Source organism: Embiotoca jacksoni, unplaced genomic scaffold, assembly GCF_022577435.1.
Source record: "Embiotoca jacksoni isolate LCO1_2020_lvr unplaced genomic scaffold, fEmbJac1.0.p SCAF_30, whole genome shotgun sequence".
Taxonomy (NCBI): domain Eukaryota; kingdom Metazoa; phylum Chordata; class Actinopteri; family Embiotocidae; genus Embiotoca; species Embiotoca jacksoni.
Window position 1 is genome coordinate 773,960 of NW_027185382.1, and position 114,589 is coordinate 888,548.

Consider the following 114,589-nt stretch of genomic DNA (forward strand, 5'->3'; position numbering starts at 1 on the left):
GACCGGGGATGGAACACACATGCTTGGTACTACGAGGCAACGGTGCTAACCACTGCACCATATTACCACATTTGCTACTTATTTTTTTTTTATTTTTATTTTTTTATTTTTTTTTACATAGGCCAATGTCTCCATATTTACGTGCTAGGAACTGTTTCTCCACTGGATGTCGCTGCAGCTACCACATGCATCAGTAAATACAGTCCCTGTATTGTGACGTCATCAAAACAAGTGTCACAGTACGATGGTGTCATCCATGTGTATTATATTGTCCACTCAAGATTAAATCCAGCAGTCAAATATACTCCCAAAAACTCCCTTATGTGCCTGAGGGGAGACTCGTTGTTTAAGTGAAAATGCACATTATCCATTTTAATTTTCACATGATGTTAGAAATACATTATCAGTCTTTTAATCAATGTGAATCACGGCAATTTCAGCAACTGTGTTTTGTAGATAGGTGTAAATGTTGCAGTGTGAAAACTGGGCTTATAAAACTAAAAGTGCAATGATGTAAACATGTGCCTCGAAAAGATGACTTCTTTTAATGTTTGTGTGTATGGTATTCAGTTTCAAATTTGGGTGCATGATGAATGTCAAATAGCAATGATTGAGCAATATTTCAGATGTTTGCACTAAACTTTGTTTTTGTGATGTGCATCCTTATATTTCGTAGGTTTGGATTTCATCGGACTTGGACTGTGCTGCCCCCCCCCCCAAAAAAAAAAAAAAAAAAAAAAAAAAAACAACAACAGTTACTTCGCCTTACCGACAGAGGGCCACACAAACCCAATGATGTAACAGCGTTTCCCATTTTACCAGAGATAGTAGAAACGGGGTGACATCTCACTCCCACTCTTTCTTTTACATTAACAAAATACACACAGGCTATATAAAATATATCTATCCCATAAAATATATTCTGTTTAAAATGCTACAAAACAAACAGCATATTGAACATTTCAGACAATTATTATCTCCGTTGTCTATACTTTATATGTCCTTTAGTTGTCTAAATTTTGGGACTGGGACTTTTGAGATAGGCTTACCTCTGCTGTTCATAAACGATCTTGTACCACACACGCCCAGCCTCAGCACCAGCTCATCCTTCCTCCGCGGGGTTTTCCCCCCTCTGTCCTCACCAAGCTCATCAGAAATCGGGAGAGCGATGAAGACTTCGTGATAAGGACAAACAGTGCCGGACCTCGTTCTTCTCCTCCCGAGCTCGTTACTCGCTTTTCGTTATGTCTTTGAGCTCAGTGCCCCTCTCGCAATGCCCGCTGCTGAACACCACCTGCCGCCGCTGCTCCTCTTTCTGCCGTCGTTGCTTCTGATTTCGTGCCTGGATGGAGCGGTGGGAGAATCGGAGGAGGGCGGCGGCCTGCTCTCCTCCTCCTCCTCCTCCTCCTCCTCGCCCGGGGACAATGGCCTCGCAGCCGCGCTCGGAGACCCGTCTGGTACCGGCACAACCGCCCCGGTGCGATTTCTCAGCCCCTCGGCGCTGTCAGCAGGTAAATATAAACTAAAATGGGGCGAGTTATTATTGCAAAAAAAAAACAACAACAACAACAACGAAATAAGCTGCGCAGAAAACAGTTCGACATAACTGAATTCATAAACCCATAAAAGCCTAAATGAATAAATCCAGACTAGTTCCATTGGATATAATAACATGCAATCCAGCCAACTAGTCCAGTAAGATTAAGATGCATAATGTGAAGGTGTGAGGGCTTATGTTGTTTTTTTTTTACCTTTTTGGCCTAAGCAGGTGGTGTATTAATGGGGGAGTATGGTAATCTTGTGCTGCTCTGCTGATACAATAAGCCTGTGCTCACCGATAGCCTTGTTTACAGACTGAACACAAAGCACAGGCTGCACAAAAAAAAGGATATTTTAACTTAATAACATGTAAAGTCTAAAGTGCATCTTTTCATCAAATCTTTTACCATATATCTAATCAAAAGATAGTATTAGAAGACAGAAATGTTGTCTTTAATTGGAAGAAGCGTTCCCTGAAAGTCTCCTCCATCTCCTGCCCCTGACTGCAAATGTAAGGACTCGTGGTGGATGGAACGAAACGACTGACATTGCAGCATAGATTTTCCTCTCTGCTGTCTCTCAGTTTTGATGTATTTTTCATCCTCGCAGCTGTGCTTGCCTCATCACTTTTTCATGCTGAGAGAAAGGTTCCTGAGCACTGCCGAGAGGACATGGTGGAGGCCGGTCTGCATGCAGACGAGCAGGGAGACATGTCAGAATGCTCGGCCCTAAGACAAAATAATGGATCTCGGTCTGCCTCTGCTGCTTCTTTCCAGAGCCTCAGTTTGCCCTGAAGGTGCTGGTGAGAGATCTGGTGACTCGTCAGCCGCTGTCGGGGGCTTCGGTGGACATTTATGTGAACTACACCGTGAGGAGCTCTGCCCAAACAGGAGAGGGAGGAGAGGTTCTGTTCTGGGTCGCATACAGTCCAGGTCTCAGTTTGACTCTGCTGGGCAACATGGAGGGCTACGTCCCCAGCCCGCTGCCCTGGAGCACCACCAAGAGACCAAGTGAGTGACCATGGGATTGTTGTTGAATTATGATAGAACAGAAGTGTGGGTGTGTGTAAATACTTGCCAACCAAGGAAGGCAAATACGGACAAGGATGGGACGCAGTTATAGATTGAAAAACACTAGAATTACTGGACAATCAAGGAGGCTTCTGCAGGCTGTGAAGCCATTTGTAAGCACTTATTTACAGCGATGCCAGCACAGTCTCCCGGCTGCATTATTCATGGTCATTACAGATTAATGAACTGTCTGAACAACATACAACTTGTCTCTGAGGTTTGTTCATGATTAAGCAATTTATGTTCCCACTGTTTTATCGATTGTGTCTGACTCACGCTCAGGAGGGACATACTCCTGCCTCAGCAAACTGTCTTTGTCCTCACTGAATAAATACAGAGGGGGGCGGGGGCTTTTCAGTCAAGGGGGCCTTCCTCTATTGTCTCGGTCCCCACCTCCTCTCACTGGTCTGGATGTGCCAGAAAAACAGCAGGAAGGTGGTGTTTCAAAGGGGAGCTGGAGCAGGTGCGATGCAGGACAAAACTAGGGATTTAAAAAAAAAAAAAGGAAACAGTGTCCAGACCTGCTCTGCTCTGCATTATCAGCGGCGCCTCCCTTTTGTGCTGCTGAGCCAGACAACTGAACACTAACAAGCGCTTTGACGTAATACTGCCATCTGCTGGTGGTTTTACAGGTTTGCAAGTTGATAAACCAGTCGGAGTAGCAGATATAGTGTCCTCTGTCTTGTTACATCTGTATGATTTACACAGTGTATGTGACATCTTGAATAGTAATGCTTCTTTCTAAAATGTTGTGGACATTCTGTCACTTTTTGGACACTGCAGTTTTTTCGGCTGTGACGCTGCTGCTGCTCCCTCACAGCCAGGGCAACATCTGGCTGTTCGACGACTCAGTGCTCATCACCGGGAAGTTGCCAGGTAAGGTCACACAAGTTCAGTGTCAGTTCGCCTTCATCTGATAGACAGAAATTGCAACCTTTAAGATAGACAAGTTAAATAGCATTTTTGTAAGGTGAATAGGACCCAAACACTGTTGATGTGGTCATGTGGATTCAGATGGATCATGTGTTTTTACAGACTGCTCATCCCAACCCAAGGTTAAGTTCCCCAAGAACCTCCTCTCCATCCCTGATAAAAGCAACAGCTCCTCAGTGATGGCCTACCTGACTGTACCACAGCGCCACCTAGCAAAGGACTGTGCCAACTGCACTAAAGGCATCATCAGCAACAAATCAGGTCAGCATGAAATAGTTTTGGATGAGCTTAATATCTGTTTGGAAATTTTTCTCTGCAGTTTTTTTTTAAGAATTAGGAAGAGGTTTAATCCAAGGGTGGATTTTAATTTCTGTGTATATAAATGGAGTAAAAAAGTAACGTCACAAGAAAGGGACCAGATCCGTCATGACTAAATGCAGTTGAAAACCAAATATAAAGTTTTGAATTGTATTTGTTTTTGTAAGTTAATATAAAAAAAAACTGTTATAAGGGGGGATTTCTGATTTACCATTTCAATTTTCAACGCTTCTTTGCAGTGCTCAGAAGCTTTGAGCTGGAGGCGGTAGCGGCAGTCAGTGTCCTGCTGTACTCTGGTGGTGAGGAGCTCCAGGTTCGAGGACCCGTCCAAATCAGCCTGCCACTGGGACACAACACACACCTGAGGGCCGCTGACACTGTGCCAGCCTGGGCCTTCAACCTGAAGAAAGGTAGGAATACAAATTTGAGAAGAGCAAAATGAGACTTAAGATGCTTAAGATGAGAACAAATTTCTGTAAATTTCACCAACAGCAACTTCTTCTATATTGCCAATGTAGCAACCAACTAAAAATAAAGCTAATTTTGATGTCTTCTAAAGGTGCCTGGGAGAATCAGGGTCTGGGAATAGTTAAGAGACTTGGTGATGAGCTGGTTTGGACCTACACTGCTTCCCATCTGGGCTACTGGATCGCTGCCCCCATGCCCTCATCAAAAGGTACACACATCATCTATCTTCATTATCACATGTCAATGCCTTTTGTGTGGTGTTGATAAATCTCTAATGTCTATTTATACATTTCACCTTTTAGATTATCTCAGACATGCAAACTCTATGGATTTCATATTTTACCACACCTACCTGCTGATGGGAATACTGGGAGGAACTCTGGTTGTAGTGATTGGATTTCTTTCCTTGCTGCTGTGTCAGTGCGGGTAAGAAGCTTCTCACAAATGTTATTAGTTCACAGGATATAAAACTCTGAACTGAAAGAGCTCTATTTTGATGTAATAAAGGATGGCTATAAGTGGTTTATCGATTTTTTTTCCATGGACAGAAGTTCTTATCGAGAGCCCAGGAGCAGGAGGAGAACACGCTTCTCCAAACTCACAGTGGTGAAGAAAGACCAAACCACCTCCACCCACATGGAAGAGGGTTTGTTGTTCAGATCTGGCGACAACAGCCTCGCCTCCTGCAGCGTCCAGTGTGAACCATCCTCCACACCGAGGCACAAAGCCAACTACAACATCTACGTGGAGGATCCAGGGAGTCGCCCCGCAGCTCCGCTTTATGAAAACATCGCTTCAGATCGGATGAAGGGTCCCCAGCCACGTCACTACATCAACAGTGAAGAGCTGGCTCAGCTGAGAGAGAAGATGGATCAGAACCGGGTCAACATGAACTCTGACAACTTCTTTCAAGATAAGCTGGTTCATATCTACAACCAGCCAGTGGCTATTATTCAGGCTCCAGAGCTGTTCGGTGCTCAGGAGCAGCAACTGTCAGCCTGCAAGTCCGCCACTTTCCCCCGCAATGGAGTTGAGTATGATGCTCACTCAGAGCCTCCAAGTAAAGACAGCTACACCCAGACACTACCCAAAGCCCCTCACCACCACTCCCAAGGCGGGAGCATCCCACAGCAGAGCAGCCAAGATGACCCGCAGCCTCTGGAGACTCCCCCCCAGGGACAAGGCCCGAACACCGGAGTGTGGGGACGCTACTGCAACCTCCTTGAATCCTCTGTCTCTGTGCCGGGGACTCTCAATGAGGCTGCTGGTATGGAGGCCTTCAGTAGTGGGCATGGTGTGCCCAGCGAGCTGCAGGGGATTTCAGAGCGCACCTTGCTGGAGCTGACGCGTGGGAAGTCCTTGTCGTCTCACCCCAGGGCCTGGTTTGTCTCCTTAGACGGGAAGCCGGCCGCTCAGGTTCGCCACTCTATCATCGAGCTGCAGAGCCGCCACCGCCCGCCGAGCAGCAACGACACCAGCCTGGACTCTGGCGTGGACATGAACGAGCCTCATCAGAACATCCGCGAGACGGAGCGTGACAGGCCATCGATCAGGGCCTCCTCCCTGCCGCACCACGGCCGAGGGGGGCGGTATGGGGAAGAACAGGACCTGAGCAGCAGTGAGAGCGGCACCACTGCTACCTGTACGCCTGAGGACCCATCCCTGAGGAACATTTTAGACGGGAGCAGTGGGGCTATTCCTAACATTCCTGAGGAGAGGGACGGGATGGATACATCCAGCGCTCAGGAGGACAGCGAGTCGAGAGGGACGCCGCCTCCACGGCGCCTGAGGAAGGTGAGGGAGAAGGGGAAGACAGAAAAGAGGAGTGCAAGGCATGTCCGGGAGGGCCGACCTCTGACCAAGAGAAGTTAGAGCAGTGCTTCATTTCAATGTCCCATGAACCATTCACCCCACAGTGAGTGATTCCCATTCGTTTTTTACCACTTGTGTTCACACAGGCATTGTTGTTGTTGAGTTATGTGATTGTACAACTTTGCCAAAGAATGCATAAGATAGCTGAAGAAACAAAACAGCATTTGTGTTATGTTGAAGCGTTTTCAGTATGTAGCTGCTGTTAGACAAGTTTGTGCATCGTGTTCTCTCATTCTCACCGATCTGAAGATCACCAGCGAGATTCTTCACAGCAAGTGTCCGTGTGAACACGTTGTCCCACAGTCCCCAGTGCTGGCATTATAGAGGGTGCCTTCTTACTGCCTGTAATCGTGACATATGATTATATAGAAGACACGGTATTTGTATACATTTAGTCAAATCTGGTGAGTTTGCAGGATGGACACAGGTACAGGTCGTTGTGTAGTGCACTTATCCTCACCATAAAGGCCTGCTGTAAATTAGATAAGGTAGAGAAGCATTCCCAAATTGGCAGTGCTTACATCACGTTATGATCGCACGACCTCCTTTTCTTACAGAGAGGCTCTGGGATTTGTTGTCAACTAATCTGATCGTGAGTAAAAAATAATACAGCTTCAACTTTCTGGACTCTGTGGACTAAAATATTGATGTACATTGCAAAGCTAAGCTGCCGTTTCGAAGTTCACACCTGATATTCAAAGGTCGTAAGCCTACAGTTGTTTTTGAATGCATGAATAATGAATGTTTCCTCATGTCTGTGAACATATTTTGCGTTTTACCGTGGAGCTAACGTTACATCATCATAGGTGTTAGAATACTTGGTGAGTGGATTTTTCATTTTACTGTCTGGACTTGAGGAGACTCAGTAATGTGCTGAAAATAGAAAACTATTCCAACCCCAGGACTTCTGCATGATGAGCATCACAAAGGAATAATCACACAGAAATATCCCAGTAAGTAAATAGCCGTCTTATTGTTGCTGGAGAGCTTTTAAAACATCTGATTGATTGTTGGAAACGATCTGGAACCTTTTGCTCATCTCCCTCTGTCTTTTTTTTTTTAACAACTCTACGTCTTGTCATGAACTGCATTATTCCTTGCAACTATTTTCTTGACACTCACGGTTGGTGCCTTGTCGATCTGCTTTTAGCTGCACCTGTTCACCCAAACCTTTTTGATACGGGTTATTACAAAAATATTCTCTATTTACTTCCTGATCAGCATGACCACGGGATTACTAAAAAGATAGTTTTCAACTAGTTTTTTTGATTCAAACCAGATGTTGTAATTCAATGGTTCGCATAGTGGTCATCGTTAATCGTCAATGTCATCAAAGTGGTTTGTTAATCAGCCGATCAACCACCTTGATCCAGACTGAAATATCTCAACAACAATTGGTGGTTACTGATTTTATAGAGACATTATCTTTTCATCCAGCGCTATCATATTCAGTCAAAATTTAAATTGTTCAGTCCTTCGGTTTACGACTTGATACCTGAAAAACTAACAACATTCCTGTCGGCCTCAGCTGTCCTTGTTAGCATGCTGACACCCAGCAATAAGATCGTGAACATGGCAAACATATTCCTGCTCAGCATGTTAGTACAGTAACATGACATTCATGACAAAACTCTAACAACTAGGTCACATGTTATACATCTGCCTTTCATATATCTCTCCTCTACTGACTGACATGGCAGATTTTGTCTTGAGTCAAATAAAGCACACCACGCTTTATGCATGTGCTGAGCAGTTAAAGACGAGCACAGCATTGCCGGAGCTTCTCAGTGGGTAGATACCACAAAACAAAACAAAACTGATTAAAGTGCTTACACTAGCAATATTCCGACTGAATTCAATTTTAAAACAGAATTTTACAACTTTGCCATATTTAGTCTTCCGTCATGCGACTACTGCTAATTTTTTTTTTCCCGCTGATGAGTTCACTTTGGATTTCTGAGGCTTCTTTCTGTACATTCATGTGTTGTTTGGTCTGTATATAGTAAAGCAACATTTCATGTGACGGTGATTTCATTCATTTGTGCTGTTTTTTTTCCTTCTTTCTTTAAAAGCCGAGGTGCATCAGTGTGTTCCACTGAAAGGCCAGACGAGAGGATGCTCTCATATGAGATGTGTAATCCATGTGAGTTCTTTTGAGCCTAAAGAGTGAGTGTCTTTTCATAGGAGTGTACTAAAAGCTTTGTAATTGTAAATGCAGCATCAAACTGAGCACTTAATCATTCAGTATGCTTACAAATGAAAACACTTTCTCCTGCTTGTCTTAAGCTTGAAAACACCGAGTAACCCGGCTTCAATTGCGACACGAGGAGTAGTTTGTGAACAAAAGCAGCCGCACTGCCACTCCTGGTTCCAAGTGATCTTGCTGAATGTATTTGTACTGATTCCAATGTGTTCCTTCGTGTGCTCCTCTTGTGTCTAGCCATCGAACCTCATGGGCTTTTGTTTCTTACTAAATGGACACCTCTTGTGTTTATCTCTGTAATGATAATAGTGTTATTAGTCTCGCCTTTTTTGTGCACTAAATTATTAAACTTACTTGATACCGATTTTTTTCGTTCACAAGCTTTTTCATTCGGGACTTATGCATGCTGTTTTATGGGGACACGGTCACTGCACAGTACACGTGTTTATCCGTGAAAAAAAAAATAATGCTACATTTGAAATGTTTAATGTTTAAATCATAACTTGGTACTGTGTATGCATGTTAAAATCTCTTCTTACTGCTCTGTTTATCTTCAGCACCACCTTATACTTAAAACGTACCACTACTTTAATACTTGAGCCATATTTTGCTGCTGATACTTCTGTACTTTTATTTGTAATGGAGTATTTTTTTTACATCGCTGTGTTGGTAGTTTTACTTCAGTACAAGATGTTAATATTTCTTCCACCACCATAGACCGAAGTCAACTGTAAAGTGCCTTAACTGGAGCTGGCTACGTTTCTGCCTTGTTCAGCTTTATAAATCTCCCTCCTGAGCTGGACACGTTGTAGAAAATAGCTGGCAGTTACCCATCTTTGTCAATAAAGTCCTTAAAGATGAAACGCAGTTGCTTTGCAGACCAAGGGGTAGCCATGGCAACATTGATGCTGTTGCTAAGGAGTTTTGGGCCTGCAGAGGGCGCCTTTGCTTAGGAATAGAAACCTTGCTGATTGGTCTGTTTTCTGGAACCAGATTTACAGTATGTCTGCATTTATATATATATATATATATATATATATATATATATATATATATATATAGTATTGTTAGTAATTATTTACTTATTTGCTCAGTAAGCTATTTTGTTTATTATATTTTAACTTAATGACCAACCAGGATCTTTGTGGTTTTTTTCCCCCCTGGCATGCAAACTACATTTGCTGTTGAATAACATCACATTTGCAGTAGTATTCATGACCGTAGCTGAATTAAATACAAAAAAAGTACAGGGAGAAAAAGGTTGCAGTCTATGCAATGAAGTTAAATCACTAAGCTGCTAATGATTTGCAAAATTCACCCTGAAGATAATTCAAAATTAATTCAAATAAATCATATTCTTTACAGTATACATAGTAAAACTCAATTGGTTATTAGTTATAGCCATGCTTTTTAATGTTCATCATTACTCTCTGGGGATGTCTCTCTCCAAAAGGCGAGCATGTGATGTCATCTACAGCCTCAGTCAGTTTTTATCAGGACAGCTCAGCTCAGTGTCGCCTCTGTCTCCGGTGCAAAACGTTCGCTGAAGAGCTACTCCTGAAGAATCCACAAAAAACAGTGTCTCATAGTTGTTGTTTTTTTCCAGCAAAGGTAAACTCTCAGACAAAAGGATTACTCTTGGAAACAGTGTTTATTTCTTTTTTCTACTTAAACAGGTAAGCTCCGTAAATCTTAAAAAAAAATATGATGTTTGCTTCCTGTTCAGGCACTGTGGTTACGATGCTGAAAACAGGTAATTTTTTTTCTTTATGATTTTCACATTAAACTATAAATGTGGGACTTTGGGTCCTGATGAATGATTTTTGTGCTGATGTGCTGACTTATGGTGTGACAGTGCATGTGAGCAACTTTTTGTTTGTTTCACACATAAAGTGGTGAAAAGAGATTTCAGGGCCGATGTGTTTTTTATAAAGGCCATTTCTCATGGAAAAGTGCTTCAATTTTCATGGTCTGATGGATCCCACAATGTGGCCTCCACTGGGACTTATCAAGAGTCTTTGTTGACCATTAGGAAGATATACTGCGTATCTTTGGGTGTGTTCAAGATGTTCATCTTAAAAACTGCTAAAGATTTTCTGAATTCACAGCCATAAGAGTTTTAATGAAGTTTTGTTTGTTTGTGTTGCAGGATTATGAGATGTTCTTTAATCATTAACATACTTTGGCATACTGAGAGGACAGCATTAGAAAGATTTTGATTTACAGAAGGATAACCGGTGCAGAAAAGAGGCCTCTGTTCTTTGGATAAAGACTTTCGAAAGAAATGTGAGTGTGATTTTAACTTGCAGTGACAGAGCTACATGGAAATCCCAGTCACTCCTCTGTTGTCTTATTATCACACTTTAGATACATAAGACTCATTTAGTCTCATCAACAAATGTTTTGCAAATGCTTCTATGCAATCCATAATTTCTAAGTCATTGTGCAGCCTGATTGTAACAAACATCCTTTTTGTGATACAGTTTGAAATCATACATATTCACTCACTTTAAACCAGAAATATTGACGTTGTGTCTTACAGCAGTGGTTTGTTTGTTGACTTTGTAAAATCCCTCCATGCACAACAGAACTAAGGCTTTACAGTTCATCATTCAGCAAGTGAATAGCATCACTAAGCAAATTTTTTTTTTTTTTACCTAAATCAAACTGTATATCTTTCTTACATGACAGAAAGACCTGTCATAGTTTCCACTGCTGTAGTTGTAAAACCTCTTCTGCCACAGCCGGATGCAGTCTGTCACTTGTGTCAGGAGATAAAAATGTAGATTTTATCATCATCTGTAAGTGCAAGCGATAAACTCTGAAAATCAGTTTGCGATGGTTTTCCATATGCTGCACAGAAGCGCTGTGTTGCTGGTTGATTGCATAATACATGTTGTAAAATGTATTATAGTAATAATACCTCCCTGAACTGACATAATGGCTTGAATAGTACACGTGCATACGAAGCATTTCTGCTGATAAAAGCGTCTAAATACTTACACCTGTTTGCCATAGTGATGTCGTTTGGCCAAACCTTAGTTAAAGTTGAACAACGTGCATAATAAGCATGCAGGAAGGAAGCCATGGGGAACAAAGGAAGTAAAAGGCCAAAGCTGTAACCCTAACATCCAAAAAAGGGAGACCTGCCATTACAAATTATAAACCTGGGTTTGGAGGCACAGTGCCACTCTCAGTTTTGTTTACATGACTTGATTGACAGATATGGTGCACTTACAGAATGGCAGAGTTTAAAAATGCAAACGAAAAAGCTAACTTAGCACATGAATAACCAGAGATACACAACAGATGTCTTGAATGAATTCTAACTGTGTGATGCGACAGTGCAGAGCACGTGAACTGGAGTTGGAGTCCAGCTCCTGTCAACACATTGTCCGCCGGATCAGTTCTGCAGCTGCTGCTGCAACTCAGGAAGCATTTTTATTGTTGAGCTCTTGGGGAAAACTATTTGGGATAGTGGTGAAATGTTTACCTGTTCCTCCAAATCAAATAAAAATAACTCCAAATAAAATGTAAAAATATCATCCAATCTAATGGTAAATTTATGATTCAATACGGTATATAATCAGTATGTGCCTACATTGTGTCATGTTTTCCTGTACAGCATCTCATACAAGACATTTCTTTCCTCCTGAACTTTCTCCAGAAACCACATTAAAATTAGAGAACAGATGGATCTGAGCTGCATCGTGTGCCTCCTGGTCCTCTGCTCCCTCAACAAGGTAGCTGCTGTACCTGAACTCTGCGGTTTTACCTGTTCAGGTTCAGGAAAAACGATCATAAATTGCATATATTTTGCTAAATAATGCAGAAGCCCTTCCTTGGCATTTGCCGTCTCATTTTGTATCTCAATAATCTCAGCTGCTGCTGGGGGCAGCCCCCGAAGACAACTACAAGGAGCATCTGAATCATCGTGGCGAGCATCCGTCAACACGGAACCAGATCACCACGGCCCAGTTCGAGTGCTTCCAGAGGATCATGACAGAATCACATCGCAAAACAAAATCCATTGGTGAGCAGTAGTTGAGAAAGTAAAGATACAAATACAACACTGAGAAGACTTTACCACAATTACAAGTTCTGCACACTTTCTCCATGCTTGTCAAACCACAAAATTATTATACAAAAGGAAAATCAGAAGCTGGAACCACGATATATTTGACATTTCTAATTGAAAAATCTTGTCAGTGATATGTTCCTGTTTGTGTCTGTTGCTGTGTGCAGGGCCGGTGTGCAACACCACGTGGGATGGATGGCTGTGCTGGGATGAAACTGAAGCCGGCCTGACGGAGCAGAGCTGTCCAGACTACTACCATGATTTTGACACTCAAGGTGAATTTCTCTGCCCTTTGTGATTTTAGACAGAAATATGCTTTATGCTTTGGCAATACTTTGAGCATAAAAAGACCTCAATGTACTGATGATATAGAATAAAGCATCTTGTTTAATCCAAACTGTAAAAACAGAAATGTAAAAATAGAAATGTATATGTGTAGTTTTTGGAAAAGCTACATGCAGGAGAAAATCGGAGAGAGTCACTCCAGCTGTTCCATTCATGTTTCAAGTCACTATGCTCAGCTAAGTTAATCACTTCCTCGCTGCATCTTCATGTAATGTGCAGACATGAAAGTGGTATTTTCTATTCCTTTGAAATTTAAGTGCCATTCCCCAGATGTTGGCTATTCTTTTCTTGTAACCTATTCAGTATATCAATAAAAAAAAAGCAACCTCAAACCATCAACATAATGTAATTAAAAAGAGAGCTAATTATTTGCAGCACACTTTACATTTTCCTTCCAACTACTTTAAAATTCAACAGCGATGGCGTCCAAAGTGTGCACAGAGACGGGCGAGTGGGGACGCCACCCGGACAGCAACAGGACGTGGACCAACTTCACAAACTGCAAAGCCAACATTACGCATCAAGGGACGGTAAGAAGAAACAGAGCAAGCTGTAAAATTAAGCAAGTCTGTGGAGGATTTATGAATAATTGTATTTACTGTGGTTTGTAGCAGGCGGCGATGACTCACTTCTACCTGGTTATGATCGGTCATGGACTGTCGCTGGTGTCACTGCTCATTTCATTAGGAATATTCGTCCATTTTAAGTGAGTGTGGCTCAGCTTTCTACACCTCTCTTACTTTATTTACTTATGTTTTTAATGTTGTAAAGATGAAAATCCTTTGTAAAAACATGTTTCCAATGAGTCTCTCCTCCTCTCAGGAGTCTGAGCTGCCAGAGGATAACACTCCACAAAAACCTCTTTCTGTCGTTCGTGCTGAACTCAGTCATCACTGTCGTCTGGCTCACAACAGTTGTAAAGAAACAGGGACACACATATAACGATTCTGTGAGTGATCTGACCTTCTGCATACTTTAATTTGGACATCTTCCCAGGAACTGCTTGGTATTAAACTCTGCTTGTTCCCTCCAGGCGAGCTGTAAGCTGCTCATGTTCTTCCACCTGTACCTGCTGAGCTGTAACTACTTCTGGATGCTCTGTGAGGGCATCTACCTGCACACTCTGATCGTTGTGGCCGTGTTTGCAGAGAAGCAGCATCTCGTGTGGTATTATCTGCTGGGTTGGGGTAAGTAAGACGTTGATGGAAATAAATCCAACATACATACGTTCTGGGTCTCACACAAATTTGCTTTCACAGGTTTTCCACTTGTGCCAGCAGTGATCCACTCAATAGCTCGTCACTGCTACTACAACGACAAGTGAGTGTTTTTGATCATCACCTCCACACACAACCGCTTCTAAAGATATCACGTGTTTCCATACTGTTTCACGTGACGATCTCATTCATGCAATCACAGATGCTGGGTCAGCTCGGCTACTTCCTTGCTGTACATTATCCATGGTCCCATCTGCGCTGCACTGGTGGTGAGCTCTGAACTCCTCTCCTGATTTAGATTTGAACATGGACACACAACCACAGTGGATGTTAATAAGTTATGTCATCATTTGAAGGGGAATGCATGCAGTGTAGACAGAAAGTCACACATTTCATACAAAATTGGAGTGATAGTAATTTGATTAAAAAAAATTAAATCCACTTATACACTTATCCTCTGTAAATCTGCATCTGCGACTTCCATCAAATGTCCCGGGTGGCCGTTTGTGACTCCAGGTGAACCTCTTCTTCTTGCTGAACATCGTTCGGGTTCTCATCACCAAGCTGCGAGTTACCCACCAGGCCGAGTCCAGCCTCTACATGAGGGCAGTGAGAGCCACCCTCATCCTCATCCCTCTGCTGGGCATCCAGTTCGTCCTGCTCCCGTACAAGCCACACGACCACTGGGTCTTTGAGATCTATCTGTACGTCATGGAAATCCTCATGCACTACCAGGTCAGTACCTACTTTAGGGAATACATTTTGTAAGTATTCTTAAATATTTTAGGAAAGGAGCATTGTGAAAGTCATATCTTGCAGCTGTTTCAGCTGAGAGGATATTGTGTATTTTCTCAATGAACTTTTCTTTAAATGCAGGGTCTCCTGGTTTCTACAATATTCTGCTTCTTCAATGGAGAGGTGAGTCATCATGAGTTTGATTAAGCAACAGTAGATTTTGAATTTTCCACGAAATATGAATAGATACTAGATAGAGATGTTTTTTGGCTTCCAGGTCACACTGCCATTCTCCTTCCATCCTCTTTGTGTCTCCTGCAGGTTCAGAGCGTTCTCCGGAGACACTGGAATCTCAAGCGGATGCAGTTCGCCGGCACTTTCGCCAACGCCGACTTCTTCCGCTCGGCCTCCTACGTGGCGTCGTCGCTCACCGAGGTCCACCGCTGCTACAGCATTGAAAGCCACACCGAGCACATGAACGGCAAGAGCTACTCGGACATATTCAGATCGGACAGCCCTTTCGTGTGAAGGCGGCGTTCGACGTTCGGCTCGTTTTTCAACTCTCCTCCGAAGGTGTTACGAAGATCGGCCTTTTCTTGGAGAACTTTTTCTTCTTCTACTGTTTTTTTTTTCATCTCCCAAGCAAAAAAAAAACAAAAACATACACATTTTACTTTTTTTTTTTTAGAAGTCACTAGAAGGAGAATAGAGACAAAGACATCATTATTTACATCCCATGATAAGTTAAAAGGGTTGTTGCCAGACATGAGGAAGACAACATGAGGCAAACAGCCTCAAACTCTGGCATCAACACAAGGAATGAACTCTCTTTGCATCGTGTGGAAATAATTTAAAAAGTCCTCGATGAACAGGAAGCAGCTCTGTTGGGCTGATGATCTTGCAAAGAGAAAAGTTATACATTTTTCTGGGCATTTTGAGGATTCTGATCGACTTTGAAAACAGGTAGTTGGTAATGAGAGTGTAAAATAGAAACAGTACGTTTGAGCAAGGTTGGCCAAAGAGGGGATGTTGTGATGCTGCAGACGAGAGGCAGAGACGCTCCCAGGGCCAAAATGATTCCATCGATTAAAGTCACTGGGCGGGAGTCAGAGCCATAGTAGTTTGGAGTTAAGCTAAATGGCAAGTAAGAATTGCAGAGTGAACTCAGACAAAAGTGCCTTCGCAGCTTTGATGTCAAATACATAAACTTACATTGTCTGGCTTGGCAACAGCTTCAGGATCCTTTAAGTTAATGTTCTGTTACACTTTGTTTCATATCTGATTATTCCAAAATGCTGGAGCGATGACTGAGAGGAAAAGTTTCACGTGTTTGTACATATGTGTGTTTGAATATGACATATCATAAGGCAAATAATATGAATTTGTACATTGTATTCAGACTGCCACTATGTGGACTTTGCATCTTTTTCCAGTAAGTTAGGGGCATAGCATCGTATAGCATTACTTAAAGCAGATTTAGTTATTTGTACAAAGAGCAATAATGTCATGTTGTTTCATGTGTTTCTGTCCAGAAAAAAAACAAATCGAGACTTAAGCTGATTCATTGTTTTCACACTTTACACTGATAATCTTCATCACTGGCACAGTTATCATCGTTAATGTTCAGTGTTTCTAAAAGTGTGAAGGTAAATGTGTCGTCCACTGTTGGAGGTAAAATTGAATTTTCCTGTCCGGAGCGAAGAGCTGCTGGTTTCAGCTTTCAAAAACAGGAAGTTAAAGGTTGGTATCTCCTTTTGATTTGATTGCTGTCCCACGATCTAAACATCCATCTACCTGCAACTCTAAAGCTCCCAAAAAAACACAAATGTGTGGTTTCAGTCCAAAGATATGGACAGAGCAAGCAAAAATGTCACAGGTCATCACATTATTCTGAAGAAAGCCATGGGATACGCTAGAAAGCTAGTAAGTGAACCTTGAGTTTGGAGTATTTCAGATACTGTAGATGTTTTTAAGGTGAAGAATGACTTTTTAAAATGTTTTTGTCGCAGTCTGAATCACATTTTTATTTTTGCAATATAGTTTTCTCAGACTTGTTTATACTGAATAATGCTGCAAGTAAAAACAAGCCTTTTTCAGCTGAGATTCCGCACAAAGAGTCACTCGGTTGTGTTTTATTCCCTTTAGAGCTTTTGCTTTTGAAGTTTTTCTAATTCTGTTTCGTTCACCTCAAAGACAAACAGGAGAAAATGTGTAACTCTGTTTTCCTTCCCACATATTTAATTAAGGGTGGGATTTCCTTGTCCGACTGAATATTGTTTCCAGACAAAGCAGGGTGTGTTTTACTGTCTGCTCCCCGTCCAAATCGTATGTGAACATGTACAATTAGGAAGTCCCAAAGGAAAAGTGCTATATCTACCCTTTCAGTGCATCGTTCATCACAAGGCTGTAAAAGCACTTAACCTGCTATTTTCCTCTGAATTACATCCATCTGCAAACAGAAAACTGGGTGATCAAAAGCATGTGTGCACAGTGCGAGTCATATTTACGATCCACTTGCATGCCATTCATAGTCATGACCTCAATCCACAAAGGACTCTGGTATCTGCGGTTCTTAGACAGACACCAGATATGCTCATAAGAACAATCTACAAACCGTCACCTCCCATGTTACTTTGTGCTCAAATCTAAAACATTTTAACCTGGTCCTGCTGCAGCAACATGAAAGATGGTGCACTATCTTGTGCGATTTGTGATGACACAGGTTTCCTATGAAAAAATAAAGGCACAAATGCAACTCAAAGCATGTGAAAGATGTGAGTAAAGATGTTATTGTTGTTTAACTATCACAACATCATCCGAGGAGCTGCACCTCCCCATATTTACCTCAGTGGAAATCAGACTTGTGGATGAATTACAGGCTTCCTGTTTCTAAGAATACATTGCCATTGAACTCTTGATCTGTCGGCTCTTGTGTGCTGGTAGCAAACACTTCCTCAGCCTCATGACTAACTCTTGTTTACTGCCTCAACTTCCGCATGCTTGCACTGAAACTTAAAGCGTTTAGCTGATGTGTTGTGTCCACACAGGTTTCCAGTCGGTGGCAGTTCTGCGAATTTGTCAAGGACATTTCCACAGGACATGACTGAATGGAGGCACACATGTGATCTCAGATCCTGCAGATGTAGCAATATAATCACATAAATCATGTCCATGTTTTGCTTTAATTTGCTGTTGCTGATGCACTGAGAAACAAGCTGTTATGAACATTTGCAACACACTGTCAGTATTTTGTTAAACTTCAGATAGTCCCAAGTGATAGAATAAACATTCAGTTTAGCAGAGAAATATTTATGTAGTAGTGTTAATATCTTCGTCATGAAGTGGGGGACATATTGGAGGCAGATTTTAAAAAGCAGGAGCCTGAAATATCCAAGGTTTTAGTCTGTTGCATGGATCGAGTAGGTGGCAACTAACCCTTGTTTGTAACCTGCTAATCTAAAGCCTTCAATCTTTCTTGGAGCCAGAAGTGACCATATTTGGACGAGCTATGCACAGCAACCTATACTACCTGAGTGCACCCCAGGCATGTCAATAAAAACAGACGCGCACAACAGACCAGATTAGAAAACAGCACGAAATGAACAGCTTCCACCTCCGAGTGTTCAGTCTAAACCCAACCCTCATTAGAGTTAAGGGACTACAGAGCAGATTTACCAAAAATCATCTTTCCTTGCCTGTATCTTTATCAAACAATGACCTCAAAGTCTACAGGAAGGCCCCAATCATGGAACATGCTCGATGTATCTTTCGTATCTGTTCATAAAGTAGAAGCTGGAGCTCAGGTAAAGTGTCAGCTCACTTGGCATTCTTCGGATGGAAACTCCCCATTTCCCATTTATCAAGACTCCAAGTGCATCCTAAGAAACCCCTGACGTGACGCTCTGCACCTTCTCAGCAGCAGCAGAGTTACGTAAGGAATGCGCGGGAGGTCGGACTGAGCTTGAAACAATATGTTGCAACAGTTTCCAGTAATTCTACTTCATTAGAGCTTTCTGATTACAACAATGCTTTGTCTCTCACACACACACACACACTTGCCATACACACATCTAGCTCCGAGGGTGATCTGGCCACTTGTGGACAGGGATGTCTCACTCTTGAGAACAATGGAATGAGTTCTTAGCGGTGCTCGAGGGTGTGGAGGGTGTACAGTGCAGGGGTTGGGGTGAGCAATGTGGCCCGACTGCGTGGATGTGACCCGGGCCTGGGTGGGACCGCAGGAAGTCTGCCGCTTGCTGCACGGCCCTCTCGGACCGCTGCAGGGTCATGAATTATCTGAGCAGCTCATCACGGAGTGATGTCAACACTTGGTTGTCAGCTTTGGTGGTTTGAGGAGGGACGTCATGATCAAATGTGTGAATATACATCACGTGGAGAGTTCATTTCCAGGGAACGAGCCAGCCAGGGGTGTAGCTAGGAAGACCCCTGACAGCCTAACACTTTTTTTCATCCCACTGAACTCTTCTTAAAAAAAAAAAAGAAAAAAAAAAAAAAAAAAAAAAAAAAAAAGGCGGAGTTTAAGCTTTCCTAAGCCTTATTTAGGTTTACCAAACAACCCAAGAAGAGGTGACAACCATCAACCGTATTGAACAGTTATGAAGGTTTTTTGGTTTGCAAGGAGTTTTCTTCCGATATTAACTGTTCACATCAAGCAGACGTCCTATCTAAAGACATCCCTCCCTTCAAACGTCAGAATTTTGGGATCAAACTCTTCAAAACATCTCAAACAATAAGCTTCTTCCAGTTTTAAAGAGCCCAGTTCCTCCCTCTCAGGGCGGCGGGCCAGTATCCACTTGCACGAGGCGCGTCGTCGCTCTCGTCTTCGGCATCGTCCTGCCAACAGGAACTCCCTCGCTCCTCTCTCAGTTTCCTGCCATTGTTCTCCTCGCTGCCAGGCGCAGGCTCCTCCCAGGATCTGGGGAAAGGTGGGATGTTAGAGCGGGCCCATTGCCCCTTTGATCAGCCCAGACCTCAACCGGTGGAGGAGGAGGGGTGTAGGAGATAGAATCCATTTGTCGAACTGACTTCATGACAGGCTGTGAACATTTCTCCATTTTGATACGATATCTGACCCAATGAAATTGCAGTGATAATGGCTTAATTAATAACTCCTTATTCACTGAAATGATGTACAGTACTGTGACTAAAATACCAAGCAGGAGTGTCTTTTTCAGGCTTCATATGACTTTGTTATAGATCTGCTCAGTGGGGGAGAGAGAGAGAGAGGGGGGGGGGTGTTATCAACTAGAAAAGACAAAATAATTTGACTACCACTTTCAGGTGAAGTCCAGACTGCAAATAAAGATGAATGATGTGACACCAGTTCCTCCCACAGTAAAGTCAAAAGGTGGCAGAAGTATGTGCCAATGACGTCACAGGTGAACCTCACATAACTCACCTCACAAAACTCACATGTATTTGCTCCTTCAAGCACAAATGTGAACCATCAACACAACAGGATTGGATCTGACTAATACAATTGATGTGAACGACGCCTGAGTGGAGTCAGAAGGGAGGTAAATAAAGAGAGTGTTTAATTAAGGAGAATGAAGGACAGAGACTGAGGAGCAGCAGGAAGATGCTGATGATGACGAGAGGTGCTAAAGTTGTCAGGAGTGGAAAAAAAAAAATATCATAAGATAAAGGCGAAGAATTTTAAAAAAAAAAGTCTATGATTAGTGTCCGCAGTGGGAAACACATTCCCAACTACAGCAGCAAGCTTCATCAGTTTGTTGACAGAGAAAACAGTCCCTGTCCCTCCATTGTGAGAATGTTCTTCTCAGTCCCGAGTTTTTACAGCAGTGAGAATAATAATTTCTCAGGATTCCTTCCCAGTCTTCTTCAAGTGTTTTTGGAGGGGCATCAGCTCAGTGGGCTGGAGGGTGCACAGGAAGGAAAAGGAGTCGCTGGGAAATCTCATCGAGGCTCTTCGGCGAACAAGAGACACCCCAGTCAGGATCTGGGCGTCGCTGCCAAGTCATCTCGGGGTCGCAGACTGCAGCGGCCTTCGTTTGTGTGAAGCAGGGCCGAATACACCCGGTCGTTGTCACAACTTGACACATACGCATGCAAGCAGGAGGACATGAAAAGAGGAGAATTTAGCTTCTGTGCTTATATATTTCCTCCGGAGATGAGGAGTGACCTTTTCTCTCTGAGATGAGCAGAACAAGAGGCTGACTTTTGTCTGTCTGCATCAGACAGCCTCTGTGGTCCAACATCCAAAATAAGTGCATTAAAGGTGCACCAGGCAAGATCTCACGATTTTGCAATGTAGTTGAATTCTGACATTTGAAGGCCTTCAATTAAACACTTAAAGGCTGTCTGTTAGGGTCACTAATGACACATCAGTTTGAACAGTGGGCATGTAAGCATGTGGGCCACAGCTGAGCAGCTTTTACAGGATAAAGTTATTTAAAAAGTGCAACAAAATGGTGTTAAACCATTTAAATTCCTTCACTCTCTTCTGCCTCGCTCTGTTTAATTTTCCACACTCTAAATGAAAATAGCAGCCACGGCTAAAAATGACCACGCCGACAGATGTGAAGCGAGCTCGGGCTTCAGGAAACGGTGAGGGTGTCACGTCTTTCAGCGAGCGAGGAGAGGAGAGGTCAAACCCAGAAACATGTGCTGCCTGAACTTTGGCTCTTTTTCTTCCTGTAAGGACGCCTTCCCTCTCCCTCTCTCTTTTATTTTTTCACTTTGTTCGCTCACACACCCAGAAGTATGCAGACACAATGAGAAGCAGGACCAAGTCACATTTTCATGCTGAAATTAGACATTTATGTTGGTTTTCTAAACCCCTTTACAAGGTTTATCAATATATTTAAAGAAATAAACACTAATACAGGGTTTATAAATCTCTGTCTGAAATGTAAACTGAGACTTGCATGTCCAAGATAAATGTTTACTATCTCACAAGCAAGTTGGTTTTAATTTCAGCCATCTAATACGGGACTTTTTAACATGGGACAGTTGACTAAGCACTCAACTGTGACTGGATGTCTGGAAGAAGAAGCATTGTCTCCCTCTAGTGGTAAGGCTCATTTGAACTTGTCAAAGTAAAATATTGCTGTTCATGAAGGACGACCTAGGGTTTATTCACCTTGTTATTGCTTTAGTTTTTCGGGAGCAGCACAGTTGTTCCACAGAAAGACATTTATTCCACATCCATAGTCAACAATAAACAAATAATTTGCAATTTACAGTCATACTTTGCATTTACAGTTGAAGTTTTAAAAGGATATACAAAGGTTTTGTGTTGGAAGAGTAAATGAGTTCCTGTACAGAACTTAATAATTTAGGTTCAAGCACCATTATCATGTTTTATTCCATTCAAATTAAGAACTACAGTCATTGCTAGGATAACTCCTGCTCTACTCACACCTCTGGATGTGCATTTACTGGAAAGAAAAGTGATCACTAGTATAAAATGAAAAGGTTTGAATGCTTTTATTCACTATAAACCTTCACCTCTATGAACTGTTCCCTAAATTCCAATGAAGGCTGTTTTTTTTCCAGCTTATGCAAGTTTACAATCCATCTCAACCCCACTATTTATTTTTCTGTTTAGGCCTTAATGTTTCATTTCCCTTTGGAGAGCTTGTGCTCTGAGTTATGCATTTATTGATGAGGTGAATAAATTACGTCCTACCTGCTGCACAGCTCTCGTATGCAGCTGAAGGGAAGTGTAGCCATGTGTGAAGAACGGCAGCAAAGAAACATCTCACCTCCATCAACTTTTACGCTCACAGAAAGAGGAGTCCATGGACTATAATTTCTGGTGATGATGTTACTCCTCTGTAAAAAGGGCTGTCTGTGTCCATCTTGCATCGTGTCTTTATGAAAAGCACACAGGGCCGATGTCCAGGCCGAACTCCTGATCAGCCTTTCCAATGTCCATGGGGGCCACGTCCACGATGGGCAGCCTGGCCGAGGTTTGAGTCCTGTACTCAATCACAGTCTTGCCCCACTCTCCATTTGATTTCTGAGGAAAAAAGAAAAACGAAAAGGTCAATTTAAGTGTCGTCCAGTCATTTTTCAAAGAATCCAGGTATTTAAGTGAGGACTTACCGCACAGCCATCCTCGATGACGGTGTACCGCAACCGGTTGTTGCCTTGCGCTCTGAGTTCTTGGCCATTGGAGCCTCTGAGGATCAGAGCCTTCTTCAGGCTGCTGCTCTTACCGTCTTTATAAGCCAAGCTGTTCCTGCAGTGGTAGGTGATGTTCTGGTGAGACTCTTTGGACAAAAGCTGCAGAAGCTTCAGCTGAACGGCCACTGCGTTCGGCTGCTCCTCCTTGTTTCCATAGCGGATCTGAAATTAGATGTAAATTTGACATGATTACACAGTGGGCATGCTGGATTTCAAAGATTTTGTAGTGTTCACAACACAAAAAATAGCCTTGGTTTCTCACTGTAGTTCCACCGTTCATGTCGGCTCCAAACCAGACGGGTGTGTTGGCACTGGGACTGGATTTGGTCCACCAGGCTTTGCGGGGAATGTTGTCCGGATTAGCAGAGATGCAGGTTTCACCACTTTCCATGTTACAGAAGACCTTGATGGCATCTTTTATACTTCCTTGGTTTGGATCTATCCAGTAGTCACCTGTATCAAAGGTAGAAGTAAAATCACTGGTAAATAAATAAATGAACGCAGGATGTAAATGAGCAGCAGAAGGCAGATTAAACAGCAGCCTGACCGCTGGGCTTCTGAGGGTAGCACTGCTTGATGTCCTGGCAGGTTTTTGCAGGGTTCATCTTGGTGCCGTCAGGACTGCGGAGGTTCTGCAGGTGTCCACTGAGGGTCTTCAGTGTGGCTCTGACGCCGGTGTCTGTACGCAGGATGGTTGAGATCTTGTTGGGAAGCGCTTCATCTTTGTTGAACTCCGGCAGTAGATAATGATCAGCAGCTGCGTCGCCCTCAATGAACTCCAAAGCTTCTGGAAACTCGCCGTTCCCGTCGTAATCGACCAGACTGGCAAAGAGGTCTTCCACAGCTGCGGTGGGGGGGCCTGGGGGGCCTGGAAGGCCCGGGGGTCCGGGTTCACCATCAGGGCCCTGAAAGAGAAAAGATAAACATGCTTCATGTCAGGAATTTAGGAATTAAGAAGGATTATCTCGATTGAGCAGTTTGGATCTCATCTTGTGTCACCTGTGCTCCGATGTCTCCACTGGTTCCTCTGCTTCCAGGAGGACCCATCGGCCCGGGCTGGCCGATATTTCCCTCCTTTCCTGAAGGACCCACCACTCCCGGAGGCCCCTGTGTGGTTAAATGACAGACAGAGATTTAAACTACCATGTGAGGTGATTTTACATTTAGGTTTTTTGTTGTGAGATTCTCACTGACTCTCTGTCCAGCTGGTCCAACAATCCCTATTGCTCCTGCGTCTCCTGTGGCGCCCTGAAACAAAGAATTCACTGATAAAGTTTTCTTGAAGTAACAAGACAAAACCCTTGATTTTTGTCCTTTAAATTGGTAATATAGATGAGGAATCTGTTGTTGACTTGGGTACAGATATTTCTAAAAGTTTCTAAAGTAGCTTTGTGTCGTATGAAAGGATTTTTCTTACAGTTATTCCCGGAAGGCCGTGGAGCCCAGTGAACCCTCTGTGTCCTTTCTGACCCCTCTCTCCTTGCTCTCCAGTGCCTCCTTTCTCTCCCTGAGGTCCTTGAGGGCCCTGAGAGCAGACACAGGATGATAAGTCAACACATCACTGGAAAACACCATTTTGAGCATCAACAAGGTGATAAATTGTCTTACCGCTTTCCCCCGTATGCCAGCAGGTCCTGAAGGTCCAGGGGGGCCAAAGGCACCCTAAAATCAAGACAGGCAGAGAGACATGAGGGAGGAGCTGTGATTTATAGATGTGCTGATATGCGATCGATAGATGTAACATTCAATTTAAACTAAACTCACGTTTTCGCCTCTTTGCCCAGGACTGCCGGTAATTCCCACCGGACCGTCACCGCCCGGAGACCCTATAACACCAGCCAGACCCTCGGGCCCAGGATTGCCCTTGTCTCCCTACAAACACATACACAGGTCAGTGATTGTAACACACCTATGGCCTTTCTTAACACACACATATGTATCGTGTGGTTACTCTTACCCTATCTCCTACGAGACCGTCCTTTCCAGGAGGCCCCTCTGTTCCAGCGATACCCTGAAAAACACACATAATCACATGAGAAACTTCCAACAAGAAGATCTGAAGGGAAAAAGGGAAACTGTGTATTTTTGACAATTTTTTTTTTTTACATGCTCCTATTTTGGAGAAGTTAGTAAATAAGTTTCTTCAGGGGCTAATGTCAGACACCAAATGTGGTTCATGTCATTCTAGATGAGAGAGGTGTCTTAAATAAAAGCTGTGGAATAACTGGACTTGGCAGATCCAACCTCAGGGCCGGCGTCTCCTCTTGGCCCAGTGGCTCCTGGTAATCCAACCCCACCAGCGGGACCTTTGCCGCCCTGAGTTCCAGGAGATCCTGCTTTTCCTGGTGGACCCTGAGAAACAAATAAACAAAAACTTCCTCATCTAATTCTAATAGCAATAACTGATCAGCGGAGTTTTGGCCTGTCTTTGTGTGGCGAACAATGAACAGGAAATATTATCAGCAGGGATACATACAGCAGGACCTGGCAGTCCCAGCATGCCTCCTTCTCCTCTGACTCCAGGCTGACCGACAATTCCTCGCTGTCCTGCAGCGCCAGCAGGTCCTGGAGGCCCATCAGGACCCTGACAGAGAAACACATGAGACGATAAGCAACTGAAACAACAACAGCAAATACAAATGCTTTGCTGTATCTTACCAGGGGACCGTCCTCTCCAGAGTCTCCCTTGTCTCCAGCGCTGCCCGGAGGGCCCGAGTGTCCGCTCTCGCCTTGACGTCCCGTTGCTCCGTTCTCTCCTCGAATCCCAGCAGGACCCTGTTTACCCGGAGCACCGATAGGTCCGTCTGCCCCAACGGCACCCTGAAACGCACACATTAACACAAAAGTGACTTCATGAATCCTCTGCAGGTGTGAGAACACGGGTTGGGTCTGAAAAACAAAGTGACAGCTGCTTATCGTCTGTTTTATGATATTAAGTATTTAAGCTGAGGTCAGTTCATTTTTATGATGTAACTCACAAGGGAGCCTGGTGGTCCAACTCCTCCAGACAACCCAGGGAAACCAGGAGAGCCCTGTGGCAAGAAAACACTTCTAATGACATGTGCTTTAATTATGATGATACTTGTTTAGTCTGAGTGTTAGAAGGCGCTCTTGAGGAGGACTGTTGACTGTTGCAGGGTCAGAATATGAAGCCTCACTCACCGTTTGACCCTGTGTTCCTCTGCCCCCTTTCAGTCCATTCACACCACTGGGTCCCTACAAACACAGCAGCAGATATAAAATTGCATATTTTTAAATAATCGAAGCGATCGATCGAACTCGCCTCTGGAATCGTTTACTTTGTTGTGGACTTAGTTGCTGTTTTGAACGCGTACCTGTGTTCCTGGTTTCCCAGCCATTCCCTGTGGTCCGGGTGCTCCTCCTTCTCCCTTCAGGCCTGGCTCACCTGTTTCACCTTTGACCCCAGGCTGACCATCAAGACCCTGGTAAAGAAGACAGGAAATCAGCCTCTGAGTTCAGACCTGTGCTCTTCTTTTGTAAGTTTTATCTGTGTTTAGTGGACACTTACAGGAGGTCCAGGGAAGCCAGCAGCACCAGTTGGACCGTGCTCACCAGTAGAACCCTGCAAATATCATCACACACAAACACGCACTTTGTCAAGAGGCGATTCAACGAGAAACTAATATTAATTTAACTTAATGCGAGTTGTAAAATAAAATGTTCTGCTGACAGCAATTCCTCGAGAGCCTCGACGTCCTGCAGGTCCTTGAGGGCCCGTTTCACCCTGAAAAAAAGAAACAAATCAATTCAGTCACCAGTGATCATTTAAATTGTACTATTTACATGGCAGGCATTTGTATTAACCCTGTAATGTTGTTTTACATGAAGATGCACAAGAGTCTTGCTTTTACCCTTTAACTCTGGAAGCCAAGTTAATTAAGTTTGCTCTTCAATTTTACTAAAATAGGGTCAATATTGTGTCATTGTAGGAGTGTTTTTTGGTCAATAATACAATACTGAACCGTCACATTTCCAGGTTTCAATACATGCTGAATAATTGTGATTATCAGCTCACCTTCTCTCCATTTGGTCCACTCGCACCAACAGGTCCAACAGAACCAGGAAGCCCCTTTAATGATGACATAAAAATGAAGAGTATTATATTTCAGAAAAAAGATAATTTAACTAAGATTAAACAGCAAATATGTTTTCAATCAAGTGAAATATTTGGCCACGTCTGCAGTATCATCTGCGTCCGAGTCGACTCACCCGGGCACCATCAGCTCCTGCTTTGCCTTCAAGTCCTTTGTCTCCAGCAGTGCCCTGTTCGAGGAAATCAGCCTTATCAGTCATCACACATGAAACGATTTCTCTTTTCGGTGATTTAGTTTCTCAGATTCACTTTGACAACCCCCAAAAAAGATCAAGTCGCAGTGCCTCACATTGTGTTACACTGACAAACAGAGCAGAGAAACTAGAGTTTACAAACAGAAATCCTTCTTTAACTTACAGCGTCTCCCTTCGGGCCTGAAGTTCCTGGTATGCCTCTCTCCCCCGGCATCCCCTGAAGTCCTGGACCTCCTGGCTCTCCATCAGTTCCCTTTGGACCAGCGTTACCCTAAAATGTACAAAGAACACAGTAAGATTCATTGAACATGATATTATTAATTGCACAGCTTCGTAGGGTTGGGTTTCTTCAGGTTTTGATATTAATGGTTTTATGGTCATGATACCTTTGGCCCGTCTGATCCTGGTCCACCTGGAGTACCTTTAGGTCCGTGGAGCCCATTGGGCCCGATTTCACCTCTTTCACCTGGAGGGCCTCTTTCTCCCTGCAAAGACGAGCAGGAGATTAAGACGAACAACTTCTATTTATTGCATTAAACTAAATAACAAAATGTATTTGTAAGGTGATGATAGATAAATGTGTCTGTATAAAATGAATAAGAGCTGCATCCTTCATGATGGGTGGGAACACCAATGAGCAGGACTGATGGACTTACTCTTGGACCTGTACCTCCAACAGCACCAACCTCTCCAGCAAGACCCTGCAAGAAACCATGAGGTTCAAAGACATATTATCAGAAGAGAGAATATGAATGACTCATCGTGGACAATATACAATTAGGAGCTAGTCGGCATTTATGTGTTACTTCGTCATACCTCATCACCTGGTTTTCCTGACTCTCCTGGTGGGCCTGCTGATCCGGGCAAACCCTAAAAAGCACCAACCCAGCTTTATTTAATGATAATGACAAAACAGACAGGCCAGATTGACAGTTGACAGTCCAGACTCATTAATATGCTGGGATAGTTAAAGCAGGAGTTATGCTTTTCTTTGAGATAAAAATGTTTTTTTAATTTATACTTATCCTATCTGTAGATTAAATTATATTGGTTATGTAGTTATATGTCCGGTCTGAAACTTGTAATGTTGCTATCCTGGCCTGGTCTCCCTTCACAAGGAAGTTACCTAGTTAAATAATTAAAAACTGTATTTGACCAGTTTGAGCTCCAGTACAAAGATCTCAATGTCTATGGTGTGCAGTTCACCTGGAACCCGTTGACTCCCTGAGGTCCCTGCTCTCCTCTCTTTCCTGCAGGACCCTGAAGAAAAGCAAGTGTACAATTACATACATATAATAATTTTAATTATCAATAATGAGATCATCTCAACAGAGTTAGATGCTTACCGCTGGGCCAGCTGCACCAGCAGCGCCTTCCTCTCCGTCTTTTCCATGAACACCCTGAAGGACAGTTGAAGTACAACATTTATCAGTGTTTCTGGACATCAATGAAGAGTGTTAGGCCCCATTAAGAAGAATAAATCATAACATGAACAGTGAAAATAACTTGCCCTTTGACCTGGAGGTCCAGGACTTCCAGCCTCTCCAATCTTCCCAGCATCACCCTAAAAATGAACAAATACCCAAACACAGAAATCAGCATCCGTTGCAGCTTTTAAATGACGATCTGTGGGTTTTTAACACATATTTGCGTATATATTTGTATGTATTCATCTTACAGATACTTGTATACAAAGCAAAGTGTGTAGTTCTACTTTGGAGGTCAGTCGGAGTTTGTTAATTGTTTCAGTTTGTTTTAAATAACATTAAAATAGTCTAAATGGTTGCTTCTCTATCACATGTTCCAAACAACGATTACAGAACGGTACTTGTCAGGTGATCTCAGACACATTGATACTGACAGCGAAGCCCTTTGGTCCTGGCAGACCCATCGATCCAGCTGGGCCCCTGTTTCCAGTAGAACCAGCGGGGCCTTGTTTGCCATCCTCTCCTGCTAAGCCCTGGAAAGAATGAAAGAAAATTAAATCCAAACCATCGTGAAACAAACACCACAAATGTACTCTAAGTGAGGGAAAAATGACATACCGTTGGTCCTAGCTTTCCCTCTGGTCCCTGGGCACCAATAAGTCCTGTGAGACCCTGTGAAATAAGACACACAAAGACATGTTTTATAAAGATTGTACAATAATCTTGAAAGATTCTGCATCTATAAATGGAAACCAGAAAGTCTTGATAGTTAACTCTTAATTGCAGGTATCTTTGATGTGATGAAAGGCTGAACCACTAGAGATGGCAAAAGTTACAAGACCTCATAATCCTGGCGATCAATTACACCGTGTGACTCACCCTGGCTCCCGTTAAACCCGCCTCTCCATTGCGTCCTTCATCTCCACCTAAACCTTTGGTGCCTGTCGAACCTGGCCCCCCTCTCTCACCTTGAGCTCCCTGTTCAGACAGAAATCAAACACTTTAAACCACTGGAACAGATGTAACAAAGATGATGGTCAATAATAATCCTAAATACTCACCTTTTGGCCGGGTAAACCGTCTGCACCAGGGAACCCTCTGTTTCCTGGAGCTCCCTAGAACCAATGAACGATGCTTTTATATGTCCTTTTTCCAGATTTGTGTTTTGCGTTTCCAATAAATGTTTAAAGGACTCACAGATTCTCCTGGGGATCCCAGAGCCCCGATGGATCCAGCATCACCGCGGGGTCCACGCTTGCCATCCTCTCCCATGGGGCCTAATGGACCCTGAGAACCGTGGTCACCCTAAAATAAATCAACCAGTGAATCAGTCAGTCTGTCAACCAACACCAACATAACATTAAACAACTTTAAGAGTCTTTATTTCGAGATGGTTTTCAGCTCACTCGTTCTCCCTTCAGTCCACCTTCTCCTTTGAATCCAGGCACTCCAACTTCACCCTGTGAAACAAGACCACATCAATCAGGACAGATATTTAAAGACAGAAATGGACTCAGATAACAGGTACAATGAAAGTTGAATGAAATGAGAGCTCGTACCAGTTGGCCTTTTGGTCCTGATGCTCCTGTAGTTCCCTGGGGACCGGGGGCGCCAGCCGGGCCCAGAAACCCTGCTGGACCCTGGACTCCTGCAAGACCCTGAGAACAAAAAGCTACAGATGTAATAAAAAAAAAACATCAAAGCTTTACTGACAACTGATTTACAGAAAGATTTGATGGTGTTGACAACAAACACTTACTGCAGAGCCGCGGGCGCCTGGAGCTCCATCAGTTCCTTCAGCACCCTGTTAGAAAACAAAATGTTATTAATAATGTCATAATTAACAATAATAATTTAAAACCTGTTATAGCCCAACAGAATGAATGTTGAAGAGACCTGCTGTCCTGTGGGTCCAGCTGGTCCTACATGTCCACCATCTCCTCTGGATCCCTGCTGTCCTGGACTTCCTCTCACCCCGGTCGGTCCTGCTTCGCCCTGCAGAAGACACATCCAGGTCAAAATTAAACACATGTTGGTGACTTTAATTGTATTTTGGTGGAATTTACAAACTCAACTTTAAACCAGCAGCTTCATTACTTCTGTCACTCACCTTCATTCCTGGGTTTCCTGGAAATCCTGGCACTCCAGTGATTCCCATTGGACCCTGCAGTCAAAGGAAAGTTTCTTTAATATTCAGAAAAACTTTGGTTAAATGATTCTCCAAAAAACAGAAAATCAGCAGCATTATAAGAAACACTAGAGGATATGAATATAGTTAACAGGATCAAAAAGAAGCTCTGAAAATTAAGAGGATCCAGTTAGGACTTTAAGTAGATTCGGTTCTTACCAGAGGACCTGGTTTACCAACATGGCCGGATGCACCTCGTTTACCCTGAAAGAAAAACACAGACACTGTTTTAAACCTGAAACATCACTTCACTTATTTGTACTTTTTAAAAATGCTAATTTTTCTTTCGTACCACAGGACCAGACGGTCCGGATCGGCCTCTCTCTCCCTGCAAACCGGCCGGCCCCTGAAACAAACGACGGGTTTAGTACGAGTGGCTCTGCGTCCAATACTGGGACGGCGTTTTTACTGTATGCTTTACCTACCAGTGGGCCGGGAGCACCCATTGCACCAGAAGTACCAGAGGTACCCTGCAAAATACAAAAACGCAACTCTGAAATGAGCAAACGTCAGATTGAAACCTGTGTTAAAGGTTCCTCATTCACTGTTTTTTATTTTCGTATAGAGCTCTTCAGAGCTGTGTGACCACTCGCGTGATAAATTCCTACCTTTGCTCCGACTGTTCCAGACTCTCCTCGTGGCCCAATTAGTCCACTTTTTCCCTATTAGGGAAATTTAAATTCACAAACATGTCACACCTTGGTGTGTCTCACATAGAAAGATTAAAAAATAATCAATAAGGATTAATAACGAGGACTGACTTTGGGGCCTTTCAGTCCTGGATGACCTGGAAGTCCAGGAAATCCTCTACCACCCTGCATTCACACAAATGAACAAAATAATCACCAGTTATTGTGTTTTCTTCCCATTTAATATGTCTGTGTTAGATTATGTTAAAATGGTTATGATGAACAATGTTATATTTATTTTGGTATGAGCTCTGGCAGACGATGTGTTACCGATGATCCAGGAAATCCTGGTTCTCCTGTTGCACCTGGAGGTCCAGATTCTCCCTGAGCAGGAAAAGTAAAATAATACTTCTTAAAAATGTCTTACTGGTGAATTATCACTATAAAAGTTAGTGATAATGATGAGCAGAAGTATATTTTGTATTTTAAAGAAGATGTGTATTTATTCGACCCACATCAGTTCCAGGTTTTCCTGGTGATCCATCTGGTCCCCGACGACCTGGTTCCCCCTGAAGACACACAGAGTTACATTCAAATTTCACCCTTCAACACCTCAGGTTTAGGAACAATTTATCTCAGAGAAATGATCCTACCATTGTTCCTAGTTCTCCAGGCTCTCCGGGAATTCCCTGACCACCAACTGGACCCTGAATAAGAACATTGGACGTCACATTTTTATCTACATATATTCGATTTTGAAGTTTGAAGTGCTCTTAAATCAGATCCACAAGGAAAGTTGATGACACAGAAGCAAAATTAAAAGGAAAGATTTGCCTTTAAAAGGCTTTGAAGGCCAAAACTTACTTGTGGTCCGGGTGACCCTGGAAGTCCTCGCGGTCCTGCTTCACCCTGAAATGATATCATTTCATACACTGTAGTAACTCTGTATATTTAAGATACAGTTTACAGTTCCATTCCTATACAGCAGCACTCACCCTTGTGCCTGTCAGCATCCCCATCGGACCCGACTTCTCATTGAAACCTGAAGCCATCTGTGACACCAGGTTTCCCTTTTGGGAAGAGAGTGATTCAAAAATAAAATGTTTAGCAAAGAAAATCATTGTAAAAAAGAAAAAGGCATTTTGCTGTTTAATGTGAATGTCAACTTGGAGAAAAGCTCACCCCTGGGGAAGAGGGATAGCCAGGGGCTCCTGCTTCTCCTGGACTTCCTGGCACACCAGGTTCTCCGTCAAATCCTTGAGGCCCCGTGAATCCCTGCAGTTTGTGTAGAGAAATATTATTGAGGAGAGAAAACCCACAGTTGTACGTTACATATTTAAAAACGGCATCTAAACAGTGATGAATACACAGTTAATTTATGTATGAGATAAATATAAGAAGACCGAGTGACTGCCTCTCCTGCTGCAATTCCTCCTCCTGCAGTAGTGAGTGTTTGTCCATCAGTTCAGTGAGCAGTGATTCAGACTTACCCGTCTGCCTTTAAAGCCTCTGGGTCCAGTGTTTCCCTGAGCACCAGGAGGACCCTAAACCACAAGTACAAAAAGAAACCGTCAGTACAAAAAGTGATAAACCATTATCCAAATAATAGAATAATTTTGCTGGGGGTTAGTGTAAAAAAATACATGCGGATGTGGCATTTCTGGCGCCCTCTAGCGCCAAAAAAAGTGTTTTAATTAGATTTTCCTGTATCTGAACTCCAGAATATATATTTTATATAATTTGTGGTCATCATAAGTCAAATGTTTAAATCATAGAGAGAAAGAGTGAAATAAATAAGAACCCACCGCGGGTCCAGGAAGTCCAGGGAGGCCCACAACCTGGAGAACACACAGATAATTTATTTATTTATTGAAAGCTGCATTAAAAAAATATTTTAAAAAAACACAATATATGACTATTGTTATTGATATTACTTACATATGGGATATCACCTGGTTCACCTTTCTGCCCCTATAAAGCAGCAAATCAACATTTTTTTTAAATGACGGTTGTTATTATTGAATAATCAAGAAAAATATGAATCCATGTCAGAAGAATCACATACCTGGAAGCCCAGAATTTCTTGGAGAAATACAAAAAAAAAGACGTTAATTTCAGTCATATTTCTACTTGATTTGCAGTGCAGTTGTTTTTGCTTGTTCTCTCACGCTTAATTATTCTTCCACAATATGTACAAATCGATTTTCATATTATAAATATTACACATCATAATTACTGTAAAACTAACATGTACGCCTCAAAGAAAGTGGAGTAAACGTAGTGTAACAACTCAAACTGATGACTGACGTCATCGTAACCCTTGCAGATGTTGTTCTGCAGCAGCTGAGTTGGACATTAGTAGTTGAGTGGGTCTCACCGATCCGCCTGCCGGCGCCGGCAAAGCTGTCGCACACGGGGCAGCACTCGCCCTCGGGCGTGACCACCTTCTCGCAGTTGGAGAGCGTTTCACACTGAATCTCGTCGCAGATGGCGACGCCGCTGTCACAGACGCACACGCGACAGGGTTCAGGTTTCCAGATGTCGTTGTGGTGGTAGATCTCCCCGTCGACCGTGCAGCTGTCCTCTTTCTTCTCATCTGCAGCTGCAACAGAAGCAGATATTAAAATTTAAAAAAAAAAAAAAAACACAGCAAAGTGATAGTCGGTAGCTATAAATCTGCCGCAAACAAGAAAGCAAGCAAATATTAACATTTAATAAGCACCTACCAGGGAATTGTTTGCATTTTTGCTTTTAATTATTGATAATTTAATTAATAATGAAACTACAATGTATATTGGTGTTCAGTGGGGGCCAAATAACAAATGTGTACCCCAGGGCCTCCTTTGAGATGAATCAGGCCAGGGTTGAATCAGATTTGATTTGCTGCTTGCTGTAATGAAGTTTATCTATGTGAAATAATCGTTAACCTGTTGCAGGGTCTGCACTGGGGGTCGATGTGGAAGCTGCGGTCAAGCACACGGGGCAACACTCGCCCTCCGGGGTTATCGTTTTCTGGCAGTCACCGAGGACCTCACACACCACGTCCTCACACACAGCCGTCCCCATGTCGCACACACACACCCGACACGGCTCCGGGCTCCACATGTCATTGTTGGCGTAGACTTTCCCATTCTCTGTGCAGGTGTCTTCATGTAACAGAAACGTGGGGAATTTCAATTATTATCGCAATATGACAATATTGCCTGGAACAGTCAATAAATCAGACAGTAAGGGAGCAGACTTGTTCATTCTTTAGCACATTTACTTCAAAACAAACATACATCACAGAAAACAAATTTCCTTCGTTTCCAGGCAGCCATTGGCTTTTACTCCTTCCCTAGCAGGATGAAAATCTATTTGCAGGCTCCTGAAATGTTCTTGATTTACCAGACAATAATAGTCTAACACTGACAAACGTGAATCCAGACCATTGGCTGCCTGAAACAAAAGGAAAAATGCAAGAAAATATATTAAAAAAAAAAAAAAAAATCTAAAATAATATTGCAAAACTTTTTTTTTTAAAGTATGCATGTTTTCAAGATAAATAGCCAAAACCTGCAAGCATACCGGTCCTTTAAATACTGACAGCTCACTAACATGCTTTAAACCAATGACCATGCCCGCCGTCAATCTTCTGGTGCATCATTTAGCATCCCTTTGTGCTTAAAATAACTTACACTGGCAAAAATAGCAAAAATACATCACAGGTGCATAACAAGAAAATGCTGAACATGACAGTAAACATGGCAAAGGAGGTTGTGATTTCCCTGAGGAATACACTTTATTTGGTAAATAAATCACTTGATCAACTTGTTTTTGCGTGGCAGTAAAATTTGTCGCAGCTGCATCCTTGCACAAAATTTCCTGTTATCATTAAGGGACACAAGGATGAAGTGACGAACAGCTTTTGTTGCACACAAGTCGGTTGAGAAGCGAGCTTATCTGGCAAAAAGTAAATGTATTCCTCTTGCAAACTGAAAACATGGTCAAAGGGAAACCTGAAGACAATACAGACATAAAAACTCATATTTCACAGTGGTGTGCACAGGATGGAGCCTGAAGAGGAGGGCTTCAGGCCTGGAGACGTGACACAGAGCACCACCGAGTTTGAGAAAACGTCACCACAAAACTCTGCAAGAAAAATAACCAAGACGTCGGGATAAATGTCGCATTCCAGTTTACCAGTTTTAGTGCCCGGATGCTGCGCTGCAGCCGAGCACACGGGGCAGCACTCGCCCTGTGGGACCTCTGTGGTCTGGCAGTCAACTAGATCCTCACACACCACGTCCTCACAAAACACCGTCCCCATATCACATATACAGATTCGGCACGGATCGGGGTTCCATATCTGATTGTTGGAGTAGACTTTGCCGTCCGCTGTGCAGGAATCTTGATGAAAAAGAACAGCAGCTGGGGTCAGAAGCCGGAGTCCTTTCTGTCAGCTGGTACACATGGTAAAGCTCATCATTATAGGAACACAAGTTTATGGGTTTTCACTCTCAAATGGTGCCACAGAAAATGGTGTCTTGGTTCAGAAAGCCATGATTATGGCAGCAACAGACGACTTACCACCCTGCTAGAAGGATTTAGTAGAAATTTCTGACTAAAAACAGTTTGGTAAGACAGTTTAATTCTGTGACAATCTGCTGCAGTGAATAAACAGGATAATGATTCACAACACAAACCATACATAATCTTTGTCATGACAATCCCACAGTTTGTTAACATTTTAACAAACTGTGGAGGCAAATGAGCAGATCAGGAGTCCAGAAGAGGTTTCAGATGAAGCTTCACTTATTTTTTACATTATAACACCACACCAAAGGTTCACCGTCACCTACCAGTTCCCTCTGTGTCTTTACACAAACAAACTGAGCTCCTTATATACACCTCCTCCCTCTAATTAGCCCATACATACCATCTACAGCTAAGTATATATATATGTATATATATATATATGTACAATAAATATTTACATGATTTCACCAACCCAAAAGATATCCATAATAATTCACAGTCCCTATAATTAGAGTAAATTATCAATACACAGAGAAAGAAATATTTTAGGCTTTTACAGAAGATGAGTTTGAGGGTGGAAATCTTTTGACTTGTTCCCTATTTTCAGTAACATGACATTCAACTTCTGTGATTTAGATCGAAAAGTCTTATTAAATCCACAAAAATAGACGCAGTGTGGATATTTATGGAACAGACAGCCCAAGGTTGAAATCTGCTCTTCCAAACATCAAGTTGAAAACATTTATTACCAGTTTTATTGTCCGTGTTAGGAGTGTGTGGTGTGGCTGCTGAGCACACGGGGCAACACTCGCCCTGTGGGGCCTCGGTTGTCTCGCAGTCCCCCAGCTCTTCACACACCACCTCCTCACACACCACAGTCCCCGTGTCACACATACAGATTCGACACGGCTCTGGGCTCCATATCTGATTGTTGGAGTGGGTCGTGCCGTTTTCTGTGCAGGTATCTTCATGAGACAGAACAGCAACCACATGAGTATCATGGGTGATTCCCTTCCAGTGTGTGCATCATTGTGGGGTTTTCAAGCATGTGTGCAGTTTTCCTCTTTTATTATCTTATACACATCCCGTCTGAAAAAAGGCCCAAAATTATTTTAAACCTCTGGCAAATCTCTGCATGCTAGAAATACGCTGTTTTACATGTAGTCACTGCTTCTTCTTTTCTTTCTTTTTTTTCTCTTTTTTTTAGCTCACAAAGAGCTAATCCAGTCCTTAGAAAGAAAAAGCAAGAGATTCACTCAAACCCATGCTGTTGTAGCTGTCTACATCCACCTCCTTCCCCTCTATTATGCTACAACTTGCAAGAAGTGGCCAATACTCGTACACTACACCCTTTAAACAGCTGCCAAAACCGCAATTTGAAAAATCCCTCCAGTCACTCACTACTACTTCCGTCTACGTCAGCCGAAGGCAACGATGGAGTTTCGTCATTCTGAGCTGCACCTGCAACACACCGGCAATATGTCCTCAAGACAAATCTGCTTAAAATAAATTTTCCTTTTTGTATTGAGAAAATCTACGTGGTTCTCACAGCACTGCGACGCTATAATTATGATGTATGACTGTACATTAAACAGTATGTAAAAAATTCAAAAATCTTCAACTGCTGCAGCAGTAAAAACATCACAATTCAATATATAATCATTATAATATATGTTATATAGATTATATTATATAAGAGAAGTATGTATTATAATATTATATAAATTATATATATTAAAATAAAATTTATCAATATAATATATACATATAATATGGAGATAAAATATCAAATATCAGCCGGAGTTGCTGATATTGTACTGAAACCCCCATAATGATGCATGACACTGACTGAAAGGGAGCTGAAGGTGCTGAAAATTCCCCACATATTGAAGGTATACAGCTGCAGTGATTTCTATTTACCTGCTCGAGTGTCTGGTCTGTGAGTCGGTGCTGCAGCTGTGCACACGGGGCAACACTCGCCCTCTGGAGTCACAGCCAGCTGGCAGTCACCCAGCTCCTCACACACCTCGTCCTCACACACTACAGCCCCCATGTCACACACACAGACTCGACACGGCTCTGGCCTCCATAGCTCATGGTTGGAGTAGACTTTTCCATTTTCTGTACAGCTGTCTGAGTCAAGCAGAGCAGCAGTCAACATGTGGAGCAACACATTCATGTAACTCTCCTGGGAGACACTGAGGCCAGTGTTGATGTATTGATGATGAATTATTCACACCACTAAAGGTCATAAAATGATATGCGTGCATAGGAGAAATTACTCATTATTAGAAGTTGTATTTTTCTTTAATTTAATCCAGCATGGTCAATAAAAACACACAACAAGAACCTCAACAATCTACTGTGGCTGTGGTTTTCAATATTTCAATATTCATCAATTAGGGCACTTCCCAACTTTTTACTGTACTGAACATTTGGGCCCAAAGTAAATGTAAATGTTGCCTACTATACCCTGGCACAAGTCATAATTACGACCCAGGGACTTTAAAGGGGAATTCCACACTCTATCCATCAGACTCAGTTTTTTAAAAGTGGTAGAAACTATGTTAAACTGTGTGTGGTATTTTAAAGACACTGCATTTAAGTTGCACAATAGAAATTGTGGTATCCATCTGTTTTTGAAACACTTTCTGGGGTCTAAAATTGAGGACACCGTGTTCTCTGCTGCTATAAATGATTTTTTTTTTCTGCTTCTCGCAATTTTCATGTCTGAAGACCACGTTGTAACATCGTCTGTGCCCCCAAAAACCTTTTTGTTCTTATATTTGTAATGATTTAGTTCCTGCATCTGCCAAACATATAGCAAACGAAACATGGCTCCAAAATGAGACACAGGAACCAATTAACTGTAGAAACATCGTGAACAGACAGACACAGAGTGGCAGGGCTATTCAGTGTGCCAATCAGTGACGAGACTGTGGTCAAACTCGAAAGCTCCTGGCTGCGAATGCATCTAATAAATGTGTCTGTATGCAAGTATGCAATCATCTCTGCAACAGAAATGTCTCTTACACCTCGACTTTAAAGGCCCATAGTTTTCACGTCAGCACCTCACGTTGCAAAAGCCATCATCATGTCATTTAATCAAGAGCTAAAGTATGAGGTAAAATTAGGCTGTGGAATCTTATAATTTAGAAAGATAAAAGAATAAGCAGAGCTGACTCATTCTGCTGCCAGTTTCTGTGAGAGAAATACAATTTAACATGTAAAAACATGCATAAAGCTCACTATTATACACATTTATTTCAATTGAGATACATTTTTTCAAGTAGTTTTGTAGTTGAAGGTCAATTTTACCGTGCAGAAAGTCATTTCAGCGACATTTTGCAAACACAAAATAAAAAGATACAGTTGTTGGGAAGTGTGGAATAATCATGCTTTAGTGACCCAGATACTTTTTTCTTTGAGAAAAGTAAAGATGAAAACATCTGAGAAAATGACATGCTAAGATAAACAAGTTTTTTTGCAGAGTAAAAGGACAGTTCTGGCAGTTTGTACCCTGCTGGCTTTGGATCAAAATCTAGCACCTTCCACCAATTCATCCCAAAGCAATCAGGAAACAGAGCAAAACTAAAAAGAAGGAGAAACAAGCAGATATGGACACCTGCTATGGGCTTTGTGAGTATTTTAATGCAGACAGTTTGGTGACATCCCTAAGCACTTATTATGTGGTGGAGCCTCTCCCCGCGAGAGAGCCGGTTTGTAAAGCTGTAGTTATTTCAAGGGAAACCACAGCGGCTGTATTATATGTTGGGCTTGGGTAGAACTTGTGGTTTGGCTTTATTTGGGAGAGCACTGAGTTGCCACACCCGGAGGAACCTCCTGAAAGCTCCTTCACCCTGACGAGCTGCTCTATTCAAACAGTGACTAAGCTGCAGTTTCTTTGGGCTGTTAGCAGATATTGGGATTTTTTTTTTTCCTTCTGCAGCTTCTAATTTTAGAATATCTGACCTTTTATTCTGCAGAAAACACATGTATTGTCTTAATCTCTGCAGAAAAAAATTGCTTTGCTGTTTTGAAGATTTGCAGAATTTTTAGTAAAGTCTTCATCTACAAACTTTGTGAATTTGTATGTGATTATAGCTTACATATACAGCATGAGCTCAATTATCATGACTAACCAAGGGTTTCTTTTTAAGTGCAGTTTTCTGCCCTAACTGCCTGAACACAGGTTTATGTTCTAAAAATATTCAGCCCACATAAATTAGATCTTAGCCTACCGATTCACAACGTGAGGCTAAAGTCATGATGATGTATTGGATGAAAAAGGTGTCCTTATTTTCAGACTTTGCTCAAATCTTTGCTTGAGACTCCAAATAAGTCAGAATAAAACTGAACCAAAGAGCAACATATTTAAACTTTTAAAGTTTGTGATTACACCTATGCACTAACTTGAGAGAAATGAAAAGTGATGCTATTTATGAGGCTAATGCCAGCAACCTGTTAACTGAGCTTAGCATGCAAATTGGAAACAGTGGTAATCAATAACTCACTCACAGCTAAGCAAGCAAACAGATGAGACTCCGCTTAAAACTTACTAAACTAAAGGCTATACCTTCCTGTAGCAATGTTAAAATACAGCCGTGTTGTTTATACAACTTTCATTTTATATTTCTGACAATATTTGACCTTTTTATTGCAAGGATCACACCAGTTCATCTCTGTAGGCCTGTAGTGACACACCTGCCAGGCCACAGATGGAGAGAATGTCTTCACTTAGCATCATTGCACATAAATATGACAGGTTCAGACCGACAAACAGCTGCTGCACATGTTTAAAGTTTTTCTTTCTGCCTTTGCAGCGTGAATGCTCCAGTGGAGGTGAAGTGAGATAAAAGCGAGGGGAGCATATTTCATATCCAGCATCGCCTCACTCTGGGTGTGTCTTGTTTGCCTCTGGCCCCAAGTCTGACCAAAATTAGTGGCCTGCTTTTGTCCATCCCATCCGTAAGGCCACATCATTATAGCTGTGGCGCTCAGAACCCCTTCATTCAGCCTCGACCTTGCACTGAAATAGCCCAGCCGGCCCTGTGCACTCTTTAGTGTGCACTGCAGCCTGTAGGGGGGAAAGTATTTTTGACCCAGGATCACATCCACTGGGAGGTTTTATTTTAGAAAACGAACAAGGACAGCCACATCTCCTTTGAGAAATCACCTTGAATTGTGGATTTTGTCTCACTTAAGCCTTATTATCAGTCATCAATGTCATTTCAGTATTAAAGCTTATTGTCACCTCTAAGATTACTTATTAATTCCTGAAAAGTTAGCAGTTTTAGCCAGATTTTACACTCCCAATCATCACTTTGTGGCTTTTAGCAGCTTCATGAACAGGAACGTGGTGTCTCACTGAGGCATAATTAACCTTTCTAGTCTCAGTTGTGGGTGTGATTTTAACCTTTGGTTCCTAAACCACAAGGCCGGTGTGGTCCCAGTTTAATTTTACAAGACAACATGCAACCACATCCTAGAATTTGAAAAAGAACAAACCAGGGATATAATGAGAAAAACAAACATGTCAGTTTCATAAAAATACACATGGAAGAGTTTTTACAGGTTGGGGTTTCTCCATTTTGAATCATTAGAAGAGGAAATCCAGAGGAAACATTGTTGTCAGGAGCAATATACAAAACAAACATGAAAAATGACAAATTAAGCATTTATATAACTGGAAATCATTGGGGAATCAGGCCAAAAATGACTTTTTTACTTGTTTTTCTGCATCTAAAGTGTATATATTGTGATGGACAGATATTGCTTTCAGAATAAAATCCCAAGAAAGCAGAGGAGCAATCCATTATCGCTGAAACAGATCAGGTATCAACACAGAAAACCAATCAGAGCACAGAAGGAGAAGTTACATTTGGGTGGCTGTCACTCACCTTTCTTGGTATCTTCTTGGCAGGTCACAGCAATCACCTGAGCCAAGGTGATGGCCAGGCAGACAGTAATCCTAGAGTACAACAAGGGGCCCATGTCTGCATGCCAGACATGCAATGTCCTCACACAGAGCCGAAGATGTCAGAGAGCCAGACCCCGAGCTACAGCATCCAGACTGAAAAATACAAATATCCCTGAGTGCAACAGGCTCCGAGATGAGCGATCACTGCAAACTGAAACAAGCTCCCTCTTCAACCCCCCAACACCTCCCTCCTCCTCTCTCAACCTCCCTCCCTCCCTCTCGTCTCCTCTCTCATCATTTCTTCTTGCTTTATTTCAAGGCCAGCCTCCTCCTTAGACTCCTGCAGTAGTCCCTAAAGCACGGTACTAATTAAAGACTGTATGATATTTGTCAAAAGGCTGATGAAAGAAGACAAACTGGATGATGAAAAATGACTTTTGAAAGCTCGAGCTGAGGATATTTTTAGGATTATTGTTGATCTTGCACGTGCACAACAAACTCCTGATGTGGGATTTACAGTTTGTTGCATGGACTTTAACCTTGACTTCTTTGAGGTTTTATTTGTGTTGATGTATCCGAAACGATTTGCGGGAAACTTCCACTGCCGTGCTATCTACCTGAAACTCGACTTGCTGACCTACATCTGTGCTGTTTGAGCGGTTTACAGCGTGCATGTTTCATCTATCTGATGTGTTTTCCAGGGCGAAGCTCTGCCAAGCCGTCGGTCCCTGAGGTGATGTCCCAGAGGTGGACAACAAAACAAACATCACAACTCGTCTGCTGCTGTCTCCTCTCCTGATTCCTACACTGAATACTGTTTTCTTCATGTGATTTTAACTTCCGTTTGGTTGTGAAAGTTTACCCAAAGTAGCCTTTCTCTCAGCGGATGAGACGGATTTAATTTGTTTCCTTCGCTGAACAAGTCCGGAAGTGTTTGCAGAACAGACTTATTTCTCATTGAGGAGTCACAGAGCCTCTCGGGACAGAATCTGAAGCAGATGGGAAGACAGTTCCTCTGTCGGATGAGAGCTCGGCTTCGGCACATTCACAGTTTTTTTTTTGCACTATGATGAACTAAGGGTTAGAGAACATAACCTTTTAACCAGAGGTCAGAGAGGTCAGGCCCTGAAACAGTCTGTCTGTCTGTCAGGTTCTACCAGAGACACTGAGCAGGTCATCTCAGACTCTCTGAATGCATCACTTTCTGTCATAAAGCTGGTCTACAGACTGATGCACTCTTTCTTTTATGTAAATGCACCCAGCAGGAGCTCTTGATTAATGATGCATTCACGTCATAATTCATGACACTGGTCGATCAAAATCAAACTTTGTGGCATCATTCACACCTATTTTTGAGTTGAATGTGGTTTAAAATAACAAAAACTCACCACACTGACATGAAAATCAAGTGATGCAGGTGGGATTCAATCAAATATAATGTAGCAGATGTTCCTCAAATTTAAAGGAAAAGACTAGAATGCATGGATGCAAGTTTGAACTGCCAAAAAATGCCTTTTTTTTCTTTCTTTCTTTTTTATCCTTGAATCATGCTTTCAAGCAATTACATGACCTCTTTTGGCCATGAAGTGAAAATTAAAGGGAGTGCAATGTACAGAGAAGCTAATACTGAGCTCAGCTGCTGTGGTAAGAAAGCTTCAAACACACAGGCTATTTCTGGTTGTATAGACTAGACAGCAGCATGGAACCACAGGAGAGATCAGCCCATGATCATGCATGCAGGACACACACTGAGAGTGGAGGCCACCAGTCGGAGAGGTGGACATTATCCAGACTGGGGAAAAAAATCCAACTCAAGAACCATTTGATGTTACAAGAACCACAGAGACATCTCTAAAAAAGGAAAGAAAGATCATTTTTCAGGCGTACTAAAGAAAGACTCGAGGGCAGAGCGGACGTTTCATGTATTAAAGTCAAAGCGTAGCATATAGCCAGCACTTAGGACACAATATAGACATATTCATAGTTCAAGTCCATCATATATTATTGCTGTCATTCTTCATTGCACTGCATTTCTATGGTAAAACCTTTCATAAGCATTTGGAGAGCCTAGAAAACCAAATCTTCTGAAATAAGGATAAAATAATGTGCCAATAAAAGTGGCAAAAAAGAGGCTCCTATAAAGAACCGTTCCACCTTATTTGTCAGGTGACAGGAAACAGCAGGGCTACAGTGACCTATCAGGTTAACACACACCTTGTCCCATATTCTCTTACACATCACCTGCATTATTTAACATTTCACGAGTCTGAAAGAACATTCCCGAATTAGCTTCCCCATTCAGAAGAGGCCTGTTCAGCCCACAAGATGGGCCCTGCAGTGTCGTACATATACATGGTTTGAGCATTCGTGTGTGGTTCACCATGTTTGCTGCAGCCACTAAAAACTTTGTGAAGCAGGTTGGAGACACGGGGAGGTTGATCCCGGTCCCGAGCCTGAGCGAAGCCGACCGCTACCAGCCCCTCAGCCTGGTCACCAGGAAGAGGAAGAGGCATTTCTGGAAGAAGAACAAGTACGCCTCGACGGCTTTCTCACTCAAAGACATCTTGGTGGGAGAGAAGGAGATCACAGCAGGTACGGTCATGTCAGGAATATGGAGATAACTTCATAGTCTGGTTCAAATATATGTATTTGTTTTGAGATGTTATGTCTGCTAATTAAACAACCTTTAACATCAAGTTTTCCCATTTAAGTAGCTTCAAAAATCAACATATTCCACTCTCTGACAGGATTATATGTTGTTACAGTAAATCAACTTGATCCTGCTCTTTACTGAAGATAATCTAAGTTTAAACGTCACACACGATGCAATGTCATAATGGATGCACCATTCATTTAAATGGAAATATTCTGAATGTTGCTTACATGATTTGTTTTCACATGTTTCTCCAAAATCAACCCAAAATATTTGGTAACCTTCATCTCAATAATGCCAAAATGTGCTGGTCATCTTTAAAATTTCCAAAAACACATGGCTATTAGAGTTGAAACAAATTTCAAAATATAGGCCCCAGGCTAAGTAGCTTCATAATTAAATCCTTTTGAAAATCTAACAAGCTAATATTTCCCAAAATTCAATATTGCCTCTAAATTATGGTGCAGTCATAGTATAAAGTGCCAGAAAATTCAAATGTGTAACGCCAGTAGTTACAGAGTGATGAATATAACAGCATAACTTCATCACAACATGAAAACATTTTTATTTTGCAGGAGTGTCCTCTTATCAGCTCCTCAACTACGAGGACAAATCTGACGTGGCCCTCAACGGTCGGCTGGGAAACCACATCATCAACGACGTGGGCTTCAACATCAGCGGCTCAGACTCGGTGGCTGTCAAAGCCTCCTTCGGCATCGTGACCAAACACGAGCTGGAGGTGCCCACTTTACTGCGCGAACTCAACTCCAGGTAACAAACCGTGTGTGCACTCGTGTGGTTTAACAGCTGCTCAGTGGGCGCTCTTATCTTCATCTGCTGGGTGTCAAAGCACCAACATAATCATCATCGTATCACAAGGCTGATTAGATGAAGTGCAATTGAGGTAATGCTTTATTAATAATCCAGATACATTTTTTATTAATCTTTGAAGATGTGATATTTTAGATAGCTAGATTCAAGTTTTCTCATGGTGTCTGCAATAAGTTGTTGCTTGACCTTTGACCTGAGGGAATGTGAGAAGAGAGTTTCCCTGTAAAGATGAATAAGTGATCATGTTATTCTGTTTCTGTTTGGTTGGAAATATTGTTGAACCACAACGGTCTTTCCAGGAAAGTGGACCTGGATCACTGCCTGGTTCGTCAGTCTAAGGAGAGCAGACGCAGCATCCTCTGTGTCGTTGTGGAGAGCATCCGGACCACGCGTCAGTGCTCTCTGACCGTCCACGCTGGCATGAGAGGGACGACCATGAGGGTAAAGTGTCAACTTGGGCTCTGACATTCGTTTTTGATATTTTCCAACAATAGTCGTACGTTGCTTCTATCCTCAGAATATCTTTAAGTGCCCCACATTCTCCACGCAGCAGTTTCTTCCACGTCAGCTTCCTAATGAGCAGGACAGTGACTCGGCTTTTTGCTTTTCTGCAGTTTCAGATCGACGAGGGCAGAAACCCCAAAGGTCGAGACAAAGCCATTGTCATCCCGGCTCACACTACCATCGCCTTCAGCATCTGCCAGCTGTTTGTCCGACTGGACGGGCGGCTTGGTAGGAAGACCAACCACATAATTCTTCTAACTCAAGCACTAAAAAAATAAAACATGAAGCACGTGGCCTCTTGGACAGTTGTCTGACTTGTGGTTGAAAACATATCGTTGGTCTACCTGCATGTGGAGGACTCACATGGGTCGTTTCTGTGCTGAAAGCAGCCGGAGCAGCAGTCAGCCTGTAAATACTGAAGGCTGTTAAAAGATCACACTTTAAGTCAGTAATGTTTGGTATTCTTTTCAAGAGTGCATCATTATTTCAACTGCAAAATATATGGAGATCAATTGATCTATTAGACCTAATCCTCATCTGACATCTACCCCTCCTGCTTCAGACATTTGTGTAGCTCCAGAGTCTCAGGGAGGATTTGAGCGGGAGCAGATCAGAGAGCAGCTTGGTGGTTTTGTCGGTCACTTCTCCATGGGTCGACTGCGGCGCTTCCTGTCTGGGATCATCTATGGAAATCCCTTCAGAACAGGTACGATGACAACCAGTGTCATAAACACATCTTTTTCTTGATTATACTTTTGCCTCTTTGCGTTCAACTTTAACTCATGTGCAGATGACCGAACATTCGAGGAGCTCACCCACACCGACACCTACATGGACGACATGGTGACCGACTACTACGAGAAGGCCGCCAGCATGACAGACGTGTCCACCGCCTACCTGAGGGAAAGCTCCCACACCAGGGTCAACCTCCTCAAACACAACATCCCCAAAGGACCCTGCGCGCTGTGCGGCATGGGCAACCAGCGGCGGGAAACCGTGTACGGCTGCCTGGAGTGCTCAACAGGGGGCCAGAAATATGTCCGTCTGCACGTGGTGCCCTGTTTTGATCTCTGGCACAAAACCCTGAGGTGAAAAAGACGGATGAATTTTCATACGTGCTTCCTGATTCAAATGCAACTGTTTTACCAAGCTGTCATGAAAACTGGACTGACAGCACCAACGCCTCACGCCATCGCTTCAGCAGCAGCCAACTGTCCTGGAAAAAGATGTAAACATAAACTTGGTGTTATCTCTCACTTTGTGGTGTATCGATTTCAGTTTACCTCTGGCATCGGCCCATTTCCACACGTGTGCTGTGTGTGTACTGTAGCTGTCAGCTGATCAATTATTCAGCGAGGGTATTAAAAATGGAAAGGAGGAGGGATCATGTGAAGGCCAGGCAGGAATCCATGAAAAAAGACAGCCTAGTTTTGCTCCGTTCCAAGTGTGTCATTGAGTTTGAGTTTCTGTTTTTACTGCGTCTGACCTAAATTAACCCTTATTGTCCATTAGTTATTTGCTTTAAAGACATCTCCATTTACCCCTGAAATGTGTATATGTCACAAGAAAACAACTATGTAAGAGCCATAAAGTCAGTAAACTTATGTATGTTGGCATCTGGTTAGTGTAATAATAATATAATAATATAGGACATTTGTGGGTGTGACAAACATTTGTTATACAACACAGCTAAAGTGTTTGATACAATCATATTAATTGCATAAACATCTGACTTTTGTAATTGGCAGTGACGACATGATTTTCGTGATTGTTTTTTTTTTTGTGTGTGTGTGAATGGATTTTGTCTTAAATAAAGATTGATGTGCCATGTTTTACGTTGAAACACTCTCCCTCCCAGCCGTCAGGTGACGCAGTGTTTTATTTCTAACTTATCTCAAACCGGATGTGCCGACTGTCAACAAAGTGCTAACACGTGTAGAGGAAGAAGAAGCATGTGTAGTATCAATCATATGTTCATACTTGTACGGGGAAATATAAAGAACTAAAAATAAGACAAAGGCTTCGCGGATTAAGGAATATTCGGTAAAATGAAGTTTGCTTATAGGGTAAGTACGCATAGCGCTCCGCTTGGCAACATGCGAGTGTATCAAACCAAACTTCATTCATAAATTAGTACATTTAAGGTGCTAATGTATTTTCTGAATTGTGCAAACCGTGCATTACATTTTAAACTCCATATTTTCAACGTTTTAGCTTTCACAATCGGTGCTGCTCACTTTTATTACACCAACAGCATTTGGTTGTGTGTTTTCTGAAGTTCCCTTTTTTTTTTTTTTTTTTTTTTTTTTTTTTTTTTTTTAAGTTTACACCTAAATGTCAGACTTTTATTGGTGAATTCCCATATTTTTCAACCGAGTTAGTCTTGACGTCCTCTCGTTGAACCAGCACACAATGGACTTGTATGTCATTAACAATAAAAAACCATTGTCTGTTTTTTGTAGTTTTCCAATTTGCTCGGAGCAGTTTATCGTCAGGGAAATTTGAATTTCTCCAAAGATGGCAACGCTGTGATCAGTCCAGTGGGAAACAGAGTCTCTGTCTTCGACCTGAAAAAGTAAGTTATGTGGGAATAAATAACGTGTACTGGGAATGCTGTCATATATGGGGTTTTTCTGAACCATCCTGCCCCACAACATCTGGATGTTGTGCACAATTCATTACCTGCGCAGAGGAAATTAATGCATTCATTTCCCCAAGAGTCCACAGTCATAGAAAAACAGCTCATAAAACTGATTATACCCACTAATTTTGTTGAAATACAAATATTTAAATGTGCAGGTGTGTAAGACAAAATCTAATTTTAACTGTTCTTATCATCCATAACTCTGTCTTTAATGCACTATATCTTAAAAAAAATGACTTGGTTAAGACTGAAATATTTTCTTGTCTTTCCTGCAGCAACACATCTGAGACATTACCCGTCTCCACTACAAAGAATATAACATGTGTGGGTCTCTCTCCTGATGGGAACTTGGCGATTGTTGTGGATGAAGGTAAGACATTTCCCTGATCTGCAAGCGTCTGATATCATAACAACAGAAATCCAAACTTGTGTTTTCATGTGTTTGTCAAACAGATGGTGCTGCGCTGCTGGTCAGTCTCATCACCCGTGCTGTCCTTCATCATTTTCACTTCCACAAGCCTGTGAGCAGCATCCGCTTCTCACCTGACGGCAGGTAATGATGTCTGATGGAGCAAAGTATCATCTTGTTGTTGAGGGTTTTCTGTGACTCTCTTACGTGACATAGGAACAGAAATAATGCTGATGAGTGTCTGCTGTGTTTTTCCCTCTCAGGAAGTTTGTCGTTACGAAGGAGAACGTAGCGCTGCTGTACCATGCTCCTGGGAAGCAGCGGGAGTTTAACGCCTTCGTTTTAGACAAGAGCTACTACGGCCCTTACGATGAAACCACCTGCATCGACTGGACAGACGACTCCAAGTGAGTTTTCAAACTATGAGAGCGCACCTGAAGCCTGTAATTGTGCAAAAATAGATCCTGATTGTGGTGTTTTTTTCAGGTGTTTTGTGGTGGGCAGCAAAGACATGTCAACGTGGGTGTTTGGTGCAGAGCGCTGGGCCAACCTCATCTACTACTCTCTGGGTGGACACAAGGATGTCATCGTGGGCTGTTTCTTTGAGAACGACAGCCTCGATGTAAGTTTATCTCTGCCTCCTGCTGCTACGCGATTCAGGCTGAAACTAAAAAGTGTTGTTTTTGGTAACAATTAAAATGGAAAATGCCTTTTTATTCATTCCTTGTGACTGTGTTTATCCAGCTGTACACAGTGAGCCAGGACGGGACTTTGTGTGTGTGGGAGAGCGACACCGAGCTGGACGGCCTCGTCCTGAAGAACAGCCGGGACAAAGCCGAGCCCCTGACACAGAGGGAGGAAGAGGAGGGAGAGGATAAGGAGGATAGGGTGGAGGGAGAGGAGGGAGAGGTGATAAGAGGGAAAGTGGAAACTTCCAAAGAGAAGGAGAAGACCAAGAACGTTCGATACAAGCAGAGGAGCAAGTGAGATGCCTTTTATTTCCTGCTTTTTAGCTGATTTCGTCTTTAAATTTTTACTCATAAAAAGCTGAAAATCTTTAATGTGAATTCTTTGATGGTTTGAGTGGCAGTTTTCATCACTGTGTGGGTTTATTTGCCTCTTGTCTGCTCTAAAACTGTAATAACAGTGGTTTATTTTCAAATTAAAGCTCAAGGAGATGATAAATACCTGATGATTATTCAAAATGTGCCCATGTTGAAGTTGGTAATAAAGATATGAGCTGCTCTTTAAGACTCCTTAAAACCTGTCCTGCAGACACTTCTTCAACAAGGAGGGGAATTTCAACAACCTGACTGCTGCCGCCTACCACAAGCCAACTCACATCCTGGTCACAGGATTCGCCTCAGGGATATTCCACCTGCATGAACTCCCGGAGTTTAACCTCATTCACTCCCTGAGGTGAGAGGAAATTTCAGGTTTGACTTATTGTGCAGTGCTTTCATTTAAATTATATAAATGGAATATATGAATATTTCTCCCTACAGTATTTCAGACCAGAGGATCGCCTCAGTGGCCATAAATACCTCCGGAGACTGGATCGGCTTCGGCTGCTCACGTAAGAGTTTCCTGCTTTTTATGCGTGTAGTTCACTCGTCTTTGACTGACAGCAGAATATAAAAGGTAAAAGCGTTGACTGTTTCAGGTATGGGTCAGCTGCTGGTGTGGGAGTGGCAGAGCGAGTCGTACGTCTTCAAGCAGCAGGGTCACTTCAACAACATGGCCTCGCTGGCCTACTCACCGGACGGACAGTACGTCGTGACTGGAGGGGACGACGGCAAAGTGAGTCCTCCGCTGCAGCCTTTTAATCTCTCAGGTGTCAGGAAAGCAGCGGCAAGTAAACAAATAGTTTCAGGGGCTTGAAAAACATACATGTTTGGTTCCATTGTAGCACATGCAGTGTAAATAATGGTTTCAAGTGGTTGTTCAGCTGCACCTGGAAATGAGAGAAAGAAAAACATTGTGTGCCGTTCTGACTACAGATTAGACCACATGTAGTCGGAGTGGTGGGGGCTTTTGAATGCACCCCGGTTGGTCAAGACAGGCGAAAATCCCCTCTGGAATGTAGCCGCTGCACCACTTATTGAAATGAAAGAGTGTCAGACATCCAACTGAAGCCTTTACCCAGTTTAAAACTAACCGTCTGAAGCTTTTTTCTCCAGCCAGACAACAATAGACCTAGTCTGATGTGGTCTGGATGGAAAAACTCACTCTGTAGTCCACAGTCATTTTGAAAAGTTGGGATCCTGCCTCTGACGTCAAACTGTGGTTTTATCTCTGTAGGTCAAAGTGTGGAACACCAACAGCGGCCTCTGCTTCGTCACCTTCACCGAGCACACCAGCAGCGTCACTAACGTCACCTTCACCTCCAGCGGCTTTGTCATCGTCAGCGCCTCTTTGGATGGGACAGTCCGAGCGTTCGACCTGCACAGGTGAGCGTACAGTGATGCTGGTTCACTGCCAGAATGTGAAAAGAGATGCACAGTGATGGAGAGTCGGGAATAGTTTGAGGATGTATGGTTCGATTTTTGCACTTGTAGGTACCGAAACTTCAGGACTTTCACGTCTCCTCGGCCGGCGCAGTTCTCCTGCCTCGCCGTAGATATCAGTGGAGAGCTGGTGAGCGCAGGAGCTCAGGACTCCTTTGAGATCTTCCTCTGGTCCATGCAGACTGGCAGACTTCTTGAGGTAGGCCCATAATTACACATTTTTAATTATATCATCATAATTATACATCCTTTATTACACTTTGAGATGTTTTCCAGCTAATTTACAGGATAAAAGTTGCCAGAATTATTCAAATTTACACTCTACACTGTACCTGTTCTTTGACCAGGTCCTTGGGGGTCACGAGGGTCCAGTCAGCTGCCTGTGTTTCAGTCCAGTTCAGTCCATCCTGGCCAGCGCCTCATGGGACCGCACCATCCGGCTGTGGGACATGTTGGACAGCTGGCAGGTGAAGGAAACCATTCCCCTCTCAGCTGATGGTGAGTACTGATCTTTGACTTCACTGCCACTAGGGGGCACCTGTTGGAAAGACTTCAATTCTACATGGAGTTGCTTTGAAAACTTGTGGTTTTGTTTAAAAAAAATGTACTTGTTCCTTATAAACGGTCAAATCAGTCTAATAATAGTTTTAGAAAAAGCCATCAGAAAATCTAAAATCCTGCCCCACCCACTGTGTCTGTGTTTTGTTCCTCAGGCCTTGCGGTGACGTACCGCCCTGACGGTCAGGAGTTAGCCGTGGCCACTCTGAACGGGGAGATATCTTTCTGGAACCCCCAGACGGCCACACAAACCAGCTCCGTGGCCGGACGCCATGACCTGGAGACGGGCCGCAAAGAGACCGATAAAATCACAGCCAAGCAGTCCGCCAAGGGCAAGTAGGTGCACAGGATCACACCCTGAGACTGCAGTTTGTTTCACCTGGTTCAGATCTGTTTGCTGTTTAATTTGATGAGTTTTGACTCGAGTTGTTTTTCATTAAGGTCGTTCACGTCGTTGTGTTACTCTGCGGACGGGGAGTCTGTTCTGGCAGGAGGCCACTCCAAGTTTGTCTGCATCTACAACGTGAAGGAGCAGATGCTCATGAAGAAGTTTGAGATCTCCTGCAACCTGTCGTTTGACGCTATGGAGGTACGACCTCACACTAGGTGAAAACAGAGACTTGGATCTGTTAAAGGTGCAGAACAAAGTAAAATACAGTTTCATGCAGGGTTTCAGCGACCTGTGTGATTTACCATCATCTCATTGGTCCTTGAGATTCACGAAACAAGACCTTAAAAGTCACTGAAGAGTCCTGAATAGGTTGTCATACTGTTGTCCTACTTCACCTTTAGGAGTTCCTGGACAGGAGGAAGATGACGGAGTTTGGCAGCCTGGCTCTGGTGGATGAGGGAGCCGGGGACGGAGACGGTGTCAACATCAGCCTCCCTGGAGTCCGGAAAGGTAAGACTGTCACTGCAGTAACACAGTTATAGTAAAGCATAAGAATAATTTGACCTGGTGCTGAGGGAAGATCGACAGCCACATCAGTTTTCCAAAAAATGGAAACTAAAGTTGCCTGCGTTGTTGCTTGATGTGTTTGTGTCAGCTTCCCTTATTCCCTGATATTATTGCTCGACTTTCACTGCAGTTTTTTTTCTCTCTCTGTGTCTGAACAGGTGACATGAGTTCTCGTCACTTCAAGCCAGAGATCAGAGTCAGTTCGCTGCGCTTCTCCCCGACTGGTAGGTGACAGATTTACTAAACTCTTAAAATACATGTGAAGAAATCTATTTGAATAAAGTTTGTTATTCAAAACTGCGTCCCACTCACATTACATTCTTGAAATTAAATGTATTTTTGTTTTAAGATATACCTACGTGTGCTGTTGTAGTAAATAAATGTGTTCCATCTCATCTCAGGTCGCAGCTGGGCGGCCACCACCACCGAGGGCCTGCTGTTCTACTCCCTTGACGGGTCTCTGGTCTTCGACCCCTACGACCTTGACCTGGACGTGACGCCGGCCAGCATACGCAAGCAGTTGCGCCTTCAAGAGTGGACGTCCGCCATCGTGCTGGCGTTCAGACTCAATGAAAAAGCCCTGAAGCTGGAAGTGCTGGAAACAGTGCCGCATGATCAGAGTGGGTGAATTGTTACTTCCTGGCTGTGAGTTTGTTGCCTTTGAATTTGAAAACACCCGAGTGATCTGGATTGTATGCGTTTGTCTTCTAGTCCCGGTGGTTTGTGGCTCTCTTCCTGATATTTACGTGGAGAAGCTGCTGAGCTTCGTGGCTGCATGTTTGGAGAAGACAGGTCACTTGCAGTTCTACATGACGTGGGCTCAGAGTCTGCTCATGCTACACGGACAGAAACTGAAGAACAGGTCTGCTCCCAGACACGCACAACTGATTTGATGAGCTTGTTTCAAATTATAATTAACTGTTCATTACTGCTAGTAAAACGAACATTTCAATGCATCTATTTATGCAGTTATTGTAATCCGAAGTGACTAGACTGAATTTCCTTTGGCGTGCAGGTCAGCAGCCATTCTGCCCACACTGCAGGCTCTGCAGAAGAGCATCCAGAGACACTTCGACAATCTGTCCAAACTGTAAGTCTCTTCATTTTAGCAGCATCACTGTCTTACATGTAATCAAATTAACACAACAAAACAGGTGAACATATTCTCAAAGAATCACTGGAATAATATCAATAAGGTAATTGTGTGTGTGTTTTCTCTGCACAGCTGTGACTTCAACATGTATAACATTCGGTATACGGAGGCCCTGTCAAAGCAGAGGGGTGTAAAGAGAGCAGCTGAAGAGGAAGAGGAGCAAGAGGAGGAGGAGGATGAAGAGCTATCTGAAGAGATGAGTGAGGCATCTTTGGAGGATGCAGAGATGATACTGTAGCCCTGAAACCACCTCGCTGAACAATATGGAAGATCTCACTGCAAAGTTTGGACTGTAAAAGAAGACAGATTTCTGTGTACTTTAACATTATGATTGTAAACTGTTTTTTAATTAAATTTGTATGTAAATGTGCACAATTTTTTGTTTTCTTTGGCTCACATTCGGCTTGGTTAAATTCCCTCATATAACCTCACGTAACTATCAGCAGCTCTGATAGGAAGCCTCATCAACCAGACAATGAATGCAACCAAATGAATGCACCTGTGTGGGATGCAAAAAATCTTGTAAGATGTGCAGCGAAAAAGAGAAGACGATGTGGGCTTTATGCTTTCCTCTTGACAGATGTTGCAAAGTAATTTCTGTAATATTTTACAATTTTGTCATCTTTGAAAATGGAACTTAGCTCAATAATCATGGCATCGTCTCGTGTCAATGAAGGTTTACTAAATTGTGCACCACTGAAAGATTATCATGTTTAGTTTTTCAATCAATAGTCATTTATTATTTTTTAAAATATTAAATAAAACATACCAAGGCACAAAGGTAAATGGTTACACGCTACTGTATATTTTCATTTGTACTACGACCCGAGTTTGACTGGGAACTCCATTTCCCGGCAGCACTTGCGACACCGGAGCGGAAGAGGCGGAGTCTGAACCAAAATGAGGGAAAATAAGAACATGTCCGAGTCCCCGTCTCAAGCGGGAAAAGAAATACCGGCGAAAAAACAAAAACTAAGCAGTGACGAGAACAGCAACCCCGATATATCAGGAGACGAGAACGTAAGCGGTTGAACCTTGTGCTTTCTTCCACGACAAAATGACCCACGTTAGCGCTGCTGGCGAGTTAGCTTCGTGCTAAAGTAGCCGGCGAGCTAAAGTTGTTGGCTAGCTGCTTTGTCCATCAAACAACCGGAGCTGTGGCGGTATTAGCTCCACAACAGTTTATTCCCCTCGTAATTATACCACGCAGACATCTGCTTACGTTTATTTTATTTATTTATTTATTTATACGTAGTGTGCACGTGCGGTACCGTTTTATTTGGGCTCAGGCTGCAGACGTTCACGTGCAAACTTCAGCTCACGTGAAGTTGTAATAAAGAATAAATAAAGAGGCTTCAATGTTTGTTCCCGTAGACTTGAACGTGTTGATGTGAATGCTGCAGCAAAGTGTTTTGGGTTCATTGTGGTTAAAATCAATAAGAGGGTTTCTGAAAGGTACGTGGTCACCTGTGTCTGTCACAGAAATGTAATTACACGTCACTGTGTAAAATACTTCCCTGCCACTTCATTAAATGTGTTTATAAAAAGTATTATAACAGGTACTGGTAACAGTTTATTGCTGTTTTTGCCTCAGTGAAACATCTTTAAGATAATCTTGCAGAGAATAACAACTGCACCTTTTTTTTTCTTTTCTTTTTTTTGTGCTTTTGCAGGATGATGCTGTCAGCGTGGAGAGCGGGACCAATGCAGAGCGGCCAGACACACCTACCAACACCGCCAACGCCCCAGGAAGAAAGAGCTGGGGCAAGGGCAAGTGGAAGTCCAAGAAGTGCAGATATTCTTTTAAGTGTGTCAACAGCCTGAGGGTGAGCACATCCACCAGCCTCAACAGTGTTTTTGAGCCCATGTTTCCGAATTTATTTTTTTAAGTTCAGCTGTAGAAATAAATGTGATGGAAAAATGTGAACCGTAATTAATGTCATCCATATTTGTCTTAGGAGGATCACGGGCAGCCGTTGTTTGGAGTCCAGTTTAACTGGCACAGCAAGGAGGGAGACCCGCTGGTGTTCGCTACAGTCGGGAGTAACAGGGTAAAGTATTATGATTGTCAAAGCTGGCTTACTCCTTTATATTTCTTGTTTGTTAGTGGGTTATCACATTATTAATCTTGTGCAGTTTTTCCAGACTTCAGACCTTTCATTCATTTATTTTCTGCCGCTTGTACAGGTATTAAAACTCTGCAGAAACCCTGATTGTGCTACACATGGTGTATGTGTGCTACGTTTAACCTTTTGTTTTGCTTGAATAACCTCTTGTTTGTCATTTATTGTTTCTCATCTAACCAGTTCTGTCTCTCCTTCACCAGGTAACTCTGTATGAATGTCACTCTCAGGGAGAAATAAGACTTCTGCAGTCCTACGTTGATGCAGATGTATCCTTTTACCTCCTCGAAGTGCCTTTTAAAATGTCTTCTTCAGTCTTTTTTCCACAGGTCCAGTCGTTTTAAATATCTCAGTACTTGACAGATGACAGAAGGCCAACCCAGACATACTTTAAGTGTTTGCATTATCTTGTTTTCTGTAAATTATTTCAATGAAATAGTCGTCAAGTATTATTTTCTTCATCCCACCACAATCTTCAGTTTAGGGGAGAATCACTGCTATAAAACTGTTATAGCATTCCTTTACCATCCCTTTAACAAGGCCCTAAATGTCCTAGTTGGTCCTGCACGAGAGCAGCTTGCTGCAGAAAAATGAGAAACTTAGTGTAAAGGTCAGCGAGAAACTTTGGATTTCCTTCACCAAGCGTGCCCACAGGCTGATGAGAACTTCTATACGTGTGCTTGGACCTACGACACCAACACAAGTCATCCCCTGTTGGCTGTAGCCGGGTCCCGCGGCATCATCCGGGTCATCAACCACATCACAATGCAGTGTATCAAGGTAGTTGATCCGTCTGCACTCAGCATGTAATCAGTATCCCTTTTTTTTTTTTAGGACATCTGGACTTTAAAGAAATGACATTCACAGATAAAACTAAAAGTATTCTGCTGATGTTTGGTGCTCGAGAGTTCATTGACTGTTTTTATTGTCAGAATGAAAAAAAAGTTTTTTTGTGTGTGCATGTTCAGCATTATGTAGGTCATGGGAACGCCATCAATGAGCTCAAGTTTCACCCGCGGGATCCAAATCTCCTCCTGTCTGTCAGCAAAGGTAAAAAAAACAACAACAGTATTGATAATCATAAAACCGTCAAATGTTTTGCATGCAGTTCATTTGTGACACAGAAGTTCAGAAAGAGGAACTTTATGTCACTCAGTCCCCTGAAAGGTTAATACAGCAGCAGGGAAGCTATATTTTCTCAGATGACTTTATTAACCTTAACTTGACACTAAAGATAATCTCTCAGCCGTGATTTATTTATGACACAAGAGAAGAAGCAGGTTACAGGAGGTCACTTCAAAGCACAACACTCCAGGATGGTTCAGGGTTTTTATTGCCATGTGATTGTCAGGTGGTTCCTTAATCTGAGATAAAACACACAGCAGTGTTTGCTCCTTTGATAAGGCTCATGTGAACGGCAGTAAAATTTCATTTTTTATTTAATATTTATTTTTCAAATTAACTGAACTTTAAACTTTTTAGATTTACACATTCACACCACATAAGAGATACATTTGAGTGACACATGTGAAAGCAGCAGTCATTTAGCTTGAAATTGAACATTAAACCATGTGTTGTGTCAAATTTAATCTGATTTTCTTTCTGTGATGGAGACTAATTTTTATTAGAAACATTAAACACAGTTTCACATGTTATTAAAGGATCAGTGGATTAACATACAGAAACGGAAATAATCTTTCATTATTTAGCAATAATATGAGCTTCTCTTCATACTTGACATATTTGAAATGACTTAATTAAAATGTGTTTTCTCAGATCACGCCCTGCGACTGTGGAACATACAAACAGACACTTTAGTGGCAATATTTGGAGGTGTGGAAGGTCATCGAGATGAAGTCCTGAGTGCTGTGAGTATTAATACATTACATACAACAGCTGTCGAACCTCTGAAAAACCACGCTGAAATAGTGTTATTCTTTGTATCTATATTATGCAAAGAAAACGCAGTCCCATCAGATGTTTCCTCTTTTAATCCAGGATTTTGATCTACTGGGGGAAAAGATCATGTCATGCGGGATGGACCACTCGCTCAAACTGTGGAGGATCAACTCGGAGAGGATGCAAAAAGCCATTCGAGGGTCTTATGAGTACAACCCGTCAAAGACAAACAGGTAAAACACTCAAAAACGTACCTCCTGCTCTTTTTTTCCTTTGTGTCAGAGTGTGCTCGTGATATTATTTTCTCTTTTCTTCAGGCCTTTTGTCTCTCAGAAAATTCACTTCCCCGACTTCTCTACACGAGACATCCACAGAAACTACGTGGACTGTGTGCGGTGGCTCGGGGATCTTATTCTTTCCAAGGCAAGTGACATTTTAAGTTCATCCATTTTTAGTTTTACACGATAAAATGTACACAAAAAAAAGTGTCAGGAAAAACTCGTTGTTTTGTGGTTGCAGTCTTGTGAAAACGCCATCGTCTGCTGGAAACCGGGAAAGATGGAGGACGACCTCGATCACATAAAGCCGAACGAGTCAAATGTGACAATCCTCGGGCGCTTTGATTACAGCCAGTGCGACATTTGGTACATGCGCTTCTCAATGGACTTCTGGCAGAAGGTCAGATATCCTAATTTAATGGCATTTTCTGACTGATAAGGCAATGTTTCTGACCGGCACTGATATTCAATCTCCTGTGTTGCTGATCAACAGATGCTGGCTCTTGGAAACCAGGTGGGGAAGCTTTATGTGTGGGACCTCGAAGTGGAAGACCCGCACAAAGCCAAGTAAGTTAACAGCACTCAGAAGGACTCGTCATAACACATAAATCACAGCTTTAATCCACACTGACAGGCAGCATGTTCCTCCTGTCACTAAGGATGAGTAGAAGTATGCATGACATTTTTCATACCGCACAGATGTGATGGACAACATGTGTTTTCATTAGCAGTAGAGTTACTCTGTAGGCGATGTCAGAGCTTGAAGAGTCTTGAACTCTTTAGTTTTGAATATTTTTTCTTCTAGTTATAAACAGTAATAGTTGTAGAGTGTGAGGATGTGCTAATTAGCGGAGGTTTGTGAGGTTTGTGTTTGCGGTCTTTGGATTTCTGCCACCATCCTCTGCAAACATTCAAAACCAGTTTGGTAGCAGTGCAGGATGAAAAGAAAAGCAGCCATCAGACAACAAAGCAAGGGTTTACCTCAAACACCTCGGAGGTGCAAATGTTGCTTTGATAAAGCCGCAAACTTTTCCCTTTCTTCTTTCCCACATTTCAATGTATTCTGCTTTTTATCAAGATTTTACAAACATGCACTCAGGTCTGTAGCTTTCGCAGAGATCTTTATTTGACTGATGCCATCGTGACTACAGTCAAAGAAAAAGTTCAGAAGACTTCTCAGTTTTATAGACAAAAGTGATCCAAGTTAATCAACAGGTTAATTAGTCCAAATATTTAATTTCCTGTGAAGTATTTCTTTCATTTGACTCATTTCTCGTGCTGGACAATCATTGCCTCATTGTGCAACGCCTGCATATAAAAACACTCCCAACTCTCGGCTCCTCTTCAGGTGCACCACGCTGACGCTCCCCAAATGCACATCGGCCATTCGGCAAACCAGCTTCAGCCGCGACAGCAGCATTTTGATTGCGGTGTGCGACGACGCCTCGATCTGGCGCTGGGATCGGCAGCGCTGAGCGGTCCGGATCGAGACAGACGGGGATCACGTTGCTTTCCCTTTTGTCTCCATCGTGCTGACCGGTTGCGCAGATTGACACTGCAAAAACATTGTCTCGTGCGCTCTGAAAATAGTTTTACCTTCTTGAAGGAAAGGGAGAAAGTTTCCCTTTTATTTTTTTTTTTTAAATCTGAAGGAAAGAAAACCATATTTCCAACATTTCATATGTAACAAAACTTTACAAAGTTTTGAGCCACAAAAAAAAAAAATCATGATCCAAATCATGGATGGATAGTTTAACTGGATCTCCTCTGCGTGCCTTCGAGTTTCCTATGCAGTCTCATTTATTGAAAATAAAACCAGAGACAAAGAGGAACCATAAGTATCTGAGTCAGTTGGGTTACTTGTTTAAAGAAAATTAAGATGCATTGCCAAAAAAAAACCCACATTGTTTGCAGTGTGCCACGTTTTATATTGGTGAGTACACAAAAAAGTTATGTTTCCTACATTGATGCATCCTCTTTTTTTAATAGCCCCTCTAATGATTTAAAATGGACCAATTGACATTGAAGGCTTTTATTTAGTTCAGGCAATAAACATTTTTTGTAAATATGTGCTCAAGAGTCAGTTTGTGCAATAAAATATTACATTTATCGGATGTTTATCAGTATTTTATTTTTTAGCTCTCCAAAACAGAACAGCAAACTGGCTTTTATTTAGAAAAAAATTGACTTAAATACCCCCATTATTAAAGGGAAGGGATGGGTTTCTTTATTTGTCTTTGTTTATCTGCATTTATTTGGACTTGAATAAAACTTATTTTTCTAAATACATGTCTGTTTTCTCGAACCGATTTTGCATGAACTATGAAATTTAAAAAAAACCGGCAGTAAAATCTTCGGGGAAGTTTTGTTTTGCACGTTGCATTTGCGTCTTTTTCTGCACTTTTCTGCCGGAGCATGCAGAAGTCATGTGATGCAAGTCTTTGCCCACCCTGCCTCCGTGAATCCCCTGTGATCGAAAAACCACCAACTCCACAGCTGACCGCAGAAAAATGACGTTTGGCCGTTGTGCGCACTGGCGCGGCGCTGCGCTCCTCTTATCTCCTGGATCAAGCGCCTTCCCGCTGCGGACTTTTGCCCCCTGACTTTAACATGAGACGATAAGTCGAACTCCGCCACAGCAGCGCCAACATGTTCTCGCCGAATTCGCCAAAAAGCCCGACCAAGTATGAGTCCAAATCGTCCTCCGGGGAGCAGATCTGCATGGTTGAACGTGGCTGCACCTGTAGTGTCCACTCAGGAGGCGGCAACAGGAGACTCCGTGCGGCTGAGCTGAAGGTACGTGGGCCTCCAGACAGCTGTGGAACATCTACAACTGATTATCCTCTATCAATAGTTTGACTTTTTGAGCAGACGATTTAAGTAGATTGTCTTTGAAAGTTTTGTCTTGACCAGAGGTCTTCCAAAGTAACTAGGTACAATTACGCAAGTATTTTAAGGTACCTTTACCTGATAGCTTTATATATCGGACAACATTGAAATGTTATCCAAGAAATATAATACCCCATAAAATATGAAGCTTTGGTTAAAAAATAAACTACCTAAATTAATTATTGATTAGTCAATTTTAAATGAATTAAGCACTTTTTATTCTGAAGTGCTGAGAAGTTTCACTTGTTTAAGCTGTTAAAAATCATTATCCAAAGGGAAACCCTTGTTTAGTCATGTATGCAGCATGTTCAGAGATGTCAGGCAAGTAAAACTTTTGAGTAACTAAAAACAAAACGATGGGAATACATGCGTCAGGCTCCCTCCATGTGTGGCGTTTCATTTGATTGTTATTGCAGTGATTCAGCTCTGCACAAACGTCTTAGGAATGGAATTAAGTGAAACACTTCACAGAATGTACTCGTGTATCATCGATGCTCCTGTTGCCAAAGCACGTTGAATGCTCTCATTGTATCTGCTCTGGACAAAAGCCAGAAGGATGTAATGCAATCATGCAAGTCACTAGAAGTAGCAGAAAAGTTGCAGCGTAAGGAAACACGGCGCAGTTGTTCGCTTCCATTATCCAGATTTTCTATATAGATTAATCTGTTCAAAGTCTTGTTATCCAGTGAATCTGTCTTTTAATTGTTAAGGTGCTGCACAGTGTTGCTTTTTTTTTAAATTTTTTTTTTTTTTTTTTTTTTTTTTTTTTTTTTTTTTTAGTACAAATGTAATGCGCCTATGACTTTGTTCTCATTTGAAGGACTTTGACTTTGGTTGTGAATTTTCTCAGCTGGTTTAAGTAAAGTTATGGGCATTCATTAAAAAGTGTAATTTCTAACAACACACTAGAGGAGTGCTTGTCACCTATTTTTATTCAAATTGGGAAAACCTCTGATTAGAATCACTCTCTACTAATGCTGCATTCAAGTTACTGCAATAATATTGGACATTCTCCATTGCTTGTACCACAGATGTGTTTTACAGGTAGATTATATCAGTGGGTTGATTTGATTGGTCCAAACGGTTACCCATCCTTAATAGCTGTTCCACACCTGATTTATCTAAGAACATATTTAGATGCAGCTGCCAAAAGACTAGTCAGGACAGGAAGGTGTGACGGCAGGTGCTCATGATGCAGGTAGGCAGCAGATCACTGTAATAAAGTAATGTTGTTATATAATTTTCCTATACAAATTATATATTAATCTGAAGTTATGCAGGGATCATTAATTATCTTATATGAATGCAAAATGTACAATTAAGCAAATTAATTTTGATTAGTCACTTTTCTTCCTCAGAAAAATCAGTATTTGGCAGTAATTTAGAGACAAATGAACAGTTGAACTCCTTTCTGCAGCAGCCTGATTTGACTCTAATTTATTTAATGTTTAATAAAGTTTAAACATCACAGCAGCATGGTTAATTATGAATGGTCATATTCAGTGTTCCGTTTTTAAATGCCTTTAAATGGTGCACTTAGTAATGAAAGAAGTTCTTTGCATTCCCTTAACTGCTTCATATATTGGATTAAATTCAATTTAACTGTCATTTTGGAGAAACAGTAAAGCACACAAGGAAATATTTGATCAAAACAGTGACTGACTGACTGACTGACTGAGTGATAAGACTTTAACTCAAACATGGACTCAAGCATAGTTGTCTTCTGCCAGATTGTCTTACTGATTTTTTCAACTCTGTTTTCAGAAAATCGTACCGTGGCTTTCATTTTTTGATGTGCTTCGAGAACAGCATGACTTGATGTTGACGCTGCACCTTAGCTCCAACAGCTCTTCATATGGGTTGACTTTTCTCTTCAGTTCAGTGAGGAGCCTTTAAGCAGAGTCATGCTGGGAGGCTTATGTCAGGGGCCAGTCATGTGGGTTTTTTAGGCCCCAAACTTGCTCTGCTGGGCGGGAACGAAGTCCCCCAGTTTAGATGACATCCTGATGGGGGATTGAACGTGTCTGAGAGTATTTTAACAGTTAGTGATTCAGGCCCACATAGTGCTTGAGAACAGATCACTGTCCCAAAAACTTTTAGGTTTTGCTGACCAAAAGAGCCCGTCCAGCCAGCGTGGATTAAACTGTCCAAACTGCTTTGTAAAACAACAAAGCAGGAATTAAACCTGCCCAAACTTTTGCTTTATTGGTGGACTTGAACTCTTGAAATCGAAATATCTTAAGCACATAGACACCTGTAAATTTGTCTCATCATGTCACGTAAACAGAAAATGTAGCAGGGCTGAAGTTAATTTTAGAAATGCAGAGGTCATGTAACTTTAGTCTGCAGAATCTCCAGGTGGCTTTTATGGACAGAGTTATTTAAGTAGATTGGAAAACGTACTAATCAGTGTCAGGTTTACAGAGGTGAAAAAGGCTGACCTGACAGACTCTGCCTTCATCTTTCCAGGAGAATGGCCCTGACACCGAGAAACAAGGCTTTGACAACCTGGCCTACGAGTATGGCAGCCAGAGTGAGCTCCACCCTCCACCCAAAACGGCCTCCAGAGCCACTTTTAAGCTCCCGGGACTCACCTCTGAGCAGCAGGTCCAGGCCATCAAAACCAGAATCCACGGCCTGAATGGAGTCCTCGCTGTCGGCTGGTCCGTGCCCAACAGTTTGGCCATAGTGGACTATGACACCTCACTTACCACAACCAAAGAGATCACCCTGGAGCTCCAGGCTTTGGGATACAGTGTGGAGTCCACGGTGCAGATTAGCGTGGACGGCATGCACTGCCAGTCCTGTGTGAAGTCCATCGAGGAGCAGATCGGGAAGCTACCAGGCGTTTCACACATTCAGGTGTCTCTTCAAGAGAGTGCAGCCGCCGTTGTATTTCAACCTGTTCTCATTACACAAGAGGAGCTGAGAGATGAGATCGAGGCCATGGGGTTCGATGCCGCTTTATTACCCGACGGCCTGTCTGGAGGAGATTTAAGCTCCTGGCAGAGGGATGTGTTGGATTTAACCACCCAGACTGTAACCATTAGGATTGTAGGGATGACTTGCAACTCGTGCATGCAGTCCATAGAAGGGAGGATCTCTCAGATGCCTGGCGTGCAGTCCATAGTGGTGTCACTGAAGGAGGAAAAGGGAACGATAACCTTTGACCCCAGTTGGACAGGGCCGGAGCAGCTCAGGGCAGCTATCGAGGACATGGGCTTTGATGCATCACTGGACGGTAGGTACCAACGAGAGATGCTCACTCAGTGCAGAGGTTTAAAAACTGTGAAAAAAACTGATGCCGATGCAGTTCCAAGTCTCTACGGTGTGTTTGCACCTCTTTTAGATGCTTTTGTGTCTTTTTGCAGACATTTTGCATGCACTTCGGTTATTTTGCATCTCATTTTAAACAGTTCCATCTCCGGGTTGATCATTTTGCATCTTTTTGTGGTTGTTTTGAATATCTTTGTGATCTGTCTGACGTGTCATTTCTTTCTGGTTGCCCCATGTGTCTATTTCAGCTAACCTTGCATTTCTTTTTTATTCTTTCTTTAACGAGACAATAATCAGACAGATGAGTACAGACACATTTGTTAATAAGAGGAGATTGTTTCATGTGAAAAGTAAACACACATTTCTAGTAAAAGTGAAAGTTAATCATTAATAGGATGAACAGGAAAAACATCATTCCCCAGCGGGACCTCGGCTCTTCATTTTCTTTCCGAGAAGAGAAGTTGGTTTTGAGCACACATAGCGCTGAACTGGTTTTTCAGTTTGCTCAGCTCAACATAGAAAAGCTCCCATTGTCAGATGCCCTTGAAGGACTTATGTTGGTGTCTTTCAAGCAATACATCCCATCCCACCCATTCAATCTTGTACATGATATTTCGAGATGCTCTCAGGAGGAGAACATTATAATGTGTACATCCGAAGAATCTGTTTTTATCACAGTTCAGAGGTTTGTGAAGTTGAAAAACTTCGGAGCAGAAGTGGCACATGTGCATTTTGTGCACAGATACTTTCATCAAATTCTTGACTGCACAACCTCTGCGGTGCTTCAGGCCTCTAAGCCAACAGGATATTCTCCCCACATTCACCTCACCTCAGTTTCCAGCGGTTACCGTGGAAACCAGACAAAGTATGCTCTCCAGTGCGACTAGAAGGGCTCTCATGCCGGCCGGGGCTTAAATGACAAAAACAGCTTGCCAAGACGTGGAATTAACTCAGGCAGGTTATAAGCAGAGTCAACGCTGAACTGTTACCTCATGTCTACAATTTAGCACATCAATTATAAACTGTATCTGGAACAGGTCGGGTGTCCAAATGGACATGTTTGGTTCAATATTTCTGCTTTACCTGTGTAGTAAGTTACATTTCATACGTTCCCATTTGAGGAGGAAGATTCTGGACTTAAAGTGAAAAATGTAGACTGGGATATATATCCTCTTTGGCTGCCTTTATGCATCTCTAGCTCTGTTCCGCTCTGACGTTGTACTTTATCCTTTTAGGATCTATAAAGAGCTCCCTGAGTCATGAGAAGTCCAGGCCTGTAAGCTGTGGAGTTTCTGAACTTTCTGACTCGCAGTCACCCGGCAGGACGGGAGTCAGCAATGGCACAGGATCACAGGCAAACTCTGCAAGCTGTCATCCCAACTCTCCCGAGATGAAAGCACAAAAGTGCTTTATTAGTGTAATGGGAATGACCTGCGCTTCCTGTGTGGCCAACATCGAGAGAAACTTGCTCAAACACAAGGGTGAGTGTGATTAAACAACCTATATGTGTCTATGCAGCATTTACAGCGAGAGCCCCTGATGAATGAATGGTTAATGATTGAGTAAACTGTGTATGTTTGACAGTATTTCAAAACCACTTTGGTTTCCAGGAATCATCTCCGTGTTGGTGTCACTCATGGCTGGGAAGGCGGAGGTGAAGTATGATTCAAACGTACTGGATGCTGCTGCTGTAACCCAGCTCATAAAGGACCTGGGCTTCGGTGCCAAACTGATAGAAGACAATGCAGTAACACATGGAAAACTGGACCTCACTGTAAGACCGCACAACATTATAGGAAACAGGACTTTATATAAACTCCCCAGAGTAGCAAAACTACCATGTTTTTCCACCCTCTGTCACTTGCAGATAACAGGCATGACATGTGCCTCATGTGTCCACAACATTGAGTCCAAGCTCACCACAACAAAAGGGATCCTTGGAGCCTCAGTAGCCCTGGCAACCAAAAAAGCACAGATACAGTTTGACCCAGAGGTGCTTGGAGCTCGAGATATTATCAAGATCATCCAGGTAATTTTTACAGTCTATTTCAAACATCCGCTCATTTACACCTGTGACGTTATATCTTGTTTGTTGTTTTCTTTATTCCAGAGTCTTGGATTCGAAGCCGGCCTGGTGAAGGCGGGCTTCAAAAACAACCTCGACCACACAGAAGAAATTCAACAGCAAGTATCTGGTTTAAAGTGCTCATTTTATTGAAGGCATGCAAGCTTTCAAACGTCACAAATTTGCATTAAAACCTGTAAAATATGTCCACGCTGCTACTGAACAGAAAGATGTAATTAATGGTGCCTGTGAGAGATTTAATGATTGGCAGAGGTTGTTAAAGGGCTGTTTCTCTGCCTTTTAAAATAATAAACATACATGGAATTGATAGAAATTAGTGCAAAGAGAGCAGATAATGTCACAAGGAAGGGGAAGATGTGTTTCTGTGGTGACACATTCCTGCTGTCCATCCAGGTGGAAGAACTCCTTTCTGCTCAGCCTCATTTTCGGCCTGCCCGTCATGGGCCTCATGATCTACATGATGGTGATGGACAGTCAGCACCAGGAACATGGCGGCTCCATGCCGGAGGAGCAGAACGTGCTGCCTGGCCTCTCCCTCCTCAACCTGGCCTTTTTCTTGCTCTGTACACCTGTGCAGGTGAGGGAAACATGACACAGAGGTCATTTAGGGCTTTATTTCACCTGACCGTGTCTTTGCCTTTCTGTCTCTCCCGCCTCAGATCTTTGGAGGCCGATACTTCTACGTCCAGGCGTATCGCTCGTTGAAACACCGCACAGCCAACATGGACGTGTTGATTGTCCTAGCCACCTCTATTGCCTACATCTACTCCTGCGTGGTCCTTGTCGTAGCCATGGCCGAGCGAGCCAGCCAGAGCCCCGTCACCTTTTTTGACACGCCACCTATGCTGTTTGTGTTCATTGCTTTGGGGCGATGGCTGGAGCACATCGCAAAGGTAAAATAAAAGGAGAAAAGAGGTCTCACAGATTCCCACCATGCCGTGTTACTAGTATAGATTTAGATTTTAATTCTTTGCTGGAAACATATTTCCCAACAATTTAACTGTATGTTTACCTGAGAAAATTAGTCACTTTTGTGTGTTCGGGAAACTGAAAGCTGCTGATTTTTTTTTTTGCCTCATTTGTGTGAAATGTGCATTAACAGAACAGTGACAGCCTCGTTTATATTTCTTCAGTGTCTTTCCTTGTCTGCTTTAAGCAGTGCAGTTGTTATTTTTCAGCTGACAGTCCCAAGCTTTTATGGCAGTGTTTTGATGACTCATCAGAGGGCATTTTAACAACCTCAGATATTTTTGTTTGTCATGCCAGGAGATACTGTAGTCAATGATTTACTGCACACCAGCAGATGCTAGATTTTATCCAGAGAATTGCTTCCACAGAAACACAAGTTTACTTGGAGCAGAAATGATCCTAAAGTCTCGTTTGTTGTAGCTCTAATTTAAAACTGCTAACAAATCTGAATTCACTGTGATGTGATATGGCCAAAGGGTTATATTTAAATATCAAATACTGCTACGGCATCTTAAAATAATAAATAAAATGGCATTATTGGAGCTACTGTTTGTAAAATTGAAGACCAGACAATATTTCCCATCAACCTTTGTTCGGCCTTATGACATCAGTATAAACTCAGAAAACTTCAGCTCCATTTGCAGAGGAAGGCTGGCGTCTTCTTCATGTATTGTACGATACAGAAGGCCTAAATGAGGTTTCATTTTGATGCCAAAATCCTGCACTTTGGGCCTTTGAAATAATTAATAGTCAAGTCCAACCAATCAGGAATGCACTTCTCAGTGAGTGTGTGTTGTGTCTACATTTTTAGAGTAAAACGTCCGAAGCTTTGGCCAAATTAATGTCACTTCAAGCAACTGATGCCACCGTGGTCACTCTGGGACCCAACCACTCCATCATCAGGTGATACTACAAACACAATTGTTATGAATCGTCTTTATAGAAGAACAAAACCTCATAAAGTGTAACTTTAAATGTGTTTTTAGTGAGGAGCAGGTGGTGGTGGAGCTGGTGCAGCGGGGCGACATCGTGAAGGTCTTCGCGGGGGGAAAGTTCCCCATCGATGGGAAAGTGATTGAAGGAAGCTCCATGGCCGATGAGTCCTTAATCACAGGTAGGAGGACAAAAGAGCTGCAGTGACTCACTGTATCACCGTGCTGAAGTCTGAGGAAGAAGGTCAGACGGAGCACATTCGTGGTTATGCTTTCTGGCTGTAGATTAAGCTTCAGTTTTTCTTTCTCTCTGTCAGGTGAGCCGATGCCCGTTAGCAAGAAAGTGGGCAGTTTGGTGATTGCTGGCTCCATTAACGCTCACGGTGCTCTTCTGGTGGAGGCCACTCACGTCGGTGCGGAAACAACTCTGTGTCAAATAGTCAGACTGGTGGAAGAAGCACAAACCTCCAAGGTAAGAGCCACAAAAACACAAACCATAAAATCACTCACATGTACCCTGTAAGTGAAGAACAGTGCAGGAATCATTTCAAGATTTTTTACAAATGAAAACACTGCAAAACATTTGCATTAGTCTTTTAATACCTCGTATATTCAGCAATTACACATTAAAACCAGCAAATTATTGAAATTTGAAATTAAGTTTCAGACATTTTTTAGTACACTTTTGCACCTACGAGGAATAAGACAGTTGACAAAGCACTGATTATTGGAGCGTCCTTTTAAAGAAAATGAGGTTTTTTTTTTTATATCACTGATCTTATTTTCCCTCCTCTGGTTTGCTCAGGCTCCCATCCAGCAGTTTGCAGACAGACTCAGCGGGTACTTTGTGCCCTTCATAGTTCTCGTGTCCCTGTTGACTCTTGTGGCCTGGCTGGCGATTGGGTTTGTCGACTTTGACATTGTGAAGGAGAACTTCCCGGTAGGTGCGCACAAAAATGTTTTCATCTGTGAACAAAAGTAGTTTCATAACATGAGCATTGTGACATCGCTGTGATGATCCGCTCTCCACCTCACAGGGTTACAACCAGAACATCTCCAAGGCGGAAGTCATCGTCCGCTTCGCCTTCCAGGCGTCCATCACAGTGCTGTCCATCGCCTGCCCCTGCTCTCTGGGGCTGGCAACCCCGACGGCTGTCATGGTGGGCACAGGAGTTGGAGCGCAGAACGGGATCCTCATTAAAGGAGGCGAGCCGCTGGAGATGGCCCATAAGGTGATGCACTTTACATCCTGCTTCTGACTTCTGATGACTTCCTGCTTTACACCTAACAGTCTTTATAAAGCAATGAGAGAAAATACACACATTAAGCTCATAAATGTCCATGAATGGCAAAACAAAATGATATGGAATAAGGGTACATTAATAGTTCATTGTTATTGTACGTTGTACATGCAGCTGCTCTTCCTGCACCTGAAGTACTTAAAACATGCTAATATGTTCATTATTGAATTGTCAACCTGTTGATTTATCAGCTGTTGAACACTCACTGATACTGAAACTAAACCATAGTGACACCATTGTGTGACCTATGTGGTTCCACCAGTCAAAACAGCTCCACAAAATACTTGAGTCATGACCTGACTGATTCAGTGTGTCTGTGTTGCCATTACAGTCAGGAAAACAAAGTGCTGGTATGTGGACATGCAGCATACCACCCTTAAGATGCAAGTGATACTTCTTAATCTTCTTACTTCATGCAGGATAAATGACCAGTTGTTTTTGCCCCACACTGACAGATCTCACAGAGATCCTCCTCCTGGGCATCTCGGTGTCACTCTGCAGTCAAAAATTCCATTATTGTCTCTTTAATATCAAATTTGTTTCTCTTCTGATTAACTAGTGACACCGTGTGGCATAAGATGTTACTGCTTGACTACGTCAACGTACCTCGCACACTTCTTTTAACTTGTAATCCAGCAGGAGGTCTCAGGTCTCCTGGACATGTGCTGTCTGCTCAGAATGAGAACATTTCTGCTTGAGGCAAAAACCGAAGTTGAAATCCTTCATCTCCACAGGTTGTACTGGATGTACCGAGAGAGAGAGAGAGAGAGCAGCAGCAGCAGCAGCAGCAGCACACTTTGTGCAAACTTTGAGTATAAAATGTGACTCATGGCCCAGACAAACCTTTTATCATTCTGGACAGACAGTTGCACATCTGTGAAGATGACCATGAATAAGAAACTATGATAAAATAACACGGACTTCTGTGTGTCTTCTTGCTTCTCTGCTTCCTCAGATCGATTTGGTGATGTTCGATAAGACCGGCACGATTACAAACGGCGTGCCGCAGGTGACTCGAGTGTTGGTGTTGTGGGAAATGGCCCGTATGCCCCTGAGGAAGATCCTGGCGGTGGTCGGCACAGCGGAGACCAGCAGCGAGCACCCGCTGGGCATGGCGGTCGCCAAACACTGCAAAGAGGTGAGAAGCTTGTTTACAGATATTTATAGTGCGTGTGTTTTTACGCTCTATAAATCTTTACAGACCTTGTATCCAAATGAAATGAGTGTGCATTTGGCAGGAGCTCGGCTCTGATGTCCTGGGCTACTGCCAGGACTTCCAGGCGGTGCCCGGCTGTGGGATCAGCTGCCGGGTGTCCAGCGTGGAGCATCTGCTGCTGCAGCAGAGTGACGAGAGTTTCCTGCTGCCGGGAGCAACCACTGACGGAAGCAGCCTGCTCTCCACCGGGGCGGCCACTTCTGCAGGTCAGTCGCCTGCCGTGAGCTCCCTATAAAGATGAATGTGTGCTGGGTCACTGCTATCAGATGAGTTTTATTACACAAAACCAGAGATGAAAGATATCCATCATGTAAACTCCAATTATAAATCTATGAGAAATACTTTAATCAATCAGGAGTTTATCCTGAACACTTCAAATCAAAGTTTTGATTTCGGACTAACTTCCTGATGTCATTGTTTTTATCACATGTCTCTGCCTCTAGCTGAGGGCCAGTCTTACTCTGTCCTGATTGGGAATAGAGAGTGGATGAGGAGGAACGGCCACCACATTGGAGCAGACGTTGATGCGGCCATGTCGAGCCATGAAACCAAAGGCCAAACAGCCATACTGGTGGCCATAGACGGTGAGAATTAACCGAATCATGTTCTCCTTCTCCGGTCTTTACAGGCCGTATTTGAACTTCATAGTATGTTTTGTGTGTGTTTCTTTGTAGGAGTTTTGTGTGCCATGTTTGCAATTGCAGACACAGTAAAAGCAGAGTCAGCGTTAGCGGTGCATACACTAAACAGCATGGGCATCGAGGTGGTCATGATAACAGGAGACAACAGACGCACAGCCAAAGCCATAGCAGCACAGGTAAGTAACACACATTTATAAAGGGTCACCTGAATATATGACATGAAATCAGAGTTTTTGTTTGCCTGCAGGTGGGGATCAGGAAGGTATTTGCAGAGGTGCTGCCATCACACAAGGTGGCCAAAGTGCAGGAGCTACAGGAACAAGGTCTGCGAGTGGCCATGGTGGGAGACGGCGTCAACGACTCGCCCGCCCTCGCCCGTGCCGATGTCGGCATCGCCATCGGCACAGGCACCGACGTGGCCATCGAGGCGGCCGACATCGTCCTTATCCGAGTAGGTGGCTGACAGTCACTGTAGAGATAGCTGACATCTTTAAACAGTCTGACCTGACGGATTTCCCTCTCTGCAGAACGACCTGCTGGATGTGGTGGCGAGTGTCGAGCTGTCGAAGAAGACGGTACGCAGGATAAGAATCAACTTTGTCTTCGCCCTCATCTACAACCTTCTGGGAATACCAGTCGCTGCAGGTGAGGGCTGCTTGTACGCCACTTCCTCTTTGTAAATTTAATGCTTCAAATCCTGAGAGCTTTGCAAAGACAGAATCATTTGAAAAGTTCTTATTCTAAATATCTAAACGTCTCCTGAAGCAGTAAAAGAATCCAGTTTCCAACTTGAAACTGCAAGTGTGATGATTTGTTTCTTGTGGATGACTCTCCTCTGTTGCTTGCAGGTGTGTTTATGCCCGTCGGCTTGGTGCTGCAACCCTGGATGGGCTCGGGTGCGATGGCCGCCTCGTCTGTTTCAGTGGTTCTTTCCTCTTTACTGCTGAAAATGTGAGTCTGTATTGATTCCCATCATTTATTTTTATATTAGGGATTATTCACTCCACTACGAGGGTGAATCAAAAAGTTCAGAGACTGCACCTCTTCAACATGAACAGTGTGCAGCACAGGGAGATGCATTGAGCCGGGGAAAGCTACAAGTTTTGTTACTTGGTCAACATCAACGTGTGAGTTACACATGTTTTTGTGACTACGGGTCCAAAAGCAATCTGCAAAAACATTTAAATTTTTTCGTAAGAAAATGCACTCAGCTTATTCGTAAGGCCTCAAAAATGCAAATAATTTGTGTGGGTGAGAAGCATTAGTGTAAACAAAAACTCCACAGGGCACCTTTAACTTGTCTAGTAAACAATAGAAGGAGCAAACATAAAGATGATTTCAGTAATTCATATTTAGAACATAAATCCATCCTGTAAGGAACATCTATAAGAGCTGTTTGTCATTGTCCTGTATTTTTCCCTCCCTCAAATATCAAATGACTTTCCCCCCTTGCTTGAATTCAGAGGTTAGTACAATGACTACGTGGTTCTTTCAGGTATAAGAAGACATCGGTGGCGCTGTACGAGGTGCGTGCGAGAGGCCAAATGAGGAGCCTTCACTCGTCTCAGATCAGCACACATCCGGGTTTGGACGGCCGGCGGCGCAGCCCTGCTCTCCCCAACGCAACTCGGGAACAATTCAGCCAGAGCGGCGCTGCACCTTCCGCCCTTTCCAGCCAGGGCACGTCCATTAACGCCTCCCAGGAGCCCGACCGCTACTCCCTCCTGGACAACCAGCCTGCAGACCTAAACGTCTAGTAAAGGGAAGATAGGAACTCAGTGTCTGCCTGGTTCTCATGTTTACGAATTTAGTAAAGCTCTTTGTATAAGATTTCTTTGTATTTATGTAAATATTGTGGACAGAAACTAATGAACTGAACAGACAACGAAACAATCCCTTTCCTCGTCCTGAAGCCTCGTACCATTTTGCATCACTGGTAAAAGGAGCCACGTAGATTCAAGTTGGCACACACTGTAAAACAAGTTTGCTTGTGTGTCTCGCAAATCCAAAAAGGCTGCTGTACAAATGTACTTTTACAATATCTATAACTCGAAGTAAAGTTACTGTGCACATTTTCTGTTTGGTGGAGGCTGTCAGTCGGTCGGGCAGGTTATGAATAATGCATGTATTGATAGGGAAAAATCATTTTCTGTGTAAAAATCCACCCGTCCGTTTCATCTGATTTTGTGCTTTGATTGGACATTTTTACATCCCAAATGCACAGCTGCCAGTCAGTCTGAGAAATATCTTTTCACGTTGCTATGTTTTTATATTCTTCTTCTTCTTCCATGTTAAATATAGAAGCGAAGAAGAAGAAGAAGTGGATTTCTTCTGGGTTTTTCTCCACTTGTATTTCAAGCCGTGTCAGGGAAGATTAATGAAGTGCATTAGTCAAATGACCTCATACACGGTTTCTATAGTTATCCACAAAGAATGACTTTCACATTTTGTTGAGCCTCCTCACGACTGCACAGAAACAGAGACCTAAGGGTTATAAATTAGAGTCTCGTCTCACACTCATACCACATAATGGGCTATTTTTTATGGCAGTTTAACACCCATTGGCACAAAAAGCACAGGTGAAAGCTGGGATACTTCATAGTAACACATCATTAATGTTATTAATTACACCTGCTGAGACGAGCACTAATTGTATCCCTGTTATACTGACTTACGCTTCAGAAACACAGCTCACAGTCACATAAATATACCTAAACTGCTTTGCTCCTCTTTTATTTTATGCTCCTTTAATATTTAATCAATCTGTTATGTTGTCTGTAAAAATATCTTGACAGATTTATTTCCCTCTGATGTGAAAAGCAGCGATGGAAAAGATACTTTGATCGTTTGCTGAAGGAAAAGCACCAGTACAACAAAACAAAAACTCCATTATTACTAAATTTACTTCAAGTCAAAGTATTTGTTTTGCAGAAAATATTTTTTCTGTTGTAGCTGGTCAAGGTGGTGCTACTTTTAGCTAATAGATGGTACCAAACTAAGGGTCAGGGCCCCTTCAAAAGGTTGCAAGTTAAATCTGAGTGGTCTTTAGATTAAAAAAAAAAAAAAAAAGTTCAGCTTTTTACACTTTTTCCATAACTTTGCTTTTTGTAAAATATTGGCCTCAAAGAGTTACATGAACATAAGACTTTTTTGTATTTGTACAACTCTGTTTTATTGTAAAGGGTGACAGCAAAAATCCCTTTATTGGGCATGACCTTTTTGATGTTTCAATGTTTTGTTTCCAAAGATTTCTTGAAGTTTTGGTTTAATATTTGTAGCACCAGCTTGTGTTTTAGTGGGTAAATACTTTTTCTGGATGTGAAGTGATGATTATCGTTCTTACCTGAGTGGATTTGCTGCGCAAATGTTTGTCTTTTGTAGCATCCGCAGACTATCAGTAGCATCTCCTCTCTCACTGTTATGATCTTTTATCTGTTCATTTAATAGTGTGTCAAAATGTATTTTACGTTTAGCAGCATCAGCCTGGGGAGTTGTCTGCTTGCTCAGCTATGCATCTGTAATCGTGCCAGGTTTAAGGCGATACACTAAAGCCTGCGGCTGAGTGCATTTTTAGGTCGCCGAAATACCCACTGACACAGTCCGCTGGTCTTGGAGGAATTCAAAGGCGTTCAACAATGCCCTCTGACAGACAGTGGGAAGGTGTTAACCTCATTTATTTATTTATTTATTTCATGTTTTTTTCTCTCATGTTAAAGAGGAGGAAACACATTTGTAAAGATCTGTGGTCCGTGTCTTTGACTTTGAAGATCCTCAAAAGGTCTTTTCAGCAGGCAAATCCCAAGAAGAGACAGTTTAAAGATAGGTTGTCCAATGCAGCTGTAGGAGTGGTATGCATGTGCATGAGCAGTTTTTCATGGAAGTTATCTTGATTTTTGTTTGATTTTACACTAAAGGTTATATTTGCCTTGTCATGATGGAATTACCCAGAGGAGGGCAGTATGTTTTCCTCACTTACAGGTTTAAGAAAAGGGTTTACACACCTGACACAGGAAACCCCCGGGGTGACGGATTCTCTCCAAAGACAGTCCACTCAACCAGAGGAGCAACGGAGGAGGAGAAGCTCCATCCAACGGCCTCCGAGGGACCAAACATCTCACTCCTGCACAGGTACACTCGGCTGTGAAAGAACAGTTTTGAACTTTTTCCCCTGCAGATAAAAACAAGCTCTTTGTTGGATTGAGGAGCTGCAGCAGCTCCTGATAAATGACCTCCCCAGCCACCGGTTAGAATGGGGCTGCTGAGGCCATAGGCTGGTCCAGCTTTATATCTTTGTGCTGAATGTTAATGAAACTGCTTCAAAAACCTTAGTAGAAGTAAACAAAAACCTTTTTATCTGCTGTGAAATTTATTATAAAAAGTGTATTTTTGCAAGAATAGCTGGAGCATTTCATCATTTTGGGATTTAGATTCTGATGGAAATAAAAGTTCCGCAGGCGCTTCAAGCGAAGAGTCAATACCAACTAATACTTATATTTACATTACTGTTTGTACGTGCATTAAACAACCAAGATATTCTGAAATCTAATCTGAAATTATACAATATGGGACCTTTAGTGTGTACAATAATGGAAAATAACAATAATGAATAGAGGAGTGATATAATAAACTTATTTAATTTCACCCCAATAACACAGCTTTGTTCAAACACAAGTTTTGTTAAATGACCACATGTTAAACATTCAAGTGAAACATTAATTATTGCACAGTCAATTTTGTTAAATACAGGTTGCAGCTTCAGGGCATAAATATCTCTCTCATTCTGTCTCTTCTGCAGATGTTTGAACCTTGAACAGTGATCCGTGAAGGTGCATCGTCACGCATCAGCTCTGACCGATAAAGGTGAAGAGTGTGTGTGTGTGTGTGTGTGAGAATGAAACAATTTAAGAAGTCAGTGTGACAGAGATGCATTTATTTTCTGATAGCATGGCTGAGCAGATTTTCAAACGAACTTAAATTAATATGGATAAATTTGGGTGTTATTCCATTTTGGACACAGCTTTCTTGTCAGGTAACCTTCTCCTTAATGTTTATGCTCCCAGATGAGAATTAAAGCGTGATACTAGTCTCCTGCTGAACAGATGTTCCAGCGCTAAAAGCGTGTTTTAACACATGCGACACTTTCCTCCTAAGTGAACTTTAAATGATGTGACAGCTGCTTTGGACGTTCAGCAGCTGCTCATTTGACGCTTCTAAAGGTGTCATACTTGAACTTTTTCACCTCAGAGGCAAAATGATTTTATTTATTGTGAATTTTTCATCTCAGGTTCTCCAGTGGCGCACCGTGTGATGCTCAGTGAAGCCTGTGCACAAGGTAACACAAACCTCTTCTGGGTCACGTTAACAATAAATAACAGGACTTTAAATTTGAACTTTTGGTTTGCCGTGACCACTTCAAGGGGTATTAGTTGAGACATTATGTTCCAATGTGCTGACTTCATGAACTGAAATGTGGATTACTTTGGTTGTGTTGTAAACTCACCAGTACAGGGATCAAACTAATGACCTTTGCAACTTTATCTGAGCTAACAGGCCTGTTTCTATTTAACCAAATTTGATACATAATCGAACAGGTTATTTTAAGAATCAGACACCTTGTCCACTCGGCCACATGTGTCCTCTCCTTGGGCTTCAATTGGTCCACAGATCACCAGATGGATGGAGACACACAGACCTGCCAATAAAAAGTCAGGGGCTCATTTATTAGAGTGCGAATTTTAACAAAGATTTAATTCAAGCATACATTTCTCTGATGCAGCGTTTTCTGGGTTAACCTGGTGTTTAAAGACCCAAATTCACTGCAGGAATATCAGAGTCTGGCGCTGCTCCACTGAGGATTGTTTCTAGTCTTTGCACCCTAATGGGCGTTGACATTGGGTTGCTGCCTTTAACTAATCGGCATTCACCACAATATGTTGTGCACCAAAACTTGACTGTCCCCATCCTTGTTGGAATCATCTTAACACCATCACACCTCTGATTGCTCTGCTTTCCAGAGTGGCTGAGCAGACTTTAATGAGAACAGGGTTTCCAAATTATAATCACAACCAGTGAGCAACAGTCGAGCAAAAGGCTAGTTCTGGGTCACCTCAGGATCACCTTAGGATCCTCCAGGGGGCACTCTTTGCATATTGTATCATGTGTGACTAGTGTGACCATGTGGCCTAATGGATAAGGCGTCTGACTTCGGATCAGAAGATTGAGGGTTCAAGTCCCTTCATGGTTAGAACTTATGTGTTTAATGCAAAATCTCAAATGAATAAGCATCTTGAAAATAACATTTAACTGCTGCAAAACTTGAGAACATTGTGGTTGTTTTCTCCACATAAATAAATAAATTTCACACATGCCACTTCCTCTCATGTGCTGAGCAAGCTTTCTACCAGTTTAGCTGATTCTCCTCCACCTGAGAGCCTGAAAGGTAGTCACGCCTGACTGAACATCCAAAATGAAGCTATATTGTCATTCATTCCAGTACAATGCAGGAAAACGTGTTGTTCTCAGAAGCCAGCTCAGATGGTCAAAGAGTGGGGCTAATAACACCAAGGTCATGGGTTCAAGCCCCATACTGGCCATTCAACCTTAACTAAGCTGGAACTGCATCATCTTCTGCTTCTAAAGGGGAAGTCCTCTAGCCACATGACCAGTCACCAGCACCTCACTGAGCTATGCATCCCTCACATAGATCTTCTGCCAACTGTTCTGGTTTTGAATTGAATTCATAAAAAAAAAACCTAAATAAATGAATTCACCTTGAAAAGACTTGCTACAGATAGTGAAAAGGGAGAAACTGAAGCCACGATGCATAAACATCCATCTCTTGACAGTTTCTATTTCAGTGAAAGTCATTGTTTACATGTGGAGACGCAAGGTGAGTGGTGGACCTGCAGGTATTCTGCAAACACGGACAAAATTTTCAGTAAATCTCCATAAACAAGTCCTGCTCTCCCTTTTTGAACCTGGCAACATTTAAATCAAATGACATGGCGATGGATTTCAACAGGACTTAAAATTGATTTGCTTTGTAATCCTGTTACTTTTCCTGACAACCCAACATTACTGACAGACAACAGTCAATCAGATCATTTGGAGCAGCGGAGGATGGAGGATTCACCGTTCCCTGATGATAAATTAACTTTTCCTTTTGCTTTGAATGGTTCGTTTTTATCGAGTTTAAGTCTTATTTTCAATGTGGATAAAAAAAAAAGGTTGTCAACAAATATTTATTGTATTTTAGTGGAGGCTCCTGTGCATAGACTGCAGCTGCAAAATAAGCCTAAATTGCATAACCAGTGTCAAACAAGCAGGGGTCCCTAAGTCATGAGTGCTGTTAGAGATGGAGCAACACAGAGAATACACAGACAAGGTTTTAGAACATTTTTCCATCTGTTGAATAATAGCTACCATCCTGTTTCACTCAGATGATGTTTTAGCTGAAGTTCAGGGGATTTAACAAAGAAAAAAGGTTACACAGCGATGCAGTGGTTCAGGTTATAAGAGTGGAAGAAAGCTATTGTCTTCTGCAGATGTTTTTCCAGAAGCGCCACCTCTGAAGTCACACTTCGAGAGACACACTGACCTCAGCTGTATGCGGCTAATTAACAGTATTCACCTCATTATGATGTGCGCCACAGCCCTCGGGACTTGTAGGACAAAGTAATGTGGACTGTAATTAAGGTGACTGTTTGACAGCAGGGATGGGTCGAGGTTTAGAGACTACAAGGTCAGCATTAGACTTGATTCAAAATATATGAAGTGTTATGTCGCTGGCAGGAAGATGGAAGGCCTAATTGTTTGTCCCGTGAACTGCCATACTGTCCAGATAGCACAAACAGATGAATCAAGTAATTGAAGTGATTATATAAATGGATACTGTAATTAGCGAGCAGCTCTGAAATACCCTCCACAATGGCTCATTAGATTTATGGACTTCAACTGTTAGTGGGATGAAACTATTTTGGGGTTGCGAGACACGTATTAATATTCTGCCTCATCCAGATCTATGAAGTTGAAGATGCATGGCTTCCATATTTGGAGCTTTGGGTATTTTTCATGGTAGTCTGTGTGGAATGTGTTGTGGCTGCAGATGAGTTGAGAAAAGGATTCTGTGAGAGCTTTAAGTCTGCGACTGGCTGGAGGCTGTGACAACAAGGACCATAAAATTACAGAATCTCTTCCTCCATCAGACATTCATCACTTCACTGATACAATTTGTAGACTTCCTGAGGGAGAAGAAGGAGAGGAGAAGTCTGATAGAGCTTCATTATATTGTCCAGAAATGAAAACAATAAATAAATGCATCATTTTGTTGTGATAAGAAGCAGTGAAACAGACTGAGATGCTCTGAGACCCTTTAAGGGGCAGCAGGTCATAAAGCTGCTCTTATCAACATTGAGTTTTAAGATTTATTCTAAATTAAAGTAGATAACGTTACTAAATGAAGAGGCCGTCATCCCAGACACATTCTGACATTTGTGGCTGCAGGTTTTGTGCTCTGTCTGGAGCAGAAGAGGAAATAGTGAGAGGTTGTCCGCAGAGAGAGAAGGTTGTGGGGGTCGATGTTAGACTTTGAACCCCAGTTTGCTTCCCATTTCCAGCCGTTGGTGCATTTAACCACAGCAGTGTCAGATGTCGTTTTCTGCCTTTAAGCTGTAACAGTTTTGAAAGGCGCTGATATTCAAGACGTCAGATTTGAAGGAAGTTACAGAAATGTATTTTATAGTTTAATTTGGAGGACTTGTGACAGTGTTTCCATCCAACTGTTTTAATGCAGTTTGTGCATTTAAACGATTTAAAACATTGGAAAGAGAAGCAGTGTTTGGCTTGGCTGAGGTGGAAAATTTGTATATGTGAGAACAAAATGCAACTAAGTACAAATCAATTTTATATTTCCATCATGTTTTCCAGGTGTTGTTTCACTGTTTGAGATAATAGCCTCATCTTACTGCACACTCTTCTTTTGCAGAGGTTGAATGGCAAATTCAATAATCTTTAAACTGGGTTGAAACTTTGCAATCAGTTGGATGGAAACTTGTGAATGGGCTCTGCTTTGCCCAAATTAAATCCAGGTGTCAGGAACAACAGAAAGTGAGTGATCCGTTCACAGGTCGTTGACCAAAACTGCTGCAGGACGTTTTTTTCCACCACAAAGGAGAAGAGTGAGTCTCCATATTGAATACAGATCACATTTCAGTGTTTGTTTAACATCAATACAATGAGCTGCATTGTAGCTGTTGTGTCATCTTAAATTGTCATATTGGGACCCCACAAAAGTATCTTATACTCATGTGAGTGCAGTTTATAAAAACCTATAAGGTCTATTCAATATCTGACACATCAAATTGAGTCTTCTGTGACAGGCATTGATTATTTTCACCCTCAAAAGTGACAAAGGTATTACCTTTTGAAGCAAAACATTAAGTGTCGCAGTGTGAAATTTAATTTCAGGCTGTGTCACTAAATCTCTACAACAAATTTATATCTTTTATTGATCATTAATTGTACAAACTCTTTACCTAAGAGGGAAACATACATTAGTTTTGACATGGATTTACAAGTATTACAGCGAAATATTCCACTTTTTCTTCTTTCTCTTCTACGCCCGACAAAAGTCCCCATCAGGATTTATGAAGTAAATCATAAAATTGTAAACAAATTTAAACCCAGACACTCTTCTGCATGTCTCTCCTCTGAAGCCGTGGGGATGATTTTTCGGGGAGCTCGTTTCACTGAACTCAGACTGACACTAAAGTGTGTCACACAAAGAGTGTCTCAGCTTCGCTTCTCGTGGTGGCTGAACTCCTTAAACCACATCGTGATATGAGAAAAACTGTTTCTGCAAAGTTTACCTTTGAGATGCTTTTATGCATTATACAGAACATTAGAGTGAAAATAAATGATCTGCCACCTCCTGTTATCACGGGAGGGAAACAAACATAGACGGCTGAAACCTGTAAATATGAACTGTTTTTCATTCTAGTTTTATTCTGGACTTTTAACTTTTAAGCCAGCAGTTGTTGATGATGATGATGATGATGATGATGATAATGATAATATTGATATTTTAAAACCTCCTCCTAATGACATTGTGCCTTGTGACGAGTACATCACTCGCTGCACAGCTGTCACTTCTCTTGTTCCTTTTATGCAGTTATTGGTTTACTTTCATTTGTATTCAGCGGTGCACTTTGATCCATATTCATTGATCCAGTTTCATCTAAAACACACTGCTCGCAGTGTGTTTCATCTAAAACACACTGCTCGCAGTGTCGTAGTCCTTGCTGATGTGGGAGGTGCTGGGCAGCGACTTGAGGTACTCCATGTGCCTCCTGGCGTCCTCCTGGTTGTGTTTGATGTAGTAAATGATGTAAGCGGTCACCATGGAGAACCAGCAGAACATGGCCACAAACATGGCTACGTCCGTCGTCTTGTGGTGGAAGTTGCAAAAGTTGATCCCAGAGTCCAGGACCTGGATCACCGGTTGTCCCACGTACTCCTCCTGTACCGACGTGTAGCAGCTGACCTCGTTCACCGTCTCGGGGTCAAGCCGCAGCTCTCTCAGCACCTCCTGCAAAGAGCACTCGCAGTGCCAGGGGTTGTGGGAGAGGCGGATGCGGGCGTGCAGCTTGGCGAAGGTGTCCTTTGGGAGGCTGCTGAGGTGGTTGTTTGAAAGATCCAAGGTCCGAAGGCCTTCTGAAACTCCTTGAAAGGAACCGACCTCCACGCTCTCGAGGGCATTGTGTGATAAGTCCAGCTCCCTGAGACGGTGGAGGTCTGCGAAGGCCTCCTTTGGAATGTGTCTGATCCGGTTGGACGAGAGCAGTAGAACCACGGTGTCCTTGGGCAGGTTCGGCGGGATGTCCTCCAGGTTGCGCGAGGTGCACTGCACCACCATGCCGTTCCTGTCTGTGCAGTGACAGATCTTAGGGCAAGCATGTGCTGTCATAGTGATAGACAGGAGCAGCAATGTTCCCAAAAACAATAGAGAAGCAGAGGAAGGAGGCTTTACGGATGACCTGCACCTTTGAGAGGCCCCCATTAGTGGCGTTGGGACTGAAATCACTGTTGCTGGTGAGGGTGTGGTGCTTTAGGTGAGACATGAAATACAATCAAGGAAGTCCAGTTTGAGTGAAATCCGTCACTTTGAAGCCTTAGCAGTTCATGATACAGAGAGACAAGACTTCATGGCAATTATTTTATCTTCTGTTGCGATGATTTCCAGGTTATCAGCAGGAATACTTAGACAGGAATTAACCACAAACGCGCGCTTGCCAACGCAGCTCTCTGCCAGATGAACTTGCATTGCGGCCAAAGTTGTCGGACTAGCCTCGTTAAAATAAATGAAGGTTCCAGCAAATTATTTGGTGCCATTCTGGTTCATCATTTACCTTGACAGTTATGCAAAACCACAACCTGATCCAACTCAAAAGAGGGCACATGTCCAAAAGTTTGCGTACTTGCTAAATGAGATGTCAAAGTGCAACGCAGCTGACATAATCCTCCGAGGTGAGAGGGGGACAGATTTTGACAGGCCAGGTCATGAGCGTGAATCCAGGGTGGGAGGGCACGTCTTCTCAGCTGTGAGACAAAAAGATGGAGAGAAGAAATGTGAGACAGAGAAAACCGCAAACTTCTCCTTTGTTTGCCTCTGAGTCCGGATCAATTCTCGTCCTATCCTCTTGCAGTCCCTTTTCAGTAAGAGTTCTACAGTATTGCCTCGTCCCAGACTGCCTCCTCCTTGGAGGGGGAAGTGAGTAAAGTTCAACATTATCATAATAATAGCATGTTTCTATAGCACGGGTCCCTAACTAAAAAGTCTTCCCTGTGAGAAAATGATAAGCCATTTAACAAGGTGTGGGCTCATCAATATGCAGCAGATGAACTTTGAAAACAGAGATTTGTGATTAAATAAAATGTCTGTAGTCTGTAAGATTACCACTGATGTATGTGAGAGCAGTGAAGGTCAAGATGCAAATTAAAACCAGACAGGTCACAGTGCATTTGTATGGGTGATAACAGTCCAAAGAACAGTTGATAAGCAGCGTTTTGGTGGAGATGATGAATGTCAAACAAGCTGCTCCAAAATTGTTTCCAATTTCTTTGCTAGTTTTTCAATAATACTAATATTGATAAGCTAAATGTCCCAGAAACTCTGGCACTGTTTGAAAATTATGGGAATATTAACAGCTATGCAGAGACAACATATGTCCATAAGTCCTTAAAGAATATTATAGGAATATTATTTGGGTTATTGGAGAAGAAAAAAGGATGTTATGATTGTAAATGTACTTATTTTAGGAATAATTTGGAGATAAACTCACCAGACTTCAAACAATTTTTCAATTAACTGCAATTAAGTTATTTTTAATCAAAAACCAAGTGGTCCTATCTTTACTTTTTGTTGTAAATATTAATATTTGCTTGATAAATTGCGCAATTTTGCACTCTTATTTGACAAAACGACACATTCAGGCTCTGGAAACACATATAATCGATTAATGTAGAATATAATGAACAGATTAATCGATAATGAAAATAAAAAAAAACAGTAACCTTAAGGATATTATAAGTATATCTTAAACAGCATTTTCTCACAAACAAATGATAAATATTTGCGTAAATTACGTGGTGATAAACTAATTTGGAAATAAACAATACAGATATAAGCTAATTAGGGCTCATTAATTGATCCCTTTAGCTGAACTCCCTCCTGCTAATAAACAAATGCGTAAAAGTGAGTTTATCTTGTTTATTTGAGTCGGCACCTACCTGACAGCTTCACTCAGTCCGGCTCAGATCTCTGTGCAGTAAACGAGGGGAATTATTTTGTTTGGCGAGACATCGGGGAATAAATAACCGCCTCATCCTTCATCCAAAAACTGGTACCGGTCCGGTGCACAAAATGCAGCCACTTCGGGACTCGGGATCCAGCTGTTTAACCGCGACCTCCAATCGGCACAGCTTTGCAGCAGCGGTGCGTCTGCCAGTGTGTGTGTGTGTGTGTGTGTGTGCGTGTGCGTGTGTGTGGATGTGTGTGTGTGTGTGCGCGTGTGTGGATGTGGATGTGCGCAGAGACGCAGCGGTGAAGTTGCACCGCTGGGGTCCCGGTTCTTCCTCTCAGTCTGTTAAAAGGATCCTTGCTGCACCCGTGAGTCACCGGGAAAATTGCTACCATTAAATGTAATGGCTGATCCCAACAGAGAGACTCAAACTTTCTGACAGGGCGTGATTTCCGCACAGTTTGCCGGTACAGCACTCTTATATGGTTTTGTAACATTAGTTTGCTGTTGTTGTTGTTTTTTTTTATCATGAAGTTAAATATGAGTCATTTATATGCGAAGAAAACTTTGTGTAAACTTTAGTGATTTTTTATGGATATTCATTCTGGTATCTAATAGACTAAATGATTGGCTGAGTTCTTGAAAATTAATTTTTGTCACTGCCCCATTGTATCATCTGCAGTATCTGTTCGTTCCCCTGCACCCACTGATGTATCAAATTTAAATTTCATGCTCACTTGCACTCCTGAATGACATTTAAACCTCTCGTCTACCTGCTGTTCTTTTTACGTCCCTTTGCACATGTAATTTGATTTATTTTTTCATTCCTGCCTGTACTCGTTAGATGCACTAAAAGGGAGTTAATGTGTTGTGCAAAAGAAGCACGACAATGAACACTTGTAGCAGCAGGGGGACGTTCCTACGTTCAAATTTAATTTGAGTTTTTCTAAAAGATAGTGGAGGTCCCTGAACTTCATTTTGGTAAGCTCCCGCCGTCCTCTTGTGCTCTGTCTGTGCCTGATTGTTTGGCCTGCGTGTCATACTCTGTCACTCTTCATAAACATTGATTACGATTGCCCTGTCCTGATGGAGGACTTCAATACTGAGCTTGTCACACCTGCTGTGACAAAAGACCTTTTGAAGGTAGTCCCAGCTGCGACTGCTGCGACGCAAAGCCCACCTGAATGCAGTCAAAGCATCTGTATGATTAAATGGCAGCCATGTGCAGAGTTCAGCCCTGTCAATTTTGCTGAGAGGTAGAATCATTGATTACATTGACTAGTGAAGCATTTTAGTGTACTTGAGTTTGCTCTTCTGTGGCGGCAGCCAAAATCACACGGCGCACTTGTATATGTTTCAACAGCTCAACACCAGTTTTTTCTTGCTCCTGGGTAATCAGGGTGATGGATTTACTTCACATTCGCTGTTCACATGTCGTGCAACTTGCCAGGCCATTTGTTTCACATCCTTACTGATGTTGTTGGACTGCTGGCAAAATTCCTGCACGGCATCCCATCATAAATATATCCAAACTCCTCCCCAAGATCACAATGATATGGACCCGAGCCAAATGAAGTGAAACTTTGTCGCATCAGCAATATAGACTGAGTGATGCTGTATTAACAAAATTCATGAGACATGTTTTTCATATAAGCAATGAACAGATCACTCTGAACAAAAACATGATTTTGACATCATCTGCATTGCCTGTCTGATTTGTTAGAGATGACATTGTGAAGTGACTCCCTGAAAGCAGCGCTGTGCTGCCCTGCAGTAGATATTGACCTCTCCGATGACACATTTAGTGCATTTGATAATGGTTTCCCGTTGCAGAGGCTATCTGACATTGGATTTTGCTCACTCTGCTTGCAATTGCTTTCCCTCACGAGGGAGGACACAGCATGTTTTAGCGCTGCGACCCAGCGTCCAAGCTCAGAGAGGCAAAAGAAGAAGCCCGGGATATCTGCTGGCTGGAGACTCCTCCTCACCCTCCCCGCTTCAAGACGTTTGCAGCATGTTTTAGATTTGCTTCTCCCTCATTGCTTTGACATCAGTCCTTCGCATTATAGAGAAGGTTGTCTGTAAGCAGCTTACAGGAATACTAAGTGATAGCATGGAACCGCTCCAACTTTCATGCCAAGCCAACACAGGGGCAGAGAACTCATCTGTGTTTCGGACGAGCCCAGTCGGTTAAACCTTTCTTGAACCTGTATTGAAGGTAAATAGACAGAGGAGATCACAGCCTGGTTTGCTGTTTCATTATAGCTGCTTCTGGGTTGTGAACAAACATTGTTTTAATTGAACATTTGCCTTTGTGACAAATTGTGACAGGATTTTTCCTCCCTTGCCAAGGAAGCCACAGCAAAGGATGAATGTACTTCTGAAAGAAATGTTTTTGTGTGTCGGAGCAGATGTACCATAAGCCTCTCGTGAATATATGGCTCCACTAGAGTTGTGAAGTGGTGGGAATAGTTTGAGTCGTTCAAAAATAATAAGAGTTCAGTTCATTTTCTGCTTGGAGAATATTGGGTAGCAGCTGGAGCACTGCCAAGGTTTAAGAGGACATTAAACTCAGTATAAATGATGGAAATTGCTTTAGAAAATAGCAGCTTCTTTGATAAAATGTCAAAAGTTCAAGACATAGAGAAAAGTCAGCTACAACTCCCAAGGCAGCCAATTATCTCTTGGAATTAAGTCATTAAAGTTCACCTTTTCATTAACTTACACTGAACTTAACCAAATGTTTAAGTCGCCCAACTCTCGCCACAGTTTATTTCCCATAACCTACAGCTTTCCACAGTCTTACCACACCACAGCTGCCATTAACTAATATTGCACAAATTGAGACTTTTAAAATCTGGTTGGAAATGAAAGAACACTAATTGTGGTCTGATGTTATTTTAGAATTGACTTTACAGTACAGACTTAACATGTGGATGACGACACGCACATTAAACAAGCTTTTTCAGGACACTTCCCTGTTTCCAAGTTGAGGAACATTGATGAAAAAGTAAGAAAAATGCACTAAAGTGGGGTACTTAAACGAGCATCGCCTCCTGTAGCTTCTTTGTAAGCATCTTCACTACCTCCTTTCATTTTATTGTTAAATTCCCTGCTTCAGCGCTGACGGAGCACTCTGTTATTGTGATAATCTGGGATGACTGTCATGTGACAGCAGCTGCTCCACTGTCAGCTGCGAGGGCAGCACATTAAACTCTGCTACACACCGCAAAGCTCTGCACTGGACCTTGGCCAATGATTATAGCTTACCTACAAATATACTTCCCAGACAGCTTCTTGGCTGGCACAGGGAAAATCGTATTCTACCCTTGAATCCAGCCCTGAACCCAGAAACTATTATCTGTTTCACTAAAACTGTGGTCCCGCCACTATGAAACTTTGATTTTCCGGCCTCGACTTGTGCTTTGTTTAAAACCGTCAGTGTTCTCCTCAGATAAACTCAGTGGTATTCTAGCCATCACACATGACTTTGCTGCTCTGCTGCACACCGTAAAATAAGATCAGCTTCCTGTCCTTGTGGATCTTCTCAGTCTGAGAACAAATCCAAACTCAGAACAATTTATACTCCCAAATATCTTCTGAGGTGGAGCTGAAAAAAAATCCTCTAATTCTTGTGTTTTCTCTGTTCTTTACACACTGTAAAGACTGGACTAAAGTTGTATTTGCAAAGCTGAAGGAAGTGAAAGTGGCCACATACTTTTATCTGTTGATCTTCTGCTGAATCCAAGCAAAGTTCCTACATATAGATGTATAATTTAGATGACAGAAGATGGCTGTATGACATGCTCTGAAGGGGGAAAAGGTTCTCAATCACTTGTCTGGGAGCTGTCTGCAGTCTGGATGTTCAACATCCACTCTAGCAAAGTAATTTGTAGGTTCAATGCCGGGGGGTGGGGGGGGGGTTGCTTGACGTAGGCCCGTCAGCCCATGATTCACCAGGCCTTAATGTGTACAGTGTAGAAATGATCCCCAAAAAAACTGAGAAAAACAAGTCACAGAAAGAAAAAAATGAAACTTTATTTGTTTTTATATTTACCAACACTTTGAAATTAAAACCTATGCAATTACTCACAACTAATATAGATCTGCACATAGCAAATAAATCAATCGAAAATAGTTACGAATGGTCTATCACTTTTTTTTTTTATCCCCAAACTGCAATACACACAAACAAAAGCTGAAAAACAAAAAAACATGTCTCGTCATTCTTTTTTTTCTTTTTTTTTCCTGCTGTTGCTGCCACATGGAAAGTGGATCAAATTCAAAAAAAGCCTTTTTCAACAAGCTACACAGCTCTCCTGAATCTACGCTAATAAGGAAATAACTGAATAAACAATTGCACATTGCACCCTATTATTGCATTAGTTGCAGTTTGTTTCAAAGTCGTAGTATACTCAGGCATATACACAAATGTAAATACAGTTCTCAAACACTGAGTAACACATGAATATTGATGTTATTGAAATCACACTGCCATCACTCAACTCAATATTCCTGCGTAGCAAATTCATATTACACAACAAAATCTAATTTGTCAAACGCACGCTCCAGCTGTGCTAGAAACCATTAGCAATCGTTGATTATCCACATGTTGAAGCAAACATTTCAATGGTACACATGCACTGATAACTGTCATATAAAAGCCACAATACCCTTGAGGATGTTCTTCGCTGTTACAGTGTGTGGGTAATTCAGAAAGAATGCCCTCTTAGGTATCAGCTAACTGTTCTAAAAAGCAAGTTTGCCCCCAAAAAAACCTTTAATTTCAGCTTGTTCATTTGACAAACATTCCCATTGAAGTACAAGCTACGACAACTGAAAGTAAAAAGAAACACAAATCCATAATTTCAATGCTAGCACTACTACTTGAGATCACATCAAAATGTAAGAATTATTGCAGAATAATCATTGACTATGCATCTTTCAGTATATTGATACAGCATTTGGTCATTTACATAATCATATTTACGTCATCAAAGAGCTTAAAAGTTGCAGGAAAAGACATTTTGTCAAATATGCTTATTTTTTTTTCTTGCCTCAAGTTCTGTAATGTCATTGAATATAAAGCAGCCTGCAGCTGGCTAACCTAGCTTAGCATAAAGGCGGGGAAAAATGGGGCAATGGTTTGCAAAACCAAGTGAAATTTAAGAATTTATGTGTTGTATCTTGTTTTTTAATTCATTCAAAAACTGGAGTGTAGAAACAAATACTTGTTTTTTAATCGTGCTCAACAAAACTCCGGCGAGTAGACAGTTAGCATAGCCTAGCATAGCATGAATATTTGAAAGTTTTTGATTGAACAAAATACATATAACAAATAAATTAGTAATCTTTAAGTGCACGTTAACTCAACAAAGCCACGCTAGCCGTTCCCTCTTGTTTCCAGTATTTATGCTAAGCTAAATTAGTTTGGTGCTAGCCGTAGCTTCTGATTTAGCGAGACATGAAAGTCAATATGTTCTTCTGAGAACAAACATAAGCATGTTTCCCAAAATGTTAGACTTCTCCGTTAAGATCAGTGTAGGCTACTGCAAAAAAAAAAGAAAAAAAGTTGTACGTATGAAGAAATTGAGACACTGTAAATGCAGAATGTTTCTGTGTTGGATGGTAGATAATGTGATTCGACAATAACATTCAACAGCTGTTTGTATGTGTCAACACTGATCAGAGCTCAGCTGAAGCTCGGAAACGAGATGACCCAAGCTGTCCAATATATGTAGAGCATCCTCACAAGTAGAAGATGCAAGGGGTGGTTGAATTACTGAATCATACCAAATATCATCCACACCTCCCTCTCATATTAAATACAACAAAACCAACTGAGCTTAAGTTTCATGATCAACAAACAAAAAGTCATACAGTATGTGCATCACCACACCATAAATAAATACATGCTGGCTTTACAGGAAACCAGCGTAGCAGGATTTGTCATCCAACCTGTCCTTTTTTAAAAAATAAAAACAATTAAGTTGCTGACAATAAAAAGACATTCAAACCTAAAGCGTCAAATCAACCGCATGACAACGAAAAGAACATGACAAGATGAACAATCGTGAAAAAGAGACTGAGTGGTCACGTCCGCCCAGGCCCCGTGGGTTCCCCCCAATGAACCCCTGAACATTCCTTGGCCCAAAAAATACCATTCGGCTTCGTCCAAACGACTTTGCCATAAAGATTCGGCTTCTTTCCCATGTTTTTTTTTTTTTCTTTTCTTTTTTTCTCTCTCTAAAAAGCCTCTAACAGCAGCTTCGCGAAAACTTTCCGAGACAAGGGAAGGAAGCCGAAGGGGTTTGGACGCAACACTTGGCTTTTAAGTCCAACTAATCCTCCCACATCAGAGGCAGTCCAGAGTAAAGTGTTGAATAGTCTATTGCATGAGCGCCGCGTAGTCGACTAATGTGCTAAGTCACAATAGTCCTTGTACAAAACAAATACAGTATATTAATAAGTTAGTAAACAATCATTTAAATTTTCAGTCAGTGATTTAGCCACTGATTTTTGACTAATTCCCATTCATGCATCTATATACTAATAATCGCTGTTGATAGAAGGAGGCTATGTCGGAAAGTTTTTCATCCGGGCAGGGAGTAGGACTAGACGTGAATGGCCAAAAATGCTGAAAAAGTGTGCGGAAAAGAACAGGAGCACAAAGATATAATAATAACATTTGAAGGAACACGTACACTGAACAGGTTTACTCAAATACACAACGACACGACACTGAACACATGCAATATAAGCAATAATGTAAATATAGGAAATTAACATGAGAAGGGAGGCTCTAGGAGTGATACCATTGGCTTAAAAGGGTCATGTGATGCAGCAAAGAGTCATGGGCAGAGATTAGACAAAGATGCAAATTAGGACAAAAGCAGAACAGTCCAAATTTTTTTTTCTTTTTAAAATATACTATCAAAATTTGATAATTTGGCTACATCCCACCACACACTCTGCCGATAGCATCACTGAGCAGCTGTTATATGCAAATAACTACGTTCTACAAAAATGTTTGATCTTTTGCTAGTACTTTTTATACTTTTAAATGATGTTCTATGACGCAGCACTGACAGAGAGAAAGAGAAAGCAATAGATAGAGAGAAAAAGAAGAAAGAAAGATTAACACAAGTTGTTCCTAATAAACATTCAACATGCTTCAACAGTTCTCTAAAAAAAATCTAATCAACAGAGAATTTCTTTTTTGTAATTCTTTTTTTTTTTTTTTTTTTTTTTAACTTAATTTGGCTCTCTGAAATAAAAGTGAGCGCTCAACCCTCCCTGATGTGTTTTGAACCAGGGTGGGAAGGTGGTCGGGGTTTTCGGAGAGCCAGAGCCAGAGTCCGAAGGGCTTCATCAGGGTTGTCTGCGGTAGTCAGTCATTGGAAAGGGCCAAACGGAGGAGCCAGTCAGGGATCTCAGGATGTGGTCATGGAAGATGGGTCGTTCCACATGGCCGCCACGTCTCTGAACCTGAAGGAGGACGATGGGAAGGTAAGCAATAATTTCTTCTTCTCGTTTTCATTGAAGCAGACTGAGTTTTAACCCCAAACATTTTTGCACGATTACTGGGTCTGTTAGTGGTTTTCTGTGTTTTCTGCTTGTTGCACACGTCTTGATTTAAAACAAGTTAAAGGTAAACCTTAATAGAAGATTGACATGGGATGCTTTTGCAAGACTCTTCATATTGCACTCAGACACTATTTCTTCAACATCCAGCACAGACTTTTTAAAAATAAGTTCCCTTCTTGCTCCAAATATGCTGAATAAAAACAATAAATTGTGGTAAACGATTGGAGAATATAACGTCCTGTGCAATAGCACATTTAGTGTTGGCGTTTTGTTGTACTTGTCAGTGGATTCTGTTACATTTGGAAAGTGCCAGATGAGCTCTTCCCTCCTCCTTCTCCACTTTTTGCTTAGCTAAACTAACAGGCACAAACAGGACAGTGGCATCTATGTACTTATGTACAACATAGTTCTCAGCAAGAAAGAGAGGTTAATAAATGTGCAGGTTCCAGTTGTGGCTTCAGTTTAAGAAAGGAGATTTGAAGTTGTAAGTGTTACATGCCTATCCGTCACCCTTCCCCTTCACTGTCCGCAGGGAAGATAGTACTTAGCAGCTTTTCAGTATTAAAACACAGCAAACTATCAAAGTGAGGCTCACTGACAGAGTGCAGAGATTTTTAAAACAACAACATCAACAGTTAAAAGCAGTAAAAAAAAAAAGAAAGAGTAGCACAACTAAACACACACAGACAGTAAGGTTTCTGCAGCAATTTGAAGAACTGAGGGCCGATAATTGTCCACTTTGCTGTTCAAAACAGAAACATCCATGTCACAGCAGTAGCATGGAAAACACTCACCGTGAGGAAGAAGGTTTCAACATGTTTTTTTCTCTTGTTTGATCTGTTTGAGCACTTTAACAGCCTGTGAGCTCTGACCTTGCATTGATGAGGTACTGGGCCAGGCTGATGTTGGCGGGGGTCCCTGTGATGGTGATCTGGCGCTCCGATGACCCTTCCATGGCGTTAGCAATTTTGATCTGCGCCCCAGACATCTGACGGATCTCGTTGATTTTGGTTCCCTGGCGTCCGATTATGCAGCCTATTAGCTGGGAAGAAAATGGGGGCGGTACTTAGGATGGCTGGAGCACACCAACGAGACATTTGATGGATTCTCCGTGATGCATGAATGTACTGGTCATTCTTTGTCCGCCTTTCAATGATAACTTTAATACTCCTTACTTGGGTCCAACAAGTCTTTTCCATTAAGGCCATTCACTTTACAAAGCCAACTGCCTTTGGCTGCACTGTATCTCTGCCGTGGAAAAGGAGATTGCAGTAGTTGCAGCTGAACTGCTGTCACATTGTATCACTGGAAACCTCAACAGGAAGCCATGTTAAAAGACAACAAAGTAGAGCTTTTGCCATCGTGGCCCACCAACATTTGGGGATTTGTGCTCTGATAGTAGCCCCTGACAAGTGTCGGCTGTTGTTTCTGTTTCATTTAGCTGCTTTGCAGCTGATTTTCTAATTCAATTTACATTTAATCAATCAATAGACAGTTCATCATTCTAATTTATCTGAAAAAGGACTTTGATACTAAAGCAGGAGTTAGTAAATGTGATGACAATGTCACACTAACCACTGTGGAGTTTTTGTAGGTTTAATGCATTTTTGAGAATTGGCAGTGATAAAATAGCAGGGTGGCCACAAATTACTCAAACTGCTGAATACGTGTGGTGGGTATTAACATAAAACCTACAATATTTCAGCACAATATTATCTTTAAATGTTTTTGTTGCTGAAAGCTAAATTAATTTCCCTTTGGGGATTAATAAAGTAACTACCTACCTACCTATCTACCTACCTACCTACCTACCTAATCCTGATATTACAAACAAACTGTCAGATTTTATGATATATGTCTCATGTTAAATCACTTTTGTTTGCAAGTTTTGTTGAACCCTGTTGGAGAAAAATGGAAGTGATCAAATGAAAACGTAATGTTAGACAATTTGCACTGTGACAAATGTACTCACATCATTGGGAATGGTGAGTTCATGAGTACTGGCCTGGTTACTGGCATCCAGACCTGCTGCTGAACACAGGAAGCAGACAGAAAGAGAGGAGGGAAGGAAGAGGACATAAAATAGAGTTTGGAACATTGATGGAACGATTGATGGACTGTAGTCCTGGAGTCTTTCATTCTCTATCTGTTGACCAGTAGCATATCTGTGTCACTGGTGGCTCAGCCTGGTGCAAAGCCTACATACACTGTCTAAGATACCTATCACCAGACAATTCAAGCTCTCCCGTCTAAATAAAAAAATACGGAGACAACTCCATTTAATTTTTTTTTAAAAGGATACCAGGGGAAAAACAAAAAACAAAAACCTCAACATCAACAAGAGCAGACCACCAGCAGGCCATGTCAATGGCAGAGCACCACAGAGACCATTAGGAGGAGAACGACGAGAAGAAAAAAGTGAAAGGACAGAGACAGGAAAAGAAGAGAAAGAGAAAAAAAAGGAGGAAAAGAATGTGTTTGTCTCTACAGGTAAAAACGAGAGAAGGATCTTGGTGAAGAGGGTCATTGTGTAGGTGGGTACGTACCGGGGAAGGCAGGGGTGGTCTGTCCGAGGGGGGTAAAGGGGGTTTGCTGCATAGCCAACTGGTGGAGCTTGCTCAACTGCTGAGGGGGGGAGGAGGAGGACAGCAGAGCTATGAGGTCATCATTAAAAACACACTCTGGCGCACGCAAACACACACACACACAGACACACGCACACACAGAGGTCTGTCCGAAAATGCTACAAGAGTAAAGAGAGGATCTGAGGAGAAGTAACAACACAGAGAGGTGAAGGACGAAGACCGAGAGAGAGACAGAAAAGAAAGACGGAGAACTCATGAAGGACTTGGCCTGAGATTGGGGCATTTGTGTGTTGTTGGGAGATGCCATAAGCCCCGCCCCTCTTATATGCTTGGAGTTTTTTACTCTAGAACTGCAGTTTACAATGTAATAGAAACATACCTGGTGATGTGCACTTCTGAAATGCAATGCTGCAGGTGTAGCGACTGTAAGGAAAGGAGGGCATTGGACACTATTCCCGATTTTTTTGTTCTACTGTTGAAATTTTGATGGCTTTATATATTGAATTAATGTACACACGCAGAAACTCGAATAACATGGAACATGACAAACCGTCAAAACAATATTTTCTCCCAAATCTTGTAACTCAGGCCGAGCCTCATGAGGTTTAATTCTACAAGGAGGGCGGGGAGGAAAGAATCAGAAAAGTTAGAAAATATAGGAATTACACATTAGAACAAAAAGCTGTATTAATATTAACAATTAATATTAATATAAGGGAGGAAAGAAAGTAAGAAGACTGAAGAGGCTGCGACTGAAAGAGAGAAATTCGGAGGCAGCGAGACAGAATGATGGAGAGTGCAGTGTTGACTGCCTTGTGGGGTTATCACTCACATCTGGATGTGGGATGGCGTACTGTCCTTGAATGGTATATGCCTGCAAACATGAGGAGAAGAGCTCATTGTTATCATGTTACAAAACAAAACAAATTGCATTAAATAAAACACTATTAAATACATTTTTACAACTTAAAACTGTCAAATTGTTCCTGAAAATAGGCAAAAACTAAATTTCTAGTACTAAGTTTCAGAAAAATTTAAAACAATTAGGATTTCTACAGCTCAAGCACTATATTGACATTATATTACATGTAAGTCATGCACTACTGGCTCTCTGTCATGTTCTCCAACTATTCATCAATCAGATCCAGTTGAACTAAATCAATAAGGGACAACTCAGACAGTGGGGAGGTGATCGGGAGGGTGAGGGGGGGGGGGGGAACCAGAGGAGTGACCCTGAGAGGAGCAATGAGACTTGTCCGGTTGAATGTGTGGTTTATAGAGGCCACAGAGGTCAGAACTGAGCTAAATTTCATTGTATTCCAGACAAGACAGCAAACAGAGCTGTAAGCAGAAGGACAACACACAGTCTGTGCTTCCAGATTTAGTTATGTTCATGCCTTTCCTGAGAGTCGTCCATGTAGAAATCTAACTGTGTATCTAAAAATTTATGAATATTTATATAGAGGCATTTGTCAGAGTCCAGTTCAGCACTTTTTCTGATTATCAATTAATGGGGATTTCACCACATTTTTGGTAATTTTTCCTGCTAAAAATTAGAGAGTTGGTTTGTTTGAATTGCAACTCTAAAACATGATGAAGCCAATCTCTTACTTCGTCTCTGTCATTGACCTTCATCTCCTGTTGTTCCTCTCCTGTCCTCAAGTTGTCCCTGTCGAGTTTCCCTTCCTTCGCAGGTCACCTGGTTTAGCTGTTTGCTTCCTCAATCTGGCCTGCTGTGTTTTTGCTCTCAGCTCCTCTCCTGCCTCCTTGTCTTTCTACTACTGGAGTGAATTAACCCCAACGTACCTGCTGAGGTTTGCCTGCTTTTGGTTCCACTGTCTTGGTAAGTTAGAAAGTTAATTCACCGAGTCATTGAAATAAGTCATTCATGAGTAAATTTGTCAAGTTAATGTTGTTATTTATGTCTTTTAAGTTTTTTTTATTTTTTTTAAGAATTCCTTCAATTTGAGTTTTACATTTTATTAACAAATATTATTTTTTTCTTTCTCTGTACATTTTGGTTTAACATAGAGTATCGTCAGTGGGGAACATCAGGATCTTTTCACTGCCTCTGTTGTTATCAGTTAAAAGGTAAGCTGTCAGAAAAAAACTTGATGGATCCTCTGACTCAGAGTAACGGGAGTTGATATCAAACTTATTCAGATTTCTTCATGACTTTAGCCATTTATCTCAGTTCTGGTTTGAGTGGCTGGGGGTGATGGATGACAGTAAACAGCAGTGATGGTTTCATGCTAGTGGTGGCAGGAGGGGAGTGAGGACAGGGGGAAAAGTGAGTAAAACCTGGTGTGACACTAACAGGCAGTGGCTGGTGCTGCAGTAAGAGGCTGAGGTTGGCTGTGGACGCCCCCAGTGGGTCTGCTCTTACCTGGCCACCTGAAAAAATGACAGGGGTGGAGGCAGGCTTGGGGCGGTAGGGGATGGTGGCACCTTTCGGTGGGGACTGAGGAGAGCAAAGGAGGAGAGAGTGGGGGGAAGAAGAAGGGGTGAGATGTGGAGAGAGTGTTAGAGCAGAAATAAAGAAAAGAACAGAAAGAGAAAGAAAGACGTTGCATAAAGTGAGACCAGAAGGGACGGTGCCTTAGGGAAGTCAACCTGTGACACTCACACAAAAGTGCTCTTCACTGTGCGTTCATGCTGACATAAAATGTCCAAATCATGGTTCAGTGCACAACTAAACTTGGATTTACCTGGAACATCACTTTCAACTGGATAATGATGATTCAACATAATGTATTTTAAATAACTTTTTAAGTCCACACTCTGGAGACTTACAGTCATGTCACAAATGTCCTAGCATCCATGGCTGGTGCCATCATGAAGGCCCAATGGAGAACTGGCTGAGCAGATAGTTAAAATTAATGGTGCAAGAAAAAGAGAAACACCTAAATAGTGTTGAATCCTTTGATCCAAAGCATTGTTCTGATTTTAACATGTAGTAATAAAAGTTTCTGCAACAAGAGAGCAGGTAAAAGCGTTCATGTGTTTGAAGTGTGTTTGCAGCGGTGCAGTTATGGTCGCTATCCAGATTTGCAAACAAAAACAACAACGAAACCAAACAGATCCATCAGTGATAAAATGATCACAGCAGAAGTGTTTACTGGGGAGCCGTCGGTACATCAGATTGAATTTCCAACGGTGTTAAAGTTATAATCCTTAAGGTTTCCATCCTGTCAGTATTGTGGTCTGAATTTTTCCTGCTCTGGTTGCTCAAGAAATATTATATTATAATATATCAATGCACTGTCATATTAAACCAACCAGGACTGAAGTCTTAAGGTTTATAACTGCAAGCTATCTTCCATATCACACATGTCCAGTGTAAATAATGTTTCCTTTATTTCCCCTGTGTCCCCCCCTGCTTCCCCTGCTTCCCCTGCTTCCCCTCCTCACTGTACCTCCAGCATCACCACACATATCTGTTTGACACACTGGATGATGGCTTCTGGGGCCCCTGAGATCGTCACTGCTCTCTCAGTGGAGTTGGGGAGCATGTCGCCTGCAACCTGGACCTGAGCTCCTGTGGACTGGAGGTAAGAAGCAGACACAGAAACGCACTGATTTATCTTGTATTGACACTGCCTCCTTTTTAAACAGCTTCCAACAGAGTAGAAACCAACAGAACAAAATCAAGTCCAAGCTTTGAGCTTCACACACTGAGGATTATACAGGACTGGAAGCTTAAATGGAAGCTATAAATAGAGGATTTGTGAAGCTTACATCGGGACTATATGAAGGATAAATATGGGATTATCTTATTCTATGGTTGTGGCATTAATAAGATTACACACACAATTAATTTTAAGTTTATAGAGATCGTTAAAGGGATAGTAAATAAAGAATTTCTGTCCCCACCTCTCTCATTTCTTTGATTTTGGAGCCTCCTTTGCCGATGAGGGAGCCGCACTGGCTGGCCGGGACGACGAGCCTCAGGGTTACAGGGGGTTTACTGGTGGCTGGACTGTTGCTCATGGAGTTTATGATGTCCTGTAGGAGAGGAGAAGCCAGCCTTTATCAGATAAATAGTTCCTGTTACAGCAGGTTACCTTTGTAATCAATCCACCTTCATGCATTTATCCTGCACCAACGCCATAAAAATCTCAAAGCTGAAACATGAAACTACCTTAAAAAATAATATTATTACTCACCTCGCTAACTTTACGGTTATTATTATTGGCAATGCAGGACTGACCATGACTTGCGTACAGTGAGTGATAAATGGCAGGTTTATTTTTAGTGTTTTGGAGACACTTGGCTCGGTCCGGCTAGAGGCATGCTGATACGGCACCCAAATCAAAACACAGTACTGGCCCACTTTCAGAGGGTGTCGCAAGGTTAGATCAGCACATTTCTGTCCTACATACCAGGGCCAAGCCTGCTTTGTATTCCATTTGGAAATGAGTCAGTACAGGCAACAACAACAGTTAAATGCTGCTTTTCTAATAAGGCACAAATACAAATGATCAATAATTGTTTACTTTGAATATGACTTAACGTTTTACCTCCTCGAACTTGTAGGCTATCATGGCAAAGGCCTTGAAAATAGCATCTGTTGGCCCGGTGATGGTAACTATCCGTTCAGGGCAGTTCCCCTCTGAGATGTTGATGCGGGCTCCACTCTTCAGGGCAAAAATAAAGAGCAAAAAATACACAATTAAAGGCCAAAAACTATTATTAAGAGTGTTGAATATAATAAGTATTTTTGTTGTTGTTGAAAACTTACATCTTCACGCATTTTCTTCACCGTCTCTCCTTTCTGAAAGTAAAGAAAAGGAACAGTATTGAGATGTTTTGTATATTTTCCTACAGGGGCTAAGATGTTTTACATGGTCTGTTTTTGCGCTTGTGATAAATACCTTTCCTATGATGCTTCCAACCTCCTGCAGAAGCAAGAGAAAACAATGTTAGGTGCATCAGCATTCAATGTATAATTGGAAACAGTTATATTTTAGCATGTTTTTGTACCTTTCCGTGCATCAGCAGCCTGATGGTGAGGGTCACATTCAGTCCACCTTCTGATTGGACCTTGATGGGCTCCATGTCGGGATTGGATGTGAAGGAAGGGGCGTGGTCACGTGAGAGAGGAGTTCGAGGGCCAACGCGAGTGTGATGGTGGAGTCAGCCAACCGGTCACCTGCCAGGTAAAAAGAAAAACACCTGCTGAGATTCGGCTGAGGAGACGGTCTCAGGCTAAAATGATGAAGTCAGATACTTTATCTGCAAAAATAAGCAGCCAGGTGAAGAAGGAGGGTACAAAACATGTACCCTCCTCCTTCACCAACAGAAAATATTTATAGACTATGCTTCACATTTTTAGACTTTTAGTCGAGTGTAGGAATAAAGTTTAAAGTTTTAAAGTGCTGTAGTGACTATTTGCAGCAGCAGGAGGGTGTGTAGGGGATTGAGTCTAAATAGATTGCAGTGTGTGTGTTCATAGTAATGTAGGGACATGTCAGCCAGTACAACACTGTGACTCACTGATGTGTTTACAATAGTTTTTGGAGCAGAGGAGTCAGATATATCAGGGTTTACTTATCAGTAGGATACATTTATTATTGTTTTGATGTATGTTCTTGAGAAAAATCTAAAAGAAAAAACATAAAAATCTAGTTTTAGGGACTTTAATGTTTAGGTTTTGTGCTTTTAAGTTACTTCACTCATTTTGGTTATCAAATTATCACACAGCAAACCTGTTATTTTTTTTGAACAGTAAAAACTGTACATATTGCCCTACAAGAGAAAAAAATGGGTTAAATAGAAGCAAAGCATCTCATCATTGCCCCCAGGGGACAAACACAATTATGGTATTAATAATGGTATACAATACTTTGAGATATTGAAAATGAGCTGCGGTCTTTCTGTCTACTAAACCTGATGTAATAAAAGCCACTGAAATGTAGGTCAGCATATGTCTCCTCAGTCACGAGATGAGCCATCGAACGACAAGCGCCATATTTATTTTTATCAAAGCCCATTTCAGCTGGATCTCCTCTAATTCTGCCTGACAAGTGATGTAATGACTCAGGCAGGAACGTGCAGTTACCAAAGCGTACACAAGAGGGCGCTTCAGTCCGTGATCTCACTCGCTGACAGTTCATCCGTAAACTGACATCTAGTGTGCTGCAGGATTTTAATCTACAGCCTGAAACTTTTCCAGAAATATCCGGAAACAGATTGTGATAACTGTCTATAATAATACAAGCGTGTGAGGCTGTTTTTGTAAATTGAAATAACGATTGTAGATGATAAACTCAGCTTGTCAAATCATGAAAAATTAGATGAGTAAAAAAAAAACCACATGAATTAAATAGGTAATGATGCTCTGCAGATGCAAGAAGAAGAGAAAGGGATTAAAAACGTGAATTAACAGCAAATAATATGAAATATTTCCTAGTTTTGTTCTGCAGCAGCCAAATACAGACGCATGGAGTCGTAGTAAAACACCACAAACTCTCCCATCTAATGCAGCCCTGCAGTTTTAAAACATCTTCTTTATTAAATATTAGTTAAAAAACTGTTTTTGACTTTCTCTGACTTGCATTGTGGGCAAGTAAACAACAAAATGTGGTCAGAAAAGCTCTTGAAGCGGCTGACCTTGACTGAAAACACAGATGAGGTCACTGTCTGACAGTCAGTCACTGTGGCAATGACAAAATGGAAATGTATATCAATATATTTTCCTGCCTGCCTTCCTGCGTAATTGCTAATTACCTGATGTAAATTGCAGCTGTGAGTGTTTAACGTCTGGTTAAAAGGAGTGAGTCTCCAGCCATCCAGCTGGGCCTCTTTACACAGCTGAGTTTTGATTAAAAGTCAGATGTGTTTGTAGAGATGCTTCACCTCAGGTTTTCAGCTTGAAGGACTGTCACTTGAACTGCGTGACCTCGCTGTTGCCCTGTTGAGGCCTTCGAATGGTCTTTAACAGCACAGACTGGTGGCACTTAAATTGTTTGGAGCTTTTATAAAACATAACAAATGCAGAATTATTTAATACTCTCATCTAAAGGACAAAATATGAAACAAACTCTTTTGTGATCATGTGCAGTGTTTGTTCTGTTTCTTCATTTGGCTGCTGATGGAAAGACTTTTATCTGTTTGAGGCTGTACATTTTTCTTTTTTAGCATCAATTAATCTGGCAAATAATTTCTGGAATAATCGATTATTGGTTGTTTTGGCTGTAAAATGTTCAATAGAGATCAAAGGGTGGCTGTTAAATTGCAAGATGATGCCTTTAACTGTTAACTGAAGTTATTTCTTTTACTTATGATATAAGAAAAGGTTCCGTTATTTTGTGATATAAAGCAAAGAAAAACAACTTGGAAATTTGGAGAAGCTGCGACCAGAGACAGGCAGCTGGTTTAGAGTCACAGGTGATTGACATAACAAATCGATTGCCAAAATGGATGAATTTTCTGTCAATTAATTGTTTCAGCTCCTAATGTAATGTAAATCAGAGAACAGTAAGAACTACTTGATGTTAATAGCATTAATTTAGACCAAGGGTACATATAGATAACAGAAAAACAAGATTGTAACTGATAAATAAGATTTATAATACCTGATTATAATGATGATAATAATAATAATACGTTTTTTTTTTTTTTTTTTTTTTTTTTAATGTTTGGTGGGTAAAATGTCAGTATTTATAGTTTCAAAGTACACCCAGAATTACATTGAAAATGATATTTTTTGCCAAATTATAGCTGTAAATTGAAACTGTGGCTTCTCTAATCTACACTGCAATGCTGGTCGGAGGCCAGAGGAGGTTCAAGAGATAAGGACAGGGATTCTGTTGCCAGCTGTCTCTCCAATCTCCCAGAGGAGACCAGATTACATAAAAAGCCATAATCCGGGTTTAAGACCCAAGCCAGCGGTGCAGGTCCTCTCCAGGGGGAGGAGGGGGTAAGGTTACTAAAAACAAAAAAAACCTTCCAAGATTGACGACAGGATTGAAGCTGATGATGCATGAGGGAAGTGCTCATCCCTTCCCTAACTTTTTGGAGATCGGAGGCAAAAAGATGCTTAAAGAAGAGACGGTCATCCCAGATTTCTGCCTGAAAGTTCATGTTTTTAACTAAATTGAAAAAAAAATTATTGTATATTTTGCACAATAAAGAACAGTCTCCCTCCACCCCCCAAAAAATATCCTCAAAGAGCCTCCTTCCTTCTGATTAAGATGGTAGAGGGCTGTAGATTTAGGTCAACAAAAAAACTAGTGTACTGGACCTCAGAAATGAACGAGGTCAGCGTTAAGAGCTGCGTTTCCATAGTGGTCCTCCCAGACTGTATTCTGCTCGTGCATCCTGTACCATAATAGAATTAGGTCAAGGCCCTGTGAATCATTGGCGCCAATGGGCAAAAACCTTCCAGCAAACAGCGATTGTGTTTCATTTTAAGTCTGATTTTCTTACTTTAAAACCTGCATTTTCCTCATGGAAGCTTATAAATAACCACATTACTGGTGGGAGTCACCGCTGTGTGTAACCTCTGCTGCTCATTTTAATCCGAATGCATTGAACCTGTGGTCTTCCTCGCCCGTCTCTGTGTTACTCAGACAGGAAGTTGGAGAAGGGGAATGCAGAGAGGGATGGCAGGAAATTTTTCATGACATCTGATGGGGAAAGTGGGTCATGCTCGGTGTTGCAGTGCTGCTAGCCTCCTCCTCTATGGCGGCTATTGAATTAATCACGCTTTACGCTCGGCTGGGCAACGCAGTGCACAAAATGGCTCCCCCCCCTCTCCTCTTCCTCCTGCCTGCTCACCCCCCAACTCCCTCGCCTCCCTGCGTCGGCTCGGCGCTCGCCACAGAAAAGACTTTGAGCATTGCTCTTGAAGAACTTGCGGCCTCTTCTTTTATCTCTTGGTTCCCTCTTTATATTCTGCTAACAATGAGGAGATGCTGCTCTCATGCACAACCACTGAAGTGTAAATGATGGACAAACACAAGCAAATGCATGAAAAAATAAAGTTAAAGGGCATTTTAAAGATGGCTTGGTAACAAGGCTAGACGAACACTGAGCCTCATTCGTGTAAAAAGTATAAAGAAATATCAAGAAATTGATGATATGAGGTGGTTTTTTTTGCTTTGTTGGTTGTGACAGGGAGAAGTCAGGGGTGGATCCAGATGTGGAGAGAGCTCACAATAAACCTGGACGTCTTCTCTGATTCTGCACTTCTGGCTGAGAGCTGCTGCACAGCGAAGTGAACATCCTCTCACTTGGGTCTTCTTAACATGATGAACATCACTCCTCAAGGTCAGAAAGTGTTCCGAATATTTTAGACACCTTTCCTTCGTCGTCTTTCACGCTTTTCAAAAGGTGCAAATGTAAATTTTCTGCATAATGACTTCAGCTTTCAGACAATTTTTTATAGATTATAGATGTGATCTGAAACTTTTTGTGGACAGGAAACTAATCCAGCACCTCACATATTGGTTTATAAACGTGTTGCAGTTTTGTATCTATAAAGGTGAATGATCAACAAAGTCTGAGTGCATCCTCCATTATTTTGGGACATTTTGCTCAATCTGACGATCAGAAGAAAAAAATGAAGAGAAAAATAACACACTAAGTTAGTTTTATTGTACATGCATGTGCTGAATGAGGAGAATATGACACTAACTGGTATTCAATCAACCCAGAGACGCAGTGACATTGTCAATACAATAACAGAGAAACAGAGAGACGAAAAATCCTGTAAAGAAAATCATTAAATGGACGGCCGGCAGTCTAATCTGGGCCAAAGCCTGTGTCATCTGTTCCATCCTAATCCACATATCTACAGATATGTCATTATGACATTTTGATATAAAACCCTTCATGCCGTGCACCGCGGCCTGAGCCGGGGCTGCGGGGACGAGCTTTCTGAAATTCAATCTGAAGCTTGAGACTGCAAGATTTTTAATCTTTAGACAATGAGTCTCAAGTGAGTGATAAATGGAGTGATGGAGTGAAAATGTTCAGGCGAGGATAGGTGAGGGAGAATCCCCCTGTGGCTGCGTGTCTCAGCAACAACTTCAGTTTGAAAGTGTGGTAAATGAATTTATTGTGCTGAATAGAAGAATGCGAGTAGTTTAAAGTTGCAGCAAATTTCTGGTTGAAGTTCTTTTTGGTCGAAATTGCCCTGAACACAAGTCAGAACCCTTTGACCATTTACACATCGACTCTTCTCTGACTGATTCCTGTACATTTGCATTTCCAAAAGTCGCCAAAATGTTCTGTAAATGCATTTACTTGAAAGTAATGCCTGGCAACCATTATGTCTGCAACATCTCCACAGATTTTCTCATTGCAATCATTGTCAATGAGCTTCTTTGGCTTTCATTTCTCTCTATGTTAATATATTACGAGGCACAAAGTGTGGTGGGTGGAGCTTCTCGAGATAGACCGCCGTATCGATTATCAACAGAAAATGTTATAAATGTTATATCATCAGAAACTGATGAACAACAACCTTTAGCTTTGAGACATTTTTTTTGAGAATCGTTTGCAGTTTGTCGCCAGATTTTAAACCAAGAAAATATAATATTAATGAAAATAATCTTTAATTGCAGGCTATTAACATAAAATGACAGATGAGGAATTGTACAAACAACCCTGACAGATGTGTGCAGCTGCACGTCAGGCATCACTTATCTACTCAACTAGAAGAAAAGGTTTCTTTGTAATGTAGCCAATATGTTAGCCCATTACTGGCCGTCGGACATGTTTGTGCTCCAATTAAAGGCAAACAAAAGGGAAATTAGCGTGCATGTAGGGCAGCAGAGGGGGAGCGCAGAGGGTGACCTCATTGATCCATATGTTTTCACTCGGCCTGCTTAAAGCAGCGAGGAGCCGCTCACTTTCTGAAAATTCAGTTTTACATTCGGAGACAAAAACCTCTCAAAGTTTGTGACGGGGAGAGCAACAGGAGAAAAAACAGGGAGGACAAATAATTGGTCGGTGCTGTCAGAAACAGTCACAGCAGGCAGATCAAGTGGAGGAAATGGAGAGGAGTTGCACTGAGTCCTGAGGTTTTCGCCGTCCGTTTCCTGGTATATGAGCAGCTCTTGTCTCGTCTGGTGCAGGCTTTTGTTGTACGCGGGCGAGTGGGGGGGCGTCCACCAAATCGGCCTTCCTATACGCCACTATGACAGTGCTCTCAAGAGCTGTCAGCCCACATCAGCAGCCCTGCATCCTGATACCTCAGCCCAAATCACAATCAAAACCGTGGCCACCACATCCTCACCACAACCAGTCAAATCAAAGAATGCATCGAGCACAGAGGACGCGGCGACCAAGTATCTCCAAGTGGCTTTAAAAGTACCTCACACTCTACTCGGTGTTCGCTTAAAATAGTCTTGGGTGGGGGGGGTGGGGTGGGGTTGGGTGGGTTCAGAGAATCTGCCCAGTCCGTGGCACAGCGTAAAAGGCTTTACAACGCAGGCACACCATGTTGTGCTGCGAATGCGGCGCTAAGAGCCGAGCGTTAAGTCGGCCATTTTAGATTTGCCACAATTTGTAATGTGAGATCACCGCTTGTCACAAAGTCATGGCTTCCATACGCAAAGCTTTCACCAAGCAGTCATGCAGAACGGGTCGACAACACGTCCCCTTTTCTGTGGTGTCCCCCTTCGGGCAAATCGTTTTTGTCAGTCACTCCCTCCGTTATTGAGTGTCACCTCAAAACCTACATTTGTACCAGACTTTAACATCACTGCTAAACAACAAGCATCTCAAACAAGGGAGTCATTCATCGCCGTATTTCAAGTTCAATCCAGCGATCAGATTTTGAGGTAATGATGAATGACATTTTTGGTCTATGACTAGCCGGGAATAAGGCCATCAGCTGTGCTAATATCAGTGTGACGATAATTGGAATAATGATCTCGGGGGGGGAACCGATATATCAATTCCACTGACCATCACGTTGCGTTATCGTTCCTCCAGTGAAAAAGGTCAGTCCGGCTGCACAGTTAGCAGCAGATACACAGCACTTCTTCCACTTACCAGCCGTTTTAAAGCATTCAGTGATAATTCTTGAACAATAAAACCGCCCATGCTCGAATCTCAGCCGAGACAATGAACACCTAAACAATGATAATCAAGAGACGTCTGAAAGAAAAACTGACTGGCTGGAAAATTGGCTATCCTCCGGGGAAAACCAAAATATTTCCACTTTCGCTGAGGATAACTTCCAAAAGAACGTAAACTTCAAATGACATAACGCGTCAATAAGTTGTATTGTGTCACAGCTCATTATCGGGGTAATGATTATTCTTGGCTGTGGGTAAGTTATCAAGTTAATTAATTATTGATGGCGTTACCAAACTCAGCATGGAGCTACATTCCATGCAAGTTTTCAACAGTTTGATGCTTCTAGAAGTCCAGCAGCCATGACTCTAATATTTATTTTTCTAAAAATTCAAAATTAAATTTAAATTCTCTTACTCCAGAGGAAAATGTTAAAGCCCAGTTTGGCCTAAGCTTTAAAATGAATCTTAAAGAGAGCCATAAAACGAGAGTTTACCTTTGTGTAGTGCAGGATTCAGTAGCTGACGAACACTTTCGCTGTTGCAAGATTAAAAATCGCAAAGGGAAAATGATTTTTTTTCCCCTCTTCCTTTTCCTCTGCTCAGGACGAACTCTGCCACCCGATTGGTCCGTGTCGCCAGGTCACATGAGCAACCACAGAAACACGTGACGCTTCTCGAAATTATATGATGAAATGAAAGCAACTGGCATCCTCAATGAGCACTGTTTATGTTGCTGCGGTGCTGTTTGCTGCACTGTTTGGTGTCAATAGTAAATAGGCCGTAAAATGAGGCGTAATCTGGGTGACCATCACCCATCGCCCTGTCACCCGCCCACCCGCCCCCCTTCCCTCAGCTGCAACAAAAGGGGGACATGCCCAGTGAGGCACACGGGCATCGTGGGGGCATGTCTGGGATGAGGTGGTCTGAATCAGAACTGTAGCCTCCGGGGCGTTCGTCTGTCCCAAGGGAGGGTCGAGCACCCCCGAAGTCCACAGAGCTACCGTCCTTGTCATTACTGATAACAATCGACACCAAAATAACTCGGCTACATGTTCAGATTCTGCCCTTCTTATAATAAAACCCCACCGAGCTGCAGCTGCCAATGTGCTCCGTTATGAGGGACAGTTGAGGAACTTTTTGGGCTCGATGCACCCATACGCCTCAAGACATCGAGGCCCAACCAAACACACTATTCCCCGTGCACACAGCTCCAGCAGTGCACAAACACACTACCGTGACATGCATATCCTTTGCAGCCTCCTCGTCCCCGCTTTTTAATCTGCTTCTGTGTGGGTGTTGGTGTGTGTGTGTGTCTATGCTTGAGTGTGTATGTGCAGAATTACAGAGCTTTGGAGGCATCCCATCCAGATTTTCCAATCCAGCACAAATCCAGCCCTCATGTCAGATGGACAGTTGTGCAGAGCTTAATCTGACCTTATTAGGGTTAGACTGCAGCAGCAGAACGTTTAAGGGAGCTGCCAGGAAAATATAAACAGTAGGGTTATACTGCCTGGATTAGGGGCAATGCAGACAATGAAGAACATGTTTCGCTTCATTGTCAATTGTTTTCATTTAGCACAGATGCTCACCGTTCAAAATCTGGTGCGGTATCAAATACAATAAATCCAGGCATTGCCCCTGATATGACTAATTTCTGTACCTATATAACACAAAATGGTGACCGTGCCTATACCTACCCACCCGACTGCAAAATGGCCCATGGGATAAACTACAAATAGAGCATTAAATTTGCTCCACATTTGATCATAAGAGGCGAAGAAGGAGTGTGTGTTGTAAATCAGAGCGCCACGTCAAACAAGATCTGCTCTATATTCAAACGACACCGTTGGCCCACCTTCAAAACCTCCAAAAAACCCAAGAGTGGTGGTAGAAAACTTTTACATAACGTCCCGGTCTAATTGATTCTAATCTTCGTTTGTGCTAAATACGCTCTGCCTGCAGTCTTTGAGAAATAATCTGCAGAAAGTTGTTTGATGGAGAATTAAAGGTCTTTAACCATCTCAATGTAAAACAATCATTTTCTACTTAATAAATTGCCAGTATCTGTAAGCTTTGCCAGTCTGAAACCTAAACATTTTTGATGGCACTGGTCATACACAGCACTCCTTCAGGTCAAAGGTCAAACTGCTTACCGGTGAAGATGCAGGAAAACTGCTGGTCAGGAGAGATGAGGTGCAGTCTGGGAGTTTAGGACCAGGATGGCAGATTATGGGCACACTGGGGGCCGGGGCGGCTCCCCGTAGCCCTATAAGTCCACACACCCTCCGCCCATGGCCTCCAGCAAGGTGATGAACCCAGGCTGGCCCACCCCGACCAGAGCCTGTCCTCTCAGTCCCCCACGTCTCCGATCAGGGTGCCAGGGTCCTAATGTAGGCAGAAGGGCGTGAAGGAGAGAGTGAGGGAGATCACAGTGAGAGTCAATCCCCACTGATTGTTGATGAGAGCAGGAGACAAAGGGGGAGATGAGATGAGAGAATGGGCCACAGAATTCAACTTTTGCATGTTAGTTCATTAAATCGCTACCCTTCGAGGGTTGCCATGGGCACCCAGAGGTTAAGTAGTGACCATGAACTGCAGCCTGGTCTGCGACCTCAGCTGTAAATCCAAATTTGTCCCCAATTAACACTACAAAATGTATAAGTGTAGAAGGACTCTTGCTGTTATGGAATTTCTAGAGTTTAAATCCAATTTTAAAAGATTATCCATTGATTAAAAGAGCGGGAAATTAAGAAAACCTTCAGGGAACTTGAGAAATAAAAGAAGCTTCAACAAGTAGGAATTAAGCAGTATTTTCTGAATTAATTCACACATTTGACTGAACTTCAACTGTATTGGAAAATGAGAAAATTAAAGATTACAACTAAACAGTACTGAAATAAGTCAGAGAAAAGTAGTGGGAGTTTTGTGCGCTGCAGAGTGTGACACAAAGCAGGAGAGCAACGGCTTCAAGCTATTTGTGCCACACTTCTCTGCAATCAATGCTGGTTTTCCATGATAAAACAACAGCATGTAATCACTGACTGTCAGAGAATGAGGCGACAGCATCAGTAAAAAAACATATTCATTTCTTTTATTGGGTTTCAGGTCATTTTTATGGGGAGACTTTATTTGTTTCTGATAATGGTATTTTTTTTAGCTGCTTCTATTCTAGATTGGCCCTTTCATTTTAAATTGATAAAGGTAAGAACAGTGTTAGAAGTGTAACTATGGGCTTGGTTACACTAGAAAGTAACTAGACGAGCATTTACGTAATAGGACAATTAAAATCTGGCCATCATAGAGGATTGAGATATGATCATCTTTAAATATTAAAAATAATGTTGCAGAAATCTGATGAAATACTAAAGTGTTGGGCAACCTGAAGCGATTGCTACAAGATTTTTGTGGATCAATGTGGAAGACTTTCTGGTCAATAGACCTCAATTTCTGTGGCTTCTCCTAACAATCTGAAATAGATGAAACTACAAAGATTTGAGAGCATCTTAGAATGAAGACAAGCAGATAAAATTATTATAAAAGAATGTAAAAGATAAATCTGTACTTCAACATGAATAACTACATTGTAAAAAGAACCCTTTTCCTTTTTCTAATGTGTAACCATCTACTTTCATGTTTTTCCCCAATAGCTCTAACCGGAGCACTCCTCCTGTGTCTCGGGAACAATAAACCTCTCGTAAGTGTTCAGCGTCCTCTAAAAGCCTTCGCCCATAAGTCTAAAGCCGCCCCACACAAAACAACTCCCATGGTCCTAATGGAAAATATTGCCTGACCCGCTCCGCTCATGTGGTCAATGCAGCCAGTAATGGGTATTCGCTGCCTCCTGGCAAAAACCGATGATGAATGGACTTCTGTTTGGTGAGGAACTTTGACTGTGTCTGACTCCTCTGGGCTCAAACACTGTGTTCCTGCTTTGTTAGTGTACCAAAAACAAGATACTGTACCACTTAGATGCAAGTTTAGTTTGCAGTTTAGTTTAGTTTAGTTTAGTTGACACACGGGAGACGACGTATTACTCATTGATGAGCAGAGTCATGGAGGGATGCTGTATTTCCCAAATTAATCCAACAAGCTGTCTTCTGCAGGGTGATACATGAAATATTAACATCAATTTCCTGTAGAGATTTCACAAATGAACGCTGGTTTGTATAGAAATGAGTCTCATGAAAGTTTTGGAAACTGCAAAATTTGTTATGATGAGAAATCTTGACGAGAAGTTAGAGAATCCTCTTTAGACAAACCAAAATCCCCCTTGAGAAAATGTGAATACTGCATGGCGTAAAAGACAATCCAGGAAAGGGGCAAATGAAAATAAAGAAGTAAGTCAATATTTAAAAGTCATGACATATCAGGTCTGACTCTTTAAGCTGTTTCTCATATTTGATATCGAACCAAAGATAAACATTCAACTTCTTACTGAATCCTGATCCTCTGTCATCATCTAAATGTTTCCTTCACAGACCAAAATATCAAACATCAGGCTGCATATACCACCAGAACAAACTGTAATCATGTCAAATTTAATGCACGACAACAAAAAACGTTCCTGTTTTAGTGGCTTTGTTAAAAACCGTTGCATCGATCGGCTTCACAAAAAGGTTTTATTGTTGCTCGGCTTGTCACAGTTGTTACATAATTGTATTTATCAAAGCTGACAGCAGTAATTTTGCATAATACTCAGAATCATTTCCATCCATCTGTATTAAAACAGCTGGATGAGACTAACAGAAATGTCAGATTTCCACCTAATTTTAAGGTCCGACTCTTTTAATGATGCCCTCTTGTTGAGCCCCCTTTCTTCTTCTGCTGGTTTCAAGGCACATGAGGGGACAATTAACGCAACTTACTGTTTATCTCGAGGCGCTAAACTTCCAATGTTGGACATCTTTTGACATTAACATCATAGATGTAGTAGCAAAGCTTAACAACACGGCACCGCAGTGGGCACAATTTGGTGATTTATCAGAATTGCAGCAAAAAAAATGGAGGTGAAAGGTAAACTGAACTTCTGATGATAAGTAACACGCTAAAGTCAGCTCCATGTGGCTCATAGTTTTGTTTCTGTATGGCTGATAGTCATGGCTCGCACCAGCCGTCAATAATACGCGTATAGTTGTGTTGATCTGACTGCGTTGCTTACATTTTCCGTGCGTATTCCCCATCGCAGACACACACAGGAGGTGTTCAGAGTGGCACGGCCTCTCCCAGAGTGTCTGCTCCAATCCGAGGATTACCTTGGTGGCAATACAGGACAGAACATTGGTATTGAGTCATAACAAATACTGTATGACTGAAATCTATTTTAATCATCACAACCCATCGACACGCGGGCTCCCCTGCAACAACCCCGATAGGATTTAGACTCGTACCATCCGATGAGATCTGACATGTTAAGATGCGGGGCACATGCAGCTGTGAAATCAGATGAGGATGATGAGCCGGGCAACCATGTGTTGAACTGTAGTGATATGAGCCAGGGGATTATGGGTACTGCAGGGCAAGCGGTACAAGAATACACATCTGGAGATGATTTACATTACAACACACGGGGATGCAGGATGGATAAATCGATGGGCAGATGGATGCAGGAGTGAAGGAAGAAACAGGAAGTCCTGCGAGAACGGATGACTGGTGCACTGCAGAGGCTGAGCAAACCATTTTCTTAGTCCGTCCAAAGAGTGCAGTGATAGAAATCGGACCTGACCATGCCAGAGGCTGGAGATGAGACACACTCATACACACACGGAGGAACATTGCTGAACCTCAGAAGGACAGTTTTTGACGCTAGCAAAGTTAGAGGGTCCATAACGCACAAACACTCGAGACGACCTCAGGGGCCTCGAGTAGAGTCGACCGAAACAGCCAGAGTGGATTTATGAACATTTTAGAGGCTGTAGATGTGCTGTTAATTCATTCAGGAGGCACACAGTTTATCTGGCATTATTTTTTTTAAATGTGAGACTTCATCAGGAAAAATGTGGTTTTGACAATAAAGGATTTGATCAAAAAACATCCCAAAATGTTGAAAAGCATTGAAACAAATAATTTTTTTTTAAAGATGATCCATTAATCGGCCAATTACATTGTCAATGGTATCCAAAAATGACAGCTTTAGATTGCTAATCAGTCTGACCAACCAAAATGTTCTGTTTTATTACAATTCAATTCAATACGTAGTTTTGCAATATATAGACGGTTTGAGGGTTCTTGGATACGAAACATTTGGGCGGTTGCACAAGCAGAAGACAGAGTGAAAAAATAATTGGAGGCTCTCTTCAAATGTAGAAGGATATGATAGATGAAAATATAATAAAACAATAATAAAAGCCCGGCCAAGATAACTTTAAGAAGCTGAACTCCAGTAAAGTATTTTCCCTCTGGGAGTTTTTTTCTAATTGAATGTGAAGGTTTTCAACATAAAGCAATCATTTATTTGGCTGCAGTCCCAGCTGGAAAATCACGCTGTTTTCAAGATGACGGATTAAGTGCTGATACATCTTGTCTCTGTCCTTGTTGCTAAGCACTAGTAGCCGTGCTGTTGCTAGGTATCACTAGCTTTGATGTCAATCAAACAGGGCGAGAGGCCTTTTTATGTGGATGGCGAGAGCTTAATGATCGCACAAGAGCACATACAGTATATACAGTCATTTCTTTCTGTCCTCTCTCTCACTTTTATACTCTCTCCCCCATTTACACACACACACACACACACACACACACACACACACACACACACACACACACACACACACTACTCCGACTGCCTCCTAGCTGAAGCTGCCAGTGTGGCAGAACCAGTCGCTTTGACAAAGGACACAAGTTCCCCTGGGTGTCAGTAGGACTGAAGCCTTGATGCCCTGAATATATTGGAAGTGTCACTGTTTGCATGTGTGGGTGTGTGTTTGAGTGTCTTTATACTGTATGCAGAGGACCCATGTGTCTCTTTAATGTATATTTACGAGGGCTGAAGAAAGGGGAGGAGAAATACCTTAAACATGGGGACATGTTGGTGTAAATGGTGAATAAGTGATGGTGAGTGTGTAACATGAATCTGTTTGTTCAAACGGGAATGTCGAAGCATGTTCAGGCAGATTTAAGGATTTTTGATCAGAATCTATACAACTAAACCGGTAAAGGGAAATCCTGGATTGAGGTCTTAAAACACAGATAAGGACAGATTTGGGGATATTCTCGTAGTCAGGCAGACTGTACAGTTCACTGCCAGACAAGATGGACATCATAAGTCACTTGAGTGAATTAGTTTGGCTGAGTGAATCTGAAGTGGAGTAAAAAAAGTGTGAACTCGATCAGTTCTGACTTGGTGCCGCATTCATCTAAAAAAAAAAAAAAAAAAGAAGGCCACAAATATGAACGCCTTCAAATATTTTCAATGTGAAGTTTGAAGCACCACAAATCTGTGTTTGACAGTCGGTCCAGGTTTTGTTAGTATTTTGGCAACATGGCAGGAGGTGACATGAAATAAGACCAACAGGAACAACACGACGTGATTATTCACGTCTTGCTTTCTTAACCACAATCATTCCCAAACCTTAACTGCTTGTTAAATATTGTAACCATGACAACAAGGCTGCCCTTTACATATTTACTGTTTTTTTTGTACTTCCTTAGCCTTCAAACCTCCACTTTGTGACTAGAAACATTTTATTTTGGTTCTGGAAGGCACAGGCACCTCGTCGCCGTCCTTCTGTGTGTTGTTCCGGAGATCGTGGATCAGTGATGTGTTTCTTTGTTTAATTTTGAGGAGTAGTTCACACTATTCTCATAATGTGCCCAGAAATGTTG

General features: G+C 42.1%; 9 protein-coding genes and 1 non-coding gene across 13 annotated transcripts; 7 read left to right on the forward strand and 3 right to left on the reverse strand.

The window, feature by feature from the left end:
• Positions 1 to 772: 772 nt before the first annotated feature.
• fam171b (family with sequence similarity 171 member B) lies at positions 773 to 8,767 on the forward strand. Its single transcript, XM_069164068.1, has 8 exons — positions 773 to 1,511; positions 2,316 to 2,549; positions 3,393 to 3,485; positions 3,645 to 3,803; positions 4,100 to 4,270; positions 4,420 to 4,536; positions 4,631 to 4,754; positions 4,877 to 8,767. Exons 1-8 carry the CDS (start codon positions 1,274 to 1,276, stop codon positions 6,198 to 6,200), a joined length of 2,460 nt encoding a protein of 819 aa, XP_069020169.1. The 5' UTR covers positions 773 to 1,273; the 3' UTR covers positions 6,201 to 8,767.
• Positions 8,768 to 9,932: 1,165 nt separating this feature from the next.
• Positions 9,933 to 17,633, forward strand: LOC138207130 (calcitonin gene-related peptide type 1 receptor-like). 2 transcript variants are annotated; one of them, XM_069164164.1, is made up of 14 exons: positions 9,933 to 10,079; positions 10,553 to 10,689; positions 12,071 to 12,146; positions 12,286 to 12,436; positions 12,649 to 12,756; positions 13,244 to 13,356; positions 13,438 to 13,532; positions 13,649 to 13,775; positions 13,860 to 14,013; positions 14,086 to 14,146; positions 14,246 to 14,312; positions 14,560 to 14,778; positions 14,920 to 14,961; positions 15,100 to 17,633. In XM_069164164.1, exons 3-14 carry the CDS (start codon positions 12,096 to 12,098, stop codon positions 15,304 to 15,306), a joined length of 1,395 nt encoding a protein of 464 aa, XP_069020265.1. In that variant the 5' UTR covers positions 9,933 to 10,079; positions 10,553 to 10,689; positions 12,071 to 12,095; the 3' UTR covers positions 15,307 to 17,633. The 2 variants fall into 2 exon arrangements, with proteins under 2 accessions (XP_069020265.1, XP_069020266.1); XM_069164165.1 differs by having other exon boundaries at positions 13,441 to 13,532.
• A 4,016-nt stretch (positions 17,634 to 21,649) lies between these two features.
• On the reverse strand, positions 21,650 to 42,097 carry LOC138207146 (collagen alpha-2(V) chain-like). Its single transcript, XM_069164184.1, has 55 exons — positions 41,921 to 42,097; positions 34,430 to 34,648; positions 33,880 to 34,104; positions 33,568 to 33,584; positions 33,441 to 33,473; positions 33,308 to 33,340; positions 32,993 to 33,046; positions 32,685 to 32,777; positions 32,498 to 32,572; positions 32,367 to 32,411; positions 32,156 to 32,209; positions 32,018 to 32,071; positions 31,833 to 31,886; positions 31,635 to 31,688; positions 31,482 to 31,535; positions 31,299 to 31,343; positions 31,166 to 31,219; positions 31,033 to 31,077; positions 30,796 to 30,849; positions 30,582 to 30,680; positions 30,445 to 30,489; positions 30,245 to 30,343; positions 30,092 to 30,145; positions 29,883 to 29,990; positions 29,747 to 29,800; positions 29,565 to 29,663; positions 29,304 to 29,357; positions 29,120 to 29,218; positions 28,769 to 28,822; positions 28,605 to 28,658; positions 28,465 to 28,518; positions 28,075 to 28,128; positions 27,915 to 27,959; positions 27,645 to 27,743; positions 27,422 to 27,529; positions 27,181 to 27,234; positions 26,987 to 27,040; positions 26,642 to 26,695; positions 26,480 to 26,533; positions 26,286 to 26,393; positions 26,113 to 26,166; positions 25,929 to 25,982; positions 25,609 to 25,770; positions 25,427 to 25,534; positions 25,195 to 25,302; positions 24,908 to 24,961; positions 24,715 to 24,822; positions 24,559 to 24,612; positions 24,368 to 24,475; positions 24,145 to 24,198; positions 23,950 to 24,057; positions 23,498 to 23,855; positions 23,213 to 23,403; positions 22,870 to 23,112; positions 21,650 to 22,783 (listed from the first exon to the last, which is right to left on the reverse strand). Exons 1-55 carry the CDS (start codon positions 42,012 to 42,014, stop codon positions 22,637 to 22,639), a joined length of 4,770 nt encoding a protein of 1,589 aa, XP_069020285.1. The 5' UTR covers positions 42,015 to 42,097; the 3' UTR covers positions 21,650 to 22,636.
• A 2,224-nt stretch (positions 42,098 to 44,321) lies between these two features.
• On the forward strand, positions 44,322 to 47,020 carry pjvk (pejvakin). 2 transcript variants are annotated; one of them, XM_069164232.1, is made up of 6 exons: positions 44,322 to 44,532; positions 45,169 to 45,364; positions 45,724 to 45,865; positions 46,039 to 46,156; positions 46,491 to 46,634; positions 46,719 to 47,020. In XM_069164232.1, the coding sequence occupies exons 1-6, from the start codon at positions 44,322 to 44,324 to the stop codon at positions 47,018 to 47,020; spliced, it is 1,113 nt and encodes a 370-aa protein (XP_069020333.1). The 2 variants fall into 2 exon arrangements, with proteins under 2 accessions (XP_069020333.1, XP_069020334.1); XM_069164233.1 differs by lacking the exon at positions 46,491 to 46,634.
• An 826-nt stretch (positions 47,021 to 47,846) lies between these two features.
• Positions 47,847 to 54,925, forward strand: pwp2h (PWP2 small subunit processome component). Its single transcript, XM_069164195.1, has 21 exons — positions 47,847 to 47,994; positions 48,391 to 48,503; positions 48,848 to 48,942; positions 49,026 to 49,125; positions 49,245 to 49,388; positions 49,468 to 49,603; positions 49,726 to 49,964; positions 50,257 to 50,400; positions 50,487 to 50,557; positions 50,645 to 50,781; positions 51,283 to 51,431; positions 51,540 to 51,687; positions 51,836 to 51,986; positions 52,202 to 52,382; positions 52,488 to 52,635; positions 52,839 to 52,947; positions 53,163 to 53,228; positions 53,406 to 53,624; positions 53,716 to 53,866; positions 54,020 to 54,094; positions 54,230 to 54,925. The coding sequence occupies exons 1-21, from the start codon at positions 47,977 to 47,979 to the stop codon at positions 54,393 to 54,395; spliced, it is 2,760 nt and encodes a 919-aa protein (XP_069020296.1). The 5' UTR covers positions 47,847 to 47,976; the 3' UTR covers positions 54,396 to 54,925.
• A 122-nt stretch (positions 54,926 to 55,047) lies between these two features.
• eed (embryonic ectoderm development) lies at positions 55,048 to 60,742 on the forward strand. Its single transcript, XM_069164191.1, has 12 exons — positions 55,048 to 55,177; positions 55,831 to 55,983; positions 56,116 to 56,208; positions 56,484 to 56,549; positions 56,935 to 57,060; positions 57,249 to 57,330; positions 58,057 to 58,148; positions 58,279 to 58,412; positions 58,497 to 58,602; positions 58,699 to 58,857; positions 58,951 to 59,024; positions 59,806 to 60,742. The coding sequence occupies exons 1-12, from the start codon at positions 55,058 to 55,060 to the stop codon at positions 59,930 to 59,932; spliced, it is 1,332 nt and encodes a 443-aa protein (XP_069020292.1). The 5' UTR covers positions 55,048 to 55,057; the 3' UTR covers positions 59,933 to 60,742.
• A 255-nt stretch (positions 60,743 to 60,997) lies between these two features.
• atp7b (ATPase copper transporting beta) lies at positions 60,998 to 76,002 on the forward strand. Its single transcript, XM_069163911.1, has 21 exons — positions 60,998 to 61,253; positions 63,816 to 64,587; positions 65,858 to 66,103; positions 66,233 to 66,396; positions 66,490 to 66,651; positions 66,733 to 66,806; positions 67,102 to 67,285; positions 67,368 to 67,601; positions 68,489 to 68,580; positions 68,664 to 68,791; positions 68,927 to 69,081; positions 69,415 to 69,549; positions 69,647 to 69,841; positions 70,866 to 71,048; positions 71,149 to 71,332; positions 71,570 to 71,710; positions 71,801 to 71,943; positions 72,015 to 72,218; positions 72,295 to 72,412; positions 72,616 to 72,718; positions 73,263 to 76,002. The coding sequence occupies exons 1-21, from the start codon at positions 61,107 to 61,109 to the stop codon at positions 73,522 to 73,524; spliced, it is 4,026 nt and encodes a 1,341-aa protein (XP_069020012.1). The 5' UTR covers positions 60,998 to 61,106; the 3' UTR covers positions 73,525 to 76,002.
• Positions 76,003 to 77,938: 1,936 nt separating this feature from the next.
• trnar-ucg (transfer RNA arginine (anticodon UCG)) lies at positions 77,939 to 78,011 on the forward strand. The gene has a single exon. It is a non-coding gene; the product is annotated as a tRNA-Arg (tRNA).
• Positions 78,012 to 81,769: 3,758 nt separating this feature from the next.
• On the reverse strand, positions 81,770 to 82,823 carry LOC138207103 (leucine-rich repeat-containing protein 3-like). The gene has a single exon (XM_069164125.1). It carries the CDS (start codon positions 82,821 to 82,823, stop codon positions 82,032 to 82,034), a length of 792 nt encoding a protein of 263 aa, XP_069020226.1. The 3' UTR covers positions 81,770 to 82,031.
• Positions 82,824 to 91,899: 9,076 nt separating this feature from the next.
• Positions 91,900 to 99,794, reverse strand: LOC138206971 (poly(rC)-binding protein 3-like). Of its 2 annotated transcripts, none has more exons than XM_069163913.1 (12): positions 99,720 to 99,794; positions 99,611 to 99,634; positions 99,478 to 99,510; positions 99,257 to 99,373; positions 98,610 to 98,741; positions 98,153 to 98,281; positions 97,123 to 97,197; positions 95,569 to 95,610; positions 94,698 to 94,776; positions 94,124 to 94,176; positions 93,024 to 93,193; positions 91,900 to 92,052 (listed from the first exon to the last, which is right to left on the reverse strand). In XM_069163913.1, exons 1-12 carry the CDS (start codon positions 99,792 to 99,794, stop codon positions 91,998 to 92,000), a joined length of 984 nt encoding a protein of 327 aa, XP_069020014.1. In that variant the 3' UTR covers positions 91,900 to 91,997. The 2 variants fall into 2 exon arrangements, with proteins under 2 accessions (XP_069020014.1, XP_069020013.1); XM_069163912.1 differs by having other exon boundaries at positions 94,698 to 94,773; positions 97,054 to 97,197.
• Positions 99,795 to 114,589: the final 14,795 nt, after the last annotated feature.

Coding starts and splice junctions, on each gene's coding strand:
- eed (XM_069164191.1), top strand. CDS start 55,058: ATGAGGGAAAATAAGAACATGTCCGAGTCCCCGTCTCAAGCGGGAAAA. Junction 58,149..58,278: donor GAGATGAAGTCCTGAGTGCT/GTGAGTATTAAT, acceptor CTTTTAATCCAG/GATTTTGATCTACTGGGGGA. Junction 58,413..58,496: donor AACCCGTCAAAGACAAACAG/GTAAAACACTCA, acceptor TCTTTTCTTCAG/GCCTTTTGTCTCTCAGAAAA.
- LOC138207130 (XM_069164164.1), top strand. CDS start 12,096: ATGGATCTGAGCTGCATCGTGTGCCTCCTGGTCCTCTGCTCCCTCAAC. Junction 14,779..14,919: donor AAATCCTCATGCACTACCAG/GTCAGTACCTAC, acceptor CTTTAAATGCAG/GGTCTCCTGGTTTCTACAAT. Junction 14,962..15,099: donor TCTGCTTCTTCAATGGAGAG/GTGAGTCATCAT, acceptor TGTCTCCTGCAG/GTTCAGAGCGTTCTCCGGAG.
- pjvk (XM_069164232.1), top strand. CDS start 44,322: ATGTTTGCTGCAGCCACTAAAAACTTTGTGAAGCAGGTTGGAGACACG. Junction 44,533..45,168: donor AGAGAAGGAGATCACAGCAG/GTACGGTCATGT, acceptor TTTATTTTGCAG/GAGTGTCCTCTTATCAGCTC. Junction 46,157..46,490: donor CCGACTGGACGGGCGGCTTG/GTAGGAAGACCA, acceptor CTCCTGCTTCAG/ACATTTGTGTAGCTCCAGAG.
- LOC138206971 (XM_069163912.1), bottom strand. CDS start 99,794: ATGGAGCCCATCAAGGTCCAATCAGAAGGTGGACTGAATGTGACCCTC. Junction 98,742..99,256: donor TAGCCTACAAGTTCGAGGAG/GTAAAACGTTAA, acceptor CCTCTCCTACAG/GACATCATAAACTCCATGAG. Junction 93,194..94,123: donor AACTCACCATTCCCAATGAT/GTGAGTACATTT, acceptor TTTTCTTCCCAG/CTAATAGGCTGCATAATCGG.
- LOC138207103 (XM_069164125.1), bottom strand. CDS start 82,823: ATGGGGGCCTCTCAAAGGTGCAGGTCATCCGTAAAGCCTCCTTCCTCT.
- fam171b (XM_069164068.1), top strand. CDS start 1,274: ATGCCCGCTGCTGAACACCACCTGCCGCCGCTGCTCCTCTTTCTGCCG. Junction 3,804..4,099: donor CATCATCAGCAACAAATCAG/GTCAGCATGAAA, acceptor GCTTCTTTGCAG/TGCTCAGAAGCTTTGAGCTG. Junction 4,271..4,419: donor GGCCTTCAACCTGAAGAAAG/GTAGGAATACAA, acceptor TGTCTTCTAAAG/GTGCCTGGGAGAATCAGGGT.
- LOC138207146 (XM_069164184.1), bottom strand. CDS start 42,014: ATGGGCCCCTTGTTGTACTCTAGGATTACTGTCTGCCTGGCCATCACC. Junction 29,219..29,303: donor AGGGAAAGCTAGGACCAACG/GTATGTCATTTT, acceptor CATTCTTTCCAG/GGCTTAGCAGGAGAGGATGG. Junction 23,113..23,212: donor ACATGAACGGTGGAACTACA/GTGAGAAACCAA, acceptor ATCTAATTTCAG/ATCCGCTATGGAAACAAGGA.
- atp7b (XM_069163911.1), top strand. CDS start 61,107: ATGTTCTCGCCGAATTCGCCAAAAAGCCCGACCAAGTATGAGTCCAAA. Junction 66,807..67,101: donor CACACAGAAGAAATTCAACA/GCAAGTATCTGG, acceptor CTGTCCATCCAG/GTGGAAGAACTCCTTTCTGC. Junction 72,413..72,615: donor GGGAATACCAGTCGCTGCAG/GTGAGGGCTGCT, acceptor TGTTGCTTGCAG/GTGTGTTTATGCCCGTCGGC.
- pwp2h (XM_069164195.1), top strand. Junction 49,389..49,467: donor GACTGGACAGACGACTCCAA/GTGAGTTTTCAA, acceptor TGTTTTTTTCAG/GTGTTTTGTGGTGGGCAGCA. Junction 52,636..52,838: donor TGTCGTTTGACGCTATGGAG/GTACGACCTCAC, acceptor CTTCACCTTTAG/GAGTTCCTGGACAGGAGGAA.